General features: G+C 39.5%; 1 protein-coding gene across 7 annotated transcripts; it reads left to right on the top strand.

The window, feature by feature from the left end:
- The first annotated feature begins 71,595 nt into the window (after window positions 1–71,595).
- VWC2 (von Willebrand factor C domain containing 2) lies at window positions 71,596–128,213 on the top strand. Of its 7 annotated transcripts, none has more exons than XM_040067217.2 (5): window positions 71,879–71,999; window positions 72,819–72,883; window positions 72,970–73,594; window positions 80,594–80,723; window positions 127,746–128,213. In XM_040067217.2, the coding sequence occupies exons 3-5, from the start codon at window positions 73,079–73,081 to the stop codon at window positions 127,895–127,897; spliced, it is 798 nt and encodes a 265-aa protein (XP_039923151.1). In that variant the 5' UTR covers window positions 71,879–71,999; window positions 72,819–72,883; window positions 72,970–73,078; the 3' UTR covers window positions 127,898–128,213. The 7 variants fall into 7 exon arrangements, with proteins under 7 accessions (XP_039923108.1, XP_058277210.1, XP_039923100.1 ...); XM_040067208.2 differs by lacking the exon at window positions 71,879–71,999 and adding an exon at window positions 72,189–72,612; XM_040067174.1 differs by lacking the exon at window positions 71,879–71,999 and adding an exon at window positions 71,596–71,644 and having other exon boundaries at window positions 72,819–73,594.
- The last annotated feature ends 15,966 nt before the right edge of the window (window positions 128,214–144,179 follow it).

Genomic DNA, 144,179 nt, shown 5'->3' with positions numbered 1-144,179 from the left:
GCCCTCAAGGGTATAAAAAATGTTGCTACATTGAAATAAATATTCTTCGTTGAGTGTACAGAATTTATTCAAACATATCTCAGACAGAAAGCAAGACTACAGATTCAAGAGTGCTCTGATTTAGCAAATCAATAGAAAAAAATTAGGTAAAAGACACACCAAACTATAAAGTGAGAACAGATGAAACTATAAAAATATGAAAATATAGATGAGCTCTCAGAGCAAAACTTACAGCAAGCCCATAAGAAATCTGAGCAAGTACAAAACTACAAGTGATACAGCAATCTTAATCACAAAGGGTTCATCTCTGGATTAATATTTTTAAGAAACATATGTTATTAGAAAATTAAACCATCTCAAGGAGGAAGAACATGCTAAGAGTATTAGAAAAAAATAACCTGCATGTGTAAGTGCTGAGGAAAACGCATTGCACTTTTGACAAAAAATGAAAATTTTCTGCGGAAAATATTGCAGAATCACAGAATGGTTTGGGTTGAAAAATACCTTAAAGGTCCTAATTCCAAACCCCCCTACCACTGGCAGGGTTGCCTTCCACTAGAACATTGCATAAATCCATACTCATTTGTAAATGGGAAAGTATATGAGCCTAGTAATTTTATTTACATGTATTCTAAAAGACAGAAGGAACCTTACAATACATGACAGGAGAGATGTTATAGGGCATATAAGTGTTAGGTTACATAAAATAGTAAACAGGTGTTTTTTTGAAACTGTAAGCAGCCTTCATTTTCAGACAATGGTCTAAAAGTTCAAAAGTCATCAGGGTACCACCCACTGTGCAAGATGAGGAGAAACGAAGTAGTTCCTCTGTTAAAAAAATTTACTTTAGTCTGAGAAGCTGTAAAGCTGCAACTGAAGCCTTAGAAATTACTTTGGAGAAGGCAAACTGATGTTACCTCACGCAGTGGCAGCTTGCTGCCCGTGGTCAATATCAGCTCCTAAGGGCTGGATGCAGGAGATTAAGTTACCAAAGCTGTCAAGATGATGGGGAAGACACAGAAGTCACAAGATCCAACCCAAAGAAGACTGTGAGAATTCAGTAGAACATACAAGTATTTGTCACCTGAACACCTCTAAGTGAAGTCACATCCAGAGTCCTTCAATCCCAACTGAGGAACTGTCAAGCAAATTTATGTTGATAAACACCAAGAAAAAACAAGGTTTAATTGGAAATTCTCCATTCACTGGTGCTCCACTCCAAGAAAATTTTTGAAAGTCATCTCTCAGCTATAGTGTTAAATATTTCCTAATACATACCTGGCCTAGTCATAAAGCAGCTTTTCAACGGTTCTGCATACTACAAGTTTTCCTAAATTGACACAATCCCCTAGCAGTATAAGGACACAAAAATAAAGGTTAGCCTAGTTGTGTGCAGGTATATATGCATAGAAACTAGAATAAATGTATAATTATCTTACTAGGTTGCACTTTATCTGGAACATTCCTACAATCATATAGATTATAGACAAACTTTGAAATTATGCCTGACCATAGGTTTTGGGCTGACTTTTCCAGCAGTCCATTTTATATTAATACTTTTGTCATCTTTAACAATTCATGAATTGTTAAAACAAGGACAAAAATCACAGATTTCTGTTACTGCATTTGTTAGACATTTCATACAAACTATGCCTATGAATTTTATGTATTTTATGTATTTTATTGTGTTTCCACTTGTTGCTACGCACGGTGTGATCTTCTCAATCTGATTGTTTGTTTATGCCCCTATTAGAGGGACTGAAATATCTTAACAAGAACAACAAATATTGAATGACAAGTATCAGACAATGCAATTCTCTTCTTCAATACCAAATTTAATGGATGAAAAATTATTTTTGCTATTAATCTTGAAAAATTCTGGATTTAGCAGGGCAAAATCACTGCATGCTGTCTGCAACACCTTTTAAAAGAATTTTTAAAAAATATTGAAAAATCTAATGTCAAATAATATGTCATTTGTTGTAGAACTTATATAAATCAATGCTGCTGACTGAGTGTATCTAAGTGGAAGCACTTATGTGGCTATTCAGATCTAGTAAACTCAAGTTTCATTTCAATTACAGTTCATTATTTACAACTTTTTTGCACATCAAAGAATAAGATAAATGAACTGATTGACATGTATATCCCTGTTTTTTGTTGCAAGCTTTGCAATCTATTGGTCTGTACCTGTAACTATATCATTTAATTGATGTTATAAAAAGGGGCAGTTTTGGTCTGTGTGTTGCCCTATTTTACTATTTACCCCAAAGAGGAGATAAAAGGCAGGGATAAGAGGTGAATTCCAGTCCCTGCATGTGCACAGAAAGATCCTCAAATAGGAAATCTCAGAAAAATACAGTGGTAGGAAGGAGTAGGATATGCACTAGACTGAGGCATGCATTTGTCCAACTAGGTCACAAAACAGTTTGGCAAATTCACTTGCTTGGAAGGACATCATCACTTAATCTGGTTTAGATAAATAACACAGATTGTATGATATAATCTTACGATATAAGGAAAGAAAAAGAGTTAAGATACTGAAAAAAAAACCATTCTCAGCAGATGAAAATGATGTGACAGTTGCTCTGATGGGGGGATTTGCCTTATCATCCTAGCCAGTGTGTGAATTTGCCCCTGTGGTAGCTCAAGCTGCTGTTTGCCAGCTTCTTAACCTCAACCAGAGATGACTAAATCTTGATGCTGATGGAAACAAACCCAGTTTGTAAAATTCTGTTCTATCATTCAGGTTGAAAGATACAATATACGTATGATTTCTTAAATAACTGTACTGTAAAATATGGGACAGCTTCAATTTACAACTAGTTAAGAGGTTTCAAATGTTGTATTTCATGCAGTCACTTTGGCAATTTGGACGCTACAAAACTTAGTAGTCCCAGAGCAATGCAAAGCCAGAGGGCGAAAAAAATATTTTTCTCTCTTTCTGTTTCAGGATGAGGTTCACCAAAACCCACATTAAAAACAAAATGGCTTTTTCATTGGTCAGTCATTTGAGGAAATAAAAGCAATTAAATGGCACACTGATTTTCAAATTTCCTTCTTGGAGACTTAAGTGTATCTTCTCTGGGAACTAACATTGAAATATTGTTATTTTGCATCCACTTCTTTTCTTTAGAAGAAAAACTGGCCTTATGGAAGAAAATTCCAGTAGAATTCACAGTCTCTGGGAGCACCCAACATCAGACATTTAGGGAAGAGTATGAAATTAAGCAAACTACATGCTGATATTCTCCCAGCCTCCAGCAATTTGCATCTCATATTTGAGCCAAAAGTGGTATCTTTATATTTAATAGTTCTCAGTGGATTTTTTTTTTTTAATTAACTTGAGCATTCAATTTGAAACCATATAAATATTACTAGCCACAGAATCCTGAAATAAGCAGATTAGTTACATAGTCCATGCATTAAATCCTTAGGAAAAAAATGGAATTTTTATGAGTAGTTTTTGTTCATGAGAATAAAATATAAACTCTTTCAAAAAAGGTTTAAGGTCCATTTATAGGCAGAAAAGGTACCTCAAAATATGATCCCTTTAACTGTGTTTTCTCAAATCAGTTTGGACTGTAGGAGAAAAACTGATAAACTGTATATACATCACAAAACATAAATTAGATATATTGTTCAGCTCAAGCTGGCTAATGAGGATACTTACTTCCATCTAAGGAATCCTTTTTTTTTTGTCTCAAAGAATTTTTTTTTCTTTTATTCGGGGCAATATTTAGAGACAATGAATACAGTGTTGAATTTTAAAAGGACAGTAACTACTAAAAAGTTTTCAGATTAATTTTAATTATGCTGATGGCTCTAACTGAAAATCTCTTTTTCCATTAAATGTTGTTTGGGAGTTTAAAAGAAAAAGTCTAAAGCGATTTTGTGTCTTTTGTTCTTTTTGTGATTGCACTGTGTTTGTATGAGAAGGTTTTGCTAGTGGGGAGCTACAGGGTGGCTTCTGAGAGAGGCTGCCAGAAGCTTTCCCCACGTCCAACAGAGCAAATGCCAGACAGTTCCAGGGTGGACCCACCACTGGCCAGGCCAAGCCCATCCATAGTGATGGTACACCTCTGGGGTCATGTATTTAAGAAGGGGGAATAAACCACTGTACAGCTGCATCCAGAGAGAGCAGTGAGAATATGTGAGAGGAGGAACTCTGCAGACACCAAGGCCAGTGAAGGAGGGCAAGAAAGTGCCCCAGGCACCAGGGAATATTCCTCTGCAGCCCAAAGTGAAGACCGTGGTGAGGCAGATGTGCTGCTGCAGCCCATGGAGGTCGATGGTGGAGCAGAGATCCACCTGCAGCATGGAGGAACCCACGCTGCAGAAGGTGGATGCCTGAAGAAGGATGTGACTCCATGGGAAGCCTGAGCAGGAGCAGACTCATGGCAAGATAGGCAGACCAAGGAGCAGCCTACACTGGAGCAGTTTTGCTGGCAGGACTTGTGACCCCACAGGGGCCCTATACTGGAGCAGCCTGTTCCTGATGGACTGCATCCTATGGAAGACACACTGCCTAGAACAGAGGAGGATGTGAGAAGTCCTCCCACTGAGGAGGAAAGAGCATCAGAGACAACTGTGATGAACCAACTTCAGCTCCCATCCACCATTCTGTTGTACCATTTGGGGGAAGGAGGGAGAGCAAATAGAAAGTTGAGCCCAGGAAGAAGGTAGTGATAGGGGAAGACCTTTTTATGATTTAGTTTTATTTCTCATTATCTTTCCCTGGTTTGATTAGTAATAAATTAAAGTAATCTCCCAAGTCAAGTCTTTTTTGATCATGATGGTGCCTAGCTAGTGATCTCTCCCCGCCCTTACCTTAACCCATGAGCCTTTTGTTATATTTTCTCTCCCCTGCCAAACTGAGGAATGGAATGATAGACCAGCTTCGGTAGGCACGTGGCATTCACCCAGGGTCAACTCACCACAGTGATAAAACAAAATTTAACTTTCCTTCGATAAAAGTGAAATACGATCTACAGGTTATAAAGAACAGCTTCCAACTCATTTGCTTCTTATGTGGTGCACCCCTGATCTCAGTTCAGTTGGAGTGCACTCATAATTTACTGACTTGTGATGGAGATGTGTCTCTACATTTTCAGCTGTCAAGGTTGCTATGTTACCAGGTTTTGGTACAGCTGCACTCTTGACAGCCTACTTTGGGGTATTCGCTGCCACTGTACATAGACAGCTCAGAAGATCAAAGGAAAGCTGTGAGAGCTATCAGTAATAATAGAAGTACTAGGGTTGGAAAAGACCTGCAAGATCATCAAGTCCAACCTTTGACAGAAAATCCCCGTGTCAAATAAACCATAGCAGTAAGTGGCACACCCAATCTTTCTTGAACACTTCCGGGCATTGCGATTCTACCGCTTCCATGGACAGCTTGTTCCAATGCTTAACCTCCTTTTCAGTGAAGAAATTTTTCCTGATGTCCAACGTGAACCTCTCCTAGCACAGCTTAAGACCATTCCTTCTGGTCCAGTTGCTCAATGTCTTTCTTGTAACAAGGGGCCCCAGACTGAACATAGGATTGGAGATGGATGCAGCCTCACCAGTGCCAAGTATGGGGGGCAATCACTGTCCTGGAGTACCAGGACTGGCCACACTATTCCTGATGCAAGCCAGGATGCCATCGGCCTTCTTTGCTATCTGGGCACATGCTGGCTCATGCTCAGCTTCTCTTGACCAGAACCACCAGGTCCTTCTCCTGCACCATTTTCTGGTCACCCTTTCCCCAACCTGTAGTCCTGCATGGGGTTATTGTGACTGAAATGCAGGACCTGACACTTGCCCTTTTGAACTTAATTTAATTGACCACAGTCTTATTGATCCAGTCTGCCCAGGTCTCTCTGCAGAGCTTTCCTACCCTCCAGCAGTTCAACACCTCCACCCAGCTTAGAGTCATCCATGGATTTACTGAGGCTGTATTCAGTCTCCTCATCTTGATCATTGATAAAGATACTAAACAAGACTGATCTCAGTACTCAGCCTTGAGGAACCCCACTAGTAAGCAGATGCCTGCTAACTGGATGTGTTACCATTCGTCACCACTCTCCAGGCCCAGCCATTCAGCCAGCTTTTAACCCAGCAAAGAGAGCACCTGTCCAACTCCTTGGAGAGCTCACAGGTTCTTCAGGAGAATGCTGTGGGAGACAGTATCAAAGGCTTTGCTGAAATCCAGGGAGGCTACGTGATCAGCCTCTCCGTCATCTACTAGGCAGATGCCTTGGTCATAGAAGAAGAGAGAGTTGGTCAAGTGGGACCTGCCTTTCCTAACCCCATGTTGGCTGGGCCCAATCCCTTCCTTGTCCTGTATATCAAATCTTTCATATGTTCTTAGTGAAGAAAAATATATTTTTAAACTTGAAGTTAGATGGGAGAAAATTAAAAAGAGGCAAACAAAGTCTGCATCTTCATAGTCAGAAATTCAAGTTTGAAATAATTAGTTGTGTTTACTCTCCCATGAGAGAGAAGGGAAACATAGTTATCATCAATAAACACAATGGTAAATCCAAGTAATTATACAGTACCTTCATCTGAAGACCCTGAGCAGTTAATAATCACTAATTAATTAAGCCTTGCAGCATTTCTGGGAGGGATATGCAACTTGAATAATGCATTTCTCAGGGAACCCAAATTTTAGGCTTTTTGTGTGACCCACAGATTAACTGGAAAATTCTGGATCAAATATATTTCAAGACCTGAGATGTTACTGTATTTTTAAACTCAGCTTCAGTGAAATAGTCCCACTATGATGTCTGCTCCATGGAGGCAGAGGAAACAGACCACAAACAGGGATGTGTGGTTATAATGCAAAATAACGGAGAAGGGCTGCAATGGGAATTTAGAATGGATTACACTTTACTCCACATGCTCAAGATTTCATTTGAGGTTTGGTTATCAGGTGTGTTTTCCAGATAATTTCTTATCAAGTAAAGCAGGTTTGTAAAAAATTGTTCAGTGATTATACATATCCCACTTTCATTAATACCTTCCATAGACAGAAGGCATAACACAGCTGCTTTACACCCAAGGACAAGTAGCATGTTTGTTGTATCAAAAGCCCAGGCTGGTGTAGAGTCTGCTGTCACTCACACAATCAGTAACCTAGAACAACTTTGTTAAAGTCATTAAGTGGACTCAGTCTAGCACGTATGAAGTCTAGTTCAAATGTAAAGCTGATAACATTAAATAATAATGGCTTCTGTGTGAGAGAGGGGCAGAAAAAATATGAAATTTTGTGGCCTTAATACCACTGAAGGCACATTGTGATGATCATTCAGCAGCTGGATTTTTTCCTTTCAGATACATCCAAAGCACAAACATGCCTTTAATGTTCCTCCAATCTTTCAATAAACCTAAATCCTACTGCTGATTTCTAGAATATTTTCTTATAATTTACAGTATTTAAATAACTATAAATCCAAAAGTGTACAGAGACATTACTTAAAATATTATCTATTGTTAGAATTTTAATTAGATGATCAGTTTATAATAGATATATAAAAATTTGAATCCCTTTCTCAGTACAGATAACAAAATGGAAAAATAAACCAAGATGGGAAAATGAAGGAGTGAACTGGATTCTTCTCAATCTAGAAATATGGCATTTAAATGGGATTTTCTCAAAGTTAGGAGAAGGAAATAATATGCCTCCCATTTAACATTGAGTTCTCACCAAACCAATTAAAGGAAGTTTTCATATTCTGATGAAGTGGTTGAAAGTTCCATGGTAATTAAAAGTGAAAACCAGCAAAAACCTCAAAGAAACAAACAAAACCCCCAAAGAAACAAAAAACTCACCACAGCAAACAAATCTACAGTTTATTACTTTATTTTTTAACAGTCCACCTGTTTGTAAGTCAGCGAGATAGACAATTCTCTGTGTTTGTTCTGTTTAATACATCTCCTTTTTGCATGAATCTGCCTATGATCTGTCTATCTTTTGGATTCATCCTGATGTCTATAAGCAGAATTCTTTGTCCTTTCTGTTGACCTTTGTTGTAGATGGAAGTTGATGGTGTCATTCACACCTTTATCCTATCTTTTGAATGCAAACAAATATCAGGTATGTTCAGCAGCTGTTGGTTAATGCTCATGGAAAGCTTTTGTATTTTATATTCTGCTATCCTGCTTGGCAATTGTTTAAGACACTTATGGAGCTGCAGATCACATCTTATTTGCTGCACAATCTGATGTCCTGAGACCACCAGAAGAGGCCCACATAGGTACAGTAAACAAGTATTGCATAAGGTTGCACAAGCTAAAGGAAGATGCATTAGGTAGGAGGTAACCATGTATTAGATAGATTAGATAGATTACATGTATTGTAAATGTCAATTTACAAATTCTCTTTCTTTAGCACCCTGGTATGCTTGATTTATGGAAAATTTCCACCTTGTGCCTGTGCAGAGTAAACAATGTCCCTTTTGTAAACATGACTCTGTCCACGTTTAGTGGGTTCCCAAAATTTGGCAACAATCCTGTGATAAACTTAAGATTTGATATTTTTCTTAAATTTGTGTGCTAGATGCATGCATGGCTACATCAGCATGCTTTGTGGAAACATTTCCCTGAAATTATCCTAATGATAGTGTACTTTCATATTAAGTCTTTGGTAGAGAATTATTGCATGCAGTCTAGTCAAGCTATTTCCTATTTCAAATGAAATTTTATTATTCTCAAATCTGATACCTTCTTTGCATATTCAAAATCACGTCAGCTTCTTGACAAGTGTTCAGTATGCTTCTGTCCTCTTCTCTCACTCTTAAACTAAGAACAGAAAAAGAAAACTGCAGACATATACTTTGAAAAGGTCAAGTTCTTCTTTCAACAGCAGCAGTATACTTAAATATAGACTTATACCCTAATGGGTGCTGTCTGTCAGACTGTCTGGTGACTAAAAATGGCAATAATTTCTCCCTCTCTGTAGTTATCAAATGATAAAAAATAATGTTAGAACAATAAAAGTGCTGCTAATAAGAGAAGTTTTGAGTTTAAGAACATAAATATGATCTCATTAATCTAAACAATAAAAGTACTAGAAAAATAGCCCTACTGAGTATACCAGCGCACATGATGGCTTGTGGCTGGCATAGCTTGCCTTCTTTGTGCATAACCTGTGGCACTTTTGCATAAACACGAATAAACACACATCATTTTGCCTACAATTTATTCTAAAGCAAAGCACTTAAAGGCCACCACATCATGAAATGGCTGTGGCTCTGCTAAATCACCATCATCACAAACATGTTGAGAAGATATTTGACCACTTTTTTAATGTAAATATATTAACTGACTTGGTTGCATAAATGATTTTACTCTCGTTATTGTTGGTAGTTTGCAATTTTGAATATGATTTATTTATTTACCTCTCCTTAGATGGCTCTCATCTTACAATTTTGAGACAGATTTAGGCTTTGTTTATGTCTGTGCTCTGCAGAAGTTTTTGTTCTAAACCAGTATATTTCCATAGGTCTCAGAGCATCATCTAGACAAGAGAAAACTACACTCTCTGCTAAAATGAAATCATAAACACCATCTGCTAAAACAAAATTATACAATTTCTCAGTTGTCCCACAATTAAGTTCAGAATAAGCAAAAAACCCCTAAACTTTGAGATCCTTCTTAAATTTTCACTTGGTCTAGCATATATGCATGCAAGCCTTACAAAGCATCAACTAGGGAAAAAGTGTGAATATTCAAAAAAATCAATGAGTATTTTCTTTAATGTCAACTGAAATAATATGTGAAATCCATCTTCTGGAATTACTCACAACAAGGGAAAAGGGAACATTCAATTCAGTGAGAGAGTTAGTCTTGTAATCTGAAAATTATGGCTGTGAGATGAAACCAAGGGAAAGGAGGGATGCACAGAACTGATTCTTGATGGCTATAAATTAATAAAGCTCCTTTGCAGGAGACCTAGACCAAAGGATATCAATGAGAAATTTAGTGGGTTGATGACATACAGAGGTTGCTATATGAATTCTCTCCTTGCAAGGTATTGTTCTACTGCTTTGTATTTTTCTCTAACCTTCAAAATAAATATTATAAAATAAAGTTACATTACTGTCTTAACACAGTGACTTTGCCATAATTTGTATTATGTACTACAGCAAGCTCCAGGTGTGTTATAATATCACTGGTTTCAGGCACTTCGGGTTCATAAACTTGAACTGATTGCTTTCATTCATAGGAGTTGAACAGAAGAGCACTGCATGTTTTGAGAAAGATGTTTAAGACATGAACAGAACATAAAATAACATAATAAAATAATGTTCTGCAAATGTAACTCAAATATCATTATACTTGATAGTTTGGGGATTTTTTTACTTACAGGAAAAAAGCAGAGGAAAAGGGCAGTGACTGGTCAGTGGCTTCATTCAAGGACAAAGGACCTTGAAGGAGTGAACTGAAACTAGACAATTGACACAACAAAAAACATACACTGTAAAAACTGGCAATAAAAAATATATGCTTCTCTGTCCTTCTCTGCTCCAGGCCTTGCTATTGCTGTGCTATTTCCTCTCGCATCTAATATTCTGACTGACAGCCTGTGGAATTTTTTTCTGGGCATGTGATCACACTATTTTTGAGGTAGGCTGTCTGGAAAAGCAGAATGCACATGTTGAAAGAGGTTTCTTCAAATTTGTTCCTCATTCATGTAGGTCAGGACCACTGGTAATATCAGAGCTTTGGATATGGATTCCTGACTAATGTTTTGTATTTTCCTCCTACTGATGCATCTGCTTTGCAGACAGGATGCAGGAATTTTTCAATCTCTAGGTAGGAGGAGCAAGTATCAACCCAATACAGCTACCTGGGTGCTCCTGTGCCACTGTGCATCTACCCAGAATGTGCACGTAAGAGCATGGTACTTGCTCTGCAACAGGTCCCAAGGTGCATTAGAAAGGCTTTTAGAGGGTCTTCAAAAATAAAAAAGAAGTAATGAAGTCTTTGTTTCCTAGTCTCAATGGGCTGTTGGTGCAGAAAGCTCAGAGAAAGAAGATGAATTCTGCTAGTTGAAGCTGTGTGTGCTTTGGGTATTACAAGGGAACAGAGGCAGCTGCAGTCTTTAGAGTTTACTTAGATATCCTGATGTATTTTTAGGTTTTGTCAGAAAAGTCACAGCGCTGTTCGGATTCTTCTGTGTATTAGGAGAGCGTCTGTAGGGTTGCCTTCAGATCCTGACCAATCACGGGGCTTCCTGTGTTTCAGACTTTGGACTCTCTACCTGGTGGCTCCACTATATATTAGTGCTGGAATTTTAAGATGAATGTAGCCTCAATATTTAAATAGTGTGATGTACATACATGACATGCAAGCCAGGGAAGAGTTGAAGCACACACAGTACCACCAGTATTGCACAACTGAGGAATTATTAAAAAAGGGAAAGGAAAAAAAAAAAAAAAAAAATCCTGAAATTGCCAGAAACACATTTTCTCACTACTAAGTAGCTCAGCTTTGTTTAGGAAAAACAGCAGGTTTTTATGAAACTTTGTTGGGCTTGAGAACAGATAAAGACCATATTTGAAAATTAAAATTAAGTGAGTGTACTGTAATGATGTTACAAGCAATTAAAAGAAAATTAATGGTGGCTTCTTAATATATCTGTTACTATGAGTTTCAGAAAATCAGCTAAAGCCACTCATACAGCTTTGGTCTCCATCTAGGCTTCCTACAAGTTCTCCAAGCTCTAAGAGACAACAAAAATTGTATTTGTTTCCATTGTGTTACTTACCTGAAGTCACAGAAACATTATTTATTCAGCAAAATGTACTTTGTTTTTGAAAATCAGTTCATTGACCTGCTGCTGATAAGAATAGATGGGAAAAAAAATCTATCTATTTCATGCATGGTATCTCATGATTCAAAAATACATATAAGCTCACTTATTTCTATTGCTTAAACAGATCCAAGTATCTCCTATTCACAATAATATGTGAAATATGGAACATAAAATATAAAGCTTCAGATTTTGCCAGTTTTCATAATTTGATGTGAACTTCTATATTGTTTTCCTCAATGGAAACAGAAAATGCTGAAATGATGTGTGATCCAGCATCATGTATTTTTCAACAATCCATGAAATCTTTCATTGACCTAAACAAAGGCAAAATATTAGTTATGGGTATTCCGTAGGCACAGTACTATTAGCCTAAAATTGAATAGAGCCTGAAAAACAATTGTATAAAAACAAAAAGAAGGAAAGAATTTATATTCATAATTATGAATCCATATCTCAGAAGATGATCAATCCTCAAAGTGAGATGGAAATTGGAAAAAAGAAATAGATGAAAGCTATAGTCGTTGATTACCTTCCTATTTATTTTAGATTGCCTATTAAATCTTTCACATGATTATTCTTTAAGTGTATCTGGCAGTGAGAGGTAACAATTTTTTGATTCTTTTATAAACTACATTTGTGATAAAGGCCTGACACAGCTGATATGAAGGAACATTGATAGGACCTTGGTACCTAGGAATAAATTCAGTCTTGTTATAGGTAGTAGCATATTTCTTGTGTAAGAAATAGCAATCCATTTTTAGTTCTTCTGTGCTCTTAAGAAATGCACCTTTCCTCCCACAGTAAGAACTTATTGTACTTTCAAAACTCAGTGGACTGTTAGTAAAACTTTTTAACCACAAAATCCAGCAAGATGCAGTCGAGTGTACTACAGACTTGAAAGTCACTCACAGAAAATTGCAAATGCTTTATGTGAGTAAGTTAAGTCCAATTCCTCCCTGATTAGTACAAATACTCCAGTTCTTCCTTCTCAATTGTTGGTCAAATCTCTCAAGTGCAACATAAATCCCTTTTTAGTTTATTTCTTTGCTTATTTTTTGTCTTATGATAGTAAAAAAAAAAAAAAAAAAAAAAAAAAAAAATCATTTCCTCCAGTTCTGCTTATTTAGTGAGTTGAGTTGCCAATGGCAATCTGTAGATAATATGCAGCTCAGCTAAGCTTTCAAAAGTCATGTTATAACTGATGAAGGTTTCCACTGTTAGGATTAATATTCTGCTACAGAATAAATTAAGCAGTTAGTCTTACTATTGAAAAAAACCCAATAACTTCTAAGAATTTTCATTATGTAACGTCCTTCTGAATTACTTAAAATGAGCATAGTAAATATTTGAAATGAAAACTTGTCATGATAGCATTAAGTTGGCTTGTTGTTTATTTTGTAAAGATTTTATTGAAAGGTTTTCCACTGTGAATTTTACAATAATACAGTTTTGTCAAAGTTTAATATTTTCTTAGCTCTTTGTTTGAAGAAGACAAACAACTCCACATTTTGGAAGATGTGCTTTTGAAGCTGGCACAAATATGGTGTTTACAGTTATTGATAGGACAGCCCTTTCAATGGCCCCAGTGGATGTCTGGGAACAGTAGGAATTTAGAGGTGTTCTGAGGTGTGTTGGCAGTGACAGTGAGCAGGGTTCTCAAAGGGGAACTTTCTAAACCTAACATGCAGGTAGATGTGTCTTGAATGGGACAAACAAGAAAGAAATATATATACCCTTAAAATGTGTAGAAAGGATGTTCCAAGGCCAGTGACAATTATCAGAGTTACAACAGGCCAGTTACTCCAGGAAATAATGAGTTGAATAGACCACTGTGTGAGTTATCTGCTGCACTGTGACAATTAACCTCAAGGGCAAGGAATGGCTTTGGACATGTCATATTTGTTACTGTAAACATAGAAAAGGAGTTCCCATCCTCAGTGACTTTTCTTTATGAAACCACTGGTTCAGGGCATATTACAGAAAAACTCACTTTGTCTTGCAGTTGAATTTGGTTGAAAGCCTTGAGGCGGCCAGTTAGTCTCAACTCATGCAGTGCCTATTATTTTGTGCACTCAATTGTTCTTTTTCTAGTGAGCAAGGCTTTGCATCACTATAAAACAAGAATGTGATTTATATGTTAGAAAGAAGGTTGAAAATTATTAGGAAAGTAAAGTAATAGGTAATTTTTGCAAAATTATGCTTCCCAGTGTAGAAGATCTAGGTCGTACGTAGCCTTAGTGTTTTCTGGGATGAGTAGGGCACAACTTGGAACCAGACTCCATTCGCTGGAATAACCTAGTTCATTCCTTTCATAAAGTGGGGCATGTCCCCCTCAGCTGGTTGAAGGTAATGCTACACCTATTATGTATTTGAAAGTGATATGTGCTGTAAATTTTAGGATCTTGTACTCCAGGGTGTTGGTAAGAATGAGATAGGAAAATAAGGCAAAAGAGACTTCCAAGTTCAGTTAATCCATAATTCTCCTATATTTAGCAATCATGGTGATAGTTTATCAAATTTGTAGTTGACAAACATTAAATGATTTTTTTTCTTTTTAATTTTTAAAATTTCTTGTACTTTTGGTTTTGTCAATTTCATGCGAAAATAAGTACCGGAGTTTACAATTAATGAATGGAAATATCTTTGAATCAGTTTTTAATCAAAAACTTTTTCATGTCATCACATTTCTTTGCATTTACACTATGAGGCAAGTAACAGAATTTCTAATTTTTGATTATGTTCTTATCTACTTTTATCATGTCTCTGTTTTCTGTTTCTTCAGTAATCAGTCCTAAATGCTCAGTTTCTTTTTATATGCAAAAACACTTCCAGTCCACTTTTCATACTTTTCAATAACCTAGGAACTAAACAAAGTTCTGCCATGTCCCTTTTGAGATAAGCGATCAGCACTGTGCACTCCAAATGAGGTAATACCATTAATTACAGAAACTCATCATATGGCAATGTCAATTACCCTATTATTCTTCATGTTACATAACCTGTTGTTAGTTGTGATGTCCCAGCTACACCTGCATCAAGGAATCTGAAGCAATTTTTGCTGTAGGAGTTGCTTCCACAAATTTAGAGCCCTCTGAGATCCTGGAAAAATGTAACATTTCCTTTTCAATGTGAAATCAAGTATTTATTATGTTGATGAATAAACTACTTGAATTAAGCATGTCCAAAATTTCTTTCAACCTCTGTGAATTTTCCTGATTTAAATGACTTCCTGTTATCTGAAAAGTTCAGTAAGTAGAGGCAGTTGTGTTCTACAGTTCTTCTAAAACTATTGATCAGCATTAAACAATAAAAGTGTGCAGTAAAATCTTTGTCCTGTTCAGTTAGTTGCTTTGGTTTGGGTTTTAACTGGTCATTTCATTGCACTCTTTGGCCTTTTCTTCATGACAATATTTTCTTCACGACAATTCCTTTTGAGATTATTTTATTTCATAGAATCACAGAATATCTCAAGCTGGAGAGGACCCATAAGGATCACCAACTCCCTGCTCCTTGCTGAACTGCCCTAAAACTAAAAGATATTACTGTAAGCATCACCCAGACACTTCTTGAACTCTGACAGACCTGGTGCCATGACCACTTCACAGGTGAGCCTGTTCCAGTGGCTGACCACCGTCTCAGTGAAGAACCTTTTCCTAATGTCACATATGAACTTCTCCTGAGCTTCATTCTATTTTCTTGGGTCCTACCACTGGTCACTAGAGAGGAGATCAGCACTGCCCTGGCACTGTCCACCTTGAGGGCTGCAATGAGATCACCCTCAGCTTCCTCTTCAACAATCTGAACAAACTAAACAACCTCAGCAATTCTTTGTAAGCCTTGTCCTTGAGGCCTTTCATCATCTTGGTTGACCTGCCCTGGACACATTTCAATAACTTGATGTCCTTCTTATACTGAGACACCCAAAACTGCACACAACACTTGAGGCGAGGCTTGGCCAATGCCTGTAGAGGGGGACAATCACTTTCCTCAACCAGCAAGCAATGCAGTGCTTGATGCTCCACAGGATGTAGATTGGTACTTTTGGTCTGTTTAATTGATAGAATCTTACTCAGGACCTTGCCAAAGGCTCTTAAGTAGTTTTACTAAATTATGTGAAATATTTTTTCTTCATCTCCCATTTATAGATATATTCAAAGAAATTTAATAAAAAACTAAGAAATTAGATTTTCCTTTGCAGAAGTCATGCTGTTTTTATTCTAATTCATGATATCCTAGACACTTCAGTTTTTACCCTTGGTAACCATCATTTCAACTAACATGCTAGGTACAGACACAGGACTTAAATCTCTAAATACTATTTTAAGAATAAAATTCTTACTATGAATTAGATCAGATGGCTAACTTGAGAATTATAATTTTAAAAGAAAGCTCTATCAGTATACCAACATTTAGTTATTCCTAATAAGTAGTATTGATGTTTTGGCTTTAATTCACAGTAGAAGAAGACTAATTAAACTAGGAAGGGCTCTGTGTTAGTAACTACTAACTCAGGTCCTTTTCTCTCTGGCATTTTTTGAATTAGACATACCATGAGATTTTCACCAATTTAAATGCTTTTTTGGTGGTTTTGGTTTTTGGTTTTTGGTGGTTGGGTTGTTTGTTTGTTTGTTTGTTTGTTTTTGGTGGGTTTTTTTGTATTTTTGTTGTTGTTGTTGGTTGGTTTTGGTTTTGTTTGTTTGTTTTTGTTTCTTTTTTTTAAAAGAAAAGAAGGACAATACAAATAATTTCCTTGAAAACTGTCAATACTTTTTTTTCAAATATAAGAACAGATCACACCAAATATCTATAGAGCTGAACAGCCAAGACCATGGTCAATTGAAGATATATAAGGTTAAGTATAAGAACAGGACAAGTAAGCAGTGATACTTCTTGAAAATACTCTGCAGCCTTCAAAAATTTCTGCTTAGGGATTTCTTCAGCTAGATACTTAACTGGCTGTTTAATAACCCTACATGGAATTTTCTATGACATTGTTCAATCACTCTGAACTTGCCAACTTTTAGCAACCATATCCTCTTTACTAGCTGATGATTAGGGACTAAGATGGCCAATTCTGAGCATTTTTGTTCAACCCTTCAGTGAATCCACATACAAGTGATTAAGTTTTATTATTTGGCAGGAGGCATTCAAACCAATTTACTGATGTTAGAAATGGTTTAGAAAAAGAAAAATAGTGCTTTTTTTGCCTCACAGAAAAGACTATAAAATTTACAGTGCAATTCTCTCTTGTAGGAGGCATTCCTACAGCTGTTGTTACAGCCTATGTCGCACTTGGCATCAGAACAGAACCAGTCCATTAGGCAACAAGGCTTCTGCAGAACAAAGGATATAATAAAATTTCCTTATTCCACCATTAGAGCCAATGTATACACAAGGCTGCTTATACTGTTTTAGCATCAATTTGAATATATTCCTCCTACTTGGTATGGTTTCAGAGGTGATTAGTCTTCAATACAGGCCCTGGGTAATGACTTCAGCAAAGAAGGCTAAGACCTCTACCACATTCACAAAGTGACTCTTGTGCAAATGGAAAAAGTGCAAAAGAGCTCAAAGTTATATGATCCTGTACTAACCTCCTGTATAATTTGATTGCGAAGAATTTTTCATGTTGTAGGCTCATGTTGCCCTCAATTAGTATGGGAAATTTCTGTTGGCACTTTTGGTGATATTGAGTGCCCCCTTTGAGGTATCAAGAAGCTTTTTTCATTTATGTAATGATGGCTTTACCTGGCATCAAACTTTTGTTAATCAGAATCTTTTCTTCTGTCCTCGGCTGATAAGTAGACAATCAAATCAGACAGGTCTAGACTTGCTGAAACTAACCAAGATGCATGAATTTCAGCAGGTTTGAGGCAATGAGGATAAAATACAGTACAGAAGGATAAAATATAGTATAAATGAAGTAATACTTTATGTTTCTAAGATTTTCCTGCTTTTTGATTGAGGTAGAAATGAACAAAATCAAATATTGAGCTTAAAATAAAAGATCCTGACATGCTCTAGAGACGTGCTACCAACATGATGAAATAATTTCATCTCTTTTTCCTTTGTTTGAAACCTTCAAATTGGAAAAGCTGATGTTTAAGACATATTTCCATGTAAATTGCTTTAGTTATCTACATGTAAAGATTCATGGAAAGAATAAATAGTAATTATCATTGCAGACAGCTCAAACTGAAGAGAACTCTGCACTTCACAGCAGCAATTAAGGAAAGCAAACTTGGTAAGAGGAATAATGAAAAGGTTATAAAGCATGCAAAAATCCCTTGGAAATCAATGGAACATTCTCCTCAGAGTCAATCAGGAAAAGGATAAAGAAATAAAGAGTGTTCAGAAGTGAGCAGTGAGAACTGTAAAATTTGAGGCATTCAGTAAACTGTTCTATGAAGCAAAATTATGACATCAAGATCGAGTTATTTTGCAAATTGATTCATAGAAGTTATCCATTAATATATATCACAGAGAATCAAAGAAGAGTTTAAATTGAAGGGATCTTTGGAAATCAGTCAAGTCACCAGGACCATGTCCAGTTACATTATAAAAATCTCCACAGAGACTCCACACTCGTTTCAGGTAATCTGTTATAGTGTTTGGCAATCCTCAATGTAAAAAAGATACGCGTGCCTATAAGTATCAAGAAATATAGATATATGTAGACAGATAAAGATATGGCCATGGTCATATAGGTACATACACATGTATTTACCTTCATCCTGCAATCCCATGTGAATAGGAGTGGCATGCATGGGAAGGTAAGATGAAAAGAAATTTATGTGAGAATTCCTACTTACTGAGTCTTTGTTACTTCCTATCTGCGATAGCAATAACCTTACCAGAAGCTGTGGATTTCCTAAGAATTAATTTTCAAGCTCCAGTAACTATAAAAAGGTATGAATAGTCATAGATGTGCACTAAATATTTGAAAATATCATTGCTTGTTCAACTCATTCTCAAAAGATAATTGAGATAAGAAGCTAATAGAATACTAAGTGAAGGTGTTGCTGGTGTTATTCTCATTTTAAACAGACATTTAAACTGATAAACGAATGCCTTTTAGAATCAGATTTAGAATTTGATTCTTTTAATTTTGAAGATCTTTTTGAGAAATACCTTCAAACGTAGAAATATTTTAACCTTAAAACATATTCCTCTGTAACTGAATACTGAATGATTTCTGAATCTTCCCCTAAAATAACAGCTAAGCTTTACTACCAGAGATTTGTTGCTGGGTTGTGAAAAATGCTGTCTCTGGTCTCTTGTAGTCATTCTTGGTGTACTGAGTTTGCATGGCGAAGCTTTGGTAGCCGTGGGGGCTACAAGGGTGGCTTCTGTCTAGCCAGGATCAAACCATTATGCTTGGGAAAGAGCAGACATAATTGGATCTTTCCACATATTTTTATTTTTTTCAATATTTTACTATTTTGCTTGATTTCCGACTATAAATAGTAATTTTAAAATTTATCATTGTAAATTTTACATAGTGTGAGAAATATGGCCATCTAGCAGCACAATTTCTCAGTAAATTACATAGAATGGTTAACCAAATAATAAAGTAAAAGGATACATTTTTTCTTTCTCCCAGAATATTCAAATCCCAAAGTTTACAATTTCCTTTGCCTTTTACGTTTAAGTTTCTTTTGTATTAAATTTTTCTCACCCAAAATTAATCACTGCAGCCTCTCCTCTTATTCCCACATTCTATTCTGATCCCAGATACATGAATATTTTAAAGAAAAGCCATCAAACAGTTTGTTTGCAGTGAAGAAAAATAAGAAAGTATCCTGGGGCATTTCTCATATACTAATTATAGCTGTGGTTGATTTCCAGGAACAACTGTTTTAGAAACCTACCTGCCCATGGAAAGTGAAACTGATCCAAGAATTTGTATTTAAAAAAAAATAAAAATAAAATAAAAAATTAAAAAAAAAAAAAAATCTGAACATTTGGTTTTATCCAGAATAGTGGATACAGGGATTTAGACATAAGAGTCACCAAGAAAAAAAAGAAGGAAATGAAGAAGACAAATACTCAAAGCATCTTTAATGGCATAGCAGGGGATACGTCGATATAAAATGTATACATAGACACACACAAACATTCACATGCATGTGCACACACATATTCTTCCATTCGTTGTATTCTCTGGATCTTGTTTATTATCAGCAGCAAAGATAATAGAACATATTATGTACTAACCTATTCTCTGGTCCAGAACTGTTCCATGCGGTTTGGTAACATAATAATTCTTTTACAAAGAAGCCTCAAATTTTGGATCTGTCTCAGATTTTCATTTTGCTGTTTGAGTCTGATTTCAAAAAGACCTGAATACTTTTACCTGTAGCTAGAGAAAGGGCACAGAATTCTAAAGGCAGATGACAAGACTTTTATCAGTTAAACGCAGGTTTCTTGCCCCACTGTATCACAGTGTTTAAGGAGGACATGTAAAATCCACTGAGTTATCAAATGGTACCTGGGAGATATGGATGATGTGGCATATCTAGAAATAAGAGATTTAGCTCCACAGCTCTCAGAAATTTCTAGTAAAATGTTGAATCAACAACTCATCCCCAATGTAATGATTAGTTTAAGTAGGAAAGGTTATTCCTTTAAAGTGTTGCCTGTACAACAACCACTAAGATGTACGGCTGCTGGTTTCAGCACTGTGGGATGAACACCATTGTTGTAAGGTCTTCATTGAGCAGTCCATGAGGCCTCTGGTGACAGAATGAGTGGGTTACCATAGACAGCTCTGCTACAGTGACACAACTGTGTATTTCAGGCTAAAGCAGCCAGCCTATAGGTGCTTAGTCTCTGTAACTTGCATAGATTATAAGAGAAATATCAAGCTCCCAAAAGTTCTCTTTGTTGCTTTGTCTAAGTTATTAAGAATGGCATACTTTTAATCATTTCATAGAAGTAAAACTTTTTTTGAGAGAGGATGAATAGGCATTTTGGTAATTAGTGTTTGCAAAGTTCTAAGAAGTCCTAAATTTCAGTCACTGGGTTCAAAATAATATGAAAAATTCTTTGTTCCAGAACTTCTGTGAATGTCCCTAAGTATACACTGCCTTTGATCAAATGATCAAGGTAATTTTGATGCTTTTATTCATGTGGAGTAGGTTATTGCACAACATAAATAGTCCTACAGAGATCCCAATAAAAGTACTTGTGGTTTGCAGTAGTACTCAATGCAAACAACGGTGTTGACTACCAGCTGATAATGAGAAAAGAGGGTCCACTTCAATTTTAATTAAATCAATAGGAGTGTTTTCATTTGCTTCACTAAATAGGTGCTTTCCCTTTTTTACAAGATTTCTAATAGTCCATTTTAAAATATGTTTCTCCCTAGTGAGATCAAAATTAATCCTGTACTGTGGCAACCAAGAAAGGTTTTCAATGCAGTTGCAGTCATTATGCTGTTTTACAGAGTGTAGTATTTACAATGTTTGGTCATTTGTGTACTACTGAAATAATTAGACAGACACACACAATGTGACATGCAAATAGAAAAGAAGGCTTTTCAAAGCTATGGAACAGATCATAACATGGTCAGGTCATCTGAATAAAAAGCATCACTGCTCTTAACCAATAAAAAACAGGGGGAAAAATTATTGCATTGACGAAGTAATGTAAAAGATGCGGCATTGCCATCCTCTATAGAGTCCTTAAAACCTGATAGGCCTTGTAACTTGCCATAGCTACAAACTATTTAAGTACATAATGGCTCTTCTAACAAGTGAAAAAACCTTAGAACAGACTCATTAGGTGAATGCAACTGCTCAAACAGAATCTTCACCTGGTAGAGCTACTTCTTTAAAACGTAAATATTTGATCAATTATGAGCTTACCATTTTAGAAAAGCAAAATAAACCCCCTGAGCATTTCTAATAAAGATCTACATTATCTGAAAATTATTGAGATGTATAGTGCTCTAAAGAAAAGAAATGGATGGCTTGGATATGCGCTAATACTCATGCCATCGTAGCTCATATACGCTCCTGCCACCAGTTGTTTACACTGTCTTTTCATACAACATTTGAGAACTAGACTTGAAGAGGAGCCCTTTTATTCTTTTTAGAGCAGTGTTCTGAAATAATGCCTCAAATTCTGTTAGAGGCCCCTGCAAAACTTACAAGATGGAAGTTTAAAGTTCCTTGAAAGTTTAAGGGTTTTTTTATTATACTCCATGAATATCAAGTTTTAAACCTGTCTGCCTACTTTGTTTTGATAATCTATTTTAAGAGAGGGGTTTTTTAATATTATATAAGACTGAATTCTTCAAAGATACAGCCTTTAAAAATGTGAATGTACCAATTGAGCTCAATTGAATTAGATTACCGAGAATAGTAACCATAAATGCCTGCAGGAAAAACAGCAACTTTTCCTTAATGTACTTTGCAACAAATATGCTTTTTCATAATCCCACCTAAAAGCAAGGTCCTGGTCACATACTTCCCTTGAGCTTTCTAGCAAGAAATAGAAGTGAACCAGTAAAGTGGACAGAGATAGATTACTTTTTTTCTCAGGATAGCACAGCTGATGTCAGCAGTTCAGTGACGGAATTCTAGGACTTTGGATCGTTTATAAAATCCTTTTGTAAAACCTGAATGGAATCCCAGGTGAATAATAAACACTTATCTCTGTTTTCTGTAAAAGCACAGCTAACCAAATTTAATGTCTGTATATTTACATGAACTGAAGGGGTGCAGCACAGAAATCTGGTCCAAAATATGTAAGTATGTGTGCAATATTATTTTAAATAATATTAAGAAATAGATTTTCAAAGCTCCTTTGATGAATTTGATGCAATTCAAACTATGTCTCCTACAAGACAGTGGATAAGCACGACCTAAGTTAAAGCAAACGTTTGGCAGTTTTTCATGGTAATAGTATACCAACTCTCTTCACAAGCAGGTATTGCAGTGCTTATAAAAAAGGACTCACTTTCCTTTGATGGATTACCACTGGCTCTTTCTTTTTCACCACTTCTTTCAGTTATATTTGCTAAGTCTTTAAGCCTGGAAGAGCCAACTACCTACAGCCCCAGGGAGCTGTTATGTATTACTGCCATTTAGTGGTGGAGAATGCCATCTCTTTTCTCCAATACCACTAAATGTTTGGACTTCTGCTGTTGCTGGTTGCTTTTTCTCGGTTCTTGCCTCCTTAAATGCTGTTAAGTACTTTTGTCTTGATGTAGTTGCTTGAATATTTTGGAAAAGAATTACTTTTTCACTCAGGTGGTTTGAGGCCTTTGGTACTCCTGTGTTTGGGGTGAGTTTGAGAAAGACCTTTTCCCCAAGCCTTGCTTTGCCTCTGCTACCATGGAGGTAGCAGGGACTCCTGGCCTGTGGGTGGAATGCTGTTTTACTCAGGACAGCTGGATGTTTGCTCTTTCTTTTACTATGTGTATAATTTACCTTCAGTTAAAGGAAATTTTGTGTTAGCTCATGAGCCTGCCTGTGGAGGGGTTGTATTTCACTGCCCACAGGCCACTGTGGGACTTTCTACAAATTCAAAATAAAGACATAAACTCTATCTGCTCTAAAGAAGGGGCTCTCAGCAAGCTGTGTAAGTATTTAGTCTCATGGCTGAATATTTAATTTTGAGCTGTGTCAATGCCATTCAAAGTAACAGTAAAATGAAATGAGATGTGTTTGATATTTGGTATATCAAATAATACGATTATTTCCTTCCAATGACTTAATCTCCTAAGTATTTTTTCTTTCAATGTAGTAGGATTTCCCAGACTTGGATATAATTGCCAAGGTTTGTCTTGGCCTGGTAGGTTCTCATTTATTGTCCTAATATAATATTGATAGTGTTTGGTTTTGTTAGTCTACAAATACCCTGTAATATGTACAATATGAGCAGTCAGAAGGATGTAGAAAAAGAAAGTCATCAACATGGACAGTAACAAGTACACATATGCCCTGTATTTCTCCCATGTGCTAAATGTGCAGAAAAAGGCTACTTTATAAATCTTCTGGTAAAAGACTCTATAACTAGGATGTGGATTTTTTATGAAATCCAGTGTAAATTTCTTTCTGAAATTAAAATTAATCTTGATTTTCAAGACACGTATAACTTGGAATTTTATTTGGCAGAGTTATAATTACTATCCTAGGACAGGCCCAGTTACAGTCTTTTTGGATTGAGAATTATATATTTATTAAGACATTAGAAATAATTGGAAAACGTCAGAAGAATGTACTTAAATTCCACAGTCAGTTTAATCTGGCATATGTTTGTGCTGCTGTTGAAAATGTCATTTCTACTCTTGCCTTTATGCTGGAACTAATGTTCATACGGCTTCAGAGTGAAATGATTAAAATGGTGTAAGGTGAAAGCTAAGCGGGGGGAAGTGGTTCAGGGTGAATGTGGTTCCTGAAGAAGATTGCAGAAGATTGTGGTTTCTGAAGAAGTGTGGCTGCATGAATGCCAGGCCTGGCACGTGGGAGCACAAAGAAGACTCTCCAGGACACAGTGGCTGTCACTGCTCTTTTAGGCACTAATCTCTGCCAGACTTAAACCTGAACCTCCAAAAGACAGCATTTAACCCACGGATTCCATGGTCTGTGCTGTGCTATGCACTGATTCCACTGCCTCACAGATGTCACTAAGCCTCTTTGTACTGATCCATGTAAACGTGAAAACAAACAATATTTAGCCAAGAAGCAATTTCTCTTGCAGAGAAATAAAATGGAAATCTTGATGTAGCACACTGTATTTCTCAAGCCCGTAGGCTGATTTTGCTTGTGACCTATCAGCCAGTTCTTTATGTCATTTCATGAATTTGAGTGATTTCTGACCATGTTGGTTTTTTCTCATGATAAACTAAACATAAGATTAACAGTCCCAATAAAGGGAGGGCCTGCAGAAGTACAGCTAACATTACTGTGAAACTTTGTGACAAAAATGAAGATTGTATGTTCTTATGTACTTGGAAATCTACTTTGAGATAATACAGTCTCTGCCCCTATGTTTATTCTTCTCAAAATGAGTATAACTGAATTTTAGTTCTAAATTCTCTATGAATTATAAGTATTCTTCCTTTGAAAAGCATTTTCAGTGTTTGAATATCTATTCCTTTTCTAAAGCATAATCCCATTCTTCTCCCCAGTTTTTGAGTTTTTTTGGTCCCATCACTGTAGAAAAACATATATCAAGCACTCTACAGTAGTATAAAACTCCATGTATTCATTCCATACATTACAATGTACTTGCTTTCTCTTCTATTTTGGTGCTATATAAGAAAAAAAAAAACCCAAAAAAACCTGTCTGTTCATGGCACATGAAAATCCCTGGTGAGTTAAAATTTTTTCCAGCTATAATGCTGTGTTTGAGTGATTTATGGTCTATGATGCATGGATGGAAATATACACACAAGATTTAAGAGGCTGTTTCCAAAACCCAAATGACCTAAGAAAGCCTCATTATAGATTGCATGTGCTACATGTTGTGGTCAGTATTTAATCTTATGTGTAACAAGACCCATTACCTTATGGCAGTAACTGATGGCAACACAACGTATCCTGACACACAGAAGTAAATCTGTAGGTTTCTGTGGCCAGTTTTGTAAGCAGAGATTAAAAAAAAAAAAAAAAAATCTGGTAAGAAGAACATACTTCTGTCTGGGCTTACAGTGGAGGTGCTGTCAGCATGAATTTTTTAAGATAAATTTTGTGTATGGTAATAGAGGGTGAAAAGTGCACAGTTTTCTTTAATGCCATGATCTCCCAACTCACTCTTACTGGCATTAGAGGGCCTGCTGATGTCTCTAGCATAAAAGTGCAGTTCATTTCCAGCATTCTTTGTGTTGCTTTTGTTAGCTGTGGGAACAGCCTTTCATAGAATTTTAGAATAATTTAGGTTAGAAAATGCCTCTAAGACAATAGAGTCTAACAATTATTTTCATTTTGTTTCTGGAAAACCACAGTGGTAAATCTTTTCTGTATTTTCATAATTTTAATTCTTTATTTACTGCACATTAAACCATTTTAAATGTTCCTGATTTTCTTTATATGCATATGTACATAGGTATTTCATTTTCCAAAGTCAGTGAAATCATAGCATGAAACAAAATGATTTTTCCACTTATCTTGTAAAAATGGTGAAAGTGATATCTATGGTTTTGGTTTCAAAAGTAAGCATGCTATACTATCTCGATTGCACTCTAATACAGCCACATTGGAAAGTAGGGCAAATAGCATGATAAATGCATACAGAATCATTGATACTTGAAAGGCGTGAGGCTGGATCAAAACCAACTAGCAAATCCTAATTTATTAATCAGTTTTAATCAATGATTCTTCTCACAAAATCATATATAGTTATCATGAAAATGCTGCTGAAATGTAATCCTTAGAGTATAAATGGAGCTAAATAGAAAGGATCTTGGATCAACCATATGAACTGAACCATTAGAAGTGTAGTGATTACAAGATGGTCACTGGTATTTCATTGATGATGCTGTTAAGACAAGAGCTCAGAGCACAATTCACTTCCACACACCCTCCCCATTTGAAACACTACAGATTGGGAAATGCAATGAAGTGCCCATAGCTGAACCTTGATTTGATCTCACACTGATTACATGTATTATTTGCTTTCATTCTTTGAATACAGTTATCCAATTTTTCTGTATGGATGGGAGTTGTACAAGCATGGGAAAGAATTATCCACTTAATTCTTGAACATGATCAATATTAATTTAATGGAAAACCATGTTCTCATGCGAATACTCCCTAAGGAATTTAGTAGAGCCTCTGTACAAACATCCAGGATTCTGAAATGGGTCCTTTGCTTCAGGATTATAGACAGAATATGTGATTATAATTAAAATTTGCTTTTTCAACAGTAAAAAAATTCCTTCCCCCTCTACATGCTTGAGAAAGAGATTTTATATTCAGAAAAACAAGGCTTTTAAAATGCCTCTATAGCAGATGTTGCTGTTAACCAAGAATCCCAAGGAACCATGCATTATGAAATAATCACCTGGAATGGATGTAAACTGAGCAAGGGAATCTGCACTGCAGAATCATAAATATCTCATTCTGCATAGAGTAACTGCTTGTTACTGCTACCTATATATAACGATGGCTGTAACAGAGAAAGAAAAACAAAAGTAAAACCAAATTAGCCAGAAACACCTGGTCTATGAGGAAAAAAAAAAAAAAAAAAAAAATTGTCTGCACTAAAACAAGTAAAACAAAGCTACAGGCAGGTTAAGAAACCTTCCAACAAGACAGACATGACAAGCCTCAGTCCTGAGTTCTTGCAAACTTGTTACAAAGTACTGGCAATTCTCTATTTCAGGGCTATCCCATCACACCCCTGAAGGAATCATATTAGTGGGTAAAATGTAACAGTGAGTCAGGAGAACATGTAAGGACCACTGGATCCTTAGTAATTAAATAAACAGGTTTTTTAATATGAAATTTTGCTTTTTGAAAATGGTAAATATAGAGTCTTAAATTGATGGGTGTAACTCTGACCCTACAGTTCTGATTCTAGTGGTTTAACTCCTTACTGCAAGCCATGATCTTTCTTAGGTCTCTCTGGATATGATTGAATGATTTCATGTTTTACATTAGCACTGTTAAAATATTTGAGGTGAAACAGAAATCAATCCCATCTGTATTTTAGGGAATAAAAAAATAAATATATTGCACTTCTCTGCACTTGACCTTGTTTATAGTTTTATATCTCTCAAAGAGAGGATGGCCTTTATAAAACCAGAGAGCATTGGGAAAGTCAAAATGAAATCAAAAGAGGATCTGAACAGCAACACTGATCTCATTAACCTCTGTAAACTCACAGGTACCTCACAATCTTGTGAGCCTTCCTCTTATTCTGTAAAAATGAGTGACATATCTACAAGGAAGCTCCACCTTCATACATTGTCTGCTTGTAATAGACAGTAGGAAAACTTCACATTCTTGTGACTTACCTTGACATGCAGTTGCAGGTTCAGATCCTTCATGATTGTCAACAAGGAACAATACTGCATAAAAGCTATAAGAAGTGAGTTGATCTCTTCCAGCTTTCATTCCTGTGGGTGTTTCACAGTCCACGTTCATTACCTTCCAATAGAAAGCTCTCTCCAACATTTTGTCACGTCTGAAGCTGCCAACAAAGTGCTCTTGTTTTGGCGTCCTGTGGTCTGCTGAACTCTTCTAGAGAAATAATTGCAGATCCTACATGAGTTTTCTTAATAAACAGATAGATCTTGTCTTCCATCTCTCACGGTCCATTTTCAGGTTGTTTTGTAAACCTTTCACCATCCCTTGCATTTCTATATCAACTCTCTCCAAATACCTGCAGTCTACTGCTATAGCAGCGGCTCCAGTTCTTGAGGTTTTCTCTTTGCTACGATTATGTATGAGATGAAAGTCCACATCCAGTGTTACAGCAGAGCAAAACATGCTGTGTCTTGGATTTTAAGCAGGAGACTCACTCTTTCACCTCTTGCCTTGTGCTCCAACACTGTGAGGCTCCTGAGGCACTGTCTCTGCCCCTTCTTGCTCCAGGTCTCTATAAGCTGGTTGAAGGTCTGGTTAGCAGATCTGTCATGCACCAACCGGTCGAGGTTGATTCCAGAAGCCTGAAGCAAAGCAGAGAAAGCTGAAAGGATATTATAAAAGGAAGTCATGCTCCCTAAAAGTAGCTTGACATCCAGACCTAGATATGATACATAAACACATATGATACACAAAATCAGTATACAGACTTTCTGCAACAAAACATCCATTGGAATTCAAGTCTCACAGACCATTTACTCTTCCAGTAGTTCAAGAGGCATTGTTTTCCTCTCAGGCCTGTATATGGAACTATAGTACCTTTAACCCCATGACAAATGTATGAGTGCTTTTGCCATGCTTTATGAGACTAATTTAATCTCTTTGGTATGGGGTTAACTCATCCCTTCTCAACAAGAAGCTATATGGTTTGAAACAGGGAACACCTTGCTGAGCTCTTATGCAAAATGAAAGTACATAGAAGGCAGAAAGACAAGGCAGGCTAACTAGGAACAATATAAAAAATTGTCTTGATATTGTATACCATGACTTTAGGATAGCCATGGTCTTCCATAGGGTTACTCTGGCTCAAGCGATGAATTCTTGTCTGGATAAGTTGACATGGATGGATGGAAAATTAGCTGAACCATCAGGCTCAAAGGGTGTTCACTAATGTCTAGAAATTCAGCTGGTGCCCTGTAAAAAGTGACATCCCTCAGGGACAAACCCTGAGGCTAGCATTGTTTAATGTCTTTATTAATAACCTGTGTAATTTTACAAGTCTGTGAATGACAGTAAAATGTGGGGCAGGGGTAGGAGAAGAGGAGGAGCAGAGGGTCTGCCATGCTGGGGCAGAGTGCTCCATAATGACCCATTTGGCTTAGTCAAAATACTCCAAAGTCCTCAATTTTTAATTTTCTAAAGCATTTTGGCTGAGTCATGATTTTTCAAAAGCAGTTCTCTGAGAAAGGAAAATGTGATGATTTTATGGAGAACAGCAAAATGGGAAAACAGCCCAGCAGTTTGGCAAAAGCTGACTCTAAAATAAGCAACAAAGAAGTTGATACAGTTGTAATCCCCAAGGAGCTGTACTAGTAAGTACTGATCTGGCTGGAGGAGCAAAGAAACTATCCTCTTCCTTCTCTTCTTCCCTTGCACACATCTTTTACTACCCTTTCTCCACCTGACGAGGGAGGATGTAAAACAGAAATAGTAATAAATCCTCTTTAATCTTGAATCTCAGGTCAATTGCATCACTGCATCCCATTCCTTATTATTTTTCTTAGTCTCTGCTTAGAATATTATCTTAGATTTAAAAGCTTCAAAATCTCAGCAGAAAAACCTGTGGAACTATGTGACCTTCTACTAAGTTAAGAACAAAATTCCTCAGCTACGTATGGTGTGAGAAGACAACCTGTTTGGCTACATTTATACTTTTACATATGATGTCAGCTTTTCTTGGTTCTAGCTAAAGAAAATTATTTGTGTTAATTTTTTAAAATTGCAGAAGAAACTTTAAAAACTTCTACTTCAGAGTCGAAGCTTTAAACCGGAAACAAACATAAATGCTTTGATCTCAGGACTATGTATCCATCACTGTACCAGGAGTGGAGTGCCAGATCAGTTGCAGGATGCTTATGCAGATATGAAATTGTACTGTTTTCAGCAGTTTTATTACATTATTTACTCTCAGTTAATTATTATTTACTCTTGAAATTTAGCACTCAGCTGAAGGCTCAGAAGGCAGCCTCTGGAGAACTGCTGCCTCTACTCTGTTTGGTGGTTGCCTATGTTAAATATAATCAACTGGTAGCATATGCTGTGGCAAAAATAGCAGTAAAGGATTCATGACATATATTTGGGAAAAAATTCCAGCCATGCTTAATGCCTGCAAAGTTTGGGGATCAGCATAGTCCCTGGGTATAGACAACAAAGTCAACAAGTGATTAAGAAGGTAAGTGTGCAAGACCTGGGAGGAAAAGTTTCTAGATGAGAAAGGGGGGAAGGGAAGTTACAGAGACCCTGAATGGATGACAATCTTTGATTTAGGGGTGGAGGTTATAACTTGAGAAATATCAGCTGAAAAGAGATTGCAAGCAAAACCCCAAAGGACAGAGAGCACGGGGTGATTGCATGTCCTAGGCAGCAGATGTAGTTAGCATCATCCTCTCCAGAGGCTGCAGGTAGACACATCTCCCCTGGGGCCATCCCAGAGGTAGGTGCAGCAGCACGATGCTCATAGCAGCTGGACTGAATGCAGTGAGCTGCTGGACTCCATAACAGACCTGCTTCTCACAAACCTGCACAAAATACTGCACAGTAAGAAATTATTGAGCTCTTGGAGGTAGTACCTCCGAAGCTGTGCAGCTGCTTTAATATGGTCTTTAGAGACGCCACTATGTGTTGCAAGGCAGGCTTCTGTTCACCGTGTGTGAGTACTTGGAGAATGTTAAATCCTTTACAACTGATAGAATCTGGCAATATTCAATTGCAGTCTACTTAATTCAGTGAGTGGAATATCTTTTTCCTTACATGAACATGTTTTGTGGCAGAATATACTCATATTTTTGTGGTGACTGAGCTTGATAATTCTTTCATGTCAGGTATCATCATGTATTATCTTTTCAGAGATATGTGCTCCATGAACCTGGGTCCTTTTCTGACAGCTAGTGCCTACAATGTCAGGAAAAGTAGTGTCAGGGTCGGTGCCAAAGCTGCTGTGGCTTGGAAGCTTCCACATAACACCTGTGTGTGTCTGCATGATACTGCTTCTGTCTGAAAACCTTTCCAAGTGCCAGGAGCTGCTGCCACATTCCCAGCAGTACACAGTTAACTTGTGGGGAGTTACTGCTGTAAGCTGCAATCTGGAGTGAATATTTCCAGTAGAGCTGACTCATTCTGAAGCTGATGAGATAATTCATTGTTTCATAGGATGAGATTCCCTCTCCAGCGCTATCTTCAGTTCAAGAAGTAGGAAGATGTGATGCTGGAATTGCTGGGCTTAGCTTAGAAGCACTTCCTGCATCTGTGTTCAAAAAGGAATGAACCATTTTTTCTAGGTACGGTGATGTCACCCTGTGAAACATGCTGAGGAAGAGCAAAGGACCTGGAATGGACACACAATGAAGGAAGTTACAGCAGGCAGGCCACTGGGAGTTAATCTGAAGAGAGTGAGGAGGAGCAAGAAGGGAAGGATGTTCAAACGCTGCTTAGACAGAGGAGAGTGTAAGTCGGCAGGGAATCTTCCTGGGAAATGAAAGCCCCTTGCATGAGAAATAAGAGAACAGGGCTGACATGTAAAATATGTTAATCACCATCCCGTTTCCACAGATCTCTATAATACTATTTTTTTTAAGGATTTATCCAAACCTGCAAGGACATTAAACAAACTGAGAACAATTCTTAGGATATCCAAACACAGATCTCAGAAAAGAGAAAAATCAGTGTTGACAGTAGCAGTACTTCTCACACTCTCCAACATACCATGTTATCTATTCTCCCTCCAACACCCCAGGCTTTAAACCTGCTTCAACATTATCATAATGTGTAGCATTATATCAAAACAAGGAATACATAAAGATTCCAGCCTTTTGGGTTTTGTGGGTCCTTTTGTTATCTTTCTTTAACAAGCCTCTCCTCGTTTCTTGAAAATGTCATTCTAGCCAAAGATCTTCTATAATTAAAGAGCAAAACTGTCCAAATAATTAGAAGTTTTCTCTTGCCCTGAGCATAGCTCTGGGCATAGAAATGGAGTTTAAGGCAAACTGCACAGCAGTAGGAGTAATTGAATTATTTAAAATGAATGTCTGCTTTCTAAACCCTGTTCAGTGGGAAAAAAAAAAAAAACAAAAAAAAAAACAAAAAAAAAAAAAAAAAACAAAAAAAAACCAAAAAAAAACAACAAAAAAACCCAAAAACCAGCAAGATCGGGAACAATGGAAAAATGATAGGGGATTTTCCTTAGGAAAGTAATCAAAGCAAAAGTTACAAAAATGTTCTTGAAAGTGCAGTGAAACAGCAGGATTTTTTTAAACCCACTGACTGTCAGGCCCCTAGGGCTTCTGGCCTTGATTATGCAATGCCTGCACAGGCAGGACTGGCTGCCAGCAATGGCTTTCATATACATTTCCTACAGAATATACTACAATAAAATACACATTAGGCCCTTTTCACTCAGAACACATTCCAACGGTTAAAATCCTTAAGTCCGTTCTCACTTTCTCATGATGGAGGGAAAGAGTTGTCTAATTAGGTGTATCTCATCCAAGATTCCTGCTTGCAAATCTCCCATCTCTGATAATGAGGTGTTCCTGCTCCCTCTGCAGGGGCTAAGCAGGCTGCAGTCATAAAACAGACAGCTTTTGCATGCCTGAGAGCCAGGTGAAGATACAACCCTGACCATACTTGTCCTCTCATTAGCGGCACAAGGAAAAATCTGCTCAGATGAAAGTTTGGGACAAATATTATTTGGAGCCTTTTATATCTCCCTCTCTTGATGGATGTTTTTGGGGGGATTCTTTTTAAGGTTTTTTGGTTGGTTGGTTGGTTGGTTGGTTGGGTGGTTGGTTGGTTGGTTGGTTGTTTGGTTTTTTTTTTTTTGCATCACAATAAAGCCAAACCCATAAATTAGTTTATTTTGTTCTTGTGCTGATTGCATTTTCTGCTTCTTCAGGCTGATTTTCAGGTTACAGGATGGTGTGGCATCCTTAGGGACCAGCAACTTAACTTTTTTTTTTTCACTCGTGGAACATCAGTGCAATAAATGCTTGGTTCTTGGTTGGAAGGAGACAGCTAAATGTGACAGAAGTAATGTGCAAGCATGCCTGTGGTAGCTGCAGCAAAAGTTCCTGATAGCAAACTTGGAATAAAACTCTTCCTGGTGTGCAATCAAAATTCTGGACTTGTGCATCGCAATAGAGTTTCATTCCTTTAATGAAGGAAGCTGCTCTCCACTTATTTACCTTAAAACATTTATGTGGCTGTCACCCAAGTGTTTTGAAATAGAGATAACAGCTAGTCCCCTTTCTTCTTCCTTGGAGACAGGAGAAATGGCCTGATTAATTTATTACAGGTTTTTGTTTGCTTTATGTTTGTATGGATGACTGGGCACAATATGCTGGAGACTGGGTGGGAATAAATTATCAAAGGAAAGCTGTAGCAGAGCTGAAAAAAGGGACAGCTGTGGATTTCCTGAAGTCCTTCTCCTAGTGAGTTCTGTTACTAATAGGATCTATTGCTGCATTTGCTAAGAATTTTGAATTTTCAGGCTGTCTGCCTTCATGTCTATATTTTGCCACCCATCAGACATATTTTATTAGTTTGCATTCTACCTCATAGCCATCAAGACAAATTTTTTTGTAAGTTGAATTATTTGAGCAAACAATAATGTACATACTCTTAGACATTGTATGAAACTAGATGTACAATTCTAAGTCATATTTTCTCTCATGTAGATGTAGTATTCCTAGAATACAGGATGAAAAGGTATAATTTCTTGTAATGTCTCAGCTGCGACAATTGAAAGAGGAAATTGAATTCTTACTCCCTGCTGTGGGAAAGGAAGAGTAGGCTTCCATGAGAGGTTCTGGCCTGGGCAGGGTTAATTTTTGCAGTACCTGGCGGGGGGCCCTGGCAGGGATCCAGTGATGTACAACCTCACTTCACTGCCAGGAGCAGAGGTGGGGAGAGGAGTGGGAGGAGGGGAGGGAAAGCGCTCCCTTCTGGGAAGAAGGGGTTGCTTGGTGCTGGTCCCAAGCCAGAGGGAGGTGTCAGGATAGTGTGGCTGTGGTTGGTGTTGTCTGTCATGAGGGGTTTTTGTGGCGAGCAACCATAATTCTTTTCTGGTGCCCTCTGTCATTCGTGTTGTGGCTGTCACTGTTCCTTTTATCTCATTGCTCTTTCCAGTAAATTGTTCTTATATCAACTCATGATCTTCACCTTTTGTGCCCCCAGTTCTCCTCTCCAGCCCATGGCAGGGGTGGGGGAGGAGGAGGCAGGGAGTGAGAAAGTGGTGTGTGGTTTGCAACAGTTTCAGTGGGAACGCTAAATTAGGAAGTACAATTCCTAAACACGACACCATCTCCTAGGGGAAATTTTAGCTGGAAAAGGGCAATTTGAAACTGATAGTGTTCCACAATTATTTAGCTCCAAAGTGGTGGGGTTTTTTTCAATAAATTCAGTGAAAACTTCAGCCTTGACTTTGAAGAAAATGTCTTCATCCAAACCTAATAAATCCCTTTCCAGTGATGAATGATCACTGTAATGATGAGTTTTAGACTGGACATTAGGAAAAGTTTTCTTCACTGAAAGGGTTGTCCAAAAATTGGAACAGGCTGCCCAGGGAAGTGGCGATATCAGACACGCTGATGTAGCAGTGAGCTTTAGCGGTGGACTTGGAAATGCTGGATTAACAGTTGGACTCAGAGATCTTGAAGGTCTTTTTCAATATAAACTTGTGATCCTTCTATGGTGAAGAGAAGTATAAACTGGCCAGAGAGGCCTTTCCTTATTGCACTGAAGTGCAGTGATGGGAAAGAGGAAGGAAGCACCATGACGAACCACAGACTGCTGCAAGGCAGCCTTACCTGCACACAGAAAATTGTCTAAATTCTCATTCTTTGCATTTCTGATGTCTCTTTGGAGTATCATATGTATCTACAGATATCAGCCCAGTGCACACAGGTGGCATGAGACACAGAAAAACCTAATCTGGCACCAGGTGGAGCCTGGAATCAACTCTGTTATAAACTCTGTTATAAACACTGTTAAAACGAATGCCTTTGTCTCCTGGGGTTTTATAACACTTTAGTTTCCCGAACTGCATTTACCTGAATGTCTGCACACAAATTTCACTGGTATATGATTTTAATTGTTTCAATTTTCTCCTAAAAGCTGAAGCAGGTAACTGCTCAGTGAACTCTCTTACCTGCTTTCCAAGATAGCAAAGATGACTGATTAGTATAAAATGAAATTGTGCACCCATGTTAAGCCTCGAGACTTCATAGACTGGCTTATCTTTATATTACCCTTCAAATTAGGTAGTGATTTCCTTTAGCTAAAAAAAAAAAAAAAAAAAAAAAAAAAAAAAAAAAAAAAAAGTTAGTAATAATTTTATAATCTTATATGAAGAACTGGAGATACCAGATAAGGACAGAAGTTTTTCAGGAGAAAAGGGTTAGTACCTTTTGAAAGGGTAAACTTTGATATTTGGATATTTAAGCACTAAACAGTTCTGAAAATTTCAAGCCATCTTTGTTTGGGTTTAATATTGGGGTATTATCATTTTTGTCCATGTCTTATAAGTGAGTTGGAGAAAACTCCAACTTTTGTGGAACACAAAAGATTCTGTTTTCCGTGGTCGTCTCTTTTTGGAGACGAGCAGCATAGCCCGAAATTCAGGATGTTCATTCAAACAGCCATGTAAAAATTCAGTAAATTTTACTCTCTCAAAGGACAAGAGATCAGCATTAACCATGCATTCAAAACCCTCTGTGGAAAACCTAGACTCTTATTTGTGATATAGTTATTCTTCCCTTGAGGAGTCAAAGGAGACCTATAGATCTTTTGGGGAAATGGCTGACTTTATAAATTATTGAGGTATAACCACAATAATTAGCTGGGTTTAGCGATCATCATACTCCATATATAGCAGAGCTGCTATTCTCTTACTGTTTTTCAGGGCTTTTGTCTCTTCAATATATTATATCTGTATAATGGGTTTTGATCACTTTGTAATGAATATTGTATCACAGTCTGCTAAGTAGACTAGTATCAACATGCTACTACTTCTTTAGGATTAAAATGTATGTGAGAAGTTTTAAAAGGCATTCACATTGAGCGGAAAAATCCAGTGTTTTCCAAACAATTTGATTCTCTAGATTAGGACAGTCTTTGATTGTATGTGATATTACTGGACACAGTAAGTCCATGTAAAGCTGTTTCAGTTCTAAATTGGTTCACAAAGACAATTCATCATTGTCTCCATCCTGAGGTGCATGCATCCATCATGTGCTTCAGGGGATGGTAGTAAGTATTTTAATCCTGCTTTACTGATAAAAAGCCTCAACAATGAGAGCTGAACAGGTTAATCAGACCTTGCAGCACAGGACAAGTGAAGCAAGAAATGAAACTATAGGACATTCTGATGTCCTAACCATTAGAAGTATATAGCTTACCTAGAAAATCTGGATAAGGATGCATCTGCATTTTATCTAATTGTCAGCTTTTGAGAACTTGTGGCTGCAAAATTAATCCAGTTTATTTCAGCATGCTAATAGCTGCAATTGTCTAGGATGTAGCTCACCACATCCACCCTCCTGCTTTTCTCCACTGCTCTGTTTTTATGCAGTGTTAGTTTGAGCTGCCTTATAAAAGCTCCTAGGGGCATGTAAAATCCCTCTTCTGTGGCAAATGGTGCTAGGTTTGCATGTTGCAGGGCCAGTGCTCCAAGTGACTGTGCTAGACTTGTAACATTCCAGAGGTGTGCTTCCCCAGTCACTGCGCTTCAATGAGCCACAGGAAACTGCTTTGGGCAACCTGTTGACCATCCTAGAGGCTCTGAAAGAGCCTCTGGTAAAGAATAGACAGCCAAATGTCAGATATGGTGCCCTGTAGATCCCTGATGCATCGAACAAACAAAGATGTGGCCCATGAAATACCAGTCAATACGTGCTGAACTGAACCTACATCTTCTGTACCTGGTTTTTATGCTCTTTCAGACCTGAGCAGACATCGAAACACACACCACTGAGCCATTTGTCACTCTTTCAACACAGAAGGCCTGTGAAATGATCCAGAGTGCTGCAGTCAAACCCTTGAAACCATTGCACGCATAGAGCATTGCTCTGCTTAACACACTTCAAATTACAGTAACTGCTATAAGATAAAAAGCAGTAACAAATCAAAGAATATTGCCTCCAACAATCATGCATGACTTACCATGGCAAACACATTCTTGCTGAGTAAGGAGAGTGCTCATCTCTGTTTCAGGCCTCCTGCTGCAGCCTTTCATGATTTTTATTTTTATCCCATTTGTCAAAATAACAGCCCTTTATCAGTGCTGATTGCAGAAATTTCGACTCCTTGCCTGCTGGGTCCCCCCTCTGCGCCATAGGAGCTTCCTAATTGAATATTACCCCTGTGAAAAGAAAAGCTTTGAATAAGAAGAGGGAAAAATTATTAACGGTCTTGAAAGCACCCCTGAATATTCCACACAGTCCCACACACAAACTCCCTTTCTCTTCCCAAAGTGAAGAATATTCTTTTTTCATTGAGGAGCATCAGCTCTTTTTCTGAAGCTAATCACATTTATCATACACTGAAAATTGTAAATGAACTGCAGTAAGAAGCTGACTTGAAGAGGAGGGGGTGGATAGAAAGATATTAATTCAAAATAAGTTACAAAAGGTGTCTGATTTGGTTAGATCCACTGGTGCCTCATTTCTCACATTTCTGAATCAAAACCAAGGAATCATTTACTGCCTGCACTGAGACCTGGCATTAACAATTTCTGCCAATGTCTTGGTGGATGGAGTAGGACTTTGAATTCATCAAAAGGTGATTTGTTAGCTTTTTTTTCTGGCACTATTATTCCTGCTAAAGCAGCAGCAGGCTGCATGCTCAGGTTGACTTGACAAAAGAGCAAAAACTTGTATTCCCTCAATGTGTCTCAAAGCTTTGGCTTGAGACAGATGAAAAACCTTGTCTGCCGAATTCTTCTGCTGACTGGGATGGCTACTGCAAAAGCTCATGTTTCCTACTTTCTCATCAGAAGTCACCGCTCACGTGCTCTTGCTGCATCCCTTAGAGAATGAAGCACAAAAAGCCACAGATTCAAAACCAGCTATTGAAAGTGGAACCTGCCTGGCTTGTCTGTGGAAAAAAAGGAGAAAAAAAAGAGAAGCACGTCAATGAGGCTGCTGTATGAGGCTGCTCTGCACACCTGGCTTCTTCAAAGCATGCCACACTTTCCTAGAAAACAGAGGGTCTAGTGTGTTTTTCCCAGGGATTCCTCAGCTAAGTGTTTCCTGCGTTTCAGAATGCTTCCTACCTCTCTGCAAATAAACCAACCAAATTAAAAAACAAAAACAAAACAAACAAAAAAAACCCCAAAAACAACAAACACAAACAACAAACAAAAAACCACACACACACAAAAAACCCACAACAACAACAACAAAAAAAACAACACTAAAAACCAACAAGGGAATCAGAGCTGACAAATAACTGTGGGAAGGATGTAAAATGGATGAAGAGAAACTCTTCTCCCTATGTCCCTGCTCTTCAGTCTCTATGCCATCACAGAGATTCTTTTTCTTCTGTTTTAAAGGGGGCTTTATTCTTCAGATGCTTGTGAAAATAATCGTGCAAAGCTATTCCTTGTAATGCCCAATTTAGGCCTGTTATACTCTATTAAGGGAGGACAGTCTCCACATTCTGCTCCTGCTGTCCCACCTCCAGGATTATACAGTCTTTAGCACCTTTTTCCATGTAATTTCCCCACTTTAAGAGGCAAATTGGTGAATCCATTTCACTGTTATCCAGCTACATGTGAGGCAAGAGGACTGCAGAAGGGAGGTATCTCTCCTACCGAGAGTGAGCCAAAGGGCACCTAACCCTCAGTATCCATCTTCAAAAATCCCCTGTTCTGCTATCAAGTGACCTACAGTTGAATTTCAGCTTTGCATCAAAATCATCTCTAGAGGAATGCAAAGTTAACCGAGATCTGATACCCCCAGCAAGTTACATAGCAAGAGCTTAACTACATTCTAATTCCTTGAACAAGACACCTAAAAGAAAGGTGGATTTCAGCAAGTTTCTCTATGTGTATACATTGGCCTGCAAAGTCAGAGCTGGCACAAGAGGGAAGACCCAGAGGGACCTGGGTCAGCAGCAGATATGGCTCCGGGGTTTTTAGGCAGGTAGGCAACGTGGGGTTCTAGCTGCAGAACAAATTCGACCATCACCTGAGCGGGAAGAGGGTGGGCTGGCTGGGATGGCCAGGATTGGGTGGTTCCTGTGGCAGCAGGTCAAGGCTGCTCTGGACAATCAGGTTTGGGGTAACTCCAGGGCAGATGAGCTTTCTGTGTCTCCTGAGAGCATGAGGGTAGGAAACAGATTGTGGCTGATGCTGGGAAGCACTGAAATGAGGCTGCCATCTTATTTCTCATCCTGCTTCTATCCCTCACCTGAGCAAAGCAGCAGTGGAACTGGCTTTGTAGGGTGCATGAGCACTGTGGAGAAGAAACTGCATGTTTAGCTGCTCCTAAGAGCTTGCTGCCAGTTATGAATTTGTTTGGAAGCAGCCCTGGTTGCAGGCAAGAAAAAGTAAATAATTTTTTGTAAACTAAGCAGTTTGATACCATGAGGCATAGCAACTAAACATGGTACCAGAGCTTTGAATTTCCACAGGTGCTCTTCTGAGTGGCATGCCTCTTCTTGTGAGGGCCCACCAGGTATGTGGAAGAGCAGAGTAAATGTGCTTTGCACTGTGTAATCAAGTGTGTTGAGTACAGGGGAAAGATAAAAGGCTGTAGCAGAAGGACACGTAGCGCTGCGCCGCTTCATTTCTTCTGGCTGTTCACAAGTTCCCAGTAAGTGCAGCATGAGGGAGCGAGCTATTAATAGTGCTGCTCATCACGGCTGTACAGTGAAACAGCATAATCCCAGCACAAGGGAATATGGGAGCCATGAACTCTAAAGCAAAAAACTTCAAGCACAGAAGACAGCCTCAAAACGGTAATAATTAACAGAAGGGGGAAAGAATATGTTTAATACAGGTTATTTATGAAGCTACAAGGGAATGCCTCTGCATTAGATAAAATTTAAATGAAACCTTGCACCTGAGCCAGAGAGACAAGTGTCCCCGCTCACTCTCACATTCTATAAACGTTTTTCTGAACAGATCAATTAAAGCCTTTGCTATACAGCTGCCTAACAAATAGTATATGTTCATGTTCATCTCATGTTAATACATATCCAGGTCTTCTTCAGGGTTCTCATATTCTTCTAAAAGTTATATGCTTTAGAATTCATTGTCAGAAGAGTACAGGCCTGAATTTCTATCAAAAGAAAATTACAGAAATGCATACACGTTCAGTTTGACAGAGTCCTCAGACAGTAATATTGAGTGAAGATTGTGATTTTAAGCAGTGATAAAATAGTATGTCTTGGTTATCTGTACAAGCCAAGCACTTAACATAAACACGCATCTAATTTTAGTGCATAAAGTGTATTCAAAGTTTCCTGAAATTACCAATGCTACAATCATGACTCTCAGGCAAGAAGAGGAAAATCCTACTCGTGCATTCCAACAGAGGAAAACAGTATGTTTTGGAATAACAGTAGCTGCTGAAGGCCATGAAGATAATAAATGTAGAACATGGTATCTGAGAAAATATAATAATATTTGTATGAGAATATTATGCAGTATTTATGAGGAAACCTTCACTGTTAAATGCTTATACCCTGATTAAATCCTATAAAAAATGCTAAGCACACTTCCAGGCATATTTCTATTACCACTTCAATTGGATCGCCTGTATTCAGAGGATAGGCAAATGTCTTTAGCAGGTCATCCTTTACCTGGTATTTCCAACAAATACTGCGCCATAGGCCATTCCTCTTGTCAGAACACATTTCTTTTATTATCTAGATGATTATGGCCATATTTTTTCCTTTATGGCCATATTTTTTCCTTGTGTATTCTACCTTGGTAATATCCTGAACTCTCAGAATTTCAGCAAACACTTGCAATGCAATTACTGTAAATATGTGTCTCTTATCCTCTAATCCTCCGTTTTCCCAGAACTTTAAAATTATTAAGTTTGTATCAAAACTACGAGAGGAAACAAATTGATTATGGCCATCCTACACTGGTGGACCCAGCACTGATATTGGGCCTAAATATTGTTATAAATCTTAGAAACATGTACAATAAACTGTGCTCACACACATTTTAAGAAAGATAAAGATGTAGGCTACTTATTTCAATATTTTCAGTTAATTTGGAATAACAGTTCCAACTTATAGGAAATTTATTTGTTTTAATTCAAGGTGTGAAACAGAAAGAAAAACAATTTATACTTTAAAAACAGGGGCTTCAATGTGAGCTTTCACCCTCTCAGATGTCTTATTAACCAACCTCTACTGCCATTTCTATTACTGCTTTAATATGAACAGTCACTGGGAAAATGAAATAAGCAGCTATTTGAAACCATGTCCCCCGCATCCCACATCCTAGCTAACTTTTCAGCTTGAGAGGTTTAATAATTAATTTCTAACAGCTCTCATTTGTTTTGCATTTTCTTAGCTTTCTATTAAGGCTTTATCAAAATATTTTTTTATTATTATTATTATTTCTTATTTTAATTCACTCTCTTTTCAAATGCATAAACATTGGAGTTTGAAAAATAGCCTGACTAGACTCTTCTGGTGACTCTGTGGTACAAAGTGCAAACTGTCTTGTCTAAGGCTTATCAGAAAGAACACACAGGATTATGAAAGAATGAAAAGTAAGATAAACCAGAAGGAGGATCTTTCTGAGTCACCACGTACCTCTAGAAATACCTTATTTGCAAGGAACAGGAAAAGATGTCCAACAAATAATGACTAACAAAGTCACCTAATGCTTGTGTCAATAACTTCATTAACTATGGAATTAATACACTGTAACTTTTTTCCTAGTTGTACAAATTATTATTAAATAACTAATGATTCCTTCTATAATAAAAAGTAGCCAGGATTAACCGAATCTGCCTGGACCAAAATTGACGTGACATAACTGTCAGGTGAATTCCTCTTAGTAGAGCTGTTGTAGATGTCCGTGTGGGAAACTCTCTTCTTGGGCAACTGTAGTTCAAAAGATCTATAAAACAGATCTAAAAATCAGATCTTAAAACCAGATTAGGATGGGTTTGGTCTCCTATCTGACAGACATACCATAGCATGTAGTTCAATGTTGTCATTCTATAGCTATTTGATTGGTTTGCTACAGAGAGTACAAAAATATTGGGGGAAAAAAGTCTGTAATTATATTAGAACAAAATAAGAGTTTCAGATATGGATCCTGAGTGACTGGATATCTATTTCCGTTTAACCATGATTGCAAAGCATACAGGCTGCAGCAGCATTACTGCAAGAGGGGTACATTTCTAGCGGATCCAGTCTCCGGCTTCTGCTAGTCATAAAACTCTTCCCCAGGCAAGGAGAACTTTCTTGAAAGTGTCATGGGCTTTTCCATTTTAATAGTACTGCAGACCTTTAACTTCTTAAACATCTGGCTTTTTTTGATGGTAAAGGAGCTCAGTGGAGGACAAATGAGGATGAAACTGTACAGGGCAGCACCTCTGAGGGTGGGGAATGACGCTCGTGTCTGCCAGCATCTGCCGGCTGCCACACACCCTGTGTGCCATGGCACTGCCTTGTGAGCCTGCTCAGACCAGGAGCAGGAGAGGCGCTGGCACCATTTAGAGAGGAGCAGGGCATCTGGCAAATCCCTTCCATTTTCTTTTGATTGCATAGTGTGTTTTCTCCATAGGAGCTAAACACAGGCACTAAATATGCAGCCATAAATTTAAAAAAAAAAAAAAAAAAAAAAAAAAAAAAAAAAAAAAAAAGAAAAAAAAAAAGAAGGGTTTTCATGGACTGTAGTTGTATCATTCCCCATAGCTTATATTAATATCAGTCCTCCGCACAATTTATAAGCTATCTTTGCTTATTTAAGGGAACAAAAAAAAAAAGGGTGGGGGAAGGAAAGAAAAGCTATGAAATAAAGTGATGTGCTATTAAGCTTCAGCAAATCTCTGTGTGGGGCTAGTTGCTGTGTGATGTTAGCCAACAAGGAAAGAGCAACAACACAGCTGCTTTAAGTACTCAAAGTATTCACCTAAAACTCCAGAAAAACTGATTCTCCAAAGAGAAGGCAAACATAGCATTCTCTAATACTGGAAAGAGAAATGCTGAGATTAAAATGAAATAAAAACTTTCATTTTCTTGAGGTTTCTACTCACAATTCCTCCCACGACAGTTGGGTATGTACAAGGTGTGCAAAACAAGGATCCCATTTTTGGCAGGAAATACACTCCCAGCAGTACCTCCTGCACTCCAGCCTTGTTCTCCTATCCCTGAGTGAGAAATCACACGAAGCTGATGTCTCTGTGCGATAACATGTGATACCATGCAACACCATTGTCTTTTTCTCCCAATATTCAAGGATGGTCTTTCCTAATGGGCTACTAAAGAATTAAGAAATTATGAGTTCTGGACTAGCCTAGGGAGAGAGTTTGACCTAAAGGCACCTGAGATCTGGAGGGCAGACTATTGTGGTCCTGGAAAACTCATAGAGGCCAGCCAGCTGAATGCACTGAGTAGTTGCTTAAAAGTAAGAAAGCAAAGCTCTCTCCTCTGCCTTTCATCAGTAACTCTCTATGGACCTCTCTTTATGTGTTTGATTTCATACCCTTCCTACCCCCACACAGGAAATACTATGGTTTTTCATCTGCTTTATTCTAATGCAATGAGCTTTGTAGAGAAAGCCTCCTCTCCTGAGTTGAAACATGACTTTAAAGAGTTAAGATTTTAGCTAAGGGTTAGAAGCAATTTATATTGATCAAGATGTACGTTAGATTAGTAAATGGTAGGTTAATGATTATTAGATGCCCAAGCTAGAGCTAACTGTTATATTATGAGCTTGTTTATAGAAAAAGTGGAGTAAGTGAACCGTCATAAGAACAGATTGAAACCAGTAAGAACAATGGCCAGCACCTGGACTTGGTTCAATCAATCACGAAGCAGGGAACCTTGGACACTGCCAGAGGGTCACAGAGACCTGATGAAGACTCTCCTGACTTCATCCTTTGAGACCACTGACCCAATTAGAGACCACCAACCCAATTCAAGGGAAGAACTGCGCACGCGTGAAGGACCAATAGCCTCATTTTAATACAGAGCGGGGATGGGAGGTGCTGGGGTTATGCATATGTATTGTATGTAAGATCTTGGAAAATAAATAGAGAGCAAAGAGCCTTGTTCGGGGCGGCCACGCCTTTCGGAGATGACTCCCGTGCCGCCCGCCGGTGAATAAACATACCACTGTCTAACTTTAATTAGTTAGAGGGTCTTTGTCCGTGATTATATCGGTTTTCAATGACTCAAGAGTAGCTGTGTGGATATTACCTATTGGTGGAGGCATGATAGCAGGCATCACCAGACAAGGCAAAAGGGAAATGATATGGCAAGTAGATGTTTACCTACCGAAACCAAAATTGCAAAGGGGGAAGAAGAAGTTCACAGCTGCTAAAGTTTTTCTAGTAAGTAGAGTTGTTTATTTTTCTTAGCACTAGTTCCTCTGTTTCTGCAAGTTGAAATTTCATCTTTCATAGCAGACAGTTCCTTGATAATGTAGAAACGAATCATGAATTAATTCCAAAGAAAAACAAGATGTAGAGAGCTAAAACTGTGAAATCCTGTTTTATAATCAACAAGGTTCAGCCTTTGAGTACACATTTTCAATTTACTTTTGCTACCAGAAGAGGCTATAAAACACACATTTTCTTTTGGAACTATTTAAAGTACAACACACAAGAAAGGCAAAACTAAAATCAAGTCAAAATGAATTCTGAAACTGGAGCTGAGTAGTAATGCAAGACCAGCTACTGAAGCTTATGCAAGCCCCTTTGTCCAAAGAGGCTACCAGTCTCCTGGGCTGTAAAATAAAGCTGGAAAGAAGGCTGTGTTATTGACTTTTCAAGCTGAGTGCTGTGGGAACAGAGATGATTTTCTCACATTTGACAAAACAGACACAATAGAGAAAGATACAGTATAGCAAAAGTAGGGAAGCATGTTTTTGTGTTCATGTTCTCAGGGTAGGTGGCAGCTGGTCAGTCACAGATGGATGCTCTGGGCTGGCAGGTCAGCCATCACAGCTGTTGCTCTAAACCTTGGCTCTCTTCCCTGGTTGACAGCATCATCAGGATAAAATCTCCTTCCTTCCCTCATTCCTTGCAGGCTAGGCTCAAGTGAAGGGGTTCTTCTCTGCTGTGGTGTTGGTGCAGTGTGGTGCAGCTCACTCCCAGTTCAGGAGGTGTTAAAAGAGACAAAATGGGGTTATTTGAAGAAGGACATGCAGCCCTGGGATGGTAGAGCAAGAGCTGGTGCAGGTCAAAGCATCCAAGCTGCACAGCCCAAGAGCTGAGCCTTGTGCATAAAGAACAGATTCACCCAGCCCAGCTACCCCTAGGCATTGCATCCTGCAGCAACTCATCACCTTGCTTTTGATCTGGAGTGCTGAGTGTGCATATATAAAGCACCTCAGCCTCTAAATAAATAACATGTGATATATTTGGAGTTACCAGTTAGACCTATTTTTTGTCATTCACTTAAACTTCTTCATAATACCACAGCCCTTGAAAATTAATAGCTTGTTGTGCTTGAATTTGTCTTCTTGTATTCCTTCTGTCAATAGTCATTAGAGACTATCTAATGACTACTGACTACTGCCATAGGTTTGGCAGTATGATGAGCTCTAAGGAGGTTCTTCCAGGTGACCTAGCAGATCAGTGGCCTCAATTAACACTGGCACCTTTTCTTATTACTCACAATTGCTACTCAGAATCAACCATTTGTTCATAAATTTCAATCACAAAATGAAGAAACAAGATAAATATAACTGATAGGTCCATGTTCCTCGCCAGATTGCCCCAGAGACAGTTATGGACCAAACATGCCTAAATGTCCTCTTCTTCTCCATTTTTTTAACACCTACAAAATTACTGCCCTGATGTCACTAGTCAGGACCAGCTAGATGATCAGCATTTTCCAGTCTCAGCTTAGACCTCCCTTAGTCCCATGGAACACATCTGTGGTGTCTGTCTCTCAGAGCCCCGGCTCCATTTTTGCCTCGGCTAGCTTGAGAGGCAAACCACAGTTGGAAGGATTTTTTCCTCGGGGCCTTAAATATCCCAGAGGGGCTGCAAACCTTTTCCTTTAGAGAGAGCCAACCCCCATTGATGGCAAAAGGAAAGAGTCTGCCCTTGGTCTGGGAGGAATCACAGCTTTATTCAGACTTTCTCCTGTGGTCCTGCCCCCACAGGGTCAGGAGCCCAGTCCAGTCCCCATCCCAAGAGAGCGATGCATGTGCTCTCCTGGCTTTTATCCAGGGGGAAGGGGCTAGAGGCAGGGACAAGCCACTACCCACTCAGGGATAAGGTGGGAGTGGAACAGAGTTGGATTACGTTCCAGTGTGGGAGAATGGGAGGGGAAGAGGAGCAGGGACAAACCTCGTGATACGTTTTCCAGGGAAACAGAGGATACAGAATAAACCATTACAAAACCCAATATAAAAATGAAATACAGTATAAACCCAAATAATGCACAACAACACACACCTTTGCAGTGAGACATTCTACGTCGTGGGATGTCTGATGCGAAGCCAGTACTAGAAACAACAGAGAGCTGTGTTTCCTAGGTAGAAAGCTCCATGAGGGGAAACTTTCTCCCTTGGATGCAGAGCTAAGATTCCTTATTGCCTGGGGAGCACTACAGTGACTGTGAGAATCTGTGGAAGGGGAGAGGTAAGGCAGGGACAGCCAAAGGAACACTGTGCTCAAGGTATGGGACATGGCCTCAAGTTGCACCAGGGGAGGTTTAGATTAGATAGTAGGAAAAAATTATCCCCTGAAAAGGTGGACACGCACTGGAATAGTGTTCAAAACACTCGTGGATGTGACACTTGGGTACAGGGTTTAGTGGTAAACACAGTGGTGCTGGGTTAATAGCTGGACTCAATGATCTTAGAGGTCTTTTCCAACCTTAATGATTCTGTGATTCTATGATCCATGCATTGAACACCACTGAACAGAGTCAGGAAATATATGTGTGCTCCAAGCTTGCAGCTGCTGAGACAGAAATCCTTTATTCTAATTTCTTGCAAAGTCTGAAAGCACATGCTGAAGAACCAGAGGAGCTCAGTTGTCTCTAGGAAATCTAAACAAACTTCTGGATTTTAGTGTAATCATGACTGGGAAATCCTGAAAGACATTTGCTAACTTTTATCAGGGGATAAATGTAACTGTACTGTGCTTTCTTTCACCACCTAAAATGTCATCTTTCTCACTATTCTTGTAATAGATGACGGAATATAGGTTCAATCACAGTCAATTTTTTCTGAAACAGATTACACAGATGCCAATCTACATATATAAATGCAGCTACAACATGGCTAGTTTTGAATAGAATAATTTCCAAGTCTTGTGTTTGTTTGGAATTGGGACATATTTATTCATTTGCATTATTTAAAACTTTCTCCTGCACAAAAGTACTCATTAGAGAAAGAATGTTTAGTATGTCTAAATAAATGAAACATCTTAAAAATTAATCTTTAAACTTGTGTGCATATATATATATATATTTCCATATTAAAAATCTGCACATATAATAGAGATTTCTACATACATAAATATTGTGAATACATGCATTAGAGGCATATACATGTATACACACTATTTTAAAGATTAATTAATATTTTTCCTTTCCTTATATCAAAAAGTCAAGACTCTGCTTTTCACAGTGCTTTTTGTTTACTGAGCACAGGGATTTTTGCATGTACAGAAATGGATGCCTTCTGATTTCCTCGTGCACACTCTTTGCTGTGCTGGGAGCCAGGAGCTAAGCAGTGTTTTTTTCTGCTCCTCTAGTCCAAGTCCCCAAGCTACACAAGGATATCCTTGGCACCCTCCCGCTCCCTTATCGCTGGCCGGTCTGCTTGGTTTTGTCGCCTACCACAGACAGACTAAAAATATAAAGACAAACTGGGATTCCTGGAAGAGCAAATCTGATAACCTTGCTGTGATGGCAGTAGAGGAGTGATTTATGCCTCTGCCACACATCGCAGCCAGGCTGTCCTGCAAGTGCAGGGAGAGGGAGATGCAGTCTGTACCAAAAGCTGTGTGAACTACAACACGGAGCAGTGCTGATGAAGGAAGCACAGCTTCCTGTCTGCCCTCTGCCCAGCAGAGAAAGAAAAGGTAAAAACCTTTTCTTCCTTAGTGACTTTGGAGCCCTGGTGGCAAGGAAAATAATTTGTCAGTGCTTCCATGAAACAAACCTTTGGCTAGACGTCAGGAGAGCATTTTTTTTTCCACCAAGCAAGGCCTCCTTTGCCCTCTTTCTGCAGGATTTGTGTGGCAAATCTGGGCGGGGGGGGTTGATGTAAAAAAAATCTAGATTCACTTCTCTGTGGAGAACAAGATTATGCAGGGTTAAAATCTATTTCCGAAAGGAAGATGATTTGGAAATGGATAAATATCTAAGAATTTATTCTGGGTATATGTTCCTCTAAGGCAGATTGTACAACCAGGCTGTGTGTAAAACTTTGCCTGCTGAGGTTGTGCTTTTTTTCTGGTTTTATTTTAAGTAACATCCATAGAAATCTTGTCAAACACGACTTTGGTGCCAACTCATATGCTGCATATGGCCTGAAGTGTTGGGCTGTTTGGGGTTTTTTTGGGCCATGGGGGGAAGAACAACAATGTTTTGGTTCACACACACAATCCCCGAGTCCTCGCATTTCACTGAGTTTTCAGGAAATGAGCATATGGCTTTGGAAAATCCACCTCTGAATCTTGGGCTGTATCAGCTGTAATGAGGAGAGGAGCAGCACAAAACACAGGCAAGTCACACATATGTGTCTAGCACAGGAAGGGTACCTTCAAAGAAAGCTGAAGGAGTTGGATACTTCTTTGGGGAAGACAGACTTGGACGTGGGTACTGAACACAGTCATCATCTTTTTGGAAGCCATATGCTTTCAAAACATGCTGCAGAAGGGGCTGTATTGATCTGCTGTGCACCATTAGCAAGAAATTCTCACAAAATTCTAATTCTCAAGTCAAAAATTGGTCTTCTGCAGAAATAAAATGTTCACCTTTATGAGGGTTGGACTTCAAGCTCTGATTTATCTGGGATGCAGCTCAAAAATAAAGGCCTTTTTTTTTTTTTTAAACTGAAAGGAAATACTTTCTCTTCCATCTTTTGCCCACGAGTGGCTGAAATTATGAATTTTTGGACTTGAGAATGCAAGTAATATAGATAAATTATTGAAACTCTAGGGATATTGTACTTGCTAGCTGGAAATTTTAGCAAATAAAGAAAAGGGTATTATTTAGGGTTTCTATGCACTGAAAAAGTGAATGAAGGGCAGCTGTTTGCTGTGATAGGTACAGATCAGGCCATCAGGTAAAAATCTCTAGCTTTGCTGTTGCATACTTTATTGAGAGGGCAGAAGCCTGCAAATAATAATAAAGAATAAAATTATTGTATAGTTGGGTTAACTTTGGTAATTATTTAATTTCTTCTTTTCTTCTGAACTTCCTGACTGAGGACCCATCACAAACATCAGGGAAATAAGCATTTCCCCAGAGACTTCTGAGGCCATCAGAAGCAGGAAGCACTATATTGTAAAATCCATTGTCACTAAACGAAAGCTCAGTAAAGAATACATCCCACTACTATGCAAATTTTTAATCTGAGTATTGGAGGAAAATGTTGTTAGTCTGCTTCAAGGCTTGCTGGTGAATGGCTACAACTTGCTGTTCCATGCATGGCATCTTCACAATTCCTACCCAGTGAGCTCACAAGGGGGACACCTGAAATGAAAATGTCAGTGAATAAAGTCAAGCACCCAGCACCAGCTAGGCAGTAAAAGACAGCTGCAGTTCTGAGGAGTACACACAAGATCAATGACATTTCAAAAGCATCCTGAAATTGTTTACTGCCAGTAAAGCACAATTGCCTTTGACTGGGTATAAAGGTAGAGTATTAGATGTCTGTTCTTCTTCCAATGTCTCTTAAATGAACAAGCTTTAAATACATCACTTTTTATATGCTGCACTTTTGTTTCCTTTTATGTAATGGATTATTCAGAGCATTTTCTTTGGGATAGAGTTTGTCAGTCAGATGGAAGTTATTTGATTTTGCAAACACATTCACATAGCAAGACATGTGCCTTTTATTCTGAACATTAATGCAAATACATGCACTCTACCTAATTCAAGGAGACACCATTCTGTTAGAGCTCCCATGTTAATCCACAGCTTTGCTTTGACCCTCTTACACAAAATCAAAGTGAAAAAAAGGTATGAAGATATTCAATAGCAACAGGGGAACAATTCTGACCATGACCTGCACACAGCAGTCATGGGGCTGTTCTTTGAGTATTTAATGCAAACTTAAATTTGGAAATGATAATTGTAGGACCTGAGAGACAGGTATCAAAGATTACAGAGTATTAGAGTGAATCTGTCTTACATGGGATAAGCCCAGGGAGATGACTGGAGTTTAAACATTCCCAGTGCTCTCTGAGTTGTGCAGCCTCCAAGGCAGAGAGAAATGCACAAAATTCATGCCCTATTTTAATGACCTGATCTCAGTTTCAGAGCCCTGTTGTTCTGCCTACCTGTGGACAGCACGATGAAGCTCAATATGATTTTTTTTTTCCTCCCCATAGGCATATTCTGGCCAGGAAGAGGAAAAAAACAATCAAAGCCGCTGCAGTATGTTATATAACATTTTCTTTCTTTCTTTCTTTCTTTCTTTCTTTCTTTCTTTCTTTCTTTCTTTCTTTCTTTCTTTCTTTCTTTCTTTCTTTCTTTCTTTCTTTCTTTCTTTATTTCTTTGTTTCCTTCTTTGTTTTCTTTCTTTCCTTCTTTCTTTCCTTCTGTCTTTCCTTCTTTCCTTCTTTCCTTGTTTCTTTCTTTCCTTCTTTCTTTCCTTCTTTCTTTCTTTTCTCTCTCTCTCTCTCTTTTTTTTTTTTTTTTCCTTTTCTTTTTTTTTTCCCCTTCAGATGAGAAAGTGTTGATTCTTCCCTTTTCCACAGCCTGGCTTCTCAGCTGCTGGCTTCCTTGTTTTTATTACAAAGTTCTACCATGTTAATCTGATCCTTTCTCTCTGTTACATCATTCTCTCACTTTACCCTGGGAAGTTTGTTGCAAGTGGACTTCATTCATCTCAAATGAATCGACTGCTTTCAATTTTAACCAGACTAAAGTTGTGATTGTGTGTTGTTTTCCTGCAGTATTAATGGGGGGAAAACTCTTCTTGCTGGGGAGAGATCAGAGGAGATTATTTAGCCTGAACTGTCTCCACTCCCAGGACTGAGACTTCCTTAGGTAAGCTTGCTGACCTGTGGAATATACGTTTCTTTACTCATCTGCTTTTTTTCCTCTGTCATTTTAATATTTTACCCCCAACTATCTATCTAGGTTGAACACTGCTATCCTGAGATGTATTTAATTTGCTGCTGCGAACAGGTAAAGGTCTGTTTCTTTGTTCATTGTGGCACAATGTGATACGTTTTCAAACAGTTTCACTATTTGTAGCTGAGAGATTTTCGTCAACACAGCTGCTTTCCATGCAGCTACAAACATTTGGAAACCATACACGCAGCAGTCAGAGTCACTTGTAAGAGGTGCTTCATGCCCATTAACAAAGCTGTCATATACAGCTTCCCTTTAACTAAATATTGCTAGGAATTTAGTCTTGTTACAACATTTCAGAATAGTATGGAAAAATCCTTTTAAACTGCATGACAGATCAACATGCCTGCATGGCTCTCCCACTGTTCTACTGGCTGGATGAAGCTGAAGTACTAAAAATGTGAACACTGTTCAGCTTTTAGTGCTATTTGTGTTCCTAGTGGTTTTACTAGCAGTATAATTAGAGATGCAAGTTAATGTCAGTGATGGTTTAGGTGAATAGTGGTTTATTTAATTTTAATTACTATGAAGGAAATCTCCAACCTCTTTCACAACAGTTTATCAATAGGGTTTTTTCATCTGTTTGAATCAACTCTTGAAAAATTAAGAGATCTGTAAAAGTTTCCCTGTTCAGTATCAAGCATAAGCAATTAAACAAATGAATAGATTTCCAATGGAATGGTTCTCATCCTGAGAAGGATTTTACTCCATGCTGCCCATGTCCTCTGGCAGGTACTGCTGAAGATCACATATCTCTGTGGAACACTTTGATGTAAGTGAGATTCTTTCACTTTCAGGCCTGCCTCTTTTCATTAGCTGTTTAATAAGTACTTGTGGCTAGTGAGCTCTAAGTGTTTTGTTTATTGCTTGGAAAAAAAAAGATTATGTGCTGTCTGCTGATCAGAGTGAATCTTTGAAGACTTCTTTTCATTTCTTTAACAACACATTTCAGGATCAAAAAACATTCCAAGAATCAGCAAATTCTGACAGGTATGAATGATTCACTTACTGTGTTTTTCTGCTGTGTGGTACTCATTTCTCCTGATGCTCAGTTTTACTGGCAAAGTTGTCTTTGAGACAAGCTACTACCTACCTGAAAGTAAAAAATTTATTGTATTGCAAATTTGGCTGAATGCATGTTTACTTCTAACATTGATTTCTTCTATGTGGTTTACTTTGTTATATTCACTTAAACATTTTCCTTTTTGCATTGATACATAATTCAATGACAGAAAAATAATAACTAGCTTTCTTCTATCACGTAGAGCACTTAATTATCTTCATATCTCATCCATAGGGATGGGATTCTCTTCTCACCCCTATGTTTAGGAACATCAGTCATAGCAGTACTGCACGACATAAGCATAAGGAAAATGCAGCTCTAGAAACATTTAAGAACAGATAATTTAAGTAAGTTATTTACTGGAGACTTGTCTGTAAAATCCAGCCCTGGCATTTGGCTTAGGAACATTTTCAGGCCAGTGGTGCTTGACAGAAGTCCTGTTTGCCAGTGTATTTCCAAGTGCTGTTATAACCAGACCGTGCAGTTCTACACCTGTCTTCCCTCAGCAAAGAAACTGGTCTTTTTAAATGGGAGATCTCCGATGCCACGGTCAGCAGGTTTTATTTCTTCATGCACTTCCCATGTGGCTTTGAGTTGTGCTGAATGAATGAATCCTGTAACAGTAGGTCTTAATTCTGATTCTAAGCGCTGGCTGGGGGCAAATCCAGCTCTGCAGATGTTTTCTTTTGGCAGGGCACGTATTGGCAGGAACAGAACTTTGTTTATTGGAAACGTTACTTCCACCTCTCAGTTCTGACTTGTTTGTTTGAGGAACATTGTCCTGAGATATAAAACGTCCTTATTTTATTGCCAAATGCCTGAGCCATGGGTAGTCTTTACAACTGTTTCAAAACCCCTCACATTTGTGTTCTTTTGGCTTGCTCTGCATCTGGACACATCAGCATCACTGTAAATTAAGGAAGGGGGGGGGAAAAAACCGCCAAACCAAACCAAACAAAAAGCTCTTCAAAACCCCCAACATGCTCCGGGTAAATATAATGGAGCAAATGAATAAATAAGCATTACTTTGTACTGGGGGGTCACAAATGTTAAGCAGAGAGGCCATGAGCATGTAATAATACATGAGTATATCTAATAAGGCAAAATGGCAATGTTGGTCTGCTTAGCAGCTGATACACAGCAAGGAAGCTGCAAGAAATTCATAAGAACCAAAGTAAGTGGTACCAAATCCTTTTTGAGTTTAAGAATCCTGCTTATTCTGTAAAATCATATTTTATTTAGTGATGCTGAATAGCACATGTAAAGTAGAAGAATTTTCAGCAAGAGAGGATGAATAGTACAGCTTCAAGAATGTATTGATTACCGCAGCGATGAGAGAGGTTGTGCTGGTGAAACTGTGATATGTTCATTCTTCTGAATCCAAATAATGGGAATGTGTATTCTGCCTCTGTGAGAGGTATTTGAGCCCATGTAACATTCACTAATAGGACTGAATCATCTTCAAACACGTATGGCATAAATAAAAAAGTTTCCCTATGATGTACACATAAAATTAAAAGGTAGGCTAGATTAAATGTCTTGCTCAAGGGCATAGAGGAAGACCAAATCCAACCATTGTTCTTGTCAACTGGTGCAGCATTTATCAGGTTGCTGATTAAGTGGAGGGCCCTACATTCTATTATTGGTGATGCTGGTCTGACAAGGAGTCTTGGTAAGGTGGCATACAAATGAACCCTGTTAATTTACGTACCATTAGAAACCCAAGACAGAAGGAAGAAAATCAATGCTTTGTTTTATAGTAAAGAAAAAAATCAATGAGGGAAGAAATGGTGTTTCCTAGGATCTCAGAGAATGTTTTGGGCTATGGGGAATAGTTAGAGGGAATTAAAACTATTTAATACAAGTTGCCAGTGTCCATTTAGAGAACAATTGTCTAGAGCTATCATTTTGTAATAAAAACATGAGTAAAATCCAGAAGTTCAAAGTTAGGAAAAGGAAGCAATATCAATAAGAGATTTCCATTGTTTCTTTTAAATAAAACTGGCAGCCAGCTTCATTTAATCTAGGAAAACTGAAGAAAATGTGTTAATAAATAAAATTTAAAAACCAATATGTGCAGCAAATGAGAAGCTACATGTAATACCAAAATCCACAAGACAGGTTTACCTAAGAGAACTGACAGAGGTCAATTTCTAGTTTTGTTTTTCTGCCTCTTACAGGAACATATAAAGAATTGCTATGGGAAAAATGTAAAAACAGGCCAAAAATTGGAATAAAGTATTTATGGTTTTGACTCTTGCTCTTGGCAGTCTGCAGTTTAGAGACACCCTGAACCAGAGGTTGCATCAGGATCATCCTATTTAATAGTCTCTGGCATTACTTTCATAATTTTTAACTGTTCTTTAAAGACAGTTCTCTGATTGAAAACAAACAAACAAATAATAAAAAAAAACCACAGAAAACCACTATTGAAGTATGTATAATATTAAAAAATAGTGGTTTTGATTTTTTAAAAATTTGTTAACATTTTATTGAGTGCCCCTACTTTCTATAGCACAACAAATTCTGAAAATTTGTTTCCCTAAGTCCTTCCTCACTTAGTTTTGCAGTTCACAGAATCACAGGATGACAGAATAAGCTGAACTGGAATGACCCACAAAGATTGTTGAAGTCCAGCTCCTGGCCCTGCACCCCACTAATCACATCCTGTGCCTGAGTGTGTTGTCCAAGCACTTCTTGAACCCTCTCAGGCTGGTGCTGTGACCACTTCCCTGGGGAGCCTGTTCTAGGGCCCAGCCACCCCCTGGGAGAAGAACCTTTTCCTAATATCCAACCTAAATTTCCCCTGATACAACTTCAGGCTGTTGCCTCAGGTCCTGTCACTGGTCACCAGCCCTTCCTCTTCCCCTCACGAGGCAGTCGTAACTGCAGTGAGGTCTGTCCTCAGTCTCCTCTTCTCCAGGCTGAACAGACCAAGTGACCTCAGCTGCTCCTCACATGGCTTCCCAAGGCCCTTTGCTATCTTTGTTGCCTTCCTTTGGATTCTCTCTAATAGTTTAATGTCTTTTTTGTATTGTAGCACCCAGAACTGCACACAGGACTTAAGGTGAGGCCTCCCCAGTGCAGAGCAGAGCAGGAAAATCCCCTCCCTCGCCCGGCTGTGATGCTGTGCCTGATGCCCCTCAGGACAGGGTTGTCCCTCCTGGCTGCTAGGGCTCATCTTCAACTTGCCATCAACCAGGACCTTCAGGTCCCTTTCCATGGCACTGCTTCCCAGCTTCTCATTCCCCAGTCTGTACATGCACCCAGGGTTGTCCCATGCCAGGTGTAGAATCCACACCTATCCTTAGTAAATATGGTTGCTGATTGCCCAGCTCTCTGATTTGTCTATGTTATCCAACAGATTTCTGTTTCGTCTTGCTCCCTGTGCTCAAAAGTAATTTCTCTGTTAAACTGTTGTGGCCTTTGATATTTATTCTATCTGAAATATAAATCATTCAATAACTCTAAAAATAATTTTGCTCTTATGTTTATCTTTATAGGTACTTTTGATACTATAAAGACATTTAGTGTATGAATTTATGCCATGTCATAATGATGGTCTCTGTTTTCTCTTTCTTCCTAACAGTTCCTAATATTTACCTTCTTTTCTTTTAGACTGCCAGTGAGCTTTGTAGAGTAGATTTTGAATACCTACCAACAGTGCCTCAGGAGTCTTTCTTAAGCAATAATATACTCCAAGATGAGTCCATCAGTTGTTTGCCCTTTGTTTTAATGTAGCTTGTCACATTATATGAAATTTTGACACATCCAGGTAACCAAGGGCAACCACCAAGCCACAGTGGAAATGCAAAGAGCATGGTTACCTCACTAACAACACTGGACAGCACAGACACACAGGGACACGGGCTCTGCTTGGCTCAGTTCATCCTACAGAGGCAGGGGTTTCACTGCCTGCCTCACTGGAACAATAGGCTTTGGGCATGTCTGACAATGTGTTGTGTGTTCTGTCCAAGGGAATTCTTCCTCTAAAAACAGGCAACACTAGGCATAATAAATGGAGTTTTCCCATACTGACATTTTTTAGCATTCCCAGCTGCAAGGTCACTTTGAATGAAACTATTCTCTCCTCCCTGACAAATCTTTCAGTTTTCACACTTTTCCAGCAGCACAATGATTGACATTACTACATAGCTGAACACTGTAAGCCTGTCTGAGACAATCCTAAAATCATTGATCATGGGAAATATGACAGGACCATATATTGAAGAAAACTGTAGGTGAAGTACTGCATTTTGCCAGAAATTGCATTGAAACCAGAAGTCTCCCACCACTCTGAACATAAGATTAACTTCAGAGGAGCTAGGTACTTTTGGGGAAAAAAGTTCAGAACATGTAGAATAATTCTTGGACAACTTCACTGATCTTCTCAAGGAGATGAGGACACACAACTCCTGGACAGTGCATTAAAAACTTGCAAAACCAGCTGTGTTGGTAGATTAAAACTCCCAAGTTGGGTATTTTCCCTCTGAAAAGAGATAGCAGTTAGAAACAAGGGGAGAGTAGAGCCAGCACACTTTCTAGTTGCACATCTGTCTAAGCAAGTTTGTTTCCCAAGCCCATTTCCATCGCAAGATCTTTTGACAATCAATTTCACTGTTCATTATGGAAGGTATAGTCAAAGTATGTGTTAATTTGCTTCCTTCTATTTCTGATATTATGACAAAATTGAATCATCATTCTATATTAATCTCCTTTATGTCTCTCCTGACTATCATGTTTTCATAGAGTCATGTCTTTTGTAAGTTGAGGAGTCCTGGTACGTACAGCGTCTCCTTGTTGGTTGAGCAGATGGTTCCTGCTTGTCACATTTTCTATTCCTTTCCTCAGTCAACCATATTCATTAGGAGATGATGGGACTCAAAACTGCATGTATGGCAGTTCTCTATATTTTCAAGAGGATGCCTAATATCCTATTCCCTGTTTGATTAGCATCAACCTGATATTGCCTTAGATCTACCGATTATAACTCCAAAATGTCTTTCCTGAGTGGTAGCATGTGCTTTACAGCTCGTCATTAGGGACTTTCTGGAATTTTTTTCCCCCCATTACCTTCCTTTACTAAAACATAATTTATTCTGCTTTTTTTATTGGCAATAATTTTATTATAAGAAATCCTCTGCAATGGTTTTCAATCAGCTTCTCTTTTTACACTTCACACCATTTTCTTCATATCCAATCACTTTCTAGATCACTTTTGAATGCACTAGACTGAAGATACCCCAGCATAAATATCTATTTCTTTCTATTTTGAAAACTAATGCTTTATTCATGCCTTTTTTGTTGTTTTGTCCTACGCTTTAGTCCATTATCAGTTCATAAGAATGTCTTCCTTTTTACCCATGTCAGTTAACGTCTTCCAGAAGACTTTTAAAGCCTTCACCCCTCCAGATTAGTGTCATTAGCTGGATCATATTCATCTACACCCTTCTGAGTTTCCTCAAACAATGCCAACAGATTTGTGGGGCATAAATATCCTGCTTGACTCTTCCATAGTGTGTTATTTTTCTTATATGCCTACTATTTTTATTCTTCAGTATTGGTATAGCCAGTAAATTATTCAGATTTTCTTCCAGAGATTTTCACATCATGTCAGGCTTTTCTGGTAAGTGATATCTCTGGGTCTCTATGAAATCCTTAGAGTTAGGATCACAATCTTCTGATATGAAGGCTGGTGTGAGTAACAGCACATTGCTGTTAAAGTTCAGTATTAGGCTAAAACTCTTGGCTGAATCCTGAGAAATGCTTCCTGTACTTTTTATCAACTTTGTTCTGAGACAAAAATTTGTTTGAGATACAACCTCTAATGTGCCCCTGTAAAAAAATAGATTCTTTCAGAGTGAACAGACACAAAAAATTAAATTATCTTCTCTGTTATGGCCTCATTTCCTCCAAGAGATTCTGATTTAGTTTGTTTCAAAGAGAATGCTAGGCTTCTATTTCCACTGCAAAACTAAAATATATTATTTCCAGTGAGAGAAATCAAGGAATAGAATATACAGGGGGCTTACCCTGTTATGGTCAGTACCAAGAACATACATGCGCTCTTGGGTTGTACCTAAATTTGGGACACTGTGCAGGAGAAGGGTGTATGGCATAAAATGGGAAAGATGAGAAGGTTCATTCTATTCTTACTTTATACACAAACAGGAGTGAATCCAGTGAAGCAGTTGAATAAAATCAGTATTACAGCTAAGTCCAGACACTCAGAGAAGAACACTCAGTGAAGGAGAAAAAGTCTATCTTGAGCAAGAAACTGAGGAAATTCTTTTCTGCCACAAATGAAAGCCTTGCAATAGAGTTCTGCACTCTGCCGGATGAAGACTTTTTAATGAGATGTTTTGACAAACAGTTCTGATTGATTGAGTCAGACTGAATACAGCCATGGAATTGTAGCTGCTTCACTGGCATTTTCATCAGAAGGTATTTGGGTGGCACTAAAATAACTTTCACTCAGGAGTTGTGGCAATTGCACAGGATGCAAGAAATCTTTATGTTAATCCTTTGCTGTCCATACAAGTTGCAAGTGAGTCAGTCCCATTGGGTGAACTTTGATTCATGAACTCCATACTTAAGTAAATAATCCTTGACAGGGAGGGAGAATATTGATATCTACAAATCATAGATGTGGATCTGGACAACATGAAAATGCAGCACTGAGAGTGTTACTGAATTGTGGCTTTTGAGAATGAAAACCAGTTATTCTGGAATGAAGTAGCTCTTCACCATCAAACAAAATTTAATATGAATTATTTAATTTGATCACAATCCAAGTTTCTACTTCTTAAAAAGAATCAAAAATCGCTTTACTTTTTATACATCAGTGATTCAGAAACACCACAGAAATTTTTCTCAGATGTATTCTCCCTCTTGAACACATCCTTCCATATTCTGCCTTTCATGGTGTGATGGTCTCAAAGAAACTTTAAATGGAGACAGTAAACCAGAAGATTGGGCTAGTTCATTAAACTTTCTAACCATATTTTTATCTGAATTTACATACCTGTCAAAAAACAAAGCATTTTGCAAACAGAGTGTGATGATGTTCCAGCCCAACCCTCCGAGTTAAATCTGCCTTCTGGTCCTCTGCTGTCATCTCGCTTCCCTGCCTTTCTCTCAGGCAGGCCACTTGCTGCATTGCCAGAGCAATTCTACAGGCTGAGCTGAGACATCTTTTATTTTCCTGTCCAGTGAGGCTTTATTGTGCGGGGAGGGAAAAGATCAGAGGAAGGCAGAGGGTTTTTTGATTCAATTTTTGTACGTCTTGTGGGATTTGGTTTAGTTTTAATGTTTAAAATATACAATTCTGGGATGACATTTTCAGGTCTATTTTCCAAATTCCTCTTAGATGACTAGAGGTAAAAGAATTAATTATTTCTTTATTCTAGTTCTATTCTGAATACAAAAAATCCAAGTTGCGATGCTCCAGCTTTGCCTGTATTACTGCTTCTTTCCCACCCTGATGCAGTACCAATGCAACTGACAAAATATGGTTTGTATGTGTGCTGAGAGATTTGACCCGAGGCTTGTCATCAGGTTCCTGCAGGCTTGATATAACTGACTATTTGGCTTTGACAGCCTTTTCTAGCAATTGTATCAATTAGCCCTGGGGACTGAGGGTTCCCCACACCAGCACAGCACTCAATTTCTCCCCCCAGGCAAGAATTTTATGGGTAATCTGGAGCAGGTTTCTTCCCAAATCACCTACTGAAACCTCTGTTTAAGATGAAGGATTGGGAGACCCACATGCCACAGATCAACAAACAAATAACAAAACATTTCTAACAATTCAAGAGCCCTTGATTGTTCAGATGCCAACTAGCATGTGAAAAGAGAAACACCTATCCACACATTTTATTTTATCTTGTGTGTTCGGCAATCTTGAGTTTCTAAGATTAAGGGCAAAAAGTTATTCTTTAATCTGAACACGACTTCCTGGCAAATTAATCTCTGTCGGGTAAGTATCACAACAGAGTAACTTTCTCTTGAACAGTCTGAGTACCACAGCACAAAAAACCCAGAGAAATTAAATTACAGATATGATCTGTACAATGCAGACTCTAAAAAGCAGTGTAAACACCAAACTTGGAAACCAAACATATGAACTAAGGCAGCAAAGAAAGCTGTGAATGTTTTCACACTAAACCTTGCCTCTATCAAAAGCCCGAGTCAACATATCAAAGAAATCCCATTTGTACCAAAGCAAAGCTTAGATACAGATCCAGTGAACTACTACTGGATTTTTTGCCTCTGCTTCAGGGATTTTTCTTCCATGTACGAATCATCGTGGATTTGTTTAATAGCAAGAACAGTTTGTTTAAAACCTCAGGTGTGCTTGATATTTTCTTTTTCCAAAGTCAGTTATAACTTCTATCTTTCTAAAGAAAAATTAATCCCAAGTTAAAAAAAAAAACCAAACACAAAAAACAAACAACAACAACAAAAAACATGGAAGAAGATTACTTTTTTCCCCATTTATCTCATTCCATTTTTTTTCATTAAAAAAAAAAAAAAAAAAAAAGAGTTCTGGGAGCCTGCTCATACGTTTACTTCTTACTTAAGGCTTGGCTTGAAAAAAAATTGTTTTAAAATAAACTCAGGCTAAAACTTTTGAGGAGACTTGAGAGTTTGTGCCATAATCAACAATCTCACTTCTGTTTAAAGCACAAAAGTGTTTTTCACCAGGCTTTCAGCCAGAGATAGCTAGCTCTTATTAATAACATATTCGTACTCTGGGATAAATCCAGCCTAAGGGTCTGAACTATAGAGGCACCGGTCACCTGCAGCTCTCATCAACTTCAATGGGAAGTAGATGTCTCTGTGGATCAGAATTTACTGGAACAGAATTTCAGCCTCAGGATAAAATGAGGCTTTTTAAAGAAATTTAATTTACAGAGAGAAATATGACTGCTTGGGGTGGTTGCAAGCTGCTATGCAAGGATCTCTCCAAAGGCCCAAGCTAGAGTTTGATGGAGTAATGGCAAGGGCATCTCCTTTTGCGGCTTCAACTCATATCAATTGTTACTCTCCTCAATTTAAAAAAAACAAACAAACAAAAAAAAAACCAACAACAACTAACCAACCAACCAAATAAACTCCAAAACAAAACACCCTCACAACTGGAAGTGATTGATTCCAAATGATATAGGAAGAAAATGAAAACTCCAATGGACTGTCAGGCATAATATAAATAGTATGACAGCTTCAGCACTCAGGAATAACATAGGCTCCTTGTTTCTTGAATGATCTTTATGCAGCATTACCTGGTGTAAAACAAAAATTACTTTTTTGAATGAAATATATAGAATTTGTTCCAATAGTAAAAGAAAATTGTATATGTGCACATAAACACCTATTCTTGAATCTATCAGGGAAAAGGAACTTAAGGCGACCCTTTTAAGAAAAAAAAGGCAAAAGATGACATGAAGCAAAAAGAACCTAAGTGTCAGAAATCAAACAACTAGAAAAACAAAGTTCATTTCAATGTCAACACCTAGATTACTTTCTCAGCAGATACCTGTTTTGGGGACAATAATGATGGGGGCTCAGTGGTGGTTAGAAACAGAGGTAAAAAACAAGGCAGTGCTTACAGGGCATGCTAAGGACTGGACTGATCTTCAGAAGTCCTGGACATTCATTTGTTTCTCCTGTAAAACTAATTGCCACATTACTTCTGATTTCTCAAGAGGGTATGGACATATTGTTTTCCACTATTTATATCTTGAGTGTTTTTTATGTCGTGTGCCAAGTTATACACCTTGACTACTTGCAAAAATTAGCATATGATATCAGTTGAGCTACTATTAAGCAAAAATGTTTTGGAAATATTTTTAACATGGAGTTTTGAGACTGTTTTCAAAGATAGGAATGGCAAAATTATTTTTATCCCAAAGTGAAATAAAAGAAAACTGTGATATTGGATTGTTTTCTCTGGAACAGATGTCTCTGCTCACAACAAGGGTGTTGGAACTAGATGATCTTTAAAGTCCCTTCCAACCCAGGCCATTCCATGATTCTTCAGAGCAGGCTGCTGCCCAGTGGGCTGAGGAACTTTGACAATCAGGCTCCTGGTTTTTGTAGCTCTTTGCTTGGCCTGTCAAATGTGCTAGCTAGCCAAATCCCTCCTGAGTCCTGAAGGTACCAGATGTATTGATCTTCCTTCTCTTCTTCTGTTACTGCTGCTGCTGATCTTAGGCAGAAGCTGATGTATACATTTGTATGGAATTACTGCATTGGGTCAGCAGCCTGAATCTGCTTTAGAAATCAGTAGTAGTGTTAAATTTGCATTATTTTTAATAATGGGAGAAGGAAGGATGCATTTTGAAAGCTTTCAAAGGTAAGAGTTTAACACTGTGAAGATTACCAAGTTAGGGATGACAGTTGATTCAGGCAAACCAATTCATGGCCAATTTAATATCCTTATATTTCTCCAACAACCATTTCACCACTAGAGCAAGAGTCGACTTTTTTTTTTTTTTTTTTAAATTCCCCCACCCCCCCCGACTTTTTGCCTATGTTTTGGTCTATGGCTTCTGCTCTAAATCCAAGTTGAAGAACAGGCAGCACCAAAGTAGGTACTGACAGATTAGAGCACAAGGCCTGTTCACACAAAAATTTATTTGGGTCATGCTTACAGAATATTTTCTGATTAGGGTTAGAATTATTAGGAGAAAACACATAGAGTCACAGTATTGCTAAGTTTGGAAAAGACCTCTAGGAACACATGTTGAATCCAATCTGTTTCTAAACTCTGAGCTTAGCTGCAGATGGGCATTAAATGAGGTTTGCTCACCTTTTCCTGTTGAAGATGGTTGCCTTGATAGTGGGAATGCCTGAGCCTTGGGCAGTCTTTCTCCAGGAAACCAGCTAAAGCACAGCAGTATTAAGTGAGTAATTAATTCCCAGTGGCCTGGTGGTTTGGGAAGGTAAGACTATGGTGTTAAATACCCTCAGGTGGAGGAGGGAAGAAACTTGTGGTTCTATCTGGTCTATTTTGGTCCCTGATTCACTGTCACTAGTGCCACAGGGGAGTGTTTGTGAGCATCTAGGCTGCCAGTCACTTCAATGATTTGGCAAGGACCTAATCTGAAAAGTGAGTTACTTACCAAGTCCTGTCTGTAATAACTCCTAAGCACTACTGTGAGTAGCAAGGGACATTGTGTTGTTCCCTGTTAGTTCCCTGTTATCTTCTTCCAACAAATAGTAAACTCAACCAGCATGACAAGCTTGCATTCATTATTGCCATTACAGAATACTTCCATTCATTTCATATTAAACTTTGTACCACGGTGCTAGAGTACCCTGCTCGCTACACTTGACCTAAGGACATCAGTACTTCAAGGCCTGGTGGTAACAAGCAAACAAAGCAGCAAAATTCTTGCACAAATGAGCTAAATTTTTGTACATATGTAAGTGATGTGGTACACCAGCTATGCAGCAGTGCAGTCAATATTTCACTAGGGAAGAGAGGCAGCATGGACTGGTAAAGGTGAAATTAAATGAGAAGACGAGAGAGAAGCAGGAGTTTTAAATAAACTTCTCAGCCCATACCTGCTGTATGACTTCCGGCCATTCATTTCTTTTCCCTCTTTCTTGGTCACTGAAGGATGTACAATTCTAGGGATCCCAAACAATTTGTTAAGCATTTGTGCGGTGCCTAGTCATGGACACCCAGTTTGCACCTGGAGTTTCTCAGTCCTAAGTGCAAACACAGCAATTAATAAACCTTCTGTTTGTTTCCTAATTCAAGATCTAGCCCAAAGATTGTCTACTCTGACTTTTTATGCTCTGTTCTGTCAGCTTGAAACCTAAATCATGAATTTTGAGCCATGTAGCTTTTCTCATTAGAGAGAAAACTCTATCACCAGCCCCTGTGATTTCAGAAGGTCCTGAATGTAATCATCTCCAGTAACTAGATCTAAGGACAAAATACTTGGGGATCTGCAATCATTAAACTTTCAATATGTTACAAATAATAATTTACCCAGCTTTTAAAATGATGACATTTTCAAATGTATATGAATTAAAGGCCTCATTGGGCCTTTAACTTACGAAGAACAACAAAATAATCCATTGCTCACCTGGTGCTGTATCACGGCACTTGCTAAGGGACACAGGGACTTCTATAGTAATGTTGGGAAGGATAATGACAGGAAAGCAAAAGCATTTGAAGACAATAATTAACAGTACTTTCTTCTAGATTGGCAACTTTAAATTAACTTTAAATTGGTAACATTAACTCCAGCATCCAAGGTGCAGACTAGGTGCCTAATGTGGCCTGGGCACTTCCATGGATACCGTCTCCTATGGAGTCACTGGTGGGTGTAACAAGGCACATCTTTGGGGACAATCAGTGTAACGTTGTTCTTTGCTATCAATTCACCTCTTTTTTTGAAACTCTGAGAAGGCAATTCCTTCATCAAGTTTGGTTGAGCATAGACAGCAGGTTCAAATAGTAAGGAGGGCAGTAGGATCAGATGTGTATGAATTATACATGAAGTACCATTGCAAAAGCTACCTTTTTTACAAACTGGATAGTAATAATGAGGGAAAAAAACAAAACAAAACAAAAAAACCCTGGGCATAGGAATAGGAAAAGTTTGAAGTTGTCTTCTGGAAAGTATATCACTGAGGTCTTTGTATCTAAGGGTTTATGCTCAGTAAGTTTTGGAGAATATTGCTTAAGCTCCATAATGATTCTCTGAGGGTGTATACTGTTAAGATTTTGGGGGGCTGTGGGGTTTCGGAGTTGGTTGGTTGGTTTGTTGTTGTTGTTGTTGTTTGTGGGGGTTTTTTTAAGACTACAGGATCAAGTGCCTGGAGGCTACACTCTAATCCTATAAACTATGGGGAGAAGAGAGGCTTTTGCACAGATATTGTGAATTCTTTATCTTTCCAGTTCTTGATATAGGAAACAACATTATTTTTAAGGATTTGTCTTGGTAGGAGACAAGAGTTTATAACTAACAACCCTATGCTAACAATATTAACAGATTTTACTCTACACTAACAATATTAACACAGTATTTAAATAAGAACTATAAACACATTTTTATTTCATGCACATACATATTTTAGAAAACATCTATGTTGTTTTTTCAAATAGTTCAACAGAAAACAAATACTAAACATAAAATTCATGTTACTGAAGTTCCAAAGAAAGTTAGAGAATGGAAATAAATATTGTTGTGTGTTGCAGTGCTAAGTCTTCCTGTAAGGTATATAAGGGGTTGTTTGTTTGTTTGTTTGTTTGTTTTTCTAATTCCATTTGTTCATTAAGTTTAGGTCAATGTTTAATACAATAAAATTCAAGAAATCCAGAGAGAGAACTGGAGAGAGAACAAAGCTGGAGTTTTGATTTTAGGGGGTTGTTTTTTCTCCAGTAATACTAAAGAACAATGGAAGGATGAGATTTATTGAATTAAATTGTTGAACAACATAGGAACCATTTTTTTTTATAAATCTGGTGATAGTTTATATTGCCTTCACTGAGGAACATTACTGTGAACAAAAATGTATCTAGAGAAACTTAAACATTATAAATAAATAAAACAGCAATTTAATCATAAATAATAAAGGGTAAAGTAATAATGATCTGTAATTTTAACTGGATTTCCGATTCTCTGTGAAGAGACCTAAACACAAGCCTAATAAACACTTTGTTCACTTTTCTGAAACAATGACAATGTAAAAAAAACTAAAAACATTGGCAGGGCATCCTTTGGCTTTGCAAAATAGAACAAGGTAAAGTATTAAGACTTGTTTATACAAAAGATGTGCATTTAAATGTTCCATGTTATTTTGTGCATGTCCATGTGTACGTACATGCAAAAATGTTTTAGCTCTCTTTGAGAAAAAAAAGGACAACTCTAAAAATCTTCTGAGCCATGATTAACCTCCATTTACCCTAGGCTACTGAAATTATAGTGAAAATAGGGGCATCAAAATTCATTTAACAATGTATCTTATGTCCTGCAATTACAAGCACAAAACACTGCACTTTAAATAGAAATTTTTTTTTTTCCTCGGAATAAGCCCATGTGCACAGGTCCTGAATTAAATCCTCCTTGCCCTCCAAAGGTTTCACTATGCAATTTTAATTATTATTTAACTATTATGATTAAGATGGTAATAACACTTTTCTGAAGTTTGTATTGCCAAAATCTCTATTAGAGATGCAACAGTAATTTAAAAATAGAAAAATTATTAAAAGTAGTGGAACTTGTAGACATCTCATATACAAAAAGGCAATCTCTACTTCTCTCTAAGGCAAAATATGAGCATCAAAATCTCTTGCAGAGCTTGCAGGGCAAAGAAATTGATATTTTCAAAGAGATATTTTCAGAGTTTTTTTAAACAAAACCAGTCTTCTTTCCAACATTTTGAAACAAGCTTCATTATAGATACATTTAATTAGGATATTTTAGATTAAATTAAGTATCTTATTTCTATTTGTCATGGTTTAACTCCAGTTTAACTCTCAGCCCCACGCAGTCAGTTCTTCCCTCACTGGTGGGGTAGTGAGGACAATTGGAAGAGTAAAAGCGACAAAATTCACAGGTTAAGATGAAGATAGTTTAATAGGTAACGCAAAAGCAGCACACATAAGCAAAGCAAAACATGGAGTTCATTCACCCCTTCCCATGGGCAGGCAGGTGCTCAGCCATCCCCATGGAAGCATGGCTCCACCACATGTAATGGTGACTTGGGAAGACAGACTCCAGACTTACTCTTCATTACTCTTCATTATTCTTCCCCCAGCTTCACACGCTAGCCATGATGCCATACAGGATGGTATGGGGTCAGTTGGGATCAGCTGATGCGGCTGTGTCCCCTTCCAGCTTCTTGTGAACCCCCAGCCTCCTTGCTGGTGGGTGGGGTGAGACCAGAAAAGGTCTTGGCTCGGTGCAAGCACTGCTCAGCTAAAATGAAAATTTCCCTCAGTTATCAACACTGTTTTCAGTACAAATCAAAACCACATACTGGGAAGCAAATTAACTCCACCCCAGTCAAAACCAGCACAGTATTAGATTTATATTTTGCTTAATAATGAGACAAATCATAAGCTAAAAGGGGAGTTCCTAGAACACAAACCAGTAGCAGCAAAAATCTTGTTTAAAAAATGTTTTCTAAACCTATGACTTCCAAAGTTCAAATTTCCCCTTGGTCTACAGAGATTTTTTTTTTTTTTTCATTACAGGTAATAAGCAAAACTTAAACCAAAAATTCATTATTATTTACTTCCCAGCATGCAAACTGTGATTTACAGAAGTGTAGAAGAGTATTGAAGGTACTAAACTCTAAATGTCAGAGAAGGGGTTTAAGTTTTCATGAACACAAAACAAACAAACAAATAATATTGCATCAATATATATGAAAAAACCAAATAATTTAAAAATTAATCTAGACAATTTTAAGTATAACTTGTGCAATACTGTGTAATACTTCAATAATTAATTATTAGAATTAAAGAGGCATGAGAAAAGTGAAAAAAGGATGAACAGGAATGTGTCTTGAGTATCCTTTGACAAGAGGCATGAAGAAAACAAGAAATAAAAATGAAAAGATGAAAGCTAACCTACTTTAAAAATAGTTATGGAAGCTTGCTTTTCTTTATTTATTCTTTAAGAGTTGTTTGAACTGCTTATTCATAATTGAGCCTTTCAAATGCACATGATTTGTTAGAGTAACAGTACTTCAGCTTTGTCTCTCTCCTTCTTGTCTTCAGACTGACTGCTATTTGGAGGCCTTATTCGATATGGCTGGACTAATGCTATTGCACAAATTGCCACCTTTTGAAGGCTGTGATTTCAACCCGCCTGAACAACTGCCACTTTAGCACCACAATAAAAAATACCTTTCATATAATAACTCTCTTCCTTTCAGAAGGAATAACGAAACAAAGCAAAATAAAAAGGCACGACCATCCCGTTTTCCCAGAGGAGTCACGCTTTGGGGACATCTCCTCCCCTCTCACCTTCCAGAGTCGCAGAGGTGCTGCACCCACAGGGGCACTGCAGCACACGGCTGCTGTGGCACAGCTCCCCGAGCACGCCCTGTCCTCGCCCTGGGCTCTGCAGATAATCCAAAACTGAAGCCAACCTCGCTATTGTGTGGGGCTTTCCAACACCCACCCCCCCTCCTCACTTGGACTGGGGCTCCTCTTCTGCTCTCCCTGCCCTGCCCAGCTTTCCAGGGTCCCATGGAGCTTCCTCTTCTCTCCCTGTCTCCTCACTGGAGGCAGGGGACACTTCCTTCGATAAAATGGTCCTGCATGAGAACATGTGAAGGGATTGGATGTTTCAGGAGATTCCCTGGAGTGCAGGGTTGCACGTCTACCCTGTGGTATGTGCATTTCCAAGACTTTAGCCATATATTAGGCTAAAAGTGGCTGTCTTCAGTACTCTCAGACGTCCAGATCACGTCTGCCTAGCTGCGAGGTTTTGAGTTTATGTTGTAATTACCCAGTCAGAGAACCAATTTTAACTTGGCAAAAGATCCTGCATTTCAATTCTTGTTCATGCAAAGGTCATTCTTAAAAAATATTCATCAACATTTCAGTCCCCCTAATCTACAGGAGCAGATGTTTAATTAAGTATTTTTGACTAATAGCCAGCTATCTTCAGTATGGATATCCACTCTCACTGTCTTGAGTCTGGTCTAATGGAGATGGTCAGCCTAAGTTATTCCTTGCCAGTTATTTCAACTACAGAGTTCCCTTTTGTTTTCCATTCAACTGCATCCTATAAAATTAGGCTAATTCTTAGTAAAACTACGCTAAAACAGTGAGAACTGTTTTCTGAATGCCAGATGCTGAAGATCTCAGATTTTTTTTCCCAAAGTTTCACCTGGGAACACATGAAAATGTCAGAATCGTAAATTGGCTTCTCTCTGGTTTTTATCACAGACATAGCACTGCCTTCCCAAGGCCCTTATTTTCTTCTGCCTTGCTCTAGCCACAAGCAGCTGCTGAACAGCAATGCTCACAGGCTTTTGAACTCAAAGGTATATCCGTCATTCAAGTTGTTCTTCTACAATTAGCAATGGGGTGTACTGGCTGCTCACCACAAGTCAGGGCGTAAACTATATAAGGTAGAAAATGTTTTAAGTTTAGACACGGCAAGGATTGAATTCTTTATTCAGAGGTAATGAGATGGTAATTTGAAAGGAAGTACTTAATTAGTATTAGTCAGATAAGCAGAAAAGTCTACCGTAACTCCTTAGGAATTTGTCTAGAAACCCCCTAGCAATACGGAATTTCATTTTATTAGTGCAACCTATGGAAAATCTTGACCTCTCATATCCTTCAAAACTTAAGTCTTGTATTTTAAAGTTTGAGAGAATTAAAGCATTATTTAGCTGGTGAACATCTGACTGGGAGATATGAGGCAGTTTCAAGAGAAATATTTTGGAAAATTAGACAGGAGTCAATACTTTTTAACAGCAACAACCCAGCAGCCAAAAGAGTTCCTGCAGAGGAATTTAAGTATCTGGGTTCTCACAAATAAGAGGCACTCAGGAAGGTACTTAACAATGAAACATTAGTATCCAGCAGATTTTCATTGCTCTCTTGAGTACTGATATTGCAGTGCTACCATTTCAATGGGCGCGGAGGAGGATGGGGGGCGGGGGGGGGGAGGAACAAAAAAAACCCCACCAAAACAAACCTGAAAATTATACCTAGCCTAAAAATTTCAGATACAGTGCCAAATACATTCGGAAATCCAGCTCTAGGCATGAGTAGGGCACAGCGGATGTTAAAATGCTACTGCGGCAGAGGGTTAGTGCAGCTGGGACTGTTCTGGAACATCTGTAAAGCCAAATTCAGAAAAGAAGATTATACTGGTAATCTAATGCAGCTTAAAAATAAATAACTACATAAATAAATAACCTTTTGAGCTCCAAGCCCTTGCTTAGACCCTGAACAAAAGTCTCTAGCTTTTCTTGTGAATTTCTGTCCCAACACTCTTCCAGCAGTCATTTCATAACAGACCATTCTTCTTTTTTTCCTTTTTGTATCAAAAAAAGTCTCTAAAGGAGAAAAATGCAACTATATTTAACTTCAAAACTGTCCGTCAGACGTGCAGAAGCATAAGGATTTCAACTAATAACCCACGTACCACTTCTCTGCTAGAGGAGGCTGGCGGGGGAGCGCTAACGCACAGTACTGCGCGATGCTGCGGCGCAAGCAGCCACAGACGGGCACAGCCCGCCCGTCCCGACTCAACGCTGCCCAGCCGCCCCTGCCCGCGCCCGGGGCGGCTCGGCCACCGGCTCCGCAGGTGTGCGCGGCGGTGCCCGCCCGGCCTCGGCCCCGGGGGCGCGTCCCGCACCGCGGGGGGAGCGCTCACCGCCGCACCGGGCCGCAGCGCGCAGCTCGCGTCCCGAAGCGACGCCCCTAACACCGCCAAAAGTTTCAGCCGCTGGCGTGCGGAGCCGACCCCCACTGCACCCGCCCTGCCCCGTTCTCCCTGCCGACAGCCGCCGGCCGTGCCCGGAGCGCGGCCGCGGCGGAGCCCTGCGGCAGGAGCGGGCTGCCCCCGCCCCGCGCACCCTCCGGCGGCGGCAGGGCCGGGCAGGGCCGCTGCTCTGCCGCCCCCCGGCGGGCACCGAGTCCCCTCCCCGCGCCGCGCCCTGCGCCCGGCCCGCACCCGCGGCGCGGAGAGAGGCAGGGAGCGAGGCGGGAGCGAGGCAGGGAGCGCCCCGTCCTGCCCCGCCGTCCCCGGGGACGGGGGCGCCCGGCCGCCATGTGAGAGAAGCGGGGCCCGTGGCGGAGCCCGTCCCCGGGGCGGCGGGGCCGCACCGGCTGTGGCCGCCGCGCCGCGCTGCGGGCTCGGCAGCTCTGCGGAGGCGAGCGGGCAGCAACAAGCCGCCGCCGGCCGCCCGCCCGCGGCCCCGCCATGGGAGCCGGGCGCGGGGCGAGGCGAGCCGCCCCGAGCCGCCGCCGGGGCTGAGCGCGGCGCCGCGCAGGTACGGAGGGAAGGAGGGAAGCGCGAAGACGTCGCGCCGGGCCACGGGGGAGCCGGCCGGGGTGGGGAGGGGGCTGGCCCGGCTCCCTGCCAGCTCCACCGGGAGGGGGTCGGGCGGCGCCGCCCGGCCCTCCGGAAAGTTTGGGCGGGCGGAGCGGAGCCCCGGCTCCCCTGCGGCGAACGGGCCGGGCCGGGCAGCGCTGCCGGGCGGGCGGAGCGCGGTGCCCCGCGGTGCCCTCGCCGAGGGCCGGGGAGGGTAAAGAGAGCGGCTTTCAAATGGCTTTGGGGAGCGGTACCGCGGAGGTGGGGTTGTGCCGGGAAGCTGCAGCAGCATTGCTTGTCGTGGCCGGAGTCGTGTACGTATTTTGGTTTGTGTTGGGTTTTTTGGTGGTTTTGTTGTTGTTGTGGGGGGGTTTTTTACTTACCGCCCCCCCCCCCCCCATTTGGTCTGCAATGTTTCACGGAGAGGAGCCGGGAGCGCCGCCGAACTCCTGGAGGGTGTGGGTTAAATGAACCTCAGCTGCGGAATCTCGGAGCGGCTCTATCTTGTCTTTCGAACACGGGCGGGGAAGAGGTGGTAGTGTGTGCTGGTTTGGGTAGTTCGGAAGGGAGGTAGTTTGTCTCTGCTCGCTTTGCTGTGTTTGGTTTTAGTTGTCTGTAACAGAAACGGGCTCGCTGGCAGGTATTTAAACAAAACCCAAACCAGCGTACTTCAGACTGAATAAGAGGTTAATGAAAATCATCGCGTGTGCAGGCAGGGAATCGCACTCGACTGGCTAATTTCTAATCCGGACCCTCCTGGATTTTGGGGAGCTCCATTTAATTCATCGGGCGTCCGTCCTCTTCACATGTTGTCATTTGAAAGTTAAAAATAACCCGCAAGCTCTCTGAGTTTCGCCTGCACCTGCCTTTGCAAGTGCTGACTCCCCGGAGTTCTGCGTGGTGCTCTCCTGGAGCCGACGACGCCCGGTCGGTGTCCGGAGCCCTGCTATTTATAAGACGCGGCAGAGCGGGGGAGGAGGAGGAGGGTTGTAGCAGCGGGCTGTTTGCGTTTTGCATAAACTACCGAGGTAGGTTGCATATTGTTTGAGATGTTGCATCGGTGGAGGCGAGGCGGGGTGCGGGGGGATGAAGAAGTGCAGAAGCTGAAGTATTCCTAATCCTTCTTTTCCTAGGGACTGTGGATCCATGAAGCGCTTCCCTCCGATGTGAATGCAGTGTCCCCTGTGGGATGCAGTAGGTGATGCCCAGCTCTACTGCAATGGCAATTGGAGCTCTCTCTAGTTCTCTTCTCGTAACCTGCTGCCTCATGGTTGCCCTCTGTAGCTCCACCGTACCCGTACAAAAACTGGCCAAGGCTCAAGACAAACAGGAGATAAAGGCGAGCCAGGAAAAGAGGGATCACACAAGGGACAGCCAGACGGGTCCAGGGAAAATGAACGAGATCGGCAGGAGCGGGAGGGAGGAGGGCGGCAGGGACTGGAAGAGCAAAGGAAACAGGAACTACTCGAACAAGGAGTCTTGGACTAAGCAAAAGCAGGCTTGGAACAGCCAGGGGACAAGCGGTAAATCTGGAAGCATTCAAGTGCAAGAGCAAAGTGATGCTGCTCCCGAGGAACCTCAGGTGGCTGAAGATTCGTCTCTCCCAGCATCTGTTGCGAGCGTCACTCCCGAGCCTCCGGAGGAGTACGCCTATCCGGACTACCGTGGCAAAGGCTGCGTGGACGAGAGCGGCTTCGTCTACGCCATCGGGGAGAAGTTTGCGCCGGGCCCCTCTGCCTGCCCCTGCCTCTGCACTGAGGAGGGCCCGCTTTGTATCCAGCCCGAGTGCCCCAGGCTCCACCCTCGTTGCATCCATGTGGACACCACGCAGTGCTGCCCGCAGTGCAAGGAGAGGAAGAACTACTGCGAGTTCCGAGGGAAAACCTACCAGACCCTAGAGGAGTTCATGGTAAGGAATGAAGCCAAAAGTCATTTTGTGGGTTATTCTCTTGTTTAAAGTGGTTTCGTGATCTTTAACTGCTTTCTCAGAGGGTGTTCTGGGTCTCCCTCTCCTCTTTTCATTCTTGTGTTAATATTACTTTAGCGGTCCTGTAAAATATTCCCCTTAAACATGACCTTTCTTGCTCTATGGCACTCTAACGTTTTTAAATGAAGGTGCTGATCTTTATTAATTCCTTTGGTATTTACAGAAAAAAAAATGCTACTTGGAAGGGTGGCATTCAGTGGTGTTATGGATTTTGTGAAAATTTTCAACAATATATTGGTTTCCTTATTTAACCAGTAACTGTTAAACCTCTGCCTTTAGATCAAGCAGGGTTTTGTGGGCTGACTTCTATTCCTAGCAATCAGTCTGTGATGATCTATTCCTTTTTAACAGACATTTCTTTTTCCTTTTTAACTATTTGAGTAGTGCTGCCAAGGTTGTGTAATGTTTGCTTTCTATGAATAGAAGGGCTGTAGGCCTTCTTTTTAATAACAGCATGGTTTGCAGTCTAGATTGCAGTGATACCTAAAGGAAGGACTTGAAAAGGTTCATGTTCAGGAAAATCCTTTCAGACTAGGGTGTTTTTAGCATTGCTGTGCAAGGTTGTTACCATTGAAAATGCAAGATGTTACATTGCAGTCAAAAGTTTTGGAGTTGGGGCCAGTTTTCTGGTTGTGTACCTTGTCTTTTTCCATTTAGTATTTTTATTGTGGTTGAGACCTGTGAGCAGGCTCTAAGAATGGCTTGTGAATTTTCTTGTGAGTGACTGTTAGACACAGGGCTGTTCCAAAACCCATTTCTGAATGCACCGGAGAGTTTCATGCTGAATATATTGTGGGGAATAAGAAATATAGTTCAAGGTTCTGGAGGCTGAGCCCCTCTCAGAGTGGAGAAAAAGAAAATGTGTTTTTGAAGGCTGAAAGCCACCTTTGCTCTCTGGTATTTGCATGTTTCTGAAAACTTAGCTTTGGTTCATTATGTCTTTCCATGTTCTTCAATTTAAGAGAAAATAAATAACAGAGCAGAACTACTTTCTCCAAAATAAAAGCATTTTCATTTGCTCTTCTTAGGCAGTAAAGGTGCAGAACACTGGTGCAAGGTATGGCAGAAAACATTGTATCATCCTCCCTTTTTCCATGTCACCCTCCCTAAGGGTTGCATTCAACTTCAGGGTGGAAGTTTTCTACTTAAGAGGGAGCAGCTACTTTAACAGCTGGTATGACCTTTTCAGAGATGGCTTCAGAGATCCTTTCTTTCCCAGCGAACTTAATTCCTGAGGGGTGGCCAAAAGATGAAGCTTCACACTTTCTTCATAGGTCAGCGTTTTAAAGGCTTCTCCCTGTTTTCCATTCGCATTCTTCTACAGAGTTCCATTTCTTAGCCTGTTTTGTAGTGGTGTTTTAATGGCTGTAAAGCGAGCCTAAAATACTGTGTTAAATGTGTAGTGAGTGTAAAACCCTGATGTTCCCTGGTACATTTGAATATGGCTGACAGTCTTGGTAAAAATGGAGTGTTGAACAGTGACATTTACAGAAATGATCTGAAAAGGTTTTGGGTTTCAGCTTTCTTTTAAACTCCATTCAGTTTTTAGCCCTTGTCTTCATATCTTCCTCTAATGAAACATTGGTTCCCTTACTGCTTTGTTTTACCCAGCTTTGGACACGCAAATGAGAAAGGATGACTGCTCAGGACAAGCAAGGAAAGTTATTGACACAGTTAGGCAGTGGAACTGCAGCCTGATTGTTTTCCTATGTGAGAACCTTGGTTTTTAGTTGAGCTTCAGTGTTGGTTCCAATATTGTGAGCGCAAGCTGTAAATGCAGCTGTCTGCAAAGGCCACTGCAATCAGTGGAGTTGTCTGGCAACACAAGGTGCAGATGTAGTCAGGGTCCTGCTGCTCAGTGGATGGAAGCAATTGCAAAATGCAAGCAACTGCAAAGTTTCAAAGATAATTTTGTGAGTTTAAAGTTGATGGTTTTAGGGCAGTTACTAATACGCTAATTCTTGATTAAGGTCAGGGAAGGAGTTATAAATGGATAAGTGTCTACACTTACTGTTTGCGGCAAAGAGTACCAGATATTCACTGAAAAAAGAAAAAGATGACCTCCTAACATTGAAGTGACATTTTTTGCACAAACATTTATGTATAGATGTGTAACAATACATAAATCTTTGTGAGTCTGCTTATATAAAACTCCTGTATGGCTTGGCATGGCAATTGCCCTGACTGGAGCCGGAAGCTGAGGGTGCCAGGGAATTTGAGGTCTGATGTGTTTCTCTGATTTGTGTTTCTTCACACTTTGCTTGTCTATGCATGCATTTTTGTGTTTTCAAAAAGGACATGGATATCAGCACGACACAACTTGGGATGAGGTCTCATAGAGCTGTTTCCATCAGCACCACACTGGTCACTTGTGGGTATTTGTGAGGCAGAATAGCAGTGTGATCACAACATCCATATTAGTGGAACTGGTAGCAAAATATTTGGTGAAATGCACTGAAGCTGGAGATTTCTAAAGCATGTGGTCCAGATCTTCCAAGTAAAATCTGAAAATGGAGGCTGATGTATAAAGTCTGACAAGAACCAGGAATTATCTTCAGAAGTGCAATGTTTTGGAAAAGACCTATAGTTTTGAAAGTTTGTGTTTGGTTTGTGTCTTTTAGAATTTCCTTGCTATAACAAATGGTATTTTTTCGTGGATAAGTCACTTGGAAATTTGGAAGTCAACAAACCCAAATGAGTTTTGAAAGATCAGTAGTATTTTGAAGGCACAGAGGAATAAAATCATGGCTGGTATGTTTATTATTGTCAGTGTAACCCCATTCATGTTCTCCTGAGTTTTGTCAGTGGCAAGAAAATATTAGTAAAAATTCCAGCACAAAAGAAAATAAGTTTGGGATTATGACTGATTTTTTTTTTTTTTTTTTAATTAGGTGTTTTCAAGGCTTAAGTAACCAAATATAGATTGTATATCTGTTTTTAATCCAGCTTTTCTGTTGGTTTTGTTTTGATGTCTTTTTGGTTTGTAATTAAAAGTTAGACATGTGGTAGGGGAAAGCTCAAATTACTTTGGACTACAAATGATTTTTCACTTCTTAATTATGACAATTTACATGAAACTGCTGGACAAACCTCCTACCCTTATTAAGTTACAGCTTTCTTCACACCCCACCAGTTTACATAGGAGTGTGTTTGCTCTTTTACAGTGCTTGCAACTCCTATACCTCTGCTCATAAACTTCCCTTTAAACACTTTAAAGAACTAGGGGGTTTTGCCATCTGTAGTCTATTTTCTACAGGTTTTATGGCTGCATGGTGAATACACAAGACTTCCATCTCTTCTTGTTGTCTTCCTGCAGTTTTTTCATAGGCAGAACTGCTGCTTCTGTAGAGTTAACAGCTTCATCTGTAGACCATGGAGATGGTGCCTTGGAAGGCTGACCTGAAACAGAGACTGGACAGAGCTAGAGAATAAAGTAGGTATTTATTGAAAGGCCTCCAGGATCCACCTCGGGTGGGACAGGAGCCCCACCAAGGTTGCACCCAGGGTGGACCAAGAATGGTCACAAAATGGCTGACCAGTGACAAGCTCTTACATTTTTATAAGTTTGGTCCATTTGCATATTGGGGTTTAATTGTCCAATTTCAGCTTCAAGTTGCGAGGTCTCATCCCTCTTGTTTTCTCTATTCAATCCACCGTTGTTTATGCTGTTGGGCTGAAAGATGTCCTCGGTCCTCAGCAGGAAAAGGATTTGCTTTGTCTACCTACCCTGTGAAGAGAGCTTACTGGAATTTAATATGAGGCTCAGAACTACATCCCTATGCAGCACAGAATCTTGAAATATGAAAGATAAAGCTTAAGGTGTCATTTCCCCCTTTTAGAGATGTAGTACCATCAGAGAGAGATTGATAGGTGGTATTATTTCCAGTCCAGCCTGGTGATGTCAGAAGTGCTGAGCCTGAGTGCTGCTGGGCTGGTTGTTCCCCACAGGAACAAGAGGGATGCTCCTTGCATTGGGTGCCACTAGGATCTGTGCTGCAGGGAATGCGCCTGCATTGCATGAGTGGAGAGTGGAAATGAAGGACCAAATGTTTCTTTTCATTCTGATTTATTTAGTTGCTGTTACATAAAGGCACAGTCTTACTGTCTCTCTCTCTCTCTAGAGATAATTGTATTTTCAAGTATTGAGTTGCTGTTAAGATGCAGAAAGTGGGGGTTTTCTACAGTTCCTGCTGTATCCTGATGATCAGTAAAAGGCAATGTGCTATTGTTTAGTCCAAAGATGAGCAGATAAAGACTGACAGTGGTACCATTTTAGCAGCCACTGTGGTTTACTTACATGCCTGAAAAGAGCTTTGTAGAAATAAGCTTGTGGAGACCTTCCTTATTGCTGCTGCCATTACTCAGGTTGGTGGGTTGTACAGATCACAGTACTTACCAAGGGTGTACTATAAGTGTTCCCCTGAAATCCCATGATCTATTACACTAAAAGTTTCTTCATCACTGCAGTATCCCATTATTTGTTCATGAAATATGTTGTCTTCAGGTGTATATGCTGTATAGGACAGAAATGTGTATCATGAATCATCATTACTAGATAAGAATTAGATCAGTTTTGTTTCTCAGTCAATAGTAAAACATTTATTTTTCTGAGACTTTCAGCCTTACAATATGCTTTAATTTTACACAGGAGAGATTTTAGGAATAACATCTGTGTGCTGCCTTGTTTCCTGATTGTGATCAGATACTCTAGTTTTTACACCCTTTCCGATATTGAATGACACAGCTACTAAGCAGTGTCCTGGACTAAGGAATGTTGTGATAGTTACTGATCTCATTCAGCTTTGATAGTTGGCAAATTTGCATCTTTTCCAGGTCATGGCAAAAAGTGTTAAATTTGATTGAAAGCTTTAGGTTTGCCTTGTTGATCCTGATCCTTGAAACTGAGTGCTACTATATTTTTTCAAGTAGGATTATATATTGTATAATGTTTTTATACTGAGAAATATTTTTAAAAATCAGTCCTCTTTGAAAAACACATTTTTATAATTTAGTAAATATTGTTTCTAGATATAACTCTAGAAGGAAGGCTTCTTATTATTGCCTTAATATGTAGGAGCTCAGGTTTGCTGACACTCAAAACTTCATATGTGGTTCAAGTGATTACTTGAAATACCTGAGCCTTTCAACTCTGAGCACTGGATCAGAAACCTCCTCATCTGCCTACACTCCACCTCTGGAAGTGAACATGACAGTTAAAACTAATTACAGGACAAAGTTGTCCCAAAGTTTGTCATAAAGATCTTCTGCACTGGGGTGTCAGCCTCCATGTGGGTTTTCATAAACATATGCTGTGGTGTTATCCTTGATAGAGTGTAAAGCAAAGAGAAAACACAGAGTGAGTACCTTGCAAAGGAAACCTGAAATAAATAATAGTAATAAAAGCAGAAAGCAACACAGCAGGAGACCCTATTTAGGCTTTCTAAGCAGAGGGGAGGGCGTGGAAGATATGTGAGTGCATAAGCAAGGAAAAACCTTGGCAGGTGGGAAGTAGCAGAGCATGAATGAGCTTTTAGCTGTAGACGATGCTTTGCAAGCATCAGTGTGTTTGAACTTTGGAGGTGAGAAGGATGTGAGAGGCAAGCAAGCAGAGAATGGATTTGAGGAAAAAATGTGATAGGCTGCCTAAAAAATAGGGAGAAGAAGCAGATGATCTGCAAGTTAGACATCTGGGTGATTCTTCATAGCGAATAATTATTTTCTTTTTAAGATTTTCTTTTTCCTGCTCTTACTGGAGAAGTGCAGTGGGGGATCATCTACATCAGCTGGAATCTAGAATGAAAAAGGGTCCATAAAAAGAACAACCTCCTTCTTAAGTAAATCAGTATCTGCACAGATTATAGATTTAGAGGATTTAGAGGAAAACTGCATTTTCATCCTGTATTCTGAGCGTGGGTACCCATGTGGTTTTTTGGAGTGCAGCAATGAGATTTACAGTATAGCATTTATAGCAATCCTTGCTTCTCTCTATCTTGTGTGGTATGAGGATGTCAGCAGTGTAAGTGTGAGGCACCTGGTCAGGAATGCTGAGGAGGACAGCTGGAATTGTACATGTGGCAAATGCAAGCATTTCAAAGTCCATGTTTTACTAAGGAGAGTCTCGCTACTCTTTTGTTGGGAATTAATTTCTTTGAAGTAGGTCTTTCAAGTAACTATCTCATGGTATTCCTATTCTGTAAGAGTTCTTCAAACCCAGTAACATTTCACTAGGATTAAAGGATTACCTGTGTTTTCCTTCACCCCTTTCTTTGAATTTCAACTTCCTTTCAGAAAGTTACAAGTATTAGAAGAATTGTCCAAAAACAATTAACCTATGGGAAATACCGGAATTCAAAAGGATGGGATTTTTTCCTGACATCTCTTTGAAAAAGATATTTTTCAATAAAATGTAACTTCTTGTTACCAAAATACTTTCAATCCTGAAAAAAATTACAGTAAGGATTTCCATTTAAAGAAGTTTCAAACTTCATTTAGCAAAACTTTTCTTCTTAAAATACTTTTTTTTTCTCTAAATTATTTTTTATCCTCTAATAGAACTAAACTAGATTATGAACTTAATTTTCAGGAAGTTCATTAAAAAAATCAGTAAGGGAATTTTTGTTTTATTTGTATTAAAAGTCTTCACCGTTCTCGTTTTCAACACCCGTCTGACTTTCATATTCAGTATGTAGCTTCAGAAAAGAACCTGTTTTGTTTTGGGGTTTTTTTCCCTGCTGTGGTTCCATAATTTTGCAGCAGCCCAGTCTTGCTCTCTGCATTATTTAGGCCACAAAACCCATTTGTTTTAGAGTGGGGAGGAAAAAGATGTGAAGGAAAGAACATTGCAGATGAGAAGGTGGACTCCGCACGCTCCAGGAGTGCATTAAGTGAAGGAGTTAAAGGGTGCCTGGGTTTGTGTTTCAGGTTTCTCCGTGTGAAAGGTGTCGCTGTGAAGCCAATGGTGAAGTGCTGTGCACGGTCTCCGCCTGTCCCCAGACCGAGTGTGTGGATCCGGTGTATGAGCCTGACCAGTGCTGTCCCATCTGCAAAAACGGTGAGTGATGGCTGCAAAATCAGGAGGAGGTCCCTGTTGGAGGCATCCATGTTGCTCTGTTCTGCTTTTGAAAAATAACTCAGATATTTTTCTTTTTCATCGAATGGAGATGAAGAAGAGTTGTGTGTGGATGGTGTAATCCTATTGTGAGAAATCAGATCTCTCTTGATTGAGGTGGACTCAGTTATGACCTGTGGGGATTTTTGTTAGTTTGTCAAGAGGCAATTAGGATGTTGATACCAGCTGTTCATGTATCTCTTGGATATATAATTTGCACGAACTCATTGTGGTTGTGTTTTGTATAGGCACACAAAATGGAACTCAGACTTTTCAACATGAGCAGGAAAAGCTACTTTTGTTCTCCATTCATTTTTGTTTCCCTTTCAGATGTTCCTCTCCTTTTTTTTTTTCTTTTCCCCTTTTTCCTTAAGGCAAATCAAATGTACCTTATTGAGCTCATCTAATTTTCATAACTAAATGAATTAAACTCCCAAGTTTAATTGAATATTTTTTGTAACTAAATTAGATAGAAAGTCTCTCTACTCCCAGCAAGGGCTTGCATTAGATCAAAGTCTTAGTCTATTTAGAGGAAAGAAATTACATGACATACTAGCTCATCACTTACAAGGAAGAAATGATAATTTATTAATAGAAATGAAAGCTGCAAAATCTCAAATGAAATTATATTTAAAATTAAAAAAGACATTTTAAAATACTCAGATAATGTGCACACATCTATTATTTCTCTTCAATAGGTAGATTTCATTACATTAGCTAAAACAAACTGCTTAAAATTGCGGGAAAGTTGGGGGAGGAGAGAGTGTACAGCATATGGTTTCCACAAATTCAACAGTAGATGATAAGGAATTGTTAATTGCATTGGAGGAGTTTCATTTGTATGGATATAAAAGTAATTGCTTCGCATCCCTTAATTGGTTGTTACAACCCTGAAGGAATTTATTCTCGGCTGTACAGCTTAAGGGCACTCTCATTTCTAGAGATTAGGACAGGCATTTTTCGAGGCATTTAGGGACAGTTCCTGAGAAAGTCTGAATTTGGAAGCGGGTGATGTCATAGCTAGCTAGTCTGAAGGATCCTTTAGCACCTGTTAGATGGCAAGAATGTTGGTGACACTGTGTGTGACATTCTTTGCTGCATTTCCCCAGGTCGAAGTGACTTTAGCTGGCAAAAGGTCTGTTTTCAGTGTCAGGGATGGAGTTACAAGCAGAATTCGTTAAGACTCTCTAGTCTTTCCCACTGAATTTGTCCAGCGATCTTAACAATGTTTGGAGCCAGGTTGACCTTCCATCAGCACACATTCTCCCACAAGCAGCAACACAACGCACAGTAGTGGCAATCTCCTGTTGATGGCTCTCTTTTGGATTCAGGTGTGTAGCAGTGTGAGGCTTAGCTTGGCTGTTCACATAGATTCCCTGACAATTTTCCCAGAAATTAGGAAAAGTTACCAAAAATTGTACATGAAACATACCTTTTGTTGTGAGGAAACTGCCTTCTCAGAGCTGTTAAAGCTGTATTATCTGAGTTCTGCCAGCAAGAATAGGATGATCTTGTCCTCATCCTCTGAATCCTTGCATATTTCTCCCATATAATTGTGAGCTGGCATCTCTGACCCAGTTTCAGACCAAGGTGACCAAAGCTGTCTGTTTCTAGTGAGCTGTACTGTCACTTCTCTGCATGTCAGAGAACCAGCAGTGGCTTTCCTTGTTAGTTCTTAGATGAAGAAGAAAACCATTAGCAATAACAAGACCAAGATAGCTCAGAAGCATCTCAACTTTTCTGGTTCAGCAGTTTCAGTATAATATCATAAAGAAGCTTCTGAGGAAACCTCTCCATCTGGGGAGTGCATTTAAAAAAAAAAAAAAAAAACCAAACACCCAAACCCCCCCCATGTTTCCTTTTAGAGCTTATTTTCAAGTATGGTACACGTGCTTTTCTCTAGGAAGTACAGTGAATTGCTGAATGTTTTTAATTAGATTGGAGCAAAAACCTACTGAGCAGGAAAACCTAGCCTGCCTCATCCTCTCATTTTCAAGCCTGCTGGAACAAATGTGCTGTGAATGTGAGTTGGAGAAACAATCACTGCGTTGTGCTTCAGGGTTGATTGTTAAAGCGATGACATCAATGACATCATGTTAGTGACACAAAAGAGCTTTAGGTGATATCTAGGGAGCTCAGCCATTTAACCTGAATGGTGGGAAAGGTGGAGCTGTAGTAAACATCCAAGTGAGGTAACTGCCATCATGATCTGCTCTACTGAGCAAGAAGGGGTGGGAGGTGAAGTTTGGGTTCTCTACAGTTACCAGCATTTGTGTGTTGAAGATGCACACAGTCAAACTGATCTCCCTCCCTCTCCTGCCACTTCTTAACATACAAGACCTTCCCAACTTGCCTGGTGCAAGACTGCTGGCAGTGACCCAGCAGTGAGAGCTGAGTGACTACGTCTGTCACTGGTAAGAGCGTGTACAAATGCCCGATTAAGAACTACGGAGGAGATCTAGTGAAAGCCTGTGATTATAGAAATTTATGAATTCATTGTCTTGACAGGTGTGAGACCCTGTGCCTTATCTCTTGTAGGAAGGCAGGCATGTAGCTGCCTCCTCTTTTTTCACAAATTTGCTGGCAGCCCTTGCGAGGAGGGGTGGATTGTAACTGCACACTGAGCTTACACAGCCGTGCACGTGTGTAGGTACGGACTTGCTTTGGATGTAAGCAGTGATGAATGGCAGACTTGTGGAATTAAGGAACGGTTGTATGCGTAGTGTTTAATAATCTTCTGTATCACATCCTGACTTTCAAGAAGAAGCCTGGATATACTTCCATAGCTGAAGATACTATTTTTTCCTTTGTGAGCAAGGATAGGGAATGCTTTAAAAGAACACTTGCTCTGAAAAGTAGTATATAGGAGAGACAAAAGGTAACACCTCACTGGGAAGATCTTGGGATTAGGGGAATTTTCCTGCTTTTTATGTCTCAAGTCACTGCAGCTGAGGGAGCTGTTTTATCTTATATGAAAGAAACAGGGTGAGGACAGAGGGGCATGGAGGAGAGGCTTCCTTCTCATGTGGATTGGCATGTTAAGCTTTACGTTTTTGATAATCATCTGTAATGGTTTAAGTTTAATAAAACCGGGCAGAAACACCAATTAATGTAGGTGTTTCAGTATTTGTTCTCTTTTTGTGGGAGGGAGAGATTAGGAGGAAAAAAACCAAAGCAGGCTTAAGCTTAAGAGTGAACTACAAAAAAAATAGTTTTATTAACGTACACTAAAAGAATGAAAGAGGAAAAAAAAATTGAGAAAAAGAAGATAAACAGAATGACACTTTAAAACACGCTTCTCTCCTCTTACAAACTGTTAACTTTCTTATTGAATAACATAGAAAGACATGACTTAAGATTTTCAGTCAGTTTCACTATATCATTACTCATTACTATAGGAGAAGAGTCTTTCTAAGATCTTTTATGAAGACATTTGCTACAAGACAAATATAGTCCAGTGCTCTTAATGATGTTCTATCAGCAAAGCTTCTCAGTGTATCTGGAGTACTATTTATGAATACTTCTTCTAGTCTAAAATCATCTTTGTCTCAAAGGCTGAGACCTCCTTTAACCCAGGAGCGGGGGCTTTAAACTTCCTAAATAAATATCAATTACATCAGTCCTTAATTTTGATTAGAATAGCATTCTACCCAACAATACTGAGATGCTGCAAAGAACAGTTCATTTCTTCATAATCTACCTTAGAAAAGTCCGGTTAAAAATGTCCACTTCTTCAATCCTATTCTAATATTATTAGTTCTTTCACTTCTAATCTAACTGACTTCATGCAGTGTCTTCTATGTACCCTCTGGTTTTCCTTCTTCTTTCTCTCGAGGAAGAATTGTGCTTTAAAAGTTCCTTGTTGCTAAGAAAGGGTTACAGCCGCCTGGGCATGCAAGAGCTGTGTGCAAGCACTGAAGCTGCAGGAGCTGAGGAAAGTGCAAAGTTGTGCTGATAGAAGAAGTTGGTAGCTGTTCTTTTTTCCACCCCTCGGTCTCATCCAGGGTGGCTCAGCTCAGAGTTGTTATGAAGCTGCAGGCTTTTCTTTCTCTGCTGCCAGGGGCGATTAAGCTGGGCCACAGCTGAGCCCTTTCTGCCGCGGTCCGAGCACGTGGTCAGCACCGCCGAGCTGCAGCTGATTTTCTTCCTTGCCGGCAAGCAAGGGAAAGGGGCTCAGCCGGCCCAGACCCTCTCTGTGAAGGCAGCGAGCCTCGGGGACCCGGCCAGGCCCAGCCCAGCAGGGCAGCAAGGGCCAATCCGGGGCTGGCCCGGCCACCTCCGATGTTCCCTCGTGGCAGATCCCCAAAGCGAGAGGGGGACGGATCAGCAGCAGGTTAGTTTTAAATGTTCCTTCCAAAGTCGCATCAACATTTCCCATTGGTCAACTTAGCTGCCAATATCCTGGCCAGCTTATTGACAGGTCCCTGTCCTCCCCCCCCCAAACCCACTCTACGGGCAGGGAAAAACATTTTACATTTCTCTATAACCAGAAAACAAAATTGGGCTAGCCCATGATACCATCAGCACCAGCCACAAGAAAAAAAAATATCCAGAAAGTTAAATCTGACTTCAGAAAGTTGCATTAAGTAACAGGTGTCCAGTTCAGATCTTCGTACTGCTATACAATATTAGCATTGTGGTTATTTTTGCAGAAGACATCCCTGTTCACAGTGGTAACAATAACCTTAGATTCAGGTACAGACTTTTCTACAATTTGTGCAGAATTAAGGGTAAAGATAATGGGCATACAGTCACTCTTTCATTGGGAAAAGTCTGGGTACTTGTCACTGATGCATTTGAGCCTGTGGAAGGGGGCGGGGGGTAGTACTGATAGTGAATTATCTTGCTCTAGGTTAAATTACCTTGGTTGTGTGTTCCACTTCTATTCCCAGTATTAGAGCCCTGATAGGCATACACAGCTGAATTCTGCTGTGCCTGAAGCCTGCAGCCATGGAGCAGCCGATGGAGTCAAGGGTGGCACCACTCCTGCCTGTGTGCTTGCAGGAAAATGAGATTAAACCCATAACCTGCGTGGAGCCTGGGGGGGAGTCGTGGTTGCTAGACCAAAAACCATTTTGATCTAAGGTCCCCAAGAGATTTTGATTTCATTATATGGCTGAAAGGTTGCCCCAGTTAAAATGAAGACGATCCTGTTGCCTTCCTAGCATTCATCTATCTGTGTGTCAGTGTTGTTTCTCTGTCTAGAGCAGGGAGAGCCAAGATCCTCCTTTCAGCAAAGGCTCATAGCTGTACAGTCAAAAACACTGATGCCTGGAGAATCAAGTGTGTTCTCAGGGCTGTATCATTTTCAGATGTCTATTCTTACTGGCTGTGCAATAGGGAGACTTTACTGATTGCAGTCATTTCAAGTGCCTTTGGTGGAATGAGTCAGGACCTTATTTGATATTTGTGTTCATAGTTATGGTTGAAATTCATGCATCATTTGGTTGAAATGATTGCTGCTGATGAGGTGCAGGTGTAATGTGCTGTGGCCAGGGAGGGCGTGTGGTGATGGTTTTTTATCCTTGTGCTGTGAGGTTGATTCACTGAAACTTGCTTTAGAACCTTTCTCTCTACATAAATTGTTTAGGCCCAAGGTGACTTAAAAGTGCTTCTGAATAGCAAGTGGGGACCTCCATCTGAGAGAAGGAGCTCTCAAGGAAGCAAAACCCTGGTAACAGCTGGCAGAGCTGCTGTCTCCTTTTGCTGCTGTTGGTAAAACAGGACTTTGTCTCACCTTGGGACTCAACTCTGTTAAACAATGGTGCTGGTTGATGCAGTACCGTTGCCTCTGTTATCCCTCTAAGATCCAGGTGGAGAGAGGCTGTGTTGGGCTGAGAGACGACGTCTGGCTGTAAGAAAGATGAGGATGTTTATTCCAGGCCCATGAAGGGAAGTTGCTCATTGGCAGCTCTCAAGTGAGCTGGCTGTTTTCTCTGCCCTGCAGCCCCAACCTTGCTCAAGTACCGTGGTGAATCCGACCTGTATGTCCTTCTGCAGTGTGTTAATAAAATATGATAGGACCTTGACCATAAATGCTTTAATGAAGAAAGTATTGTGCTTGCTGGTGTCCAAGTAGAGGTCAAGGCAGGACTATTGCAAACATCAGGAATGTAACTGCTGTAAAATTTAAGTGATCAGTGCCTTTGATTGTCCTGTCTTCCTCTTTCTATTGTCACTTTAAATACATTTTTCAGTTATGCTTTGGCAGCTAATTTATATATAGCAAATGAGATCCAGAAATTTTAAAGCCTGGGAGTGGTTTCTTCAGTCTTCGTTGTAAGGAGGGGATCAGATCAGGTGGGCATGGTGACCTCTTCTAGATGTGAAATACAGGGACCATAAAAGGATTGTAAATTCTAGTTGATAAGATTGAAACTGTATGTAATTAATTTTCAAAAATTGAATGTACATTAAAAAGTAACCTAATGAACAAGAAATCATTTCAAACTAATCCCAGTTTCACTCACACAGTATGCACCAATGTGATTTGTTCCCTTCTAATGTGTTTACTTGAGGCATTTGATTGTTTGTGTATGCAGAGTAACATTTGGTCCATGTTTCTGTGCGCTTGAGTCACTTAGCAAAAACTTCTGCTTGGACTCTCCACTTTAATAGAATGTATTTCACAAAATTGTCTACAATATGGGACTGTAACCAAGAAATATTAGTGTTCTGGGGGAATAAGTATTTCAGGGAGGAAAACACCATCTAAGTCGCACAAACAGCCATATCTGGTTAAAATGGCCTAGAGATGATGCAGTAGATTGAAAAATTGTAGCAGGTATTTTGGCAGATGCATTGAAAACAACAGTCTTGCTTCTCAACAGTCTGCATTGGGTATTTAAAGTGTCTTCCAAATCTGGTGGGTGAAGTTGGTAAGCTGGTTGCAGTAGTTTTTATTCTTGGTTTCTGCTACTGATGAAGTTGAGAGGAAGTTTGGTCTGTATTGTCTTAATTCAAGGAATTCCGTTAAACTTATTTAATCTCTCTGCTCACTTTCTCGTTCTACTGTGGGAAAGTTGGTGACTGCATAGGCTACATGTGCTTTCTGTGCAGAAATCACAGAATTTTATTCTTGTGCCATTTTTTAAATCCAAAGCTGTTCAAATGCGCATGGATCAGCGCTGCAAAGCAGGCTGTGCAAAACCTTATGCCAAAAGCACACAGGCCTTCTTGTTTCCAGCTCACATCCATGTGCGTGCATGCACGTGGATGTACAATCCACCGTTGCATTGCTCATGTTCAGCTGCCTAAGTAGTGGTGGGTGCTGTTATCTCCTGCAAGGGTGTTTATTTAGCTTACAAGTTATGTTGACTTCCTGGGTATACATACGTATTTTCCTAAGTACAGAAACCCATCAGAGCATGAAAAGGATCTGTCTGAAAATACGGCAAAAGTATCCAGTTACAGTAAGCCTAGATCAGTTACATGGATAAATCAGTTTATATAGTGTGTATGTATTTATTACGGGTAAATATTGTGTGCAATTTTTTTTTCCTTCCAGGGGCCAAAATGTTCTCAGTTGTGAGTTCTGCTGTTAAGAGGCAGCTGTAACTGCCCCTGAGTATATAATGTCCCATCACTTTGCTTAGACACATGAGGACAATCAGAAATTACACTGACCTTCTTGGTATTTAATGTGGTACTTTATACTTAAGCAGACAGATGTAGAAGAGCCTATTAAACTATAAAAGCATCCCATAAAGTTTTCAGAATTTACTTTGCAATAGTTTTTCATTACAGGTTTCTACAGTGAGCCTGAAGAGCATTCCATTTTTTTGCCTCTTACTTGATAATGGAGGCTTAAGTCGTATATCGAAGCTAAATTCTGCTGTATCGGTCTGCTTCTGTGGCAGGTGCTTGCAGGAATTATCATTTTACTGTAAGTTGAAGCAAAAGCCAATGATGATGTGCCCCAGGCTGTTGTTTAATAGTGATGGTCCCAGGTGAGTGTAGGAAACAGTTCCTCATGGTGGTCAGAACTTCCATGTGTTGCAGCTACCTGGCTTCTTAAAGTGTGTTTTGTCTCAGCCTTAGGAGCAGAAAAATCACCATTCTTACTGTGCTGATAAGAAAAGAACATGCACTGAAATCCCGGGATTGGACAACAGAACTTTCTAGCAACTTTCATGTATCTGATGTATCATACGGTGCTTGTCACAGCAGTTTCGTGTATGTGCCATCCTGTGTAGTTCTGGGTGCTGGTTGGAGTTCAAACAGGAAAGTGCCTTCATGCCAAGGTCCATCAGGGTATTGGAGTAAACAGTGTGCTATTGCTTGATTTGTCTTTCCTGACGGTTTCTCTGCTACACAGAGCAGAGAAGCATTTGGGCATTTGCTTGGTTTCTAGCAGAACAGCCAGCCCATGCTCCCTAAAATGAAGTCATCAATTGCTTTGGGGTTTTGTTTGCTTGTTTGTTTTGTATTTTTAAGTTCTCTATGTAAGAATTTTCTGACTTCATATTGCAGTTTTGTTTCCACACACATGGAGACAGGTATGATGTAAAAAGAGAAAAATGTCACAGATGTCACATTGTGGGCTCCCCCTGCTCCATACACTGCCCCCATGGTTAGTTCTTTCCTGTTCAGAGAAAACAAACATTAAGGGAGTTGCCTTGTCTTCTACATCCTGTATTTCTTTATATGCTTTTCATTAGAGAAAATATAACCAGTGCTTATTTTTCTCCCCCAGTTCTGCTATTGGACGTCTATTTTAATTTTGTGTGTCACTAGCTGAAATTGTGGCAAACATTTGGGGGGCATGTAGGCTTCCAAGGTCTGAAATACTCATATGCATCTTGCTGTATGCTACATCCTTGGACTAATATTCCCTATGAATAGAACACTACACTATTTGATTAAATTGTGAGCTTTTAGATTCTGAAACCCTGTACTGGTCTAGATTGAGGTACCATAGGTTAATTCATTATCCAGTGTCAGCTGAGCTACGGTACTGTCCACATGAGCTCTTAGTTGTGTTCTTTGCAGATAATCCTGTTTGTAAATAGAAGCTGTTTACTAGCTAGGTGCTACAGTAATATGTCTAGGTGGCTGGTTAGTATTTTGTGGTGTGATCAAAAGGAGCCAAGAGGAGAGACACACACCTTGTGCATTTTGCTTTACGTTCTTTTGCATGTTTTCATCGCCATTTCATTACGTTCAATGAGGCATCCAAGAGTTTGCTTGGCTTTGAGGGGAAATGGAGGCTTATGTTAAAGTGCTGTGGTATGTTGGTATATCTCTCTCATATAAGAACACTTGCCCTCTGATGATTAATGATATAATCAAAATCTCCTATAGTTCTAAGTGCAGTGTAATTTTCTCTGTCTTTTTATTTTTATTTTTTTTTTCCATAGGAGCTTGAGATTTAGGCATTAAGGAAGATGTGAATTGATTCAAGTGACTTACTGGTTGATGGAAACAGAGAATTAGCTGATTTCATTAGATTTCATTTCCTTACCACTTTGCTTTTCTGTGGTTAAGCTTTGCAATCACGATGGCCTTTCCACACAGTGCAGGATTGCTAATGCCAGGTTTGCCTTAACTCAACATAAGTCCTCTTTCTTTTGAGTTTCTTGAAGGTCCTACCATGAGCATCTCGGAAGTTTTCTAGTCCTGCTGGAACTGTATTTGTAAATGAAGTCAAATGAAGTCCTGATATGAGCTTGACCAGGGGCTGAGTGGGACACCTCTGTCAGTATTTGGAAAAAGGGTTCTGAAGGAAAAGGGATGATGAGTTTTTAGGGAAAAAAGGCTAAAAGCTTCTCTTGCTTTTTTATTAATATTTGTAAAATTGCAATGCTTGTTTTTCTTGTTGCTCTAAGTAGGATCTTACTGTTTCAAACTACTGCACTGGGGATCCCCCTGTGTTGTATGCTGTGAGAGTCCTGAATTAAGTCCCTGGTGATTACCTTTGCCCAGCAAGTCAAACATCTTTATCAGCTGGAGACTTAAGTACTTTCCTAATTTAAAACCTTGATCTTTAAGGTGGAAGGAGCTTTTACTTTGTGAACCTTTGGATTGCTTCCACAGGGGTAATTATCCATACGGTTTTGTTTCCTTGAGCATGTGCAGCTGTAGAGCAGCAGTGATTAAAAAAAAAAAAAAGAAACCAACCTAAAAAAAGAAAATAACACACTTTAAGTAATTCCTTACCTTCACCAACACAGTTACCATAATGATTAGCATTTCAAAGCTGATAGGCAATCAAAAACTTTGATTGCTATTTTCATTTAGGGAAACTGTAATTTTATTTTTTTTTCTGCCTACACTAGTGCTTGTTAAATTTTCATTAGAGGAATGACTTCCTAGTGGTAAACATCACTTTCTTCTAAATGCCCTGTTCTTTTGCTGAGTCTTCAGATCTGTTTGGTTATTTCTGTGCTGCTAGCCCTTGGGTAGGGGCCCATTACAAAACCACATGCATAAATTCTCGTTACCTTACAGTCTTGTAGATGATGAGTGCTTTTTTCTCCTGCATCATTTCTCCTTGCTATTGCACAATGGTTACTGACCCCCTTTGCGAGCAACTCACACACTCTTTATTACCCATGGAAAAAATAACTCTATCTCCACCGTGTGCTCACCCAACATGTTATTTAATTGTTTTTTTTCTTTTCAAGTGGAATCGATCAGATGGAGCAGTGTAAGAAGAAAAGAACAAGCAATGCATTGTAACAGGATTCAAAATACTATTTGGTGAATAGCATTGAAAAAAGAAGATCCATATCCAAACAATTGCTTTTGGGCCTCGTGTGTTTCAAATACTTGGTGTTATCTCCTTTCTCAGAGGTAGTTTCACTGAAGTGTGATGTTAATTGCTTTTTCCAGTAAAAGTAACTTGTTATGCTCCAAAGTATTTCCCATTCCTTTCTGCTAATACGTTGTCAGACCTTCTTGAACATTTTGAGTTCAAAAGGGAAAACACTGGTTAAGCTGGACAATTTTGGGGGAGATATGTAAATAATGAGTCCTGTCAAAGACAGAAAAGGAAAGAGCAGTGACCCTTAATAATATCTCATGGAGCAAACAAGGCAGCACAATGGTAAATGAAATTCAGTGAAACCATATGTTAAGTAGTGAAAGAAATTGCTTGGGTATTTTGATGACCTTTTGTTAAGATTTCTGCCAAGTGGTTTTATTTACATATCAGTGTGAAATATTGTTTGTAAACATCTGTCAGGCTTCATTAAGAAAGGCTTGCATTTATTAGAAGTATGCTATTATTTGAAGACCGGTTTCTCCCACCTGGTTTGTATAATCTACCATGTTTGCTGAGCACTCAGCAAGAAGAGGTTACAGAAGCACAGGGAAGAGCAGCAAGAAATTCCCCTGAATATTCCCGTGTGAGAACAGATGAGGCCTCTAGTAGTGATAGTGTATGAATTAAAAATCATGTGATAAAGTGTGGTACCTTTAAAGTAACGGGGAGAGGGATAATACCAGTGAAAATCTTCCCTGTGCTCACAAGTCAAGGGAGAAGCAAAAAAATTAAAAGACATTGCACACGCGATCTTTAGAGCGCTGCATAATTAACCCATGAACTCACAGTGCTGATACACAATTTCCGAGGAGTAGAATAAAGATCATGTCTTTGATAGAAGGAATAAAATATCCTAACCTAGCTACCATAAAACTGGCTGGGGTGGCATGCTGTAGAGCCTCACAGAAAGCTGCTCATTTTCACATGAAGAGAAATATAACATTGCTTTCTACTGTCCACATCTTACGATTTCCTCTTTGAACTGCTTCTTTTTAAATTACTTTGCAGAAAAAGGATTGGGTTATCTCGACTTTAGCCTGGCCAAACCCATCCTGGATGGTTACTTTCTTGTGAAGGCAAGAAGACAGACCTAATTAAGAGATGGTGAAACAGCAGCAGTCCTTTTCCTGCACAACCATTGCTCAATCGTTGTGTTGTGTGCTGGGCCACAGTAGCACCTTACTCAGCACTTGTAGATGATGGAGATGAGACCTACTGAGGACACCTTTTTGGCATGGTCTGCTCTCAGCTATTCTATCAACCTTTCTTTAAATGTCCTGAAAGCAAGTATTTAGTCATGAAGTGCTTGTGTAATAGCTATCCATGCTGTCTGAGACTTCTCTGATTGGTCAAAGGAGTCTCTGTATTGATAGTTCGTGTGTGTTTAATACAAACTGCTGAAGAACTAATGGGAAAAAAAAAGGCTCAGCAAATAAATTATAGCAGTTTATGCAGTTATTATGTCAATGTGATACAGAATGTGCCATCCCACAATGAAAACTAATTATCAGAAGGCCACAGCAGCTTGCTAACCTGATATTTTGTTAATGAATGGATTAGATGGAGCTTTGACAGCCACTAACATGAGCAAATGATTGTTTTTAAGACCACTTTATGCTGATGTCCAAGCTAGGCATGATTATGACAACTTAGAGGCAATTCTGTATCCATTAGTAAGCCCCTGCCCCTTCTTTCTCTCTCCCCTCCACTCTTCCCCGCCAGCCCGCTAAGATAATTTAGTCTAATTATATATGTACATTTTTAAGCATTCCTACATGGAGCTGGCATACACGAGAAAGCTTCATTTACCTAGTTTGTAGCCTAGACATTAAATCTGCAAGTTGGGGTTTGATTTCAGTGTGTTTGAATAAGGTATGCTTTCCTTCTGACACGACTGTTGTGTTTTGTTGTGATTAGATAAGCTGCTAAGACATTGGAGGAATCATCGAGTCCCAAGTGTTGGGGGAAGGAAGATCCAGGTTTGCTGCCAAAGGCTGCCTGGCTTGCTGGCAAGCAGGTGTTTGTGAAGTGTACCGTTTATGTCCCTGTGGTGCTGAAAAATAAACACTTCCTTGGATTTTCTTGCTGGCAGCTTGTTCAGCAGAGATGCTCTAACCACTCTGCAGTCTTCATTATGAGAAGGTGATATAGTTGTCAGTATGAGAGAACTTTTTAATTTCACATCAGCTGAGTGTTTAATCTTCAGTCTTCTGAACTTGTCTGTTGTGACAGCTGATTGTTTCCAGTCAAAATGACTGAAGAGTCAAGTCAATTATCTTGAAATACATGGGTTGGTGTGTGTGCCTAGGTATGACTGATAAGTTTTTGGCTCCACGTCCTGTTGTGGTGCATGCTTCCTCAGGGCTCTGGGGCTCTCTCCCTTACCGTGCTGCTGTCTGTGCTGTCACCTGGCCATGGCTGTGCACCAGAAGATGCTTCTGTAAAAATCCTTGTGTTATCAGCTAAGCGAAGGAGCAGTCTGGAAGCTTTTACAGTCCTTTAAACAAGCTTTCCGGAAGGCAGAAGTTTTCTCAGCTCTAATTTTGAGTACTCTACCAGAGGCAAATATTTGGGCTGGACAGTTGACAGAATATGAAAATTGCCCCTGGTGCTGGTAATGTCCATCTAAATGGTATACATGAGTTACAACATCTGGACAATGCAAAAGGGAATGTTACAGATTCAGATAACACAAACCCCACTTATATTTACCCTAATCTGGGATCAGCTCCAGAGGTGGTTCTCACCCTCTCAGATCCAGCTGGCAGATCTCCAGATGAAAACATTTCCCACTTTGGAAACTCTGTCAAAACAGTTGCCTACAGTGGTCCATGGCCATCACCCTTTTACTTTGCCTCCCAGACTCCGGGGCAAACTTTTTATTTGAGACTCTTGTGATAGGACAAGGGGTTTTAAGCTAAAAGAAGATAGATTTAGACTTGATATAAGAAGTATTTTATGATGCGGATGTTGTTAATGCTCTGTCACTGGAAGCGTTCAAAGCTGCATTCTGGAGCAGCTGCTGTCATTTCCTCCCTGGTTTCATGCGTGAGGTGGTTGGTAACTTGCTGTAACCTGGGTATCCTTCCATCTAGACTGTGTTGCAATGGGTGTGCAGAGGAAATGCCTGCCCCAAGGGCCCAACACACCCTTGTTTTGCGGAGGAAGCTGCAGGAGTATTGCTCTAGCTGCAGGGCTGCTTTTGCTATAGAGCACTAGAGGACAAGAGGTTGCCTTGTTATTATGGATCTGGAGAGGAAAGATGACATTTTGGTTGTCTGCCTGAAGATGTGGGCAGTTGTCTGTCATTAGTTGCATGTAGCTGATATTGTAATGCCTTTTTTACAATTACAAGGCTCAAAGTCTAGTGTTTCTGTTTTGTTGCCTTTTCCCCTTTTTAATAAGTGAAAACAGAGGTTTGTATTTGATCATAACAATTCTAGAGACTGTGGTGAATCACCCTTAATTCACCTGTGACTGTAATAAATGTGAGTTCTAGATCTCTCCTTGCCTGCACGCTCCTTGCAGTGGGGGTAGCTGTGAATTGGAGCAAGATCTGTAAATACAGGGAAACCCAAAGATGTATTCCCAAATGGGCACGGCCATAAAAAGGTAAATTCCCATCAGTTGTCACTAGAGGTCAGCATTAAAGTGATTTTAAGATCAAATCTCTTCTTACTATGTAGTGAATTGCTTGTAGATTCGAGCTGTGGGTGGTTGTGACACAGGTGGGACTTGCATAAAATGAGTAAAATATGGAGCTTAAATAGTTGGGTTGAGTCATTTCATACATTCTTGTTATCTATTGTTTTGATGGAGTGACTGCTGCTTTTAAGGTAAGTAACAAGATGATTTGACTTACTGTCTTTTCTTTTCCCCTCCCTGGTTACTTGCCTACTTTATAATTAAAAATCTGTGTTCCTTTTCAAATTTGTGGGTTAGTTTTTTCTAGCAAATTTGAATTGAATAGCTGTTAACATAATTTTCACTCAGGGGTTGAGATTAGAAGTTAGATGTACAGATACTATTAAAATTCTGTTGTGAATCACTGTTTTTTGCAGGACAGCCGCTGAATACATAGGAAGTATTGTCCATGTGTATAAGTGCATCTTATGTGGAACCACAGACCTAAAACTTTCTCACCAAAGCCCTGCCTCTAACTTTGGTTTAGGTCCCTTCAGTCTCCTCTGAATAGTCCTGCTAAAGAAGCACTGTTTGTAAAAGGTAGATATTACTCTGAGTTGAATTAGAGTATTTAGTTAGTTTGATTTTTGGAATATATGTGTTTTAATAACATGAGGACTAGCCCTTGATGCCTAGTTTTTCCTTGTGGAAACAATATATATAGATCTAAGTCTCAAATATCAAGATGGATCCATCTGTGCCAGGGCATCCACTGCATGGCCAAGTAGAGCTGCCTGTCTGTGTTTGGGTATGCATCGTGTTTGTAGGCTGTGTTCGTAGAAAGCTTCTGGATACATTAATTATTTGGCTGCCTGAGAATGCCAAGGCATGGGTATACAAGAAAAGATGCTGCCAGTTGCTTCAGCTCACTGAGCCAGGCCTAATCTCCATGGGAGTGATGAGCCTCTTGAGGAGTTGCAGTTATCTTCTGCCTGTGAACTTGCAAAATCGCTTGTCTTTGGGCTTGCAGTGTGTGCTTTGTTCATAGCAGATTGTGCTTAGCAATAATTGGGACTTGTCTAATCCTTTCTGGTGCAGGACATGGAAGAGAATTCTATGACATGACAATGCCTGGAAAATAACAGAGTAGCCTTTTGTGAATGTGGTTATTCATCAACATGGGTTTAAACATTGTGGTACACATCAAGGAGGGAAAAATGGAATTGATGGGGAAGGGATGGAAACATCCCTGATTTCAGGGACAGTGTCTCATACGGCCTTTGAAACTCCGAAATAATGGATTTATTTTCAAGCATCAGATTATTTGATTATATTTACATTTTTAATTCCAGATAAAATGATGTTATTTAAATGGGTACCAGCCTTCCTTTATGGAAGGTTAAATGGAATTTGCATTTTGTGATGTTTGAAAGACTTGACTTCTCCAAAATTGTTTTAGTGTGAGAAACCAGCCTCAGTGATAATTACAGAGAGAATAGCATAGCATAAATGCATATATATGTGCCTTTATCAGTTTCACAGAAGGAAAACTGAGTAGTTCCAAGCAGTGAAATCTCAGTGCCTGTTTTCTGTAAAGGAAATTCAAGAAATAATGAAGAATGCCCCAAACCAAGTGATTTGTGCCCTTACAAGAGTCACCTGTAGAAACACAAAGCTGCTGGGTGAGTCAGTATAGATGGCTGTCCATGGACTGTTTAGGAGTTTGGTAACATGACACAGATTCCTTCAGTCAACCTCTGTTTCTGGGTTATTTTTATTAGGAAGGTCAGTGATCTGTCTGAGCCTAATTATCCCATCTGGCAAGCACGCTTTAGGCACACAAGTTCCCTGCAGTCTGTGTGCACAAAGAAATGATGTGGTTACCGTGTTATTTAGTCAGCTCTGATTCCTTGGCTGCATGGGAAGGTGTCTGTTGGCAGCTGCCTTGCCTGGGGTAGCCTTGTATGTGGCCCTGGAAAAGAGTTTGCCTCTCCAGTTTTATGGGGAGAGCTTCTGAGATGTGCATTTTCATCCTGTAATTTATTTATTTTTAACACATTCTTTTATTGGTCTCAGTTAAAAGCTGTGTGTTGATTCAGAACTTCTATTCAGTTTTTCAGAAGTTTCTTCCATTCTTCTTGCACCACTGAGCGATTAGGTGGGTGTTGTGCATTATTTGGGTTTATATTGTATCTCATTTTTATATTGGGTTTTGTAATTGTTTCTTCCGTAACCCCTGTTCCCCTGGAAAATGTATCACGAGGTTTGTCTCCTTTTCCCCGCCCATTCTCCCACGCTGGAATGTAACCCAACTCTGTTCCACTCCCACCCTGTCCCTGACTGGGTAGTGGCTTGTCCCTCCCTCTGGGCCTGTCCCCTGAATAAAAGCCAGGGCACAAGGTGAAGCTGGTCTCTTGGCTCAGGGACAGGGATGGGGCTGCTGACCCTGCGGGGGCAGGATCACAGGAGGAGGACTGACTGAAGCCCTGATTCCCCCAGGATCAAGGATAGACTCTTTCCTTTTGCCGTCAACGGGCGCCTGCTCTCTCTAAAGGAAAAAGTTCACAGCCACTGTGGGATCTTCAGGGCCCTGAGGAAAAATCCTTCCAACTGTGGTTTGTCTCTCAAGCTAGCTGAGGCAGAAATGGAGCTGGGAGGCTCCGAAAGAGAGAGAGAGAGCCCGCAGGTGGGTGTTTCAGAAAGACTCCAGGTCTTCCAGCTGCATCGTCTTACAGCTAGCATTGTCTAAGTGTTTATACAGACCTCCACAAGCACAGTATGTAGTGAACCCAGCCATCTCCAGTGCAGTTCAGCTGCACAGTGCCTCTGTAACACACAGAACTAGTGTTGGAGAAGAATCTTGGTGGGCCAAGTGCCACATCATTGGTCATGTGCATATGAGACATGGATGGAAAAGGAAATTATGTGTTAATTCCTCTTGATTTATGTCTCAGGCTGTGAACTACTGAATCCATCTGTTCTTTCCTAGGGCATCTATTCAAAATGGCAGCTAAAAGGAAAATGGATTACTGACACGTACTGTCACTATATTTTAACCTTCACCAAGACTGTGCACAAACCCAAAATCTTCAGGGACATCTTTATTAATGAAGCTTCTCAGTCATAGGCAGTAATACAGATATATATTTAAGACATTCAATTCCATGGTTTGTAATCCTATTTCAGCTCTGAAAAGGATGTAACGTAATTCTGGCTGGAAAATGTTTTCGATAAATCTATGAATTCAGTCAAAACTGTATGTTCTTTATCTGCTGCTAATCTCTTTCATTAGTGGTTCTTGACAAAACAGTGCTGTGTAGAAGGTGGCAGTGAAACTGATAAAAATCCAATTTTCTTTGTTTAACCAGAAACAGGTGTGCAGTCTGTGTATTTTCTCTGTCAGCTTTGAGATCCCGCTGGTGGGATTGAGATATGTCTGTAGCTATGAGGTGTGCAGCTTCAGTTCTGTCACTGGCTGTTTTCCCACTGGTATGAGCGATACCTGTTTGCAGAGGCACTGAGCAAAGCCATGCCAAACTGTGATAAAGATTATGTGCACAGGAATGATAAAAGGATACAAAATACTATTGTATCCCAGGAGCACGCTGATATGAGGAGGTTTGAAAATCTGTAATAAGGGACAGCTTGCATTTTCTTTTTTCTTTTACCCACCTCTGTCTAGAACAATTTCAAACAAGAGCGTGCTAGCCCTTGTTATGTCCTTGTACACACGCAGATTTGAAAAGAGAATAAAATCCTCTTTTCTGGTGCTGCAGTGAAAATGTGGGCACTTTTTCTGACATCATCATTGAAATGTGAAATATTCAAACAAAAAACATTTCATTCATGTGTTTGGAATATAGCTCAGAAAAAGTCGGGGGTATGGAACAAAGTAGTATTTTTTCCTTTCCTGGTAAATTTGTCCTTGTGCACCTGTCTGGTGTGGATATTTCTTGGTCATCTAAGCTGGTCTTTAATTCTGCCAACATCTCAGTTCAAATATCACTTAAGTGATGTAAAGAAAGGAGATGGAAGGTGTATAGGAATGAGGAAAAAATGAGAGAGAAGAATGAAGAGGAAGAAAAAGAGGAGAAGGATTCAAAGAAGATGGGAGAGATGAATTAGAGACACACACTAAGGAAAAAGATTGAATCCCCATAGTGATGTAGGCAAGAAGTGCTTTTATTGTAGTCTGACGTGTCTTTTATCTGTGTTTGGAGGAAAAGAATGTACCCTGCCATAGGATCAAGTCCAAATGTTTGTCCAGTGAAGAATTAGGGAGTGGGAGGCATGGAAAGCAGAGCTGTGGTGGCCATATATTCTACACAGACCCAGCCTGCATCTCCTTGGCTGACCATAACCCTGCAAGGCAGATGGGCACAAACTGTATGGTGCATGTGTCTGTCTTCCCTGAATCTGTCCTGCACCAGATTTCATTGAAATCATTGTTTTAATCATCTTCAACAAAGTCATCCATCACCATCTTAAAACTTTCCTCCCAGCATCATAGGAGCTAAGCATCCATTATACTGATGAGATTATTGTGATTTTGTATGTGTCTTACAGGGTGTCTTTCATCAAACCACATAACTGTTGCTTTGGCAGGAGATTTTTAAATTATTATTATTATTTTTATGTATGAAGCATAGCGGCATTTTGCACAGCTAAATGCTTATTTAAAAAAAGGGGAATGTGGTGGTAGAGATCTGTAGCCAGTAGAGGCACTGGAGTATTCAAGAAACTTGATTGGAGGTTTTTGTTGGTGATTTGATTTTATAAAATTTCTAGTTATGGCCTTTAGTCGTAATAGATTTTTAATGACCTTAAAACTAATTGTGAACAACAGAAAAACTTAAGGACAAATTGAATTTACTTCTGAGTTGTTTTTTTCTGGGTAAACAGACATGATGCTTTTCTTTGTTGGCCGAAGTTTTCCATGCTGCAGGTTTTAAGATACCGTTTTGTCTTTTACAAGTAAAAAAATCACAAGAGAGTGTAGGAAAGAGGAGGATGTCTCCCTTTGTGCTAAGGTCAATATCATGTGCAAATTCTGTGTTAGGTACTTTAGGGACTCCCAGATTTTCAGTGTCTAGGGCGAGCATCCTGAGCATGAGAAATTCGAAATGGGGACCCAAGGGCATCTCATCCAATGTGAATCCATGATATCCCTGTGCTATATTGTTTGAGGGAAGCCCATGATGCTCAGTTCTGCTTGTAACCATCAAAGCTGGCATCAGCCAGAAAAAAATATTTCAGGTTTGGGGAATGACTTGCTTTTTCTTCCTCTTTCATATTAAGGACATGCCATCTGTTTCAAAAAGGAAGTTCTGAAATGAGCATTTCTGATGTCTGGTGGCACCTGTAGCTCATGTGACTTTTTTGGCAATGGTAGTGAAGTCGTTCCTTGGATAAAATAACTCCCTCTCAGCTGCTTTTCAATGGTTTTATGTTTCCTTGCATAACTCAGAAAGGATTTCTAGCACAGATTTCTTGACCAGATCAAGCAATGTCTCTCAGATCTCAGTGCCTCCTTCCTCACACCACATGATCAGAAATGTCTCTTGCTTAGAGAGGCTTCTAGTCTTGAGGAAACTTTCACTAAATTTACAATTGGCTTATATTGGCGACAGCACTACAATTTCTAAATTCATGAGCGTTTTTATGGAGAATAAAAGGAAATTCCTGCTTCAACCAGTATACAGTCTAAATGCATGTTTCTCATAAGGAGCATGTTGTTACTTTCATTTATACGGTTCTTGATGTCATAGTCTCCACACTATCATTACTTAAACTATCAATTACCTGTCCTGTACACAGGGTGGTTTTCTTACCCTGACATGTTATCTTTTATAACCACAAAACATAGGGGATTTGGATAGCACTGAATGATGTGTATTGCGTAAGGAGGGAAAAAAATCTGATCGTTATTATTACTTGTGACCGGAACAATTCAGTGCATTATTGAAAATCCTGTGCCAACGTGAAGTTTGAAAGTATTGAAAAAATAGAGAATTATGTCAATCATTGATCTCAAAGCTTGCCCAGTGAAGGAAGCAAGAAACCTCCAGGACACCTTTAAAAATAATTATTATTCATAAACACGCTTGTTCCAGTTTAATAAGCTTGTTTGTTTAACCCTGACTTCCGTTTCTTTAATTGCTTTTATTAAACCACAAAGAAGGTGTGCATGTTTAAGTAAATGGGGAACTTTCCAGTTCCACGTTCAAACCATTTATTAAGAATATGTGTACTCAGGCGTTTATTAGTGCCATCAATACTGCCATGTTGCCCGGTTCCTTTGGGAAAAAAAAAGTATGAGAGTCATTCTTAGATAAGGACTTACATCTGAATGAAGGTTTTGCAGGTAGTTTTCTTGGCTGCTATGATTTTAATTGCAACTTTCAGACTGACTGGTTTGGACCATAGCCAGGTTACGTTCAGGTCATTGCCTATTTATAGTGTTTTCAGAATAGACAGTGCAGGTGTTGATTTGTGTGCACTCTTATAAATGTTTCCTATGGGCTTCTGCTATTTGCAGTTGTGCAGAACAGAACAATTCAAATTCCATTGCAAAAATTTTGTAGATTTTATTTAGCAAAACTTCAAGGAAGGAGTGCCTTGTCCTGGATATAGACATCTAGATAGAGCAGCTGAGCTCTTTGGGTTACCCAGTCTGATTTGGCTGTGTTGCACGGCTGTGGTCATGCAGTCCTAACAGACTGAAACTAGGATACACCATGCTCTAACCTTATCTCTGGAGAAAAAGGAAACAAACAAACAGAAAAACCAAAGAAGCAAACAACAAGACAACAGCACTCCAGCAGGATCCTGATCTAGGACAGGGTCTTTTGTTGCTCCCTGAAATAAACACCAACAGAAAAAAATACCATTGAGTGACCCATGTATCTATATTACATGTGTTTACAGTAAAGAGAGAGTTTGGTTATTTTAAGTTCTTTGATAATGGGAGAGTAGCTGTGAGGTGAGAAAGCAGATGGTCCTTCCTTCGAACAACTCACATCTTAAATAAATAATTGTGCAAGCATAAGGAGAAGAGGAGAAAGAGGAGGGTACATGCACACATCGTCATGTTGTGTGAAGATGCTCTGTAACCCAGTACTTCTCAGCTGGAGGGGTTCAAGGTGTTGAACTATTCAGATCTCTTTTTCCCCTCTGAAGCCTGTGGCTTTAACTCTCTATGAGCTGTTGACCTCTGTATCAACAGACGATTTGGACTGTGTCTGACCATAGGAAATTGTCCACAGCCTTCCTGTGTCTCCCAAGCTGTGATGTGGTTGGCTTGGAAAGGTTGGACTAAGGAGAGGTCTCTCCACTCTTCTTTTATCAAGGTTTCACATTATCCGCAGTGTTGCTTAGTCTCCTCCAAAACATTTAGGCCTCTCTGTTTTTCCTGTCTTTGGCCAGCAGTTTTCTGTGCTTCTCAAGTTCCTGCTCACCCGCAAAGGGGCAGGAACCTCTTCCCCCTCAACTCTTCACATGTGGATAGCTGCTACCTCCTCTTCGGGCTTCCAGGTGGCCCAGCAAGCAAAACAGGGTTAAACCTTAGTCTCAGCAGCTCATGTAGCATCAAACAACTGGCAGTGGAGAAGAAACCAAGAGACTATCTAATGTGACTGCAGAGAGAGTTTGCACGTGTGGCTGGAGCTGTGGCTGCAGTGCCTCGGGAAGCTGAGCCGGCCAGCAGTGCTCGCCAAGGAGCCTCTGTGGCACCAGGAAGCTGCTTTCACACAGAGCAGGGTAGAAGCGAATCATCTCTAAACCACCTTGTGGTTTAAAGGATGGACATTAGTGTGTGGCAGTGTCTTAGTCAGGTGTGCCCTCACATGGTCAGGGCCAACTCTGTTAAGCGGTGGAAATCAGCACAAAATCAGCAGCAGAGAGTTGGTGCATCAGAGCTGTCATTCATTATCTCTTCAAGTCATCTTTGGATTACTGATAATTAGAGGATATGTTGAGTCATTTGCTTGTGCTGTGAAGCTGATGATTATTTGAAAAGGAAATAAAGTGACCTCTGAGAGAGGTGGTGCTGGATGCTCTCAACTGGGGACTGCCACCGTGAGAAGCATGGACCCAGGCATTTAGGATTGTACATCTATTCTTTGCTGTATGTTTAATGTGATTTTAAATAAAAGGGAAAATTGAAAGGCAAGAGACAAATAGGAAAGTGCATGAAAGGAAAACTGGATGTCATTTAACTGGGGAAAAAAAAAAAAAACAACAACAACCAAACCTATTAGAAAATGCTAGTCTTTGATGTCTTGGTTGTTTAGATCACATAGCATTAAAAATGAGATTAAAAGCAAGATTAAAACCATACTCATTTTACACATCATATCTCCACCATTGCAAGCACTTTCAAGTTGCAGTCAGTTAAGGAGCTTTTAATGAAAATGATCCAAATATTTTTAAGACTTGGTAATAAATACATCTTGTCGATATTTTAAGGGTTTAAATTAATGATTTCAGTTTTACAACTTGGTAAAAGCTGTTGTAAGAAATAGGCACTCCATATGAAATTCCATTGGCACCCTTAAATCATACCCTATTCCTGCTGCATTACAAAATATAAATCAAAATTGGAAGTCTGTGAGTAATTATTTCTTTACTTGCTGTTTTCTTGGAATGGCATTTTTATGTTCAAATCCTGCATGGAGGTCGTGGCTGAGGTGTTTTCAACAGCAGTGAATAGTTTGAGTCTTTCAGAGGCGAGGATGCACAACTGGTGTTTCCCTATACAGTATGATGTCACACTTGCACGATTCTTTGTTTGCCTTAATTTTATTATTAGAGTTTTTAAGTACTTCCTTAAAAGTGGAGGAGGGGATTAAAATGGATATAATATAATTAGTGAATGATGAACACAGATTCTTCTAATTATCTTTTGGGGATGACAGTGATTCTGGACAGGTGATATTACAGGTGTCACCTCTGTAATATTGCCGATAATTACATGTCTAATAGTAAAAATACTCTGAAGTAGTTTATCCCTGTTTTTGAGCTTTGTGGAGAATCCAGCTTTATTTATTTCAGGGATCAGACTCCACTGCTGCTCTTGGCTTCTTGGCACAACAGCCCAAGTCCTAAGCCTTGGTCAGACCTTTGAGTTATTCTCTTGAACCAGCTCCTTAAAACAGTTGCAGTTTCTCCTTTCGGTAAAGATTCAAGAGAAGTGGCTAAAGAGCTAAGAATGAGTTCATCTGAATTGTCCTCCTGTTTCCTTGCATGCTGTTGTTTTTTGTTCCAGCACAGCACCGTCAAAACAGAGGCACCTATCAGGATGTGGATTAGAAAGGAGTGTGCTAGCTGTGTGGAGAAAGAAATGTGTGTTTGTGCACACATTTATTTTATTTAGTCAGGGAGACTGAGCTCTGTTTTGGTTTTTTTGGATAGCATAGTCTTGGTTTGAAAAAAACAAGCAAACAGTGATTCACAATTAAACCTATAGTTTCAAATTTCATCTTGCAGAACAAAGACCTTGTCAGTCTTTTTGGGCTTTCCTTTGCTCTGAGTTTTCATGCCAGATGAACCAAAGCTGTTTACTCCCAGGATCAAGTATTCATCTTGCACTGTGGGCAGGTGAGTGCTGGCAGGGCTGAGCTCTCTTCAGCAGCAGCTTCAAATGAATCATGCTGAGCCAGTGGCCTCCACACACTTCCCACGGAGTCTGGTGTTCCTGTTCTGGAGCTGGTTAGCAGGCGGCTTAGGGCATGTGTTTATCCCTGCAACTTGTATGCTGCTTTAGTATTAGAAAAAAAATAATCAGTTGTTTCTAAAGCAGCATGGTGCAGAAGATCCAGATCTTATGAAAGAAGAAAATATTGTCACTGACATGCTCGTGTTTGCTGCTGTATTTTAATATTTTAGCCAAATACATGCGGGTTTTTTTTTTCTCTGATTTATAATACTAAGTAGATCACTATCTTTCCTTTTACACTTTATGCAATGCATACAGTTAGTGTAGTATATAATAATTGTGTATATAATACATTCTACAATAATGTACTATATAATACACACAGCATAAAGTTAGTTATGTGTGTGTATGTGTATACACAGGTGTATGTATGTACAGACATACTCTTTGTTTTGAAAACCCTACTCCTGCAGGGGTAGGTATAATTACGGCATCTCATTGACCAGGAGGGAGTGTAAGTTGTGTATAAAATCATCTACTTACAATAACTTAATGGCAGGATCACAGCTTACTCCCATTAGTAAATGTCCCCTGGTGCATATTCTGTAATTACTTTAATCGGTCTCTCTGCTAGCTCCCTTGAGCAGAAAATGCCACCGAAAGGCTGCCATAATACATGGAAAACATAATTCAGTTCAAGCTTCTAATAGAGCAGGTGTCTCCCTCAACCTGTTTTAGTCATTGAGCTGCACTGAGAAATTACAGCTTGTTAGAGCCTGGGGTGATAAATGTGGAGATTTTCTTTTGGATTGTGCCTGTTTGTAGATTCTGTTTTGGTCCTGATGACCACCTCTCAGTGGTAGCCTAGGAGTGATAAATAGATTCTTATTGATGGCTTACATCCATATATCTATGTATAGAGAGAAAGCATATATATAAATGCTTGCTAGAGACAACCTTACTCTAAATTAATTAGAAGAAAAAGGAAAAAGTTTAATTTATGTATCTGTGGATAACATTGAAATACCACAGGGGAACTAAATGGTTCTTGTGACTGATTTAATAAGAAAGGATGGAAATTCATTTCAGAAGCCCTGGGCTCCATCCATATACTTTGTTGGTCCTGCCAGGAGGTTTTGCCTTGCAGGAGCCATCTCCAGCTGCTACTTTGCTCTCCTATCTCCTGGGCCAGTAGATAGTGAATCAGGTTTTCTTTTGGCATGGGTTTGCAGCAGTGTAAATTGGTAACAGTCATTGTGCTCTCAGGAATGTGGAGGTGGCACATGAATTGCTGGTTTCTTCAAGAGAACAGTGGAAGCGCTGTTTGTGAATAGGAACTTTTCACACGTACAGAAAGGAGTAAATTCCCCACTAAATATTTGTCCAGCTGGGTAGATTTCCCAGTTTACTTTGCCTGCAAGTGCACTAATTGATTATCACACCAAAAAGACATTTTGCTCTGTTAGTGCTATGAAGATTTTGAGCCCATACATAACAGCATCATTATTTTTTGCTTAATTTGTGTCGCATATTCCAAATTTCTGGTATCCTGGACACATTGGATCACCAAAGAGCCTGAGTGCTGTGTGCACTAATATGGGGACTGAATTGGGTCTGCTAGGTGTAGGATAAAGCAAAGCAAGGTAATTTCTGGTATAGAGGGGTTTTGAGAAGGATTTTTTTTTCTTTGGTTAGCTGGAAGAAGAACTCATCAAAGATGTGGAGAAACTTGTTTTGCAGCCCCTTTGTGTTGTTAGATAGTTGAGCTAACTTTCCTTGACTTACAGGTTTATGAGCCTTCAAGTGTTGTCAAGATGACAGTTTTTGACCTCTATTACTGTAAGCTGCAGCTGTTTGCTTCTGTTGTGGTTTAACCCCAGCTTGTAATAAGTAAGTATCATGCAGCTGCTCACTGACTTCCTTCCCTCCTTGCCCCCGGTGGGATGGGGATCAGAAAATCAGAATAAAGATAAAACCTGTAGATTGAGATTAAAAGAGTTTAATAACTGAAATATAGCAAAATAATAAGAAATAATAATAGTAATGAAAATCAATATCTCAGATCTCTTCAGATATTAAATATAGAGCCAACATGTATCTGAGCTCTGGGATTTTGCAGTCCCACAGCAGTCTTCGACAAGTTCTTTGACAGCCAAAAACCTGTGGTATATCTGTGTAAATTCCCAAAGTGATACCAGCCTTCTTATTCACTAATATCTCACCTTAATGCAAAGTATTGTCAGGAGCTGAAGTTGGACTTTGGGTACAGATCTATGCAACTTGCTTAAGAATATTCCATGAAGTTATGTCCTGTGACGAGCTGAAACTTGGGTATTCTATAGTGTGAGGTGTAGTGTCCCACGTGTTTGGAAAACTTTGTTGAGAATATGGCTGTGGAATAGTATGTGACACACTTCAAGCACCTTTTTTTCTTTTTACTTTATGGCACAAAATCTTTCTTTTTTAGCCAAGTCCCTAGCTATCAGTAGAAGAGCATGAGGCTGAAGGACACTGGCTCTCAGTACAATTTTTTTTCCTTTGCAAGGAACTTAATTCTGTCTGTTGTTGTTGTGAGAGCATGATCAGCACAGAGCAGCAATTCGAGGAGTTACAAAGCTGGCACATTGTGGAGACCAAAGAGTGCCAGCTGGGCCTGAGGAGCAAAGTGATCCCTGGATGTGCTTTCCTGAAAGTGCTTGGACAAGTTCCATGTTGTGAGCAAGGTGGACAAAACTCATACATCCAAGAGCAGTCCTTGAGGCACTTTTTAAGTGTGCTCTCCAGCTGTGTTTAATTACACCTCTAGCTGGGTAAAATTTCCCACAAGTTTTAAAAGTCCCTGGCCCCATACCTGGACTCACACAGCTTACGTGACAGTTTCAGACTCCCTACTGTTTGTCTGCTAATCCTTAAAATAATCTTTCTCTTTTAATCCTTCAAACAAACATGTTTTCAAAAGCCTTTTTTTGTTGTTGTTTATGGTCCGCTGCTAAAATGATTTGGCATCTGTGCCTTTTTGCCTCACCTATTGAGGGAGCAAGAACTGAGAGACAAATGCTAGTCCAGCATGTCCAGTGATGAGTTCTGAATGATGACTGCTTTTCCACTGAACTCTTGTCTGTCTTTGTAGAATTAATATAATTTCTGCAGGCAGTGTAAAGCTCTGATGGGGGGAGGGGAGTAATTTTTTGGGAAGTTTCTTAAAAAATCAAATGGTACATGTTTGAGGGGGTTGCAGAAAATTATAATAAAACTAGGTCCTCGGAGGTTTATTATTTTGAAACATATGTATAGTGAGACAAAAACCTCAGATGAGAATTGTCAGCTGTAGATGCTAGAAGAATTAGCTGAAAATCCTTTCTGCAGCTGCTGAGGACAGAGCTGAGGTTAGTCGGCCTGCAAGCCGTGCTTGTTTCTGTGGGTGGTAGAAATTGTCCAAGCGCTTCCCCAGCACTTGGATGGTTTGGAAGGCTCAGTGTTTATCTTGTGCTGTGCTTCTGGGCTGTGCAGAAGGATGATAGGGTGCAGGTCTATTGTGTAGTCTCTGTGTCATCAACCACCCCTTTGCCCTGGGGGAGCTCTCTGAGGCTCCCTGCATGTTTCCATGCTTTAGTTCAGATTCCTCTAGCTGTTTACCTACCATGAGTCCCACTCTGGCTCTTCCCTTTTGGGAGCATTGGTCTTTGGCAAGGACTGGAGGACATTCTTGGCACACATGGGTCTCCAAAGAGCTTGCAAGCTGGGTCTGGTGCAGATTCATGTCTGAATCGGTTTCAGAAGATATTCCAGAAATGTTTTCAGTCACAGACCTGGCCACCCTGTGTCTTACCCTGATCCATTTCAAAGGCTCACCCAATTGTTCTCCCCAAGTTATAGTACAAGAAAAGTCTCTCTGCATGGGACATCACCCGCTGTGCCTGTCTGTGTGTCAGTGTGGCACTCCCTGTGCCAGTTAGGCATCACTGCACCTAGTAGCTTTATATCCCTCAGGCTGGACACAGCTTTGCATCATTTCCATTTGCAAAGGTGTCGGCTATATGCTGAAACACTAGTCTTGCCTTCAAATCAAAATGCTTAAATTCTCGCCCTCATTCGTGATCATATAGTTAACTACTTTACAGCAGAGTAGCGCTGGTCTGCTCTGTGAGCAAGGTCCTATTGATACAAGTCATTCAAGCTCATACTTCAAAGCCCATGGAGGTAATCTGGTGTCTAAGAGCCATGGATCTGCCTCATTTTTCACATGCTGTGAACACCACTAAACATATTCATGCAAACCTTTGCTTTGCCACAGAGTTTCCTCATGACCTTGATAAAAAGGTTTTAGAAATGTGTTTAAAACTTATGTTTAAGATTATGAGAATGAAAATCTCTTCCCTCATCTGTTTTTTCTTGCTTGAATTTGAATTATAGCAGAACAAGTTTTGTTATACAGTAGTACATTGTATCACGATTAGGGTCTCTACTGCAGCATTAAATATTACTATTCTACATAATTTTCATTTAAGCAATCGTTCTTGCTCTTCAGTTGCCTTCCATGCTGGTCTTCTGCTGGTCTATGTGTAAGCATAGCTGCTTCATTTCATATTGCACAGGCAGGCAACCCTAAATTTCTTACTGATTTGAATGTGTGTGTCTGTGTGTGTGCCACCCAAACAGAGAATCAACAGCAGAGGTTATGTGCATTATCTGAGACTAATTATTTATTGAAGAGATGTTTGGGAGGGAGGAGAGTGGTCTTTCTTCAAAGTGGCACTTTTAATTGTGACTCCAATATATTCTTACTTTACAAAGTCTTGGTAGAATTTTATTGACTTGATATGTTCTTTGCAAATGCAAGTTTCAAATGCATATAGAAATTATAGTGTGTGTTCCTATTTGAAATTGATCAGGTTTTGAATTATCTTGGCCATATATAACATTTTAGTGCAGTAAAAGAACTTTCATGGTATGAGTTTGGGAAGCCAGTTTGTTCTGTTCACCCCTTCTTCTCAAGCTCTTTAAAAGAAACACCTTCCCTGCATTTGTCCTGGGTCTTACTTGGCTGAATGTGCAGATTCGCTCTAATTCTGACATCTCGTTTAGTCTCTGGAATGATCAGCACTGCCCATGCTGCACCAGGGGTCTGCAGGAGGACAGGCTGCCTTAGCCACGTGGTCTTGGGGCTCTGACTGATCATATATTTTGATTTCTTATGTCCATTAAATCTATACCAAAATAACTTTGAAGTAAATCTATTACTTCAAGGTGTCTGTTCGTCCCCTCCTTGAAAGTTCACAGCCTGCTATTAATGCCCTGAAAGGTGCTTTGCAGTCTGCTTGGCCTGTGATTTCTGCAAGTATCATTATTCTAAAAGCCTGAATTAGGGAACATCCAAATAATATATCTATAATATACTAAAAGCATAGGTTATAAGTGCCCAAGTGCCCATAATTATTCACTGTGTCTCCTCAGTTTCATTCTTTTTGAGAAAGGAGATTTGAGTCCTCTGTCCTCAATTCACTGAACAGCTTTGGAGTTAATGGTTTATTTGCGTGTGTGCACAAGTGCATGAAGCAGTTTCCAGCAACGTGATGAGAGTTTGGGGTTGGAGTTGCATGGGCAACTTTTTTTTTCTTAAAACCTGTAGGGTATCTTTAGGTTTTGGAAGTTTTAGAAAAGTCTATCAAAATGCAGAGGGGAAAAAAAGAGCAAAAATGTGGATGGTCAGCAGCATTCTGTGCCTAAATTAGCAGCTCAATCTATGTAATAACTATAGGGCACAAAGTCTTACAGCAAGGGACCCCCACAACTGTGAGGTGACACAGCATATTGGCTGGAGAAAAAGAAACAATTTAAATTTTATTCAGGTGTTCAATATGCTACATATTGTGTAAATCTTTAAAAGGAAATGCTACTGATTGAAAAGAAATGATATGAAGAAACTCTGTATTACCCCAATGCTATCAATTTAAGCCAATGTCTAGCCTGCATTAGAAACATGGAAATTTTCAAGGACCTGAACCTGTCATTAAAAAAAACAAACAAAAAAAAAAACAAAAACAAAAAACCCCCACAAAGCTAGAGGTAATTATTTTTCTAGATTTCTGCTAGGATCTTAATAAGGCTCTTTGATTTCTACTGGGAAAGAGAGTCTAAAAAATGCCCCGCTGAGAGATGCAAACTTGGAGTAGCTGTTCAAAAGCACCAAAGTGGTTGCAGGTTTTTGATCTGCTTTGAATACACCTCAGAATATTAGGGACAGCCAAGATGTCAGGACCATCTTTTTTATCCATGTTCTGCTGCAGTTCAGGAGATTACATGGGTGAATTCATGCAACATGCACTACTATAATGAAAGCTGTAGTATTCATGAGGAGAAAGCAAATCCCTCAGCTGGGTGTGGAGTTCCTGACGTGAATGTGCAGCTGGCAGTACTCATGGTGCCCGTGTGTGAGAAGGTGATGCTGTGCACCTTTCTGGTCAGGTGTGCTGTCTGTGCTTGAGCAGGCAGCGTGAAGTGGTGCTGCTGCTTAGCAGATGGGGTGCTGCAGCTGTCTCAGAAATCAGGAGGGGTTCAGGGCAAATCTGACTGGAGGAGAAGGAGATGGAAAGACTAGAGGTGAAGACAGAAAGAGGAATGGAACGAGAACTTGGAGATCTTTGCTTACCGTAATTTTATTTTATCAACTTTAAACTTTATTAAAAGGTAGGAAGATTGCTTACAGATTGTACTTGTGTGTAAATGGCAGGTGAGGGACTTAGGTAGTAAGAAGAGTAGTGTGCTAAGGGTGATGCTGGGGGCTGCAGCACATGAAGACTTGGCCGTGGGGTACATTTGAGAAAACTTGTTTAGATGTGATGTGCTCGTCATGATAGCTGGAGGAAGAGAAAGTGCTTTTAAGTTTTATTTATATTGCATGACCTCTTTTGAAATCTCTTTAGTGCCTAGGGCCTGGTTTCCTTAACATGCAGACTTGCACATTTCTGCACGGGAGCCTTGCAGATTCTTTCATTTCCATATTTTTCTTATTTTTCCACTTTTTTTTTTTTTTTTTTTTTTTTTTTTTTTTAAATCATCCCCATTACTCTCTGCTGCAGTATGGACAAGGTGCCTTCTTCTCCTATATGTATATGCTTAAATGCCCTGTAGAGTCTTCCTATAATCCTTTCACACAGCTCACATATGGAAACTTAACACAGGGCAGGACTGTCTCTTAAGGGGGAAAAATAAATATGGTGAGGGTTGAAACTTTTCTTAAAATCTTTGCCAAAACAAATGAGTAAGAAACCAAGCCATAGGCATTCTGTCTGTAGTGGGAGTCAAATGTGGTCAGATATGGCTAGCCCTCTCCTTTAGACATTTTTTCTCACTTTTTAACAGCCTGGAAGTTGAATCTGTCTTTTAAACAGAAACCTGTGTTAGAAATGATTTTTTAAAAGCAATGTCATCTGCAGGAAAAACCCACAACAGATTAGTTATTGGGGAAAAACAAGTGACTGAGTGCAGCTTTTAGGAGTTCCACTTCGAAAAGAAGTGAAAGTTAAGGAGGAGAAATGCCAAAAAGCAAAGTTTTTATTCGTGACTTCCATTATAGCTGCCATTTTACCCTATTTTAAGAGTTTTCTCCTTTCTGGCTTGTTGGCATCTGTATTCAGTTGACAACATGATTTTATTCAGTAAGAACAAATATTCCTTAATTAGCTGAAATATCAGGCTCATAATTACAGGTATAGAGATGTTTTATTTGATAAGACTTTGTGCCCAGAGGAAAAAAAAATGACATAATGTGCCAAGAAAGCTTAGAATCTGAAATCTGAATTTATCAATCCAATTATTTAACCATGATTAGGGTATTTTGACTTAGTTTCAGTATCCTTTGACAGTTCTGGTGTTTCTAGCACTAGCCAAAGATGAAAGTGTGCTTAACCATGGCTTTTATTGCTGGCATTTTGAAGAGATGTTTGAAAGAGATGTTTGGATATGATTTCCTCATGGAATCTCGTGTTTGCAACTATATTATTTTGTCCTGCTACTAAATGTTCCTAATACAGTAGAAATCAGTGTTCCTAATACAGTAGAAATCAGCTGACAGTCATGCTTGAGGAAAGAGACTCCTTAATGTAATGTGCCTGGAATGATACATATTCTGTATAAAAGTTTCCATTCTCAAGTGTTTTAGTCTATTTTAAAGCATTTATATGCTTTTTTTATTTACATGTTTCATTATTATTTATTTATCTTATTCACAGTGTTGTGGTCAAGATTTCCCTTAAAAACTGTTTCAGAGTTTTGGTTTTGGTTAGGAGTTTTTTGTGATTTTCCTTTTGTTCTGACCAGTTTTCTCTCCTCTCTTGAAAATCCATTCAAAGCTCTTGTTCCACAAAGATTCCTTACAGAATTAATTTTTAATGCATATCAATATATGGATTTCAATTGCACATGCATAAATTACATATAGACTTGGAATAAAGAATCAGAAAATAAGTTACTAATCCAGTAATGGTTGTAGACTTTACAAGTACATATTGTGCTATAAATGGTTATAGTATCAGGTGCAAAGGGAGTAATTGCAAATTAAGCCCCAGAGCAAGACAGGAATGAGCCTCACCTTGCAAAAGTGAGTGAATTAGAAGATCTGCTGGATTCTTCTCATTGGGCTGACATCCCTCCTTTGCTAGGACGTCAGTTCTTATGCAGGAAACATCTTTCCACACCTCTGACTCTCACATGTTTTACAACACTCTCATCTACTCTGTAATTAAGAGCTTCTCATTTTAATTTAGTTTTGTCTTCTAGGGAGGTTCTTGGAAATAATAACTTCTACTCAACACATGACTTCTCAAGTCTTCTTTACACGGGTGGTGTGTATGCAGTGTGCAGTGATCATTTTTTATCACCAGAGAGTAGAAGAATACTCCTGAGACAGATTGAGTAGCTATCACTGTAATCCTACACCAAGTGTTTAATTGTTGGTTGTACAACATTCTGAAGTAATAACTTCATTAGAAAAACAAAATGTAAGTTTTAGTTTTACCATTTTTGTATTATTTTATTACTTTTTTCTAGTGCACTAATCTGAGTTTCAAAAAAATCACTTCAAAATGTCTTGGGAATCATTTACAGTTTCATAATGCTTTGGTTTTGCCTAGGAAAAAAACAAACATAGTTTTCGGATAAACATAAAAGCACCAGCTGTTTTCCTCCAGAACTTTTATTTCCATAATAATTGCCTTTGGAGATAATTTTACAAGAAGAAGCATATAATATGTGGAAATATTTAAGAATAGGTTTACAATAATTCTGTTACTGTAAATACAAAAACTGATTTTCATGCCTCAGTAACTGCTCCAGAGGTCTTACATGTTAGGGGAAAAAAAGGAAAAGACAGATATAGAAAGCAACCCTGCTTCCCAGTGCCAGCTTGGCCATCTTGGGGGCCATTTCTGGAATCCAGTTCAATTTTTTTCCGAGTTTTCTGGACTATTAATTTGATGAAAGGCCTGATCTGATTTCTTGCTTTTCCCTGAGCGTCTTTGCAGGAGCTTGATGGGTACTTCTGTGAACAGGAACTCCACTGATACTGGTAGTGCTTGCCTCCTCTTTGGCTTAGTGCCTTGCCTTAGTGGCTGGGCATTTAAATAGTTCAGCCCCTGGCTGTGAATATCTTGTCTCTCGTTAGAACATCAGACATCTTTGCAATCTCCATTGCACAAATTTTGGCTTCTTAGATTGTGAGTTTGCATTGGCTAAAACCAGAGGGCTCTACATGAGCCCTAGTGTTTTTGGAGGGTGTCTGTATCCTGCTGTGTGACAGCGATGAACTGTTGAATCTTCCTAGCCAAAACAGCCCACCCTGTGACGTTAGTGTTGGTGGCTGAATAGGCAGACTCGATCCATTGATACACCATAACAAGTTGCCATGGGAATGTTGAAGGGAACATTGAGCTTATCATGGGAATGTTGAAGGGAACATTAAGTTATCATCCTCACTCTGTTTCTTTCACTAGCCCTTGGCCCAGCTGACATATGTCCCAGAAGCCAAAGATCTGTCTGCAACCAGGGGGTTGTGGTCTCTGCTGGGCTCTGCCCAATTTCTCACACCTGTGTAAAGGAAAGAAAGAGCCTGCACTAACAACATCGTGGGAGGAGAGCACTGCACTGTCAACTGGTGCTCTTGGCTTCATAGCACCTGGGAAAATAAATGCTGATTAAGACTCTAAAAGTGAAGAAGTTGAGCGATGTTATGTGGAAGATCTTTTGGGAGTATTGTGTGTCCTTTTAAATGTACTCCTGTGAATGACATGCAGTCTCTGTGCTGCTGCACTTCTCTTGGATGAAAGGATTGGTATAACTCGCAGAGGCAATCCTTACATTTAACAAAGCTGGTTCTCATATCTTTCATGATTCATGTCTCTCACTTCAAACCATCTGTCTTTCCATCTCAACAAAAAGATGATTACTTAAAATAAGTTTGCCAGTCGCCCCGCCTGCTTTCTTCCTTTTTTCTTTCTGCTTGAAATCACACTAATTTGGTTTCTTCTGACACCAGTGGCTTCCTAATCTTTTGCTTTTGCAATGAATCACCCTTCCATCTTCTGGTTTCCCACTCTTCCTACTCCAAAGCATCCCTGTTAGCTAGTTTTTGATGCATGAGTTGTGTGAGGGTGATGCAAATGGAAATAAGAGGAAATTAACTTCAGGTAGTGATGGATTTTCATGTTGCAGCTTAATATATTTAGATTTGCATAATACCCGGTTGTATTTCTTAAAAGCTGTCTTTAGACATGATCCTAAGTGGAGTGTGTGAAGTCTCCTCAGGAGTGGTGTCTCAAATTTTCAGCTCTGACTTGTTGACAGTTTCTGATCAACAGAATAACTAATATTTGATGCACCCCTTCCTATCCCGAGTATTTCTTTCATCCAAATGGTGTTGTTTCAGTATCTCACTCAGTATTCTGTGCAAGACCTTGATGAGGTAGGAGAGTGATACAAGGAGGCCCTGTGAGAAATGGGGCTGAAGTGTGAGGAGGATGCCTGTGTGCTGGTGAAGGGCTCAACCTGCAGACCAGCCTAGTGAGCAGCTGTGGCAGCACCTGTCTGCAGGTGGGCAAGGACTTGTCCTCAGAGGTGCTTCTTCCTTTCCCTCCATATACAGAGTCCATAGGTGGCTGGCTTAGACCAGATCCCTCATTTTTAGGTGGCAAAGCTGGGTGCCTATCCCCAGAACTGTGTCTGTCCGGCAGCAGTGTGTTGGAACAGGGATTGATGCCAAACTTTTCCATTCTGCATCCTGGCCAGCCGGGGGAGTAGGGCTGTTCAGGGAACCCTGCTTGGGGTACCAGGGGCAGGAAGAGCGTGCTCTCACAGAGACATTTTCCTGTGATTTTAAATTCAGCTTCCTCCACGGGTACAAAATGTAGTCTTTCCAAAGCAAGCTGTGTCAGGGTTGTGTTTCATAGCCACCAGGGGAAAATCGTTAAAGGGGATAAAAAGCTGGAATTATTGATTGAGTAGCAGGGAGGGCAAAGCATAACCTCTCTTTTGGTCATAAAAATACTGTGATTTTTCTCAGTTGTGGAATAACTTTGCTGCATCTTAAAGCTAGCTTCTAAGGAATTTTTTCCTCATGAAAACTTAACAACTCAATTTTTTACAGGTATATTCATATAGTAATAGTATGACATTAAAACAATTAGCAATTACAACTGTATATTTTGTAAATTTTCACACCTATAGAAGTAATATATTAAGACTGGTGACTAAACAGGTTCTTCATTTTCCTGTTCTGGTTCGCATGCATTACATCTGTTTTTCACAAAGACAGCTTTTTATTTCAGTCAGTGAAGCTAACAATGCACAGCAAAGGACATTGTTAGAATTCATTGAATTTTAAAATGATGCATGACATGCTGACAGTTGTAATTCATTCTTTGGCACAGATCCTTGACACTTCTACTCCTGCAAGAAGGGGTACTATTTTTCTGGTTTTAGGAGGAAGATTATTGGAAACATTGTAAATGAGAAAGGTAGAAGAGGGAAAGAAGATGGTCAGTCTTCAGTATATATTGAAGAATATCCTTTGTGGAACGGTTTGGGGTTTTTTAATGTTTTAGGTAACAGCTGGTATTTGACTTGGCTAGGTATACTTACCTCTTGTTACTCAAAGGAAATTGATAAGATAAGCACAAAATCACAAATACAATCAAGAAAATGCCACAGGTCCAAAGTCTTCAAGGATAAAGCTGAGCAGTTCAGATGTGACAGACCACTTATTTCTGTTACTGCACAAACTTTATTCCCTTTAAGAGTCTTAACCTCTGTTTCCTCTTTCTGCAGCTGTCAGCTTTGCTCACAGCTTATCTGTATAAGAGGGTTACACAGGTGTCTGAGATTCCAGACTGCAGCTCCTTCAGTGGTGACATCTTTTTCTCATTGGTGTGTATCACTTCAGCAGCAGATTACCTAAAGAGAGGCACGTTAGGGACATCTGTACACTTACAACCAGAACAAGTCAACTCCAGTGAAGAGTGGCTAGAAATCTGTGTATGCAAGTGCCTAAGATCATAACTAAAACAAACAAACAAAAAATAACCCAAAAGATCAGTAATGATGACACAAAAAAAAAAAAAAAAAAAAAAAAAACAAACAAAAACCACCAAGCCTTTATAAAGTACCTAAAATTGCAAGGGGACTGTATAATTGGGAGAGTTGTCACTGTCTGCTGTGACAGTCTATCAGGACTTGAATGACACTACATTTAGGATTTTGGTATAAATCATTCTCAGTAAGAAAGATAACCTCTGGTTTAACAGTATTCAGTGTGTGTATTCTAAAATGTGGGGAAAAAAAATGGCTGATGCTTGACTGATGATGTTTTGTTGGTTTGATTGAATAATTCCTTGTAGTAGTAGGTAGCCACTGGCCATTCTCATATTGTATTCTCAAAACCCAGTGATTTATAGTGACTGGAAAAATACGCTGATTTAGATTCTGCTTCATTGCTAAAGCAGAATTATCCTGTATTTTGGTAGCACTTTAACTTTTGATTTAATTGAAATCGTTAGGGATTTTCCCAAAATAATTCTCTAAATCTTATCCTTCATTAGTATCCTGCTTTTAGCCTGTGTTTCAGGACATATAAAATCCTGACTGTATGTGCATTTTTGCTGACCACTTCTCAGTGACCTAAGCTAACTGATAAACACTACAGCCCACCAGTGCTGCAGTGTTTTGGCAAATTAAAATGTGCTTTTAGTTACAGTGTTTCAGCAAATCTCTGGGGCCTGTATCATGTGCTTTTGGAAGAGCAGAATCTTTTTAAACTTGCATAACCGTTTTTAGGATAACTTGTTGAGGATCTCTCAACAAAGGCATTTCACATGGCTTGCTTAATCTGAAGAGTAAGCTGATGTTTCCTAGTGCAAAGAGGATGTCTTAGTGCTGAGCAGGTTTTTTACCAGGCCCCCAGTTATCCTGCCAAGCCCAGCAGGGTCACTGGGATGAATAAACAGCTTAAGAAAAGGAAGGATTAGCCCCCTTAACCTCAACAGCAGGGTTTTTAAGCTCTAATGCTACAAATGCTGGGGCAGGCAGGCATTTTAGCCCACTGCAGCCCACAGACTGCCCCGTCACTGTTGCCAGTCCCTGCAGCACCTGGCAATGCTTCTGCAGAGGGAAAAATTAGCAATGATGGGGTTTGTTTTCTTAGATGTGACTGCTCTCTCTGGGCTTCAGCAGTCTTTTCCAGGTAGCCAGTGCTACTCCCACACCCTCCTTGGGCTCCACTCCATTGCAAGCATCTATGCAGAATGCTGCACCACAGCTCAGGTCCCAGACCAAGCCACCCTCCTCTCTTGCAGGCTGGATTTAGCCCTGGCTGGTTCACAGTCCAGTCTGGATGGTGCAGGGGGAAGCAGAGGGAAGCCAAGTGGAGTGCAGGCAGGCAGATTTCTGCAAACATGACTGGCAGGGACTGAGGTAAGCAGGATAAGGAGTGCCAGCCCCCAAGAGTTCCTGTTTCTCCCACAGCATTCTCCTGGAGAAATTGGCTGCTCATGGCTTGGACTGGTTCACTGCTCACTTGGTAAAAAACCAGCTGGATTACCAGACCCAGTGAGTGGTGGTGAATGGAGTTACATCCAGCTGGCAGCTGGGCACTACTGGTGTTCCCAGGGCTCAGCAGTGTGGCCACACCTTGAATCCTGTGTTCAGTTCTGGGTCCCTCACTACAAGGAATTGATGTGCAGGAGCATGTCCAGACATCAGTGGACCTAATGTAGGGAGTGCAAGTCCTATGAAGACCAACTGAGGGAGCTGAAGTTGTTTAGCCTGGGGAAAAGGAGGCTAAGGGGAGAACTTATTGCTCTCTGAAACTGCCTGTAGGGATGTTGCAGCCAGATGCAGGTCACTTTTCCCAAGTAACAAGTGACAGGATGAGAGGGATTGGCCTCAAGTTGTGTCAAGGGAGATTTAGACTGGATATTAAGAAAAAAAATCTTTATAGAGGGGGTGGTCAGGCATTGGAGCAGGCTGCCCAGGGAAACAGTGGAGTCACCATGCCTGAAAGCATTCAGTATGCATGTGGATGTGCCACTTGGAGACATGGTTTAGTGGTAGACCTGGCAGTGCTTGGTTAATACATTAACTCAATGATCTCAGATTTTTTTTCCAACACAAATGTTTGTTATCTCAGGCATCTGACATGATTTTTCTCCATACATTCAACTCGGTATCTTTAGTTTCCTGATCATCTGGGCTGTGACAGACCTGCAAGAAAGCTGAGCCTAAAATCGATGCACAGCTTGCTGGCTTCTAAGTGTTTATGTAATTTTCTGTGAGATACCCACAATGTTCAGCTCATGTCTAATTGATGCTGTTCCTGTGTGGAATACAATGTCCTTTTACAAGTCATAGAACCTTTGAAAATCATTTTAAGTAGCCGATTTGAGTCTTTCTGTATTTTCTCTGATAAAGGGAGTTGTTTGATGCAGTTTGTTTTTATGGCAATCAAGCCTTACGTTTAATTGGACCCTTTTATGCTTCAAGGCTTCCTGTTTGGCTCATGTGGTATTGGATTGTATTGTGTTCGATGCTCCTTTGCTTCTTTGTATTCAGTACATAAAAAGCAGATATCTGAAATGCTGCTCACTGGATACACCTGAAAATCTAAGGAGACAGAGGCAGTGGCAGGTTGAAGACTATTCCCTTCCTGCAAGACATTTCTGTCTGTGCAAAACTCTGCAGCCCTTTTTGGTAGCAGTACTCTTGGCATTGTCAGTGGTTTCAGTAGTATTTGGCATTGTCATTCCAGGGATGCTAACATCACCACCAAGTGCAAGGTGATGGAGGGTCAGAGCTGGGAAGATGCAGCGGTGAAAAGGATCAGTCCACTGGCTGTGGTGGCATTGTTTCATGTTCTGTGGGCCGTTTTGGACACCACTGCAGTTTCTAGAACTGGAGCCAGAATAAAATGTTCATCAATAGTGCTAAATGAAAAATTAATTATGTGTGATAAATGAAAAAGTAAAACAGCAGAACATGGTCATAAACAGCGCTTGCGAGTCTCATCAGCAGAACATTGAAACCTGGCTCTTAAGTGGTTTGTAGCTGGTTTATGTTCTGGATTAAAGCACACACAGGCACAGGTAGGCTACAGCAGGTGCCAGACCTTTGATACCCACTTTGTCACAGCAGTGCCACTGATGACATGGTCACCCTGTTCAGTTACAGAAGAGCTTCCTTGGGCTCTCTTCTATCGGTCCACTCACAGCAGACACTGCTATACATATCCTTCTAAATTAGTTGGCAAAATGTTATTTTAAATAGTTTCTTCCAATCTGTCATTTCCCTATGCATCTAAAAAAAATATGGCCCTAACAGAAGGAGGGGTTTTATTATTCTTAAAATCACCAAAGCTTTGTCTAGCCTGAAAAAAAAATGATGCTTTCATGGAAGGCTGCATATTGCACCCACTGCTTTTTTGTAACATCCCATGGCAGCTGGGAAAAACCACAAAATGGATACTTTTATTTTGCTTTTCCTTGTCATACCATATATATACACCCATTTACAGGAAGTCTAATAGGATATCTGCCATGTTTCTCTGGTTATCTTAAAGCATTGATAAACTATGGAAATAGTACATAATTTTTCAGGGTCTCAAATAGCTTTTAAGATTGGATTTACCTGAATCCTTCTTCTGTTATTGAAAACTCTCTTTCAGACTTGGTTCAGTTGTGTCCAGAGGTACTGAGGCAAGTAAAAGATTTCGATGGACTGGGAGAAGTCAGAATCATGACGGTAGCAGGGGTGATGAACTTATTTTTGTGAGAGAATGAGAGTGTGCTGTAATCCTGGTCACAGTCTCCTTTTGCCAGCTGCTTTTCATGCTTTATCTTCTGAGCTGACATTTCACAGTAGATAGATGTATTATAGAAATACACACCTCCACGTGAGAGGGAAACAAAATCAAGTCAGGGAGTAGAGACCCCTTAAAAGAGATTAGAGATTGGAAGGACACAAAGTAGGTACCGATGCTATCTCTGGAGAAAGCGATTAGATTTGAGAGGGGTGAGGGAGATAATGCCCATGTCTCAGAAATCTTTCTGTTGTGGTGCTACGTGGCACAGCAGTCTTATTTTGATGTCTCACCATGCCACACTAGCACAAATCCATCTCAAATATCTGAGCAGGTGAGAGGGGACCTTGTGTCCCTGTGCACTGGGAGGCAGGCACAGCATCTGTCTGTGGTTTGGTCCTCAGTTGTCCTAGCTCCCCAGTGGAACTTCCAAAACGTTCTTGGCTTTGTATGGTGGCATCGCAGGTCATCTGCAGCAGTAGACAGCTTGAAATGCAGACAGGTGGTTGGCTAGATTTTCCAGCTGAGTGTTTCATTAGTCTCCCTGGCATCTGCAATGGAGAGAGTCTTGAAATGTCCGAAAGAAGAAAGATCTGGGAGGTGGGAGGGAATGCTTTGCTTTCTCCAGCATGTTCCTGAAATTACAGAGCAACAAAAACACTCTTCCTGTACATGGAAGACTGTCAAGTAGCATTTCTGGACAGAAAAACTTTTATGTAACACAGGCAGCAGCAGATTTTACTGGAGTGCAATGATACGTTTGTTTCTGTAAGATTTCTGTCTGATGTAAAATTCATAAGTGTAATGAAAACGTCAGCTCAACTTTTTCATCAGTGGCCACAACAGAAAGGCAAATGTCAGGAAGTAGGAGGAAAATAGGAAAAAATCCAGGGAATATCACTGTGCTAGTGTACAGGTCCATGGTGTTTCTACAATTTGTGTGTGGTACACAGGTCTGATCCTTACAGTTCCAAAAGGAGGTAGCAGAACTGGGGGAGGCTTGGGGAGGTCAGTGAGGGTGCAGAACTAGCCTCCTCAACCTGCAGGTGAGCTAGTGAGGCAGAGGGGAAGCATGTTACAGGTCAGTAAGATCATGAACAGCATGACAGAGATGGAAATGGTTGTCACCACCTCTTCCACTATGAGGATTTTGAAATACCAAGTTTAGGTAGTGGGTGGACAAGAAAAGAAAACTGTTCTACCCTGTGCATAATAGCTGTGGATGTCCTTGCAACCAAATTCTGTTTATCTGAGTTCATCAGGATGTTGGAGAGGTTAATCATGAAGTAACCTTTTAACTCCATCCATTAACTCCACTAAGTCAGCAAGGAGGAGCCATTTACCAAATCTCCAATTCAGACAGTGCTGAAAACTGGATGTGTATGCTTGCTCTGTCCCTGTATACTTCCCCATGCATCTCCTTCTGGCCACTGTAGGTGCAGGTGGACCCCTGATCTCACCCAGCACAGCTCCTTCTTGTATATTGTCATGGTTCTCAAGACTTCCAGGGCAGTATAGGACCTCTCTTTCCATGTCGTAACCATTGGAACTGTCTTAATGAAAAATGAGACAATGAAACCAAGGGGGTAAGCTAAATGTTGAGGTTGGGTTATTTACAAAGTGTAATAATACCACATGAATGATGCCAGAATGAATGATGCCAGTGATGAAGGCCAGAAAGCTGTCAGCGTAGATGGGACTGCTTGGAAGTGGCCTGTTTGACTGCTGCAAGGAGCTATTAGAGAGGCAGCTGCGAGGAAGTTTAGTGCAAACCAGAGCCCAAAGCAGTCTAACACCAAAGCGTTGTAATTGCAGAGATTGTCGCTGTAGTTTTAATTGGCAAAAATCTGCTGTGACTTATTCTCCAGGCAAGCACATTAACTTGCAGTTGAAGAGATTTCTTAGTCCATGATTCAGTGTAACACATGATGAAAACAGTTGATTAAATCGTGACTTACCAGACTGCTGTATCTCGTATTTTTTAACTGATGGGAATGTGTGCCCATAGAAAAACAAGGGCAGGAGGAAGAGGAGACAGGAACAGCTCTGTGACATACCGCTGTGGTTTTGTGCAAGGAGGGGAGGAGTAGTTTCAGAGATGCACTTCTGAGGTTGTCAAGGTTACAGGTACTTCTGTAGGTGAGTGGCTTGGGCATTTTCTGCTGAGAATTGGCATCAGCTGTTTCCTTCAGAGATAAAAAAATTTGCATTTTAATTAGATTGTTGCCTTTGTCAACACTGAAGCATATGATATAAGTCGTTGGAAATTTTCCACAGGACCAGTGAAATGATTAAAAAAAAATTACAATAGCAGCATTTACCCCAATAATATTTTGAAACTTTTTTAGTTTTTAAGTGTTTCTGAGATGAGGATCTCTTTATAATCACTCAATAAATTAACCACCCAGATCTGCCACCTTAGTTCTTTAGATCGCAGTAAAAATGTTGCTTTGGGAAGCTAGAATTCACTGTTTCAGATGCAGGGAAGCCGAGAGCTGCGTGCCAATCTGGTGCTCAGTGTGAGAACTGAGGATTTGCACTGAACTTGCTGCTTTGAGGCTTTGCTGCAATGGCAGCAACTGTGCCTTAGCCCTGGGAAAGAAATCTGTGCTGGTAACAGCATGGTATGGCTCGAGTGGAGTCTGACAGCACCAGTTGTATACTTTAAGAAAGCAAACAACGTTGTGGAAGATTTCAAGCTGCACTCAGAATTGATACAGTATGTCATAGTGAATTTTCTGCCAGATTCAAGAGTGATACAGCAAGATCTTCGTCTGCTGTGAAGAAGTGAAGCACCACTGACTGCCTTAGTGCTATACAAGTGTACACAGTTGGGGATGGGGCCAGGAGGTTTGTACTGCAGAGCAAACCAGACAGTGCTGCACTGAGCAAGTACCAGGTGCTAAAGTTGAGCAGAGTAGCCAAGAAGGAGCTCAGAAACAGGCAACCTTCTTTGTAGACCAAGGAGAACAAATTCACTGCTCCTGCAGCAGCAGCACCTAGTGAGAAAGCCCACCACTGCTGTGGGGTTGGAACAGCCAAAATTTACTTGGAAATGTTTTTCATGTGCTAAGTCAGGTAATTTTGCAAACTTAAAAACCCAAAAATGGCTTACTTTTTAAAAATCTTCCTAAATCAGTATAAACTGCCTAGTTTTAAGTAAAGCAGTAATTTCAGCAAGTGCCTTGCCATTGGGGCAGCTCATCCACCCTGAATGCTGAGGACCACCCTCTTCAAAGGGAGACTGAGGAAAAGGCACTCTTAAACTTTTAAAACCAGCCTTTGTGTGCCTGCCGTGCCTCCTGGCCTTCCCACTGTCTGTTCAAAATCCTCATTTTCCCTACGGTCCTTTTAGACAGGCAGAGAATCATTAGTGGCTTCATCATCACTGTCCCTCCAACTGGACTTGATGATCCTTGTGAGTCTCTTTTCTTCCAACTTAGAATATTCCGTGATTGTGTGACAGGCGGGAGCCAGGGATGGGCTGCTGGAGGCACAGGAGTAGCCAGAGCAGCCCTTCACCAAGGGTCCTGGCAGTGCTGTCCCTCATAAACCCCATCACTGCAGGCCGGTCTCATCAGTCCAGACATGAAAGTCTGTATTCTGTCTGCTCCTCAGAAGAAGAGGAAAGGGATGAGCATTCCCTGCTTGGTGGGAAGGGAGCCGCAGGACACCAAGAGCCACAACAAGCTCATACAGTTTCAAAATTAAATGAAGGTTTGGGGTGAAGCTCAGAGTTATTTTCCCTAGAGTTATTTTCCTGAGAGTTTGGAGAGATAATAAGAGGAGAGTTGTGGAATTATTTTCCCTTGTTTGTACACTATATTGCACTGACATTTATGTGCATGATGTTGCAGTAATCCAGTCAGTTCCGCCTTTTCATTCATGACCTTTTCTGTAACATTACCCTCAACGTTGTGAGTGATATTGCAGAGAAAAAGGTGAGGGCAAGGATGCCAGCTGACTGTTGTCAGCTTAGGTATGGTGTAAGATTTGCACTTAAAGTGATGGTGGGTGCAAGTGCAGAACCAGAAAATGGACAATTTTCTTAGGAAAAGTTCCATGGTACTGAAACAACGTTTGTTGCTGCCATTTATTTTTTCAGGTCCCTTTCTCAGATAGATGGTCATTGCTCTTCTGTAGATTTACCAAAGCAATGACTTACCCCCATATAAAATAGTTTAACAGTTGAGGTGTAACTCGTTGAATCTTTACATTAAGTAACCTTCTGGTGTAAAAAGGACTCATCACACATGGCGTTAAAGTGTTGGTAATTGTTACTGGAGGCATTTACATTCTGAATCTGAGTGAATTAGGTGTGTTGCACCCTTTTTACTTCATTCCCCAGTTGGTTTTTATAACCAAGTATAACCTATAACATTTGCTTTTCCAGGATTAAAATAAATCCTGTACGGGGGATTGACATCACTTTTTCCTTTTAAATAGTGTTTAAACTTCAAGTGGTCTTGTAGGTTTCATACAAATTCTCCATGGAAAGTAGATCCTGCTTTTAATATTTTAACTCTTTATATCATACAGCTTTGTAAATCATGGGGCTGTTACAGTCCAGCATGCAAAACATTCAGGTATCTTTACCTAATGCGCAGGTGAGCTCATTTTGGGATGAAACTTTATTAGGTGCAAGAAGAATACTGAATTTCACAGGAACAGAATTGTGCAGATCAGGATTCAAAGATTTTAAGCAAAGTTCCACTGAGGACAGCATGGTTAACTCTGCTTTACCTTGGTTGAAACCCAGGGCACATCCCAGTGTGCAGTAGGGACCCAGGAGCATTGCTTTCACCCGAAAGGTTCTCCTTCCAGTGTTTCCAGCTTAGTAATACTTTGCAGGGACAGATAGAGGGACTAAAAACACAGAAGAATGACAATAACATTAGGATAGTGAAGCAGGTGATTTTAGATGAAATATGCTGTATTTTCCTGCACTTTCTGCATCCAAACGAGCAGGAAGTCACCCAGAATTGTGGAAGAAGCCACATGTTGGAGATAATTGTCAACAGTCAATTCCAAAATTAGAATAGGCTGCCCAGGTAAGTGTTGGCATCACTATCCCTGGATGTGTTCAAAAGGGATGTGGATGTGGCACCTGGGGACACGGTTTCATGATGAACACGGTGGTGCTGAGCTAACAGTTGGACTCCATGACCTTTGAGGTCCTTTCCAACCTCAATGATTCTACAGTCTCTGATTCTGTGAAAACAAAGTATGGGCTTAAATATTCAGATCATTAAGAAGGAGTACAACTTGGGGAAGCAAATTCCTGCAGGTCTTGCAGGTCTCTTCTAGAGGTAACTCTTCAGTGAGGAAAGGCTTCCTTACGGCCAGTTTGGCATCTGATTCTCAGCCTGTTGTGTGCACGCAAAGGCATAACCTGTTTCAGTCATTAAAATTGATTTGTGAACTATTTGGTTTGTGTTTTAAAACGTGCAGCCCGAGAGGTGGGGCTGCATTTCTGTAGAAGAGGAAGAAGCCATGCTCTTTGGTGCAGGTCTTGGAGTAAACCCTCAGCAATGGGAGACTGAGCCCATCTGGGATATATTTACTTGTATGGCAAACAGGCTGGAAGTCAACAAGTGTTTTGTGCATCCATAACCATTAAGAATTTCAGCAGTACCAGATCAGTGTATCGTGGCCCTTCCTGCAAATCCTGCCCTGATGACAGTGGTGCCAAAGTGCTGTGAAGTGGCCAGGCTGTGCCTGAGCAGCTGCTGTGGGTGCTCATTGAATGGAAAGGCCGAGTTCCACTTGGAGGTATGACAGTGGATAGATACATGATTGGAGGGTTTAATGCTGCTCTGCAAGTGCATGTGGATTTTCAGGGCAGAAATAGACTTATTTTTTTGACAGAAATATAGATAATACAGCCTTCTGCTTTTTGAAAGAACCAGATTGATCTTCTGAACTTTGTGCTGGTGTGTTTTTCTCCTGCCTCATCCTTGGAAATAAAGTTATTTCAGTCTACTATGAAAAGAAGTGTTTGTAGACTTACTGACTTATATAAAACGGAATATTTCATATTTCACATGAAAAGTGTCCTCATTCAGAAGAGGCTGAAGCTATTCCACCCTGCTGGAAACAGACTATTTTCTCATGAAAGGGAAGATAAACTAATGTGATACTATGGTTACTACAGAAACTAAAATGCTTACTTCCAGTGGGGAAAAAAAGTAATAAAATGTATAAGCAGCTCTCTAGTAGCTTACAGTAGCACTGTGGAATTACCAACAGCTGGCATTTTCTGTAGCTTCAGTCTGTGTTCATCTGCACCATCAGGGTGTGCCCAGGCCTCTGTCACAGTTGAATGTTCTGCAGAGTGGTTTTACTGCACCTTCCTGCACCGAGGGCAGGGACAGTCTGTGCCAGAAACATCCAGCCACCTTGGCGGGCAGGGTCCTTGTGTTCTTTGCTGCCTTTATGCCTTATGCATGATGCCCATGTTTGTTTAATGTGCCCAGCATTGCTCACTTTGCAATAGGTTTTCCATGCCCAGGTCTAGGACCGTGCTAGGCTGGGTTGCAGTGTACTGTTGGTCTCACATAATGAACTCTCTCCTTCTTTCAGGCCCGAACTGCTTTGCAGAAACCCTTGTCATTCCAGCAGGCCGGGAGGTGAAGACTGATGAATGCACTATATGTCACTGTACTTACGAAGAAGGCACTTGGAGGATTGAACGGCAAGCGATGTGCACTAGACATGAATGCAAGCAAATATAGGAAATCTACGGACTTTTCGTGGTTTTTATAATATCCCACAGCAGTGAGCACCCGAGATGACCCAGGGAAATCCGAATGAGAAGATTCTGGCAAGGAATAAAATACTGATATTTTGTTTTTCAAAGTTACATAAATACTGCAAGACAAAGAAGTGCATATATTTAAAACGTTTGGACATAAGAATACCTGTCTTAAATGTGTTATTTTCACAGTGAGTACACTAAAATACACTCTAAAATATTCTATGTATTTCTATAATACCATTATAGAGCTTAAAAATAAATGTTTTATATAGACAATACAGATTGAAGTACTGCATTATTGCCTCTCCTCTTGTTTGCATGCGCCAAGGCTAAAACATTACATTTCTGTTCCAGTTTCACTATATGAGGGTTTCCTTGTGTGTTTTTTGGTTTTGTTTTGGGTTTGGTGTTTTTTTGCTGTTGCTTATTTTGAGTTTCTTGGGGCAGGCCAGAGATAGCACATGACAAAACTCTGACATTCTTAATTTAGGAAAAAAATAGAAGAACAGGCTTTCAGAGAACATGTGTTCATTTATGACCATAAATGTGCTGTAATGTGGAGGGGTGTCAGCTCCATATCTTAGTTTTACTTGTGCTTCTGTCTCCTGCTCTGCAGCTGAGATAACTTGGAGCAGTGGGTAATATGAAACTGGTCTCTCATAGCTGCTGCTATAAAAATTTATTCAGATGAATTAAGTTCTTAATATTAATTTCAGACATAAAATTGATCAGCAAGACAAATTTCTCCATTACACAATATGGCATCACCAAGCTGGTGGAAGTGATGATAAATAACCACAGAGCATCATGGATGTGATGCATAATGGATATGGAGAAGTGAAGCTTGGAAGGGCTAGAGCAGCCAGACAAGCCTTCACTGATATGGCTGCACATTGCTAAGTTGTGGGTAGGACACCTGGTTAGTAGCCGCACCATTCCCTAGAGCCTGTTCTTGCCACCTCATTGGAACCTGGTTCAGCATTTTGTTTGGCAGTATATACAGGGTCTGTGACACTGTATTGAAGTGAAAGGTTAAAAACCCCATCTTTGAATCCATCAGAGGATTTCTAGTGCATAATCTGACCCTGACTGCATGGGAGGTGAATTATATCTCCCTGCTTCAGCCACCACAACCTTTGCTTAAATTCATTTCAATTTTACTTCAGTTTGTTACCAAATCCAACAATATGTCTGCTTTGAATACCTGTTAAGGCAATAGTTCAAGAAATACGGATTTACTTTTAAGCTTTCGCTGGAGACAAGATTTGATGAATCAATATCGGAAACCAGAAGACTATTCCTTAAATTCCCACTTACCCTTTGCTAATTTCTCCTGTGGTGTAACCTGGTTACCAGCTTTGCATCCATACAAAGTATTACTTTCTGATGCTTCTGAATACTGAAGGAGAGTTTCACCAGTGACTTCAGTGGATCCCAGTTCCACTGGGTTCCATCACCTCATGTCCTTATTTTGAGCGTATTTCTATCACAGTGAGTTATTTAGGAGTGAAGGATGTATGTTTTGTCCAAGACGTGTGATAAAGTATGCCAATCCATTTCATAAGAATCAGTAGCCATATGACAGAGAGCTAGCTCCTAAGTCAGCCAGAGCCATGCCTCATGGCCATGTGGGCTTCTGCTCACTGAAATCAAGCCCCTGCAGAAGTGCCATGAGTACCAGTAGTCTTCTATGCATGACTTCTCAAGACAAGTGGAAGGACCCATGTAGGAAGCAGCCATGAAACTTGTGCAGAAAAGGTGAACATGCGACTCAGCGTGGGATGGCCTTTCCAGGTAGGCTGCTTAGTGTCTCTAAGAGACATAAGTGTTTTCAGTGAACTGTGAGAAACCCATTATTTGTGTCTTTCCATCTATGGCCACAATGAGTACATTTTCGGAAATTTCACCTCAGACTAGTCACACTTTGTTTCTCCTTCACTGAAGGTTCTTGTTAAGTCTTATATACCATTTCCTAGGTTAATTTCTGTTCTCTTAGGCAGTTCTCTTTGTTGAAGTAGTGAGTACAAAGCTAAAAGGGTTAGTTTATAGTGTAGCTTTTAGAAATATTTTCTACTGTCCATTTTTTCAAAAATATTTTTCTTTCAGTCCTGGTGCCAATATATTAATGTCATTTTTACTGTAGTGATAGGATGGTCCTTTCAGTTGGATGTGGAACTTCCCAGGCACGTTCATCTTGATGTCCAGCACTGTGAGTGATTTCTTAAAGAGATTATATTTTGAGTTGTACTTTTGGGTTTGTTGTTTTGGATTTTTTTGGGTTTTTTTTAGAGAAGCAAACTTCAGGTATTTTTAGATTTTTTTTTTCCTTTTTGTGGAGTGGTGTAGAAGTTATACTGAGTTTTTAACCTTCTTTATGCTTAGATCACTGGCCACATCCAGCTTTGGCCTGTAGTATTACCACATGAGAGCTCTTTGGTTATCCCTGAGATGGGGAAATGGGCTGAGCAACTCTTTCTGGGCAGATCTCACCAGTCATGCTGTGGAATAACCCCAGTAGGGAGCTAAGCACCACACAGCCCACCCAGGTGGAATGGGGGAATGGTGGAAAGGAGGAGTAAAAGCAAGAGAACTCATGGGTCAAGGTGGAAATAATTCAATAAAGAGATAAGGGACAGAAGAAAGAAGAAACAAAAAAAGTGTGTCAATGGCCATCACTCACCACCTGCCATGGGCAGGCCAGTGGACCACCAGTTTCCGAGCAAAAGATAGCCAGCTTTACCTCAGCCGTGCTCCCCTCCATTTTACTGCTGAGCAGAGTGCTATATGGCATGGAACATCTCTTAGGTTACTTAGTTCAGGTCACCTGCTGGTTGTGAGCCCTCCCAAGCTCTTACACGCCCCATTCTAGTTGCAGGGGATGAGTGAGAAGCAGAGAAGACCTCGGCACTGTGCACACCCTGTTCAGCAATAGCCAAAACATTTGTGTGTTTCAGCATTGCTTTGGTCACTAGTCTAAACCACAGCCCCCTACTGCCTGTCATGGAGAGTAACTCCATCCCAGCACGCGGTGATTCCGCCAGCAACCACACACAGGCGCAGAGACAAACACACCAAAAGACCCCAAAAACCAGACTCCAACCAGTGACTGCACCAAGCAGCATGTCAGCCTTTGGCAGCAGAGTTGGGGAGATGAGATTTTCAGCCTGATGTGTAATGTCACTTCATGCAGACAGGCTTAAAATTTTGTTGTTATTGGAGCTGATAATGAAAATAGGGAAAGTAAAATATTTAAAGTTAGCCATTATGGAATCCATTTGGGAACCATTTGCCTTTGAGCTATTTTAATTGCAAAGCAATTTAAAAAATAAACAAACAAACAAAAAAACCCCCACAAACCAGAACTGCTGTGGTGGCCACATGTACTAATCTAAATGTTACACTTTGGTTATGTAATATACCTGTTCACATGTAACATTAAAAACTAAGAGAAAAGCCATCTGCATAATTTCCAGCGAGCTAAACTCCAGAGACAATTGTCTTTCCTGCTGAAGCCTAGATGCTCAGCTGGTTTTTTGCTTCAGTGCAAACAGGATTATGCGTCCCTGCATGAGAAGTTCTTCAGCTTTGCAGGTGGGTTGTGTCTATTAAAGCTGTATTTCCAGACACACTGATAACTCATGAATAATTTTGTGTTTGAAGGTCTGTTGCTTGGATAATGAATTCTCAGATTCTTCTCAGATGTTCTTGTGTAGCTGCATTGGCATGAATATGAGATTTCTGCTTCTGCTTCACTTGCTTCTGCTTATTTCCCAGTTGAAATCAAGACAATCCATTTCTGTAGGAGTGCATTATACATTAATTTGTCTTCCAACCTGTGTAAGCAGGTGCTTGAAGAGATTACATTCTAGATGGTTTCAGGTAATTACAAAATTGCACAGTTAGTGTGCAGTAGGATTCTCTATACTACTGATTTAAGCCACAAAAATGGAAGAGCTGATATCCACTTAAATATTATGTGAGTTTTAAAAGGCAAAAGGGGAAAAAGAGGAAATATGAGAGACAGATGAGCTGAGAATTACAATAGGAATGTTGGGAAAAAAAAAAAAAAACCTGCCAACATAATTTTCAAATAACATTATAAGAAAAGTAAATGAGAAAAGCATTCGGACACAAATTGTGATACAGGAAATTCTAGCTGGCAATGAAAAAAAATCATACAGTAAGGGTGAATGAATACTGGAGGATGCTGCCCAGAGATGTTTTGGTGTCTCTCTCTTTGAGGATGGTCAGATTCCAACTGGGCATGGCCCTGAGCAGCCTACTATAGCTGAACATTCATTCAGCAAGATATTGGATGGGATGACCTCCAGAGGTGCACAATTGAAAACCAGGTTCTAATGACATTGAATTAAAGTCTTTAATACATAAAAAAAGAAAAAGATATGATGAATGGTTCCCTCACTTTGGAAAACATACGGAGAACTGTACTGTTGTGCTTGTAAAGTATTTGATGTTACTTTTGAGAGTAACTTTAGTACCTAAGTTGTCATAGTTCCGTGATACATAGGAGGCTTTTAAAGGCACACATTATTTAAGAATCTAATGTAATCCAATTAAATGCTCCATTTAGTCTCCTTATCAGGCAATGAGTTTCCTTCACAGCTTGTGTTAACATGGGTTTTCTCTCTGCAAAAATACAACTTCCTGCTGCATTAAAAACCAAACTCAAACTGGGGAGACAGCGTTGAACTGAATGTCAACAGGCTATTTTCCTATCTAAGAATTCAAATTTTTCATCACTTTTTAGTTAAATAAGTACTACCTTAGAAAGTACATAGCTTGTTCAGTTTTGAGATGACAGCCACTCCTTCTCAGAATCTTCTTTTCTTTGAAAATATATTTAGGCTCAACCACACTGAAAATGAAAATTTGCAGTCTCTTGGAATGTCACATTAAACAACTTCCATAGCAGGCAAAAAATAAACACAATCTAGTATTTTGTTTCTTTATTTGTTTATCTAGTTATTTATTTATCTATTCGTCTATTTGATATGCCTGTAAAATAAATACAGGAAAACTCCAAACTAGTGTGTCACTCACTAGTTACAGAGAAGTGGAAATGAAATGGAATATTAAATTATCAGTAATAAGAAAAAACTCTTTTCTCAGCTAAATCAGCATAAAACAAGAGTATTTCAGAATCCCAGGTTAATACTGTTAACTGAGATCAGGATTTCTTCCACAGGCAGAGATAATAAAAACTCTCTGTACTTGACTACAGTCACTGAATGAGAGGGAACATTCACAAATCCTGGGGTAAAGTGCCTTTGTTCATAGTAGGCAGGATTAAAGACAAACCTTTGTAATCATTTAATTTTCTTTTTCTAAGAAGTCCCAAAGGGTGTGCAAACCTTGTGAAATGAAGTGAATTTCACCTATCAGGAGGACCAGATCCCACTTTTCTATACTCTGCTAAAATCCATAAATGCATGCATGGAGAAGAAGTTCAATATTCTGCTGTATAATACCCCAGGGAAAAATACATCAGCTTTATTATCCTCCCTCCAAGTACAGATGCAAATCTATAAATGCCTTTAATTGATGAAATTGTCTGCCAACCAGAGCTTTCCATTTCTGATATATAGGAAGGCAAAGTATAAAAATGTCAAAGTGCTACTTAACCTAAATGGCTATTTCCTTAAATAGCTGCATCCATTTCAGAGGGTAATTATCAAATTAATTTGGTATCCATACCTCAGTAAGGTCCAAGTGCTGTAGTACTTCTGCAGTTTTGTTTGACAAAACCAAAGTCTGTATTTTCACAAAAGCAATACTGCATATTACGCTCTCTTGTTAGCCACTGCTAATTCAGATGAATACTAACTAATTTAGTGCTGTTGTGAGTGAGAAATCATGAAGATAACACAGACATGCAGTGTTTCTGCCTAATGTAACAACCCAGGGTTTGTTTAATTCTGGTTACCACAAGAGAATAAGGAATCGGTGACCATTAGTCATTTTAAGGGTTACTGTAAAAGAGAGTTCAATTTCTTAACTGCCAAACATTTTGTAAGGTTCTTTCCCAGCTATTTATTTTCAAATGGCATTTCATAAAAAGCGGTAATTTTTATATTCTGCTAGTTATGTCATTTGTACTAATGTTTGATCAGTTAACAGTGTAATTCTGTGGAATTCTAATTATGCTTGCTTTCCATTTTCTTTCAAGTGCCTTAGTTGTGTATGTTTTATAGTTACTTTCAAATGTACTGTTTTCAGTTTGGTATCCTTCAAATCAAAATATATTTGGAGCTTCAGACTCTGTCACATTACCAAGATGTTAGTGGGAATCTTATAGAATAGTATCTTAAGATAATACATCATATTGTGAAATTATTTCTTAGATGTAGGACAGTATTTCTTTTTAGTCCTTTTTTTTCAGAGTTTCTGAAGACGTATTTACATCAGTGGGCCATATCTGTAACTGAAAAAACAAATACATGCAAACCTCATTTTCCATATATGACAAAGAGATGAAAATATTGTCATGGTTTCACCCCAGCCAGCATCCAAGGCCTGTGCAGCCATTTGCTCACTGCCCCTCCAGCAGCATCAGGGAGAGGATCTGAAGGGTAAAAGCTGGGAAACTCATGGGTTGAGTCAAAGACAGTTTAATAGGGAAAGCAAAAGCCATACACATAAGAAAAGCAAAACAAGGTATTTATTCACTGGCAGGTGTTCAGCCATCTCCAGGAGAGCAGGTTCCCAGCACACATAGTGGTTACTTGGGAAGACAAACACCATCACTCCAAATGTTCCCACTTCCTTCTTTCCCCAATATTTATATACTGAGCATGATGTCATATGGTCTGGAATATCCCTTTGGTGACCCCCTTTGGGGTCACTTGTCCTGACTGTGTTTCCTTCCAATTTCCTCACCAGTATGGCCATGTAAGCAGAAAAGGCCTAGGCTCTGTGTGAGCCCAGCTCAGCAATAACAAAATCAACTCTTTATCATCAACCCTTCAGCACAAATCTAAAACACAGGCCCATAACAGCCACTGTGAAGAAAATCAATTCTACCCCAGCCAAAACCAGCACAAATGATATTCACATCTAGCTCATTGTTATACATTAACCAGAGAGATTAAAAAAAAATAAAATAAAATAAAAAAAAAAGAGTTAAGTGGAAGTTGATTATAAACTCTGTAATATTTATTAAAAGCTAAATAATTTGTGAATACAAAACAAATAGGATTTTAAACAGGAGTCCACTAGTGAATACCATCTTAAACAAAGCACTTGGTAAATGATGATGACAAGGAATGTATTGAGTCAACCACTTAGTAATTCTGAGCAGCCTTACAAAAGTAAAGATGAGTGTCAAGAAAAGCATCATGGTACCTCATGCAGCTGTTTGTTTCCTTCAAGTAATAGCCAAAGTCTTGTGCTCAGCAGGGTCTCCTGAAGATGGGCAGATGGCTGACCCAAGTGGATTGTTACATCCTTTGGGAAGAAGTTAGCAGTCAGTCAGAAGTGATAGTATGATTAACCCTGAAAGAAAGACTTCAGGATGTTTTTGTATCAGAGACTACATGGCATCATTCATAACCTTTCATGTACACTATGATCTACCCACTCTAATCCTCTTAACCAAGGACTGAATGACAGGAAGCTGGAAACCGCAGTTCAGATTCCTAACATGAGCCCAGGTGGGCTGAGATCTATCAGCAAAGGACTAAACAAAGTATGAAAAACACAAGCTCTGCTTTTGTATTCAAGTGATTCAAATACTTGTCTAGTAGTATTAACCTAGCAGATATTCTGAAGACCTTAAAAATTAAGTAGTCCTAAGTGGTATGACCTAAAAGATCTTACCAATATGATGTTAAATCATTATTCCTTAAAAACATATCTATTCTATTTATGTGAACAAAACAAACTGTAAACATTTTGAAAATATTAACACTACTCCATTAACATACATAAGACCTATTGGAAGAGTGAAAATCCCTCAGATGTTACCTTTATTACTCCATATGTCAAACCACTGTCACACTGAAGATAGTGAATTCCACTACTGCATATAACTTTGGCCAAAAAGATTTTTAAAAGTAATGAAAAGTGTGGAATTTCAGTGGCATTAATAAATAATATTTACATTCAAAATGTTCAGAGCTCATCTTTATATGAAATAGGTTTCTTCAGCATTCTGAGTTGATGATGAAAAAATTGTATGCATTTTATACATCATCCATTTCTTAAACCATACTTTTCTTCACCTTTTACTCCATTTACATATGGGGGATATGTCCATCAATTACATTTTAATATGGCCTACATGCAGTAATATTTTAAATACACTTCTATAGCTCCTTGTATAAGTACTACAAGACACAATAAAACTAAAATTTACTCTCCGGTAATTATTAAGTAGTGCAAAAATAATGCATCAAACCAGAAATCAATGTATGATGCAGAACAAGTGTTCTGAATGAAATCTTTTTCTCCTGTTGGCTCATGTTACACCATCTGACAAAGTCTGCACAGTCACCTGCAGAATGACTTCACTGCAGAAGACTGACTCAGCATGATGCTCTTGGCATAAAAAAGCAGGATTTGAGCTACTTGGTTATGACTGTCCTGAATCACACCTTGATTTGGCAATGGTAGCCTTTCTGGGGGATAGACCTTTAATTAACAGCATTAGCATTCAGTATGCAAAGATAATTAAGGCCTTCTGCCCTTTTGTAGAGTTGGAATTTCCCTTGTTATTGGGTTCTGTCTGTCTCAATGTTGACATCACAGTCACTTCTGCACAAACCTCCAGCCAGATCTTCAGTATTTGATTTGGTTTAGCTTTCTTTGTTGAGGCTGGCAGGATTCAGTGGATCCCTAGTGGCTGTTACTAACACACCAAGCGTTTTTTGCTACTGCTATTGATGGAAGGAGTTTCAGAAGTTACGAAATGTAAGTGAGAAGGAGTCCTCTGCAGGTGATGTCAGAACCTTGCCTTTTACTGTACATTAGTATAGGCAGACCAAGATGGCTTCGTTGGAAAGAGAAAGCTTTACAGGTAACTAAATGCATTTTCCAGCCTTTCTGTCTGGAAAATCCATCCTCTTGTGCACCAGAGGAATAAGAATTCTCTTTTTATTGAAGATTATAGGCACATTTCTAGCAAATACTTCAGAATTTTTAGTTTATTTAATTGTAGGAAGGTGGACTTACAATGGGATAAAAGCATTATTTCTCAGGAGTGTAAATCAGCTTGCTATCTATCAGAAAGCATGAAAAACAGAAAGGAATCTGAAGTAAGGACCAGTAGCTTACTTAGCCAGCTACTGGAAACTTTCTGTAACTGTTTAAATCGTTTCAATCTTTTCACTAATGGAAAACTTCTATTTCTCTGTATTTACTTTGAAAGCATAAATTCTTTAAAAAATGCTCTTTACGACATATTTTACATACTTGCCACATCACACCTCACAAACCAAAATAAACATGTCCTAATTTGTTCTTGTACCCTATAAACTAAATAGTATCTTGCACTTTCTTCTGACTGTTTCAATATTCTTTGAATAATGCTTTTCCTCTTGAACTTTCAAATTACTATATTTCTGCAATATAAATAATCACCATATACTGAGAAAGAGCTGAAGAAAACCAAATTAGAACTGACTATTCAGTATCTGGTCTACTAAAAATACCACAGAAATCAAGCTCTGCAGAATAAAAATATTTCATTAATTTACTACAGCATCCCATATCAAATTGTCTCTCCAGAGAAGTCCTAAGAAACATATGACATTTTGTACTGTATGAATCTCACAGCTGCTTATGATTAATATCTATCTATATATAGATATATATTTCTAAAGCATACAAATTATATTTAGAAGTTTTGATGACATGAAAGTGACTCCATTGCTTATGTTAAGTAAGATCTAATGGTGGATCAATCACGTTGCCAAAATATTAAATTAACTTATTCTGAAATAACATTCTTAATTTAACATAAAATAGGATTTTAAAAGCAGAGAAGCATTAAAATTAATGCAAAATTATATGAAATAATTTCTCAGATGTTTGTGCTTATCAATTCTGTTTATTCAAGACTGCTTTACAGAAGCAGAAGACTAAATGGAATTACTAGTCATCATTAACTCTATGTCTTTAAGACGTTGCCTCTACAAAATTGCTCAGTAAAGGGTTGGCCTGAGGCTTATCTGGATGAACAAAACTTTATATGTTTTGCCGCCTGTGTTTCTGCCAAAAAGATTTCTCAATAGAGAGGTACAGCTCACAATGGCTAATTGGGTAACACATTTCACTAATTCAGAAAGAGATTTAGAGTAGAAAACAGGAGGAGGAGTTGAGACAATAGCTCAATGTTTCCTGCTATGTTAATAGAAAAGCAGAGGTGGAAAAACAAATCAGGGTATTGTTTGATACTGAAGACCATGAATGTAGAGAAGAAAATGAATGCAAGTTCTGATACAAAGATTTAGATTGGCAGATGATGCAGTAAGTGAAAGGGGTTTATGTTTTGTGCACAGATCGTGTGATGGCAGTGTGAAATAAAGGATGCACTGCACAGCAGAGCACTGAACAACAGTATGCAGGAGCAGAACTACTGAAACACCACGTGGAAAGAGATATTCTAAAAATAACAGAGGAAAGAGAACAGGTGTAACTGCTATTTTGCTGTATTGAGAAATAAAAATAGAGCAGCCTTGGTTATGAAGCCTGCAGAGACTATGCATAGGTTTTTTTAATTTTTCCATGCTCTTGAGTCTACTCCATAACCTCTTTCATTCTGTCGTGTCCTGATCAAGACACGGAGACTAGAAACAGATGCATTATTCAAATTTTAATGTACTTTAGAAAGTCTGAGTGACATCTGTTTGCATGTTTCAAAATAGAACTGACCCACAGATGATAATATGAGGTTTTCAATAAGTCTGTGGTGATGGCCTTTGACTGGTAAGAAATGTACTATAAACTTTTCAGATAAGGTAAAGACTTGTATAATATGTAAAAACTTCATAAATGAATGAATGCTGTAAACCATGCAGGTATGTGTAAAGCAATACAATCGGATGTGTTTTTTAAATTAAGATAAAAATAATCAATTTGAAGGCACCTGATATGGCAGCACATACAACAAATGTAATTAACTAAAAAAACCCCGATGGTTAAAATGAAATTTTAGAAAGATTACTGAATGATCCTAAAAGGGAAATGAGAGTTAGAGAGAAATTGCTAAAGGGGTTACTCAAGAGCTTGCACTTAGACAGACTTATTAAATATTTCCACTTATAAAATTATCAGAAAAAGTCCCAATGGACAATGCTGACAGTAAAAATGCGAGAAGCCATGAAAGACAATGTGTAAATAGGCAGGAAGAAACAGAAGAATGAGAGTGGCCTGTATATTTGTTTGATGAAAGAGGACTGTGAGCACAAACAGTCACAATGGCAAGGGGAAGCGTGTGCTGTGACATCTTTTGCGAAAGAGGTTCTTTGGACCAAGAGAAAAGAACTAATGACGTAGAAGGCAGTGGTAAAAACTCCTGTGAAATACTGTGTTATAATCTAGAGACCCCTGTGTAAGGATACTAAAATATTACATGTAGGATACAGGTTTGCTTTCCAGTGGTGAGGATGTGCAGTACATTTTTATTTCCTTGGAGTCCAGACTCCTTGGGAGTCTGTGTAGCCTTCTGGGGGTTTTAGAGATTATGGAGGATACATCTCTCAGGTATAACTGAAGCTCATATCTCGCCTTGAGGTAGAATGATAAGCAGAGGATGATAAGCAATGTGATTTGGATTCTGGGGAAGGAAAATTCCTGATTTTACCAATACATCAACCAGAGGAAAGAGTGGGTTTTGAGCATGCTGGCCCTCAAATTATGGGACATCCTCAACTATGGGACATCCTCAACTATGGGACATCCTCAACTACGGGAAGTAGTAGTCAATCAGGTTTCAGGACTGACAGTTTCAGATTCTTGGGTTCTTCAGATGTGAGAGCTTGCCAAAGCCTCTGTCTTTGTGTCTGTTGCAGTCCCTGCTGAACAGGGATCAGCTCCTTGGATTGATGCTGGCATAGGGCTCTGTAATGCTTTTGTCTAGAGCAGGAGGTAATGGAGCATGGAAGCTAAGAAAATGGTATTATATTTTTCTACTTATGTTAAATAGCCACCAGAGCAAATAGTAAAGTTGTATTTTGAAGAAAAAAGAGATGCAAATTAGTTTGTCTTGAGTAAAATATTCTGAGGAAAGCCCAAAACAAAACTGCAGTCCATGCAAAGCAAGTGATTCTAAAAAAACCCCCTGCTTTTCTAAACTTGATTTTCAAATTTAGATTTACTTTGCAAATTTATACAGAGCATTTATTGTACCTATTATCCATACTATGCTTAGATTTGGAATAGAGCATTTGAATTTGTAATTAGATGAAAGCATTGCATTATCATGACCCCCTTTATAAATTTAAGATCAAAAATAATTACCTTGTTTGTCTCCCTGTAAAAGAGCCCTTGAAACAGGCTTGTCAGATTACAGATTTTATATCCTAATTACAAAAAACCACCATTGCTACTTAGAGATCTGAAATAAATCTGATTGGTTTTAATTTGAATCAGGCCACAGAAATGTAGGGTCTGACTTGAAATCTAAATCAACAAGGTCTTATTAAACTTCTAGCTAAGTATTCACCTGATCTAGTGTTTGTTTCCTTGACAGACTTGTCCCAAAACAGTCTGGCATAATAATGTTATGAAGTTAAATATCAAAGTACTGAGTCCAATCAGAGCAAAAAGCATTGCAGTATTTAGTACTTCATATGATAAATTAATCTTCCACTTATAACAACAGAATGGATGTATTAGAGCATTTATTCCATGGATACCCCCTGGATACTCCTGGGACAACAGCAATCAACTCATACCATTTGCAGAGTACCTTCAGTGTGGCGTATCACAGGGAATAAATCAGGACTTTCCCTTCTGACTTCAGGCACTTCTGCAATGGAAATGGCTCCATACAGTGTTTTGCCTAAATTGAAGCAAACAGTTTTTTTCAGAATCTTTGATTTAAAGAGGTCAGGATACAAGACAAGATGAAAACATCTAGGAATGAGTTAGGATTGAGATGTAAAGGGTGTACCACTGAATCTTTGGGCTGTAGCTAAATGGAAACAACACAAGTGATATTCTTGGATATGCTTGGTTTAGTTTAGATAAACCTTGATCAATTAGTTCAATGTCTTTGAAGGTGTTCAGGATTACACAAATAGAACTTTCAAAGCTAATCTATGGCAACTTTGCCTACATTAGACAGCTGTAGCCCACCCTCAGTAAACTTGCAGCTTTCCCATCTGCAAAAATTCTATTGTTTATGTCCACTTATATTTCAGAAATACTTTCCATCTTTATTAGCTATTTCTGCTCAATAAAGAGAAAATGCAAAAAGTCTCTTGAAGAGCAGTTAAATGAAGATGATGATGGTCAATGACGTTGATGATGATGAAGATGATAATGATTAATCAATCAAATACAATCATGAAAGACTAATGTCCTTACTCAAAAATATTTGTACAAATACAATCCTAGATAGGAAAAATACTAATTTCAGAGTAGAATCTGCAGCACGGAATCATAGAAATGTTAGGATGCAAAGGAACTCTATTCCATCACACCTATTCCATCTCCCTAGCCCAAGACAAGGTTTGTTTTTTAAAATGCTTTTTTTTTTCCCTCATGAATTTTGTATGTATTTTTATACACTATTTTTCCATTTGAACATTAAAGGTTTTAAGTCATAGCACCCTAAATTTGAAGATGTGACTTCTAACTGGCTAAAATACATAGAATACAGACCAAAAAAAAATAATTAGCAATCTGAAAAAAATCTAACATTAAAAGTTGTCAGTGCTTCATATCCACACAGTGCTTTATTTGTATAAAGGGTCTAGTTATATAGAGAGAAAGCTGAGAGGAAAAAGGAAAAAATAAAAGTCCTTATAATGTTTACAAAGTCCAGTACACACACAAATTGGCAAAAACAAATTAATTCATGCTCTCTTAACTTCATCCTTTTGTATCAAAAAGATGCACTTTGGTCATGAGCTTTCCCTACAAATTTAGTCTTTTTTCAGTGGACGAGATAGAAGCCGCCTAATGACTACAGTATTATGTGAGTCTCTCACCCCTCTGTTGGAATCCCAAGGCACGGTAGGTATACAAAAGTATACTTCTTTCTTGATCTTGCCCAAAACTTCCCCTTTGTCCTTTCCCCTCTAAGAATCTTTGAATTAACAGTTCACTTGGTAAGCAGGACTCTAGCTTGTGGTTCTTAAATGTAACAGCCAAATGCCCTCGAGCAGCTAAACTTGTGCCCAATCAATAATAAAATCACTTTGAAGTGATGGAAAGGCACTCCCAGTGCAGAACAGCATGTTGGTTATTTATGAGATAGCACATGTTCAAAGTTTCCTGGTTGGCTTGCTACTTTTCATACCCTTAATACAGATTGATAGTGTGATCTGCCTTAGCCATAATGGCAATAGAATATTAGCAATTGTAACTGATAAAATTCTGTATCCACTAGGACTTTCTATTGATTTAATAATTTACTAAACAAAGTAAGTTTCATGTTTTTAGTGCTGTTATTCTTTGTTGTGAGAGTAGCTTATTATGTTAGGTACTGTTTTATTCTACCATCTACAGTACTTTGCTTAGTCTCTGAGGTGCATCACAAGCACTCTGCTGACACAGGCTGATTTTTTTTCTCTGTCTAAGGAAGCAACTGTAACAAAACATAATCTGATTATAGACGAACAAAGTCAATGAAATAATTTATTTTTTATTTACTTGTTTAAGATTCTAGTCAGCTTTGATGCAAGTATTTAGGAAATTTATCCCTCAAATAAATATCACACATCTACACTTAATTTTCAGTACACTTAAATATCTCATGGGAACTGACATTTATTTGCAAATTCTAATGGCAAGGAACTGTATAATTCTTGACTCTTCCCAGATTTATATAATCAGAATTGCTTAAAAAATAAGCTGCTCCCTCTCAACTTCCCTGCTGTTGTGGTTTTATGAAGAATCAGCTTTATAAAGCAGTCGTACAGGAGCCATAGCAGTTCCAGCTCCTGGCTGTTTCTGTTATGGACTCGAGTTTTCCCTCATGAACAATCAACCAAGTTAATATCTAGTGCTTTTAAAAACTTTCCCTGCTCCAGCCCCCTACACAAACATAGCAGTTCTTGAACCTCCTGCACTCAGCCCTTTACATTCTCCCTGGAATGTCTCTGACACTTAGGAACAAAGGACGATTTCAAGTACAGACAGAAGAAGAAGCATAATTACATTTCAGTAATCCATTTGCATGGGTCCACACTCCTTATCAGTTAACCTGTACCAACAAGTCGTGGTCAAGACCTGGGGAATTATTAACTAAGCTGCTGGACTGTTCTCCAGGATTGCATTAGAGTAAGCTTTCATATTAAGAATGAAATAAACTGTTAGCATTTGAATGGTAACATTCAATGAATGCTAATATTTAATGAAAGCCAATGTAGAATGCTCTTTTTATTACAAGTTTTACCCACCTCTGTCATGGAAGTTATTCTGAAACACCAAATGCTATGTAGAAATCAAAAAGTACTCTCTAAGACTTGAAGCTACTTAAGACCATGTAGTTTACGACTGGCTCGTATCAAAGTTCACTTTCATCAAAATCTCTCACTGAAGAATTTCTCCTACTAATATCCTATCAATGTCTTATAAACCCTGCACATTGGCCCAATCTCATGTATGTAGTCTCAATTAGACTTAGAATTAACCTTAACTAACTACATATGAGAGGAAACAGATTTTTTGGCACCATCCACTACAAATACAGTTTTCACAGAAACAGAGTAAAGATTTCATTGCTTTAATGAAAAAAAAAAAAAAAAAAAAAAAAAAAAAGCATAATTGGTACACTTTGTTCAGAAAGAGATCTTTTCAAATTGTGCGTCTTGATAAACTAATCTAATACAACGTAGGGAAACAATGGCCTTTTTAGAACCCAAATAATTAGAAACAGTAAGTCCAAGATAATACTGAAGATGTTCTTATGTACATTCAGCTCAGCAATTAAAAGTAGAACCTCCTTGGGGTTTAGATACCCCTTTTAATAACGAAGCACTTCAGTTGGAACTCTGTTATAGGTTCCTTCAGAACTCACAGCATCAATTCGACCTTTTTTTTTTTTTTTTTTTTTTTTTTTCTTTTTCATG

The sequence above is a fragment of the Hirundo rustica genome, chromosome 1 (genome assembly GCF_015227805.2).
Source record: "Hirundo rustica isolate bHirRus1 chromosome 1, bHirRus1.pri.v3, whole genome shotgun sequence".
NCBI classification, from domain to species: domain Eukaryota; kingdom Metazoa; phylum Chordata; class Aves; order Passeriformes; family Hirundinidae; genus Hirundo; species Hirundo rustica.
Note: the sequence above shows the minus strand (reverse complement) of the source record. Positions and strands in the feature narration are given on the sequence as shown.

What these genes read in the sequence shown, in the direction of transcription:
- VWC2 (XM_040067174.1), top strand. Translation starts at nt 72,887, where the DNA reads ATGCCCAGCTCTACTGCAATGGCAATTGGAGCTCTCTCTAGTTCTCTT. An exon ending in AGACCCTAGAGGAGTTCATG is followed by an intron (nt 73,595 to 80,593) that starts GTAAGGAATGAA and finishes TTTGTGTTTCAG; the next exon opens with GTTTCTCCGTGTGAAAGGTG. An exon ending in CTGTCCCATCTGCAAAAACG is followed by an intron (nt 80,724 to 127,745) that starts GTGAGTGATGGC and finishes TCCTTCTTTCAG; the next exon opens with GCCCGAACTGCTTTGCAGAA.